We start from the raw sequence: 144,179 nt of genomic DNA on the forward strand, positions 1-144,179 counted from the left end.
GAACTCTGTGAAAAATGTAAAATAAATGTTTTTTATTGTAGAATGTAGGGGACCTAGAGATAGACAGCGACTAGTGAAGGGGTAAGGATAATCTAATAAGAACAGATAAGACATGGAGAGTAATCTTAATGATATGGGAATGCTCAGGAATGACTATGATTTGTTATTTTTCTTGTGGTATGGTAGGAACAAGTTGCAAGCAATGTAGTTATTTTAGGTTATTTTTTTTTCTTATTCCTTATTGTTGTGTTGTTTGAATTTTTTTAATTTTTTGATAAATTATAAAAAAATTCAGTGGGCTTTAGATGTGTGGGATGATTTCTGCATATTCAGTTCTGTTCCATTGGTTTATTTTTCTTTTCTGGTGCCAATACCACACTGTTTTGATTATTTTAGTTTTGTGATAAGTTTTTTTTAATTCAGTTTTACTGAGACATGTTCACCAACCATAAAATCATCCACAATGTACAGTCAGTTGTTTCACAGTTCCATTATATAGTTGTGCATTCATCACCACAATCACTTTTCAAACATTTTTATTACCACAAAAAAAAAGAATAAGAATAAAAGTTTAAGAAAAAAAGGAAGAGCCAAACATCCCATAACCCCCATCCCTCCCTATTATTCATTAACTTTTGGTCCTCATTTTCTACTTATCTGTTCATAAACTGGATAAAGGGAATGGGAGCCACAAGATTTTCAGAATCACAGGGTCACACTGTGTAAGCTACATAGATATACAATCATCTTCAAGAATCAAGGCTACTGGGCTGCAATTCAACAGTTTCAGGTATTTCCTTCTAGTTATTCCAAAACACAAAAATGTAAAAAGGGATATCTATTTAATGCATAAGAATGACCTCCAGAGTGACCTATCAACTCTAATTGAAATCACTCAGCCACTGAAGCTTTATTTTGTTTCCTTTCTCTTCCCCTTTTTGGTCCAAGAAGGCTTTCTCAATCCCATGATGCCAGGGCCAAGTTCATCCCTGCGAGTCATGTCCCACATTGCCAGGGAGATTTACACCCCTAGGAGTCATGTCCCATGTAGTGGCAGAGGGCAGTGAGTTTACCTGCAGAGTTGGCTTAGAGAGGCCACATCTGAGCAGCAAAAGAGGCCCTCTGCGGTGACCCTTAGGCACAATTATAAGTAGGGTTAACCTCTTCTTTGCAGTAACAAACTTCGTAAGGGCCAGCCCCAAGATCGAGGTCTCAGCCTTCTAAATTGGTAGTCCCAATGCTTGTGAGAATATCAGTAATTCCCCAGGTGGGGAAGTTTTAATATTTCCACATTTCCCCCCAGCCCCTTAAGGGGGCTTTGCAAATACATTTTTATTCTCTGCCCAGATTACTCTTGGATGTATCAGGGCTTCACGCTAACCTGTTCAAACCAACCAGATTTTACTCCCTATTCAAATTTCGGTGTAATTACGGTGTTTGAAAAACTATCCATAAAAGTTAATTACATAGTATGCTACAAAAAATATAGATTTTGCACCTAATAAATATCTTTTCCTTTGGTCTCACTCAGAAGTTGAACTTTTAAAACACTATCAATATCATGCTTTACCCTTTAGTCTGATTTACCCCAGTCTGAACCAAGTCCATTTCGTTCATATCTCTAATTGAAATCCGATCTCGTTTTCAGACTCTTTAACGTTTGTTGTATGGGAGAATGCTGACACTCATAGCTGCCTTACTCGGGATATGAATCCAACTTGTCACACAGATACTAAAGTTCCAGAGACAGACCAGGTTATACACAAACATCTCAGCATCTGATTATTTAAAAATAGCCATAACAATTCAGGAACAGATGTGACTGCTGTATAAGAGCTTACAATCTAGGAACCTTTACAACAAACCTTCGCCTTATAATCTATGCTCTCGGATTCAATTCTCAGAGTTTGCACATTATAGTTAGTCCATATTAGTGAGGCATTATAATGTTTGTCTTGTTTATTTAACTCAACATACTTTCTCAGTGTTCATTCACCTAGTTGCATATCTGAGAACTTGTAATATATTTAAAATTGGGAAGAAACCTCCAACTTTGTTCTTCTTTTTCAAGATAGTTTTGGCTCTTCTGGGACCTTTGGCCTTCCATATGGATTTGACAATTTGCTTTTCCATTTTTGTGAAGAAGGCTGTTGGAACTTTGATTGGGATTATGTCGAATCTGTAAATCACTTTGGGTAGTGTGCTGGTTTGGATCTGTTATGTACCCCATAAAAGGCCATGTTCTTTTTTTTTATTGTGAAATATAACATATACAGAAAAGTGATGACTTTCAAATTGCAATTTAACAAGTAGATAGCAGATTTGAAAGAATATTATGGATTATAGTTTAACGGTTTCCTTATTGTGAAATATAATATATACACAGAAAGGTGACAACTTTCAAAGTATGATTTGACAAGTAGTTACAGAGCAAATTTCAAAGAATGTTATGGGTTACAGTTCCACAATTCCAGTTCTTACCTTATTGTGAAATATAGAATATATGCAGAAAGATGATAACTTTCAAAATATAATTTAATAAGTAGCTATAGAGCAAATTTCAAAGAATGTTATATGTTACTGTTCCACCATGTCAGTCATTTTCTTCTAGCTATTCTAATACCGTAGAAGCTTAAAAAAAATATAAAGATTCAGTGTTTGTAATCCTTTGTTAAATCCTATCTTGTCTTTTGCTACCCTTTCCTTCTGTTTGACCACTTTCTCAATCTTCAGGGATATCTAGTCAGTGACCACTATAATTTGTTCATATAGAAAAGAGGTCTTGACATTATGGGAAGGGGGATGCATCTGGTTGATGTCCTTGAAGAGGCTATTGCCTCTCGGTTTTTGGCAATGGGAACACTATGGAGGATTCAATTTTCTGAAAAATAAACTTAGTGAGTGAAACTTTTATAGAGTCTCACATAGGGACCTAGGTATTCTTTAGTAATTTGGGGGCTACTGTTGAATAGGGTTTGGCTTACTGGCGCCATTTTGAATACTTAGCGGAAGCTTGCCTAATAATAACCTCCAGGATGGCCTCTCGACTCTATTTGAAATCTCTCAGCCAATGAAACCTCATTCTGTTACCTTTCTTTACCCCCTTTTGGTCAAGAAGGCATTTTCAATCCCTCAATGCCCAGGCCAGGCTCATTCCTGGAATTGTGTCCCACATGGCCAGGGAGACTCACTTCCCTTGGAATCATGTCACATGTAGTGGGGAGGGTAATGAATTTATTTGCAGAATTGGGCTTAGAGAAAGAAAGGCCACATCTGAGCAACAACGAAAGAGGTTCTCTGGTGGTGAATCTTAGGCAAAATTATAGGTAGGCTTAGCCTCCCCTTTATATCCATAAGTTTCACAGGCGCAAGCGGCAAGAATGAGGGCTTTACATATTAAGTAGGGGTTCCTAATTTCACATAGCATACATTCTATCCTATATAAACAATCAGTGTCTCACATTATATTCACTTAGTTGTACAATCATTATCATTCTCAATTTTGAACAATTATCATAACCCAAAAGACCCTAAAGCTCTTATTGGCCCCTAATTATTTATCCCTAGTATTAGTGTGGTACTGGTATGGTATTCCTATTAATATAGTCTATAATATGCAAAAGGTAGTTTTCCCCATATGCTACTCTATTATTATCTCTTTGTACGAGAGTCATACCTTAACAGTTGATCTGCACTTATTCATATCTGTAGTGCTAATCTGTGGGATAACATGCCTTAAACAACCACTTTCAATCATGTTTGTCTTCAGTGAGACACTGCTACTTATAATCTCATTGACACACTATCATCACCGCTGTCCATTTCCATACCTTTAAGTTAACCCTCATTAACATGTCTGTACATGTTAGATAATCATTCCCACTTCACTAGTTTCTGTCTATCTCCATATCCCCCATATTCCACATTATCAGATGCCGATTTTACATTGTTCAGGGGTTTCATATTAGTGATAATTTACAAGATCTCTGCTTTTGTGTCTAACTTATTTCACTCAGCATTATATTTTCAAGTTTCATCCATATTGTTGTATGTTTCAGGACCTTGTTCCTTCTTACTGCTGCATAGTATATTCCATTTTTTATGTATGTAAATTCATACATATGTATGTATATTCCACATTTTGTTTATTCATTCATCTGTTGAAAGAAACTTGGATTGTTTCCATTGCTTGACAATTGAGAACAATGCCACTATGAACATTGGTGTGTAAATGTCTATTCGTGTCACTGCGTTCAGATCCGCTGGGTATATACTGAGAAGTTGAATTGTCGGATGGTACAGTAACTTGATATTTAGTTTTCTGAGGAACAACCAAACTGTATTCCATAGCAGCTGTACCATTATACACTCCTAACTGCAATGAATAAGAGTTCCAATTTCTCCACATCATCTCCAGCATTTGTAGTTTCCTGTTTGTTTAATGGCAGCCATTCTTATTGGTGTGAGATGATATTTCACTGTTGTTTTAATTTGCATTTCCTTAATAGCTAGTGAAGTTGAACATTTTTTGTGTGTTTTTTTTGCCATTTGTGTTTCTTCTTCAGAAAAATATCTTTTCATATCTTTTACTCATTTTATAGTTGTAGGATTTCTTTATATGTGCAGGATATCAGTCTGTTGTCAGATATACAGTTGCCATATATTTTCTCCCATTGTGTTGTCTGCCTCATCACCTATGAGAAATTTCTTTGAGGTACAGAAGCTTTAGATTGAGAGGAGTCCTCATTTATCTATATCTTCTTTCATTGCTTGTGCTTTGTATGTAAGATCTAAGAATCTGTCTCCTATTACTAATGTTTGAAGATGTTTCCCTACGTTATGTTCTAGGATTTTTATGGTACTATCTCTTATATTGTGGTCTTTCATCCACATTGTTTTAATTTTTGTATAAGATGTGAGGTAGGGGTCCTCTTTCATTCTTTTGGATATGGCTATCCAGTTCTCCTAGCCCCATTTGTTGAAGGGACTGTTCTGTCCCAGGACAGCTCTTCTATCTTTCTCCAGTTCTACATAACTACTAATCTATTTCTCTCTCTGTAGATTTATTTGTATTTACATTTTATGTAAATGAAATTATACAATATATGGTACTTTCTGTCTGGTTTCTTTTACTTAGCATAAAGTTTTTTTAAAATAATTATTATTTTTTTAATTAGAGAAGTTGTAAGTTTACCAAAAAGTTATGTAAAATATGCAATGTTTCCATATACCCTCTGTGTTTGTTTGGTGCTGTTATGGTCCTCAGAAAAGTCCATGTTCTTTTAACCTATTCCTGAAGGTGCAGACCTGTTGTAGGTGGGACCTTTTGGTTAGGCTATTTCAACTGAGATGTGACCCACCCCTTTCAAGGTGGGTCTTTTTTTTTAATTCATTGTTATTGAGATGTATTCACATACCATGCAGTCATACAAAGCATACATTCAGTTGTTCACAGTACCATTATATAGTTGTGCATTCATCACCAAAATTAATTTTTGGACATTTTCATTACCACACACACAAAAATAATAAGAATAAATATTAAAGTGAGAAAGAACAATTAAATAAAAAAGAACACTAGGTGCCTTTTTTTTTGCCCCCATTTTTCTACTCATTCATCCATACGCTGGCCAAAGGGGAATGTGGTCCATATGGCTTTCCCAATCCCATTGTCACCCCTCATAAGCTACATTTTTATACAACTGTCTTCGAGATTCATGGGTTCTGGGTTGTAGTTTGATAGTTTCAGGTATCCACCACCAGCTACCCCAATTCTTTAGAACCTAAAAAGGGTTGTCTAAAGTGTGCATAAGAGTGCCCACCAGAGTGACCTCTCGGCTCCTTTTGGAATCTCTCTGCTACTGAAGCTTATTTCATTTCCTTTCACATCCCGCTTTTGGTCAAGAAGATGTTCTCCGTCCCACGATGCTGGGTCTACATTCCTTCCCGAGAGTCATATTCCACGTTGCCAGGGAGATTCACTCCCCTGGGTGTCTGATCCCACGTAGGGGGGAGGGCAGTGATTTCACCTTTCAAGTTGGCTTAGCTAGAGAGACAGGGCCACATCTGAGCAACAAAGAGGCATTCAGGAGGAGGCTCTTAGGCACAATTATAGGCAGGCCTAGCCTCTCCTTTGCAGCCACAGTTCAAGGTGGGTCTTAATCCTTTTACTGTAGTCCTTTATGAGAAGATAAAAGTCATAAAATGCCAGAGAGCTCAGAGAAGCCCCAGAGAAGCTGAGAGACAAGAACACATCCCAGAGGCTGATAAAGCCACTGAAGCCATTAGCTGAAAGCACTGAAACCTGGGAAAGAAGGAGCAGCTGACGACAGCCATGTGCCTTCCCATGTGACGGAGGTGTCCCAGATGCCAGCAGCTTGTCTTCAGAGAAGGTATACTCCTGTTGATGCCTTAATTTGGAGAATTTCATGACCTTAGAATTGCAACTTGTAAGCTAATAATTCTCCATTGTTAAAAGCCAGTCCATTTCTGATATATTGCATTTTGGCAGCTTTAGCAAACCAAACCATCCCCCTATTGTTGACACTTTGCATTAGTGTGGTACCTTTGTTACAAATGATAGAGAACATTAAAATAGTACTATTAATTAAAGTCTATAGTTTATATTAGATGTATTTTTCCCCATACACCACCCCTAAAATTAACACCTTGTATTAGTTTTGTACATTTGTTACAATTAATGAAAGAGCATACTTGTAACATTAACCCCAGTCCACTGCCCACAGTAGGGTTCACTGTATTATACAGTCCCATATTATATCTTCTGACTTCATTCTAGTAACAACACGACCTCAAACTTCTCCTTTCAACCACATTTACACATAATCTATGCTTTTAATTACACTCACAATAATGTGCTACTATCACCACCATCCATTTAAAAATTTTTGCAATCAACTTAATTAGAAATTCTGTACAAATTAAGCATCAGCTCCCCATTGTCTACACAAAATCTATCCCTTGGTAGCCTAAAGTATAGATTATAACTTATGAGTTTGCTTATTATACATAGTTGGTATCAGTAGGATAATGCAATATTTATCCTTTTGAGTCTGGCTTATTTCACTCAGCATAATGTCTTAAAGTTTCATCCATGTTGTTGCATGCATCAGATTTGTACCTTTTTATAGCTGAGTAATATTCCATCGCATTTATATACTACATTTTGTTTATCCATTCATCAGTTGATGTACACTTGGGTTGCGTCCATGTTTTAGCAATTGTGAATAATGCTGCTATGAACTTCTGTGTACAAATAACTGAGTTCCTGCTTTCAGTTCTTTGGAGTATATAACTGGTACTAGAATTGCCAAATCACATTATAGTTCTATCCTTAGCTTTCTGAGGAACCACTAAACTGCTTCCACAGCAGCTGCATCATTTTACATTGCCACCTGCAATACATGAGTATTCCTATTTCTCCACATTACTCCAACAGTTATAGTTTTCTGTTTTTTTTAAATAGTGGCCATTCTAGTAGGTATGATTTCATATTTCATTGTGGTTTTAATTTGCATTTCCCTAATAGCAAGTGATATTGAGTGTCTTTTCATGTGCTTTTTAACCATTTGTATTTCTTGTTTAGACTAATGTCTATTTAAGTCTTGACCACTTTTAAATTGGGCTGTTTGTCTTTTTATTGTTGAATTGTAGGATTTCTTTATATATTCTGGATATTAAACTCTTATTTGATATGTGGTTTCCAAATATTTCTCCCATTGGGTATGTTTTCTTTTCACTTTTTTTTACAAAGCCCTATGATACACAGAAGATTTTAATTTTGGGGAGATCCCAATTATCTATTCTTTTTTTTTGTTTCTTGTGCTTTGGGTATAAAGTCTAACAAACCATCGCCTACCACAAGATCTTGAAGATGCTTCATACATTTTCTTCTTGAAGTTTTTTTACTGTGAACTTTAACATGTATACATAATGCTGATAAATTTCAAAAGTAGTTAGAGAACAAACTTCAAAGAATATCATGGGTCACTGTTCCCCAAATTCAGCCATTTCTATTACTGTAAAATATAACATACATACAGAAAGGTGTCAGCTCTTGATGTACAGCTCAACAAGCAGTTTATAGGTAATTTCAAAAATTGTTATGGATTACAGTTCCACAGTCTCAGTCCCTTCCTTGTTATGCAATAGAAGGAATGTACAGAAAGGTGAAAATCTTCAAGGCACAACTCAATGAGCAGCTATAGAACAAATCCCAAAGGATGCTATAGGCTACAGTTCCACCATGTCATTTACCTCCTTTCAGCCATTCCAACACCCTAGCATCCAAAATATGTATGTAATTATATAAAATTTCAGATTTCATAGTCCTTTGTTAAATCTTATGTTGTTTGTTGCTATCTCTTCCTCTCATGTAATCTCTTTCTCCATCAGCAGGGGTGTCTAGGCAGTGAGCACCCTAACTTGTTCCTATTGAAAGGGGGTGTCGACAGCATGGGGAAGGGGGCTTCATCTGATTGTTGATCTTAAAGAGTTTGTTGCCTCTGGGTTTTAGGACTTGTCTGATATAGGAATTCGCTTGTGGATTTAAGTTTCTGAAAGATAAAACTTAGTGAGTGAATCTTTTATAGAATCTCAGGTAGGGACTTAGGTATTTGGGGGCTACTATTGGTAAGAGCATGGCATGCTGAGGCCATTTGGGATGTCTAGCTGGAGCTTGCATAAGAGAAACTTCCAGGATAGCCTCTCTCATCTATTTGGGATCTCTCAGCCACTGTGACCTCAGCTTGTTACCTTTCCTTTTCCCCATTTTTGGTCAAGTAGGTATTTTTACTCCCTCACTCCCAGGGCCAGTCTCATTCCTGGGAATCATGTCTCACGTGACTAGGAAGATTCATTCCCCTGGGAGTCATGTCCCTTGCTGGGAGGAGGATAATGAAGTTATTTGCCAAGTTGGGCTTAGAGAAAGGACACATCTGAGCAACAAAAAAGTTTCCCTGGAGGTGCCTCTTAGGCATAAGTATAGGAGGGCTCAGCCTCCTATTTGCAACCCTAAATTTCACAAGAGCAAGCCTAAAGTCGAGGGTTTGATTTATTAAGTAGTGGGTTCCTAACTTCGCTTAATAAATATTCTGTCCCAAGATAAAAAGCCAGTTTCCTACATTATCTTCACTTAGTTGTACAGTCATCACTCTCCATTTTAAACAATTATAACATAATACATGCCAGAGCTCTTATCAGCTGCTAATTATTCATCCCTAGTATAACTGTAGAGTTGGTAAGATATTCCAATTAAATATAGTCTTTAATATTTAACGGGTAGTTTTTTCATACCACTCTGTTGTTAACAGTCTGCATCAGTATCATACCTCATAAATATATCATGCAAACACTTGTTTAGGTTTGTGGTGCTACTGTGTGGGTTACATGCCTTTAAACAACCATTTACAAACATGTTCACCTTCAATGCATCACTGATACTTATAATCCCATTAACGAACCATAGTAACAACTGACCATTCCCATACCATTCAGATCATCCTCATCACATCTGTACATATTAGATTATTGTTCCCCCTTCACTAGCTGCTGACTATCTCTAGGCTCCCTATATTCTTTTTTTTTCAAGTCTTAATAAATTTTGTTTTTTAATTTATTGTTATTGAGGTATAGTCACATACCATGCAGTTATACAAAGCATACATTCAGTTGTTCACAGTACAATTATATAGTTGTGCATTCATCATCAAAATTAATTTTTGAACAAATATAAGAATAAAAATTAAAGTGAGAAAGAACAATTAAAGTAAAAAAGAACACTGGGTGCTTTTTTTTTTGCCCCCATTTTTCTACTCATTCATCCATTCACTGGCCAAAGGGGAAAGTGGTCCATATGGCTTTCCCAGTCACATTGTCACCCCTGATAAGCTACATTTTTATACAGTCGTCTTCAAGATTCATGGGTTCTGGGTTGTAGTTTGATAGTTTCAGGTATCCACCACCAGCTACCCCAATTCTTTAGAACCTAAAAAGGGTTGTCTAAAGTGTGCGTAAGAGTGCCCACCAGAGTGACCTCTCGGCTCCTTTTGGATTCTCTCTGCCACTGAAGCTTATTTCATTTCCTTTCACATCCCCCTTTTGGTCAAGAAGATGTTCTCCGTCCCACGATGCTGGGTCTACATTCCTCCCCGGGAGTCATATTCCACGTTGCCAGGGAGATTCTCTCCCCTGGGTGTCTGATCCCACGTAGGGGGGAGGGCAGTGATTTCACCTTTCAAGTTGCTTAGCTAGAGAGACAGGGCCACATCTGAGCAACAAAGAGGCATTCGGGAGGAGGCTCTTAGGCACAACCATAGGGAGGCCTAGCCTCTCCTTTGCAGCAACCGTCTTCCCAAGGGTAAAACTTATGGTAGAGGGCTCAACCCATCAAACCACCAGTCCCCTATGTCTGTGGTCATGTTAGCAACCATGGAGGTGGGGTAGGCGAATACCCCTGCATTCTCCACAGGCTCCTCAAGGGGGCACTACATCTTTTTTTTTTTTCCTTGTTTTTTTTTTTTTTGAACTTTCCCTTCTTTTTTAAATCAACTGTATGAAAAAAAAAGTTAAAAAGAAAACAAACATACAATAAAAGAACATTTCAAAGAGACCATAACAAGGGAGTAAGAAAAAGACAACTAACCTAAGATAACTGCTTAACTTCCAACATGTTCCTACTTTACCCAAGAAAGTTACCTAGTATAGCAACATTTCTGTGAACTTGTTCCTACTACATCCATCAGAAATTAACAGACCATAGTCATTCCTGGGCATTCCCAGAACATTAAATTTACCCATGATAGCTTATCTGTTCTTCTTGGATTATTGTTCCCCCTTCCTTAATTGCTCTCTATTGCTAGTTCCCCTACATTCTGCATTATAAACCATTTGTTTTACATTTTTCAAAGTTCACATTAGTGGTAGCATATAATATTTCTCTTTTTGTGCCTGGCTTATTTCGCTCAGCATTATGTCTTCAAGGTTCATCCATGTTGTCATATGTTTCACGAGATTGTTTCTTCTTACTGCCGTGTAGTATTCCATCGTGTGTATATATCACATTTTATTTATCCACTCATCTGTTGAACGACATTTGGGTTGTTTCCATCTTTTGGCAATTGTGAATAATGCTGCTATGAACATTGGCGTGCAGATATCTGTTCGTGTCACTGCTTTCCGATCTTCCGGGTATATACCGAGAAGTGCAATCGCTGGATCGAATGGTCACTCTATATCTAGTTTTCTAAGGAACTGCCAGACTGACTTCCAGAGTGGCTGAACCATTATACAGTCCCACCAACAGTGAATAAGAGTTCCAATTTCTCCACATCCCCTCCAGCATTTGTAGTTTCCTGTTTGTTTAATGGCAGCCATTCTAATCGGTGTTAGATGGTATCTCATTGTGGTCTTAATTTGCATCTCTCTAATAGCTAGTGAAGCTGAACATTTTTTCATGTGTTTCTTGGCCATTTGTATTTCCTCTTCAGAGAACTGTCTTTTCATATCTTTTGCCCATTTTATAACTGGGCTGTCTGTATTATTGTCATTGACTTGTAGGATTTCTTTATATTTGCAACATATCAGTCTTTTGTCAGATACATGGTTTCCAAAAATTTTTTCCCATTGAGTTGGCTGCCTCTTTACCTTTTTGACAAATACATTTGAGGTACAGAAGCTTTTCCTTAAAGTCAGTTTTATTGAGATATATTCACATACCATACAATCATCTGTGGTGTACAATCAGCTGTTCACAGTACCATCATGTAGTTGTGCATTCATCACCACAATCTATTTCTGAACATTTTCCTTATACCAGAAAGAATCAGAATAAGTATGAAAAATAAAAGTAAAAAAAGAACACCCAAATCATTCCCCCATCCCACCCTATTTTTCGTTTTGTTTTTATCCCCATTTTTCTACTCATCCATCTATACAGTGGATAAAGGGAGTGCGATCCACAAGGTTTTCACAATCACACTGTCACCCCTTGAAATCTATATTGTTATATAATCATCTTCAAGAGTCAGAGCTACTAGGTTGGAGTTTGATAGTTTCAGGTATTTACTTCTAGCTATTCCAATGCATTAAAACCTAAAAAGTGTTATCTGTATAGTGCATAAGAATGTCCACCAGAGTGACCTCTCAACTCCATTTGAAATCTCTCAGCCACTGAAGCTTTATTTCGTTTCATTTTGCATCCCTCTTTTGGTCAAGAAGATGTTCTCAATCCCATGATGCCAGTTCCAGATTCATCCCCAGGGGTTATATCCTGCATTGCCAGGGAGATTCACACCCCTGAGAGTCCAGTCCCACGTAGAGGGGAGGGCAGTGAGATCACCTGCCAAGGTGGGTTACTTAGAGAGAGAGGGCCACATCTGAGCAACAGACACTCAGGGGAGACGCTTAGGCATAATCATAAGCAGGTATAGCCTCTCCTTTAGAGTAACAAGCTTTCTAGGGGCACGCCCCAAGACAGAGGGCTCAGCATGTCAAGCAGTCAGTCCCCAATATTTGTGAGAACATCAGCAACAATCCAGGTGAGGAAGTCCAACACCTCCGCATCCTCCCCTGGCTCCTCAGGGTGGCCCAGAACATATATTTTTATTTTCTGCCCAAATTATTTTGGGATGTGTTGCTATTTCACTCTAACCTAGACAGACCTACCATATCTCACTTCCTATTCAAAGTTCCATGTAATTGTGGTGTTTGAACAAACTGACTGTAGAAGTTAGATTGTTTAGAAAATATAGATCCTACACCAAATAAACATTTCTTCCCTTGGTCTCACATGGAAGTTGAAGTTTTAACACAGTTTCAGCCTTTACCCTTTGTCCCATTTGCCCTAGTCTTAACGAGATCTGCTTCATTCATATCTCTAATTGAAGTCTGGGCTCTTTTTCAGCTTTTTTTCTTTTTTAACAGTTGCTATATGCGTTAATACTGACATTCATATCTTCCGAGCTCTAGCTGTGAGTTTCAGGTGTCACACAGATACCCAATGTTCCGGAGACCAATAAGGTTACACACCAAGTGATCGACATCTGAGAGTTTGGAGACAGCCATTACAATTCAGGAATAGATTTGACTACTGTAAGTGCTTATAATCTAGGGACCATTACAATAACCATTTCCCTGTTAGGCAGTGCTCTAAGATTCAATTCTGAGTTTACACATTGTAGTTAGTCCATACTGGTGAGGCATTATAGTGTTTGCCTTTGTTTCTGGCATACTTCACTCAAAATGCTGTCTACAGGATCCATTCACCTCCTTGTGTGTCTCACAACTTCACTCCTTGTAGTTACTCAATATTCCTTTGCATTCATACACTACAGTTCACCATTCTTGAGGTACAGAAGCTTTTAATTTTTGGGAGTTGCCAGTTAACTATTTTTTCTTTCATTGCTTTTGCTTTGAGTGTAAGGTCTAAGAATCAACGTCCTATTACTAAGTCTTGAAGATGTTTCCCTGCCTTATCTTCTAGGAGTTTTATGTTACTGTATCTTATATTGAGTTCTTTGATGTACTTTGAGTTAATTTTTCTATAGGTTGTGAGGTAGGGGTCTTCTTTTATTCTTCTAGATATTGATATCCAGTCCCATTTGTTGAAAAGACTGTTCTGTCCTAGTTCAGTGGATTTGGGGGCCTTATAAAAAATTAGTTGACCATAGAGCTGGAGTCTATTTCTGAATTCTCAATTTGATTCTGTTGATCAATATGTCTATCTTTGTGCAAATACCATGCCATTTTGACTACTGTGGGTTTATAGGAAGCTTCAAAATCAGGAAGTGTAAGTCTTCCCACTTCGTTTTTCTTTTTTAGATGTTTTTAGCAATTCAAGGCATTTTCCTTTCCTAATAAGTTTGATAACTGCTTTTTCCAAGTCTGCAAAATAGATTGTAACTTTGATTAGAATTGCATTGAATCTGTAGGTCAATTTGCGTAGGACTGACATCTTAATGATGTTTACCCTTCTTTTCCATGTACACGGAATATCTTTCCATCTTTTGTAGGTCCCCTTTTATTTCTTTTAGTTAAGTTATATGATTTTCTGTGTAGAGGTCTTTTACATCCTTGGTTAAATTTATTCTTAGGTACTTGATTTTTCAGTTGCTATTGAGAATGGAATCTTTTGAGTGTTGCTTCAGTTAGGTCATTTCTAGTGTATAGAAAAATTACTGACTTATGTGCATTAATCTTGTATCCTGCCACTTTTTTTGGATTTGTTTATTCAGCCAAGTAGCTGTGTCATTGATTTCTCAGGGCTTTCCAAATATAAGATCATATCATCTGAAAATAATGACAGTTTTACTTCTTTCTTTTCTATTTTGATGCCTTTTATTCTCTTCTCTTGCCAGATTTGTATGCTAGAACTTCTAGCACAATGTTGAATAATGGCCATGAGAATGGGCATATTTGTCTCATTCCTATTCTCAGAGGGAAAGCTTTCAGTCTCTCAGGATTGAGTGCTATGCTGGCTGTGGGTTTTTCTTATAGTCCCTTTATCATATTGAGGAAGTTTCCTTCAGTTCCTACATTTTGAAATGTTTTTCTCAAAAAAGGGTGCTGAATTTTGTTGAATGCTTTTTCTGCATCTATTGAGGTGATCACTTGATTTTTCCCTTTTGATTTTCATGCGTTGTATTACAATGAGTTTCTTATGTTTAACCACCCTTGCATGCCTGGAATGAACCCCATTTGGTCATCATGTAGATTTTTTTAATGTGTCTTTGGATTCAATTTGCAAGTATTTTATTGAGAATTTTTGCATGTAAATTCATTAGGGAGATTGTCCTGTAGTTTTCTTTTTTTGTAACATCTTTTATCTGGTTTTGGTATTGGAGGGATGTTGTCTTCATAAAATGAGTTAGGTAGTGTTCCATTTTCTTCAATTTTTGAAAGAGTTTAAGTAGGATTGGTTTCAGTTCTTTTTGGAAATTTTGTAGTGTTCCCCTGTGAAGCCATCTGTCCTTGGGCTTTTATTTGTAGGAAGCTTTTGATGGCTGATTGGGTCTTTTTTCTAGTGATTGATTTTTTGAGGTCTTCTATTTCTTCTCTGGTCAGTCTAGGTTGTTCATGTGTTTCTAGGAAATTATCCATTTCCTTTAAATTTTCTAGTTTGTTGGTGTAAAGTTGTTCATAGTATCATCTTAGGATTTTTTAAATTTCTTCAAGATCTGCAGTAATTCCCCCCTCTCATTTATTATTTTATTTGGTTCTTCTCTCTTTTTGACTTTGTCAGTCTAGCTAAGGGTTTGTCAGTCTTGTTGATCTTCTCGAAGGACCAACTTTTGTTTATACTCTCTATTGTTTTTTGTTCTCCATATCATTTATTTCTGCTTTAATTCTTGTTATTTCTTTTCTTCTCTGGTTTAGGATTAGTTTGCTGATCATTTTCTAGCTTCTTCGGTAGTTCCATTAGTTCTTTGATTTTATCTAACTGTTTCTTTTTAATGTATGCATTAAGAGCTATAAATTTCCCCCTCAGTACTGCTATCGTTTCATCCCATAAGTTTTGATATGTTTTCTCATTTTCATTTGTCTCCAGGTAGTTAGGAATTTCTCTTGCAATATCTTCTTTGATCCACTGATTTTTTAGGATTGTGTTGTTTAACCTCCAGATATTTGAGAATGTTCTAGATCTTTGATGGTTATTGACATCTAGTTGCATTCCATTTTGTTCAGAGAATGTGCTTTGAATAATTTCAGTGTTTTTAAATTTATTGAGGCTTGTTTTATGCCCCAGCATACGATATATCCTGAAGAATGTTACATGAGCACTAGAGAAAAATGTATATCCTGGTAATTTGGAATGTAATGCTCTATGTATATCTGTCAAGGCTAATTCATTCATTGCATTGTTTAGGTTCTCAGTTACCTTATTGGTCCTCTGTCTGGTTGATCTATCTATAGGAGAGAGTGGTGTATAGATGCCTCCCACAATTATTGTGGAAACATCTATTGCTTCCTTCAGTTTTGACAATGTTTTTCTCATGTACTTTGGAGCACCTTGATTGGGTGCATAAACATTTATGATTGTTATTTCTTCTTGGTAAATTGTCCCTTTTATTAGTATATAGTGTCCTTCTTTGTCTCTTACAACATCCTTGCATTTGAAGTCTATTTTATCTGAAATTAGTATTGCTACCCCTACTTTCTTTTGTTGTAACTTGCATGGAATATTTTTTTCCATTCTTTCACTTTTAATTTCTTTGTGTTGCTGGCTCTGAGATGTGTCTCTTGGAAACAGCATATTGATGGTTCATATTTTCAATCCATTCTGCCAATCAATATCTTTTCATTGAGGAGTTTAATCCATTCACATTCAATGTTATTACTGTGAAGGCAGTTCTTGAATCAGCCATCCTATCCTTTGGTTTTTATTTATCGAATGTATTTTCTCCTCTCTCTCTGTTTCTTTTATGGTACCCTTACTATAACTCTTCAGTTCTGGCCCTTCTCCAGACCTCTCTCTCCTTTCTTTTTTACTCAGCCAGTAGAGCTCCCTTTAGTATTTTACGTAAGGAAGTCTCCTGTTAGCAGATTCTCTCAGCATTTTTTTGTCTATGAAAATTTTAAGCTCTTCCTCAGTTATGAAGGAGAGCTTTGCTGGATAAAGACTTCTTGGGTGGCAGTTTTTCTGTTTCAGTGTCTTCAATATATCATACCTCTTTCTGGTTACCTCCATGGTATCTGATTAGAAATCAGCACTTAGTCTTATGTGGCTTCCTTTCTATGTGATGGATCACTTTTCTCCTGGTGGTTTCAGATTTCTCTCCTTCTGTTTGTCATTTCAGTCTGATTACTGTGTGTCTTGGAGTGGGTCCAAATTTATTCTGTTTGGAGTTCATTGGGCATCTTGCATTTGCATATTTATGTCTTTTACAAGGGTTGGGAAATGTTCAATCATTATTTCCTCAAATATTCTTCCTGGCCTTTTCCCTTTCCCATCTTCTTTTGCAATGTATATCATGCATATATTTGTGAGTTTTGGGTTGTTGATCATTTCTCTGATAACCTACTCAAAATTTTCCATTTTTTTCTCCATTTGTTCGTTTATTGGAATTAGGTTGCTGTCTTCTAGCTCACTGATCCATTCTTCTGCCTCTTCAAATCTGCTGTTGTGTCTCTAGTGTATTTTTAACATCATCTACAGTGTCTTTCATTTCTGTAAGATTTGTTACTTTTCTACACATTTTCAAATTCTTCGTTATGCTCTCCTAGTGTCTTCTTAATATCCTTTATCTCATTGAATTTGTTTATGAGGTTTGTTTGAATGTCTTTGAATAGTTCCAACTTTTGTATGTCCTCTCTTTAATTTGATCATTTGGCTTGGCCAAATCTTGTTGTTTCTTAGCACATATTGGTGGTTGATTGGTGTGCCAGTTTGAATGTATTATGCCCCCTAAAATGCCATTATCTTTGATGTAATCTTGTGTGGGCAGACATATCAGTGTGATTGGATTGTAATTCTTTGAGTGTTTCCACGGAGATGTGCCCCACCCATCTGTGGGTGATGACTCTGATTGGATAATTTACATGGAGGTGTTAACCCACCAATTCAGGGTGGGTCTAAATTAAATCACTGGAGCCATATAAATGAGCTGAAAAACAGAAGGAATTCAGTGCAGCTGAGAGTGACATTTTGAAGAGGAGCTACAGCCAAGAGGGACACTTTGAAGAAAGCACAGGAGCTGCAGATGATACACATTTTGAAGATGGCCTTTGAAAGCAGACTCTTGCTCCAGAGAAGCTAAGAGAGAACAAATACCCCAAGTACAACTAAGAGTGACATTTTTGAGGAATTGCAGCCTAGAGAGGAATGTCCTGGGAGAAAGCCATTTTGAAACCATAACTTTGGAGCAGATGCCAGCCACATGCCTTCCCAGCTAACAGAGGTTTTCTGGACACCATTGGCCATCCTCCAGTGAAGGTACCCAATTGCTGATGTGTTACCTTGGACACTTATGGCCTTAGGACTGTAACTGTGTAACCAAATAAGCCCCCTTTTATAAAAGCCAATCCATGTCTGGTGTTTTGCATTCTGTCAGCATTAGCAAACTAGAACAATTGGGTTCATGTTAAAGGTGTTCTTTGGCACTTGCTTTGTCAGTATTTTGCAGCCAAAATAGAGCCAGGGTCCCACACAGGGGTTGCACACCAGTTCCCAAGGGCCCTGAGGAGAGGGTCATGAAAGCAGCATCCCAGGACTGTACTACTTTCCCTGTCTTCCCAGTAGATGGTGCTGTTCAGCAACCTGTTCCACAAGACCCTACAAAGGTAAGTTATTTTTTGGCCTTCTGTCCCCTGTGTTTCTGAGGTGGGTAAAAATAGTGGCAGTGTGGTGTTTTGTGTTCCTCTCCAGAATGGACCAAAACCATGGGATCCTGGAGTTCAGTTTCACTGACCAACAAGAGATCAGAACTGTGTGTGTAGCCATCTGTTCCCAGGTGAGTGGGCTTTCTTGACTTTCCCGTTCCTCTGTCACCAATGGACAGGATCCGTGTCAACCTGAAACTGCCAGCCTCAAGGGTGGGGGATATGCGCTGGCAGCCATGGCCACATTGGGTCACTCACTGCACTTTCTCCATCTATGGAATCAATGGCACCACGAGTGGCTTGGGCTCCTGTCTGGGAAAGACCAGGGCTGCAGAATCGAGAGGAACAATTTTGCTAGCCAACAACTATTAGATCAGAACTGGTTCATGTCTCTGTCTATTCACAGGGGAGGTATTCCCTGACTCCCAGACTGCAGCAACCAGTCATGCAAGAACCTGTCCAACCAGAAGCTGTTGGCTTTGATGATGGGGATTGAGTCACCCACCAGTTTCTCTCGTGTGTGGAAACAGTGGCTCTGTGAGAGGCCTGGGCTGCTGACTGGAAAAGTTCAATGCTGCAGGACCAAGATGATCAATTTTACTTTCCAACAGATGGTTCAGAGCTATGTCATATCCTCTTCTGTTCCCCAGGAGAGAACCTCCATGGCTCTCCAAGTCTGCAGCAGCCAGCTGGGTGAGAACAACACCTACCCAAATCTGCTGGCCTCAGGGCTGGAAGATGGGTGATGGGAGCCATGGTGGATTTCAGTCACTCACCACAGTTTCTCTGTGGAAACACTGGAGCCACTCTCACCTTGCCTCCTGCCTGGAAAGGATCAATGCTGTGGGACCCAGAGGGTCAGCTTTGCTGGCCAATAGTTGAATCAGAACTGTGCTGCATCCCTTTCTGTTCCTGATCGAAGGGACTTCCTGTTCTTCCCAGTCCATAGCAGCTAGTCAGGCAAGAACCATGCTAATCCAGAGCTGCCAGCCTCAGGGGTGGAAGGTGGGAGCTGGGAGCCATTGCTATTGTACCCAGAGAGTCAGTTTTGCTGGCCAACAGTTAAATCAGTACTTTCTACTGTGTTTTTAATCTCCATTATTTTTTATTTCAAAACTGGAACTTCTGTTATGTTTCTTTTTAAACTTTTGAATTCTTCTTTATGCTCACACATTGTCTTCTTAATGTCCTTTAGCTGTGTATCCATATTTCTCTTCATCTCCTTGAGTTGATTTAGGAGATTTGTTTGAACTTGTTTGCTTATTTCCAAATTCTGTGTCTCCTCTTAAGTTTTAATTTGTTCCCTCAACTGAGCCATATTTCCTGTCTCTTAGTATGGCTTGCAATTTTTTGCTGATGTTTTAACATTTTGATGTGTTAATTCTGAAGGTTAGTTTATCCCTCTTGTGTAGGGTTTTATTGTTAATTTTTGTGTTAAAACTCTTCTTTGATGCTTGGTCCAACTTATTCTGGGTGTTTAGAGTAGCCCTTGTTTAATTATTTAGATATTCTCAGCTCTTCTTCATCTGTTTCTTGTTTGGGTAAGTGATTCAATTTAAGGTTGCACTTTTTGTGCAGTTGTTTCACCTCCAGGAGAAAGCTTTCTTTCCTCTGTTCCTTCTCTGAAAATCTTGGTCCCTTCTGTTTGTTTTTGTGCAGAAATTTCTCCCCAGCTCCTTTGATTTGTTTAACTTCTCTCCCTCATTAAGTTCCACCTTTTCCTTAACACTTTTCAGTTCTGGAATTCATCCTCTCATATTGCAGCTCAGTTTCACACTCTCCTTTTTTTCTGAGGCTTCTGTGACTCTGGTTTCTTCTGTTAGAGTATGCATCCTGGGTACCCAAATGTGGTTAATCCAGAAAGGTGGATCAATCTAGAAAGGTCTGTTTTGTGTTTGGGGGTCCAGCAAAGAGAATCTTGATTGAGTGTACCGAGTTTCCAGCATGTCTTCTGTGGACTCTCTCACTTTTTTCCTTGGGAGACATTTTACATGCTACAATATTCTATGGCTTGTGTTCCACCCTGGGCCTCTGCACCCCTGGGGCCCTGTGCATGGGGTTCCAACTCACTGCTGTGAGTGCCTCTATATTCTGCATCTGCAGCAGGAGGTACCTGGCCCATGCTGTCTCTGTGCAACTCGCAAGCTGTGTGGGACTGAGCGAAGGGGGAGAGGTCCAGACTGGCAGGTCCAGGAAGATTATCTTCTACTTTATCTTGTTGATGACTTCTCTATTTCTTCAGTTCAGCATTTGTGGATTCCTTCTATCCCATCTGTATTATCCTCCAGAGTGCCAGGCAAGTGGAATTTGTCCTGTTATTAGTTGGTTTTGAGGGGAGTACTTTTCCAGGGATGTTTTCTGTCGCCATGTTGATGGCATCATTCCTTTGATGACGTGTTTTAATTGCCCTTGGGCAGATACCTAGGATTGGAATTGTTTCATCATATGGTAAATGTATATTTAACCGTTTGAGAAACTGCCTAATGATTTGCAAAAGTGACTGTATCATTCTATCTTCAGATGAGTTTTATTTCCACATTCTACTTTTTCCATATTCTTACCAACACTTTGTATTATTTTCCATTATAAACATTATAGTGTTTGTGCATGCTATCTCATTAATTTTCATTTCCTTAATGGCTAATTATTTTATGTGATTATTAGGCATTGGCATATCTTCTTTGGTGTAATGTCTGTCAACCCTTTTACCAAATTTTTAATTGTTTTTATTGCTTTCTTATTTGAATTTTGAATGTCCTTTATATGGTCTAAATATATATGTTTTGCAAATATTTTTCCAGTAGTCACTGGCTGTGCTGGTTTGGAGCTGTTATGTATCCCAGAAAAGGCCATGCTATTTTAATCCATTCTTGTGGGTGCCGACCTATTGTGGGTGGAACCTTTTTTTAAATTAAATTCAGTTTTATTGAGAAATATTCACATACCACAGAATTATCCATGGTATACAATCAGCTGTACATAGTACCATCATATAGTTATTCATTCATTACCCCAATCTATTTTTTAATATTTTCCTTACACCAGAAGGAATAAGAATAAAAAGTAAAAGTAAAAATGAACAGCTAAATCATCCCCCCATCCCACCCTATTTTTCATTTAGTTTTTGGCCCTATTTTTCTACTTATCCATCCATACACTGGATAAAGGGATTGTGATCCACAAGATTTTCACAATCACACTGTCACCCATTGTAAGCTACATTGTTATACAATCATCTTCAAGAGTCAAGGCTACTGGTTTGCAGTTTGATAGTTTTAGGTATTTACTTCTAGCTGTTCCAATACATTAAAACCTAAAAAGTGTTATCTATATAGTGCATAAGAATGTCCACAAGAGTGACTTCTTAACTCCATTTGAAATCTCTCAGCCAGTGAAACTTTATTTTGTTTCATTTTGCATCCCCTTTATAGTCAAGAAGATGTTCTCCATCTGTGAGTGGGACCTTTCGATTAGGTTGTTTCGGTTGAGATGTGACCCAGCCCAATCAAGGTGGGTCTTAACCCATTACTGGAGTCCTTTTTAGAGGATAAAACGCAGAGGCATTTGGAGAGAGCAGAGAGAGAAACACCTAGAAAAACAAAAATGACCCACATGAGCTGAGAGCAAGATCCATTGAAACAAAATCCCAGGAGAGAAGGACCAGCAGTCATCACCATATACCTTCCCATTTGACAGAGGAACCCCAGATGCCAGCAGCCCTTCCTCAGAGAGGGTATCCTCTTGCTGATGCCTTAATTTGGACATTTTCATGGCCTTAGAGTTTTAACTTGTAACTTAATAAATCCCTATTGTTAAAAGCCAACCCATTTTCTGGTATATTGCAATTTTGACAGCTTTAGCAAACCAAAACTGTGGCTTGTCTTTTCATTCTCTTAAAAGAGTTATTTTCAGAGTATACATTTGAAATTTAGATGAATTCTAATTTTTCCATTTTTTTCTTTTATGGGTCGTGGTTTTGTTGTCATATCTAAGAAAGATTTGATTTTATCCCATCTTCTAAAATTTTTATAGTTTTTTATGTTTTATATTTTTGTGTATGATCCTTTTTTATTTTTCAAAACAACTTTTTAAAAATTTATTTACTAGTTTTATTCACACACCATACAATCAAACCAAAGTATGCAATAAATAGCTCTAGTATAATCACTGAGTTATTTTTTTTACTTTTTTATTTTATCTATCTATCTATCTATCTATCTATCTATCTATCTATCTATCTATATAAAATCTCACATACCATACAACTGTCCAAAGATCCAAAGTGTACAATCAGTTGCCCATGGTACCATCATACAGCTGTGCATCCATCACCACAATTAATTTCTTTTTCAGTTTTTAGAACATTTTCATTACTCCAGAAAAGAAACAAAGACAAAAAAAGGAAACTCAAATCCTCCCATACCCCTAACAACCCCCCACTCCATTATTGATTCATAGTTTTGGTATAGTACATTTGTTACTGTTGATGAAAGAATGTTAAAATATTACTAACTGTAGTATATAGTTTGTAATAGGTATACATTATTTTCCTTTATCCCTCTTTTTTTTTTATTTTGAAATAAATTCAAAGTTACATGAATAGTTGCAAAAACAATACTAGCCCCATACACAGAATTCCATCATACCCTGACCCCCCTCCTCAGGTAGTTCAATCCACCAACTTTAACATGCTCTCACATTGCTATTTCTTTCCCTCCCTCCCTCCCTATCATCCATCATATATTTCTCTGTCTTCTGAACATATGAGAGTTAGCTGCACACATCCTTGAACATACACTATAATTCACGTATGTACTTCCCATGAACAAGAACATTCTTTTATGTAATTCCATTAAGTGCAGCTAAGAAGTATAAGAGATTCAACAATGATACAATGCTTATATTCTATATTTCCTTTTCCTTATGTCTCAACTGTGTCCCTTTGAGCAACCTGTCCTCCACCCTCCAGTCCCATCCAAGTTCATCCTTAGCATTCAATTGTTGTCTAGTTAGACTGTCTTTTTTTTTTCTTTTTTCAATTGTGGAAACAAATATACAGCCTAAATCTTCCCATTCCACCCCCTCCCTAGCCTTACCATTAGTGGGATTAATCACATTTAGAACGATGTTATGCTCTTTCCCACCATCCATTACTGTAAATTTCCCTTCTCCTCAAACAGCAACCCTACACTCCTTTCTTAACTCCCCATTGCCCCTTCCCCCATTTCTCTTAACCCAAACTCTACTTTTCATCTCTATGTTTATATTCTCTGATAATTTCTTTGTGTTTACTGTGGGGCTTAAAATTAACCTCTTAAATCCATATCAATCTTGTTTTTCTTTGATACCACCTTCACTTCAATTGGGCACATAAACTATGTTCCTATACTCCTTCATTCCCCCACCTTTATATAGTTGTCTAAAATTACATATTTTACTTTGAGTTCAAAGCCACTGATTTGTTCTTAGAATTTGTGTATTTTTTATCATGTAGGAAGTAAATAGTGGAGTTATAGTTCAAAAATTATTGACTTCTATTTGTATTCCATTGTGTTTGGAGAATGTTCTTTGAGTATATTAAATTTTTTTTTTAAATTTCTTGAGGCTTGTTTTATGTGCTAGCTTATGGTCCCTTCTGGAGAAAGATCTGTGATCACTAGAGAAAAATGAGTGTCCTGGTGATTTGGGATGTAAGGTACTATATATATCTGTTAAAATTCTCTATATCTTTTTCTCCTTTCTTTGTCTCTCTGTTGGTAGGGCTTCCTTTAGAATCTGAAGTAGGGCAGGTCTTTTACTGGCAAAGTCTCTCAGCATTTGTTTGTCTGTGAAAAATTTAAGTTCTCCCTCAAACTTGAAGGAGAGTTTTGCTGGATAAAGTATTCTTGGCTGGAAATTTCTCTCTCTCAGAATTTTAAATATGTCATGCCACTGCCTTCTCACCTCCATGGTGGCCACTGAGTAGTCACTACTTAGTCTTATATTGTTTCCTTTGTATGTGGTGAATTGCTTTTCTCTTGCTGCTTTCAGAACTTGCTCCTTCTCTTCAGTATTTGATAGTCTGATCAGAATATGTCTTGGAGTGGGTTTATTTGGATTTATTCTATTTGGAGTTTGCTGGGCATTTATGCTTTGTGTATTTATATTGTGTAGAAGGTTTGGGAAGTTTTCCCCAACAATTTCTTTGAGTACTCTTTCTAGACCTTTACCCTTCTCTTCCCCTTCTGGGACACCAATGAGTCTTAAGTTTGGACATTTTATTTTATCTGTCGTATCCTTGAGATCCATTGTGATATTTTCAATTTTTTTCTCTACTCCTTCTTTTGTTCTTTTGTTTTCTATTCTGTGGATTTCTAGGACATTGAGATATTGTTCAGCTTCCTCTAGTCTTGTATTGTGAATATCCAGAGTCTTTTTAATTTGGCTAATAGTTTTTTATTTCCATAAAACTTTCTGTTTTATTATTTACCCTTGCAATGTCTTCTTTATGCTCTTCTAGGGTCTTCTTTATGGCACTTATATCCTGGGCCATGGTCCTTTTGATGTCCTTTAAATCCTTTGCCATATTTTTGTTCTTTGATTGTAGTTCTTTAATTAGTTTTGCGAGGTATGACGTTTCTTCTGAAATCTTGGTTTGTGTGTTTGGAGCTGGATTCTCCATATCATGTGGTTTTATCATATGCATTAAGATTTTCTGTTGTTTTCAGGCTCTTGGCATTTGTTTTGTTCGATAGGGTTCTTTCAAGTGGTATATAAAAAAAAGGATATCCATCTAATTTTTCAGAGACACAGTTTGGTGATGTACACTTTCTCTTACTAACCAGCAGATGGCATCTGTGAGTCTTTAATTTGTTAGAATTGCAGTTTGGTGACATACACTTTCTATAACTAACCAGCAGATGGCGTCCATGAGTCACTTATTCCCCTCAAATCAGTTCTCCCCAACTTTGTGATATGTGGGGATCTGATTCTTTTGGGGCCCAATTGGTGCACTTAATTTGGGTGTATTATCGGTGCTGTCTGTCCTCAATGAGGGGCGTGTGCCTGAGTGGTTAGGGAGGAAGGGCAGGTCTAACAATCAGACCTCCCAGGTATTCTGGGAGATATAAGTCTGTTCTCTGCCGCTGACATGAAAGTCCTTGGTATTGGCGTAGGTTCCCTGGGATTTCTGAGCAGTTCCCCCCTCCCTGCTGTGCTTTTCTAGGACCTCTGTTGGAGGTGGGGGTGAGCCTTGCCACGTCACAAGTGAGTGCTGGCCTCCAGGGAAGCCCTGGGCCGCTGGGCTGTGTAGGGGCGTTCCCAGCCCGCTTCAAAGATGGTTGAATGGGACACGTTACCTTCCCCCTTTCCGCACAGCTCTGCTCTCCCAGCTCCGGGACAATCAGCTGTGGGTGTATTCAAGGCCACTGTTCATGGCCGATATTGTGTCATGTGAGCAATGCTGTGGGAAGGACTCCCTGTCAGGCTGGGTTTCTTGTCTCGGGTCTGTGCTGTGTGTTCAGCCGGGCAGGAGTAGCCCTGCCTGCTGGGGTGACGGCTGTGAGGCTGGGTTTCTCGGCTGGGCTATGCGCTGTGTGCTCGGCCCGGGCAGGAGCAGCCCCGTCCGTCTGGGCGACAGCTGCGAGGCTGGGCCTCTCGGCTCAGCTCCGTGCTGTGTGTTTGGCCTGGGCAGGAATAGCCCCGCCCGCTGGGGAGAATGCTGCAAGTTGTGTGTCTCCCCTTTGTTTCCCTGGACCCAAGACAATCAGCAGTGGGTGTGGGAAGGGGTATCCTCCACCCCAGACACTGAGACGTTAGTCCAGACCGCTCCCATCTTATCTGTAGCTGTTCCCGGGCTGCTTTTATTTTTTTTTTAAAGTCCAATCCACCGTTTCCCCCCAACGCAGCGTGGCCGAGGGATTCAGCCTACTCACTCACTCGTTTCAAAATGCAGACTCCTGGTTTCACCAAATGCACGTTCCCTGTGGCTTTAGCAGAACTTGTCTAGCTGGTGCTACTTTGGAAGTGGTGTTCTGGGTCCTTTCTGTTTTTTTATCTAGTGTTTTCCACAGAGGTGTTTTTTTCTCTGTCTCACCTAGTTGCCATCTTAGGTTCCTCTCCATGCCTCTCTTTTAACTTCCAGTTATAGTGTCATACATTCGTTCTAGCTTGCAAGAGAGATTTCTAATATTGTATAGTTAATCATGGACATTGTCCACCACAAGATTCACTGTTTTATACATTCCTGTGTTTTAACCTCCAACTTTCTTTCTGATGACGTACGTGACTCTGAGCTTACCCTTTCCACCACCTTCACACATCTTTCAGCACTGTTAGTTATTCTCACAACGTGTTACCATGACCCCTGTCCATTTCCAAATGTTTACGTTCACCCTAGTTGAACATTCTGCTCATAATAAGCAACTGCTCCCCATTCTTTAGCCTCATTCTATATCCTGGTAACTTATATTTCATGTCTATGAATTTATATATTATAATTAATTCATATCAGTGAGACCCTGCAATATTTGCCTTTATATGTCTGTCTTATTTCACTCAATATTGTGCCCTCAAGGTTTCTTCATCAGCCCATTTCTTTTAAGATGGTTTTTTCACACACCATGCATTCCATCCTAAGTAAACAGTCGTTGGTTCCCTGTTTAGTCACGTATTTGTGTATTCAGCACCATTGCCACTATCTATATAAGGACATCTCCAGTTCCTCCAGAAGGAAGGAAGAAGAGCCAAAGAAGACAGAGAGACAAAAGAAAGAGAGAAAAAAAACAAAAACAAAACAAAACAAAAAACTTGACAGCTAGAAAGCAACAAAAGGAAAGATAGCATTAACCTAAAGTAGAATAAAGAGTCAGACAACATCACCAATGCCAGGAGTCCCACACTCCTCACACCACCCCCCATTTAGCTTTGGTATATTGCCTTTGTTATATTAAAGGAAGCATAATACAATGTTTCTGTTAATTTTAGTCTCTGCTTTGTATTGATTGTATTTTCCCCCCAATCCCACACCTTCTTTAACACCTTGCAATGTTGACATTCATTTGTTCTTCCTCATGTAAAAGCATATTGGTACCTTTTATTACAATTGTTGAGCACCCTAGGTTTCCCTGACTCTAGGTTTCCCTGATTTACACAGTCCCAGTCTTTATCCTTCATCTTTTGTTTTGATGTCCCACATGGTCCTAACCTTCCTCTTTCAACCACACTCACAGTCATCTTTGTTCAGTGTACTTACATTGCTGTGCTACTATCACGAAAAATTGTTTTCCAAACCTCTCACTCCTGTCTTTTCCTTTCTGTCTGCAGGGCTTCATTTAGTGTTCCCTGTAGAACAGATTTCTTGTTCACAAACTTGGTAATTGTCTGTTTGTCAGAGAATATTTTAAGCTTTCCCTTATATCTGAAGGATAGTTTTGCCAGATATAGGATTCCTGGCTGGTGGTTTTTCTCTTCCAGTATCTTAAATATATCACCCCACTTCCTTCTTGCCTCCATGGTCTCTATTGAGAAATCCACACATAGTCTGATAAAGCTTCCTTTGTATGTGATGGATTGTTTTTCTCTTGCTGCTTCCAGGATTCTCTCTTTATCTTTGATGTTTGATAATCTGATTATTAAGTGTCTTGCATAGGCCTATTCAGATCTATTCTGTTTGGGGTATGCTGTGCTTCTTAGATCTGTAATTTTATGTCTTTCATAAGAGATGGGAAATTTTCATTGATTACTTCCTCTATTATTGCTTCTGCCCCTTTTTGCTTCTCTTCTCCTTCTGGGACACAAATGACACATACATTCCTGCATTTCCTTTTGTCCTTAAGTTCCCAGAGACATTGCTCATATTTTTCCATTCTTTTCTCTATCTGTGCTTTTGTGTGTAGGCTTTCAGGTGCCTTGTTCTCCAGTTCCTGAGTGTTTTCTTCTGCCTCTTGAGATCTGCTGTTGTATGTTTCCATTGTGTCTTTCATCTCTTGTGTTGTGCCTTTCATATCCAAAGATTCTGCCCATTGTTTTTTTGAATTTTTGATTTGTACCTTATGTATGCCCAGTGTTTTCATTATATACTTCACCTCTTTTTGCCATATCTTCCCTAAACTTTTTGAATTGACTTAATATTAGTTGTTTACATTCCTGTATCTCAGTTGAAGTGTGAGTTTATTCCTTTGACTGGAATTTAACCTCATTTTTCTTAGTGTAGGATGTAGTTTTCTGTTGTCTGGGCATGGCTTCCTTGGTTACTCAATCAGGTTTTCCCAGACCAAAACGGGATCTTGTCCCAGAAGGAAGAATATTCTGTATCCAGTTTCCCTGTGGGTGTGTCTTAGAAAATTGGTACACCCTGTGAGACCTCAGGTCACCGTGCTTTTCTGCCCAGTAGGTGGCACCTGTTGGCCTGTAACTGCAGACTGGTGTAAGGAGGTATGGTCCGTGGCTGTTTTCTCCCAGGCTCTTGGTTCTGGTTCTGATTGGAAGGCGGGTAGTAGAGCTTGGCACTGCCTCTTTCCTCTTAGAGAAGATACAACCCGTAGGGAGAGGTCATTAGCATTTGAATGATCTCTGTCTGCCTGTGCTATCCCCAACCTTGTCTCGATCAGGGTGCTGGAAACTGAAAATGGCTGAGGCTTTCTTCACTGAGTTGAAACAATGACAGAAAGCCCCCTTCATGGTCAGCCCACAGCCACCCTCTGGCTCTCCAACGTCAGTCGTCACTGAACGCCTCTGTCTGCTTGCTGGAGATTCATAGCCTGTATTGAGCAGTCCATGTGTACTTATTAAAACCCCAGGTATAGCTCAGCTGAGCTGCACTCACTTGTTCAGAGAGAGCTGCTCTCTAGCACCATGAGGCTTTGCAGCTTGGGCTGTGGTGGGATTGGGCTCCTGGCTTGGAACTGCAGTTTTCACTTACTGATTTTATGCTGCGATCTCGGGCATTCCTCCCAACTCAGGTTGGTGTATGTTGAGTGGACGGTCACATTTGTCCCCTCGCAGTTATTCTGGATTATTTACTAGTTCCTGGTTGTCCATCAGTTGCTCTAGGGGGACTAACTAGCCTCCACTCCTCTCTGTGCTGCCATCTTCACTTATTATTATTTTTAATTAACTATAAGTTTTGAGCCGTGGGTTAATGTTAAATTTTCTTTGCACATGGATGTCTAGTTCTAGCATCATTTGTTGAAAAGTTATTCTTTCTCCTTTGAATTCCTTTTGTAAGTTTATTGAAAATCAATCGACCATGTTTTTGTGGATCTATTTTTGTATACTCTGTTTTTTGCCGTTGATGTATGTATCTACACTTTCACCAATACCACACAGTCTTGATCATTGTAGCTTTATAATAAATCTTAAAATTTGGTGGTATGTTTCCTCAAGTTTGTTGTTTTTAAAAATTATTCTGGCTCTTTTTGTTCCTTTGCCTTTCCATATAAATTTTAGAATCTATTTGCCAGCTTCTAAATAAATATCTGCTCGGATTGTGTTGACCCTATATATCCATTTGGAGAGAATTACCATTTTAACAATATTGGGTTTTCCAATCCATGATCACAGTATGTCTCTCTCTTTATTTAGATATTCTTTGATTTTGTTCACGAAGGATCCTTTGTTGTCACTATGCATATCCTGCATATTATTTGCTAGGTTTATCACTAGGTATTTTAGTATATATTTTTGAATGCTGTTGTAAATGGTATTTTTTTTTACATTTTTTTCCCCATTTTTATTGAGATTGTTCAGATACCATACAATTATCCAAAGATCCAAAGTGTGCAATCACTTGCCCCTGGGTACCCTCATACAGCTGTGCATCAATCACACTTAATTTTTGTTCAATTTTTAGAAACTTTTCATTACTCCAGACAAGAAATAAAGTGAAAGATGAAAAAAGAAAAGCAGAAAAGGAAACTCTAATCCTCCCCTATCCCTAACCAAACCCCCTCAATTGTTGACTCCTAGTATTGATATAGTACGTTTGTTACTGTTTATGAAAAAATGTTGAAATACTACTAACTGTAGTATATAGTTTGTAATAGGTTCTTCCCTATATGCCCCTCTATTATTAACTTCTAATTGTATTGTCATACATTTGTTCTGGTTCATGGAAGGGATTTCTAGTATTTGTACAGTTGATCATTGACATTGCCCACCATAGGATTCAGTTTTATACATTCCCATCTTTTGACCTCCAACTTTCCTTCTGGTAACATATATGACCCTCAGCTTCTCCTTTCCACCTCATTCACACACCATTCGGCGCTGTTAGTTATTCTCACATCTTGCTACCAACACCCCTGTTCATTTCCAAACATTTAAGTTCATCCTAATTGAACATTCTGCTCATACTAAGCAACCACTCCCCATTCTTAAGCCTTGTCCTATATCTTGGTACCTTATATTTCATGTCTATGAGTTTACTTATTGTAATTAGTCCCTATCAGTGAGACCCTGCAATAATTGTCCTAATGTGTCTGGCTTATTTCACTCAGTATATTGCCCTCGAGGTTTTGTCATCAACCCATTTTTTTTTAATATGGTTTTGTTCACTCACCATACATTCCATCCCAAGTAAATAATGGATGGTTTACTGCATGGTCACACATTTATGTGTTCACCACCTTCACCACTATCTATATAAGAGCATCTACATTTCTTCCACAAGGCAGGAGGGAGAGTCAGAGAAGGCAGAGAGGCAAAATAAAGAGGAAAAAAAATGACAGCTAGGAAGCAGCAAAAGGAAAAATAACCTTAAATCAAAGTAGAATAAAGAATCAGACAATACCACCAATGTCAAGTGTCCAACATGCCTCCCCTATCCCCCCCTCTTATCTGCATTTACCTTGCTATATCACCTTTGTTACATTAAAGGAAGCATAATACAATGATTCTATTAGTTACAGTCTCTAGTTTATGTTGATTGCATCTCTCCCCCAATGCCTCCCCATTTTTAACACCTTGCAAGGTTGACATTTGCTTGTTCTCCCTCGTAAAAGAACATATTTGTACATTTTATCACAATTGTTGAATACTCTAGATTTCACCAAGTTACACAGTCCCAGTCTTTATCTTTCCTCCTTTCTTGTGGTGTCTCACATGCTCCCCACCTTCCTCTCTCAACCGTATTCTTAGTTACCTTTGTTCAGTGTACTTACATTGTTGTGCTACCATTTCCCAATATTGTGTTCCAAACCACGCACTCCTGTCTTCTATCACCCTGTAGTGCTCCCTTTAGTATTTCCTGTAGGACAGGTGTCTTGTTCACAAAGTCTCTCATTGTCTGTTTGTCAGAAAATATTTTGAGCTCTCCCTCATATTTGAAGGACAGCTTTGCTGGATACAGGATTCTTGGTTGGCGGTTTTTCTCTTTCAGTATCTTAAATCTGTCACACCACTTCCTTCTTGCCTCCATGGTTTCTGCTGAGAGATCCGCACATAGTCTTATTAAGCTTCCTTTGTATGTAATGAGTCGCTTTTCTGTTGCTGCTTTCAGGATTCTCTCTTTGTCTTTGACATTTGATAATCTGATTATTAAGTGTCTTGGTGTAGGCCTATTCATATGTCTTCTGTTTGGAGTATGCTGCACTTCTTGGATCTGTAATTTTATGTCTTTCATAAGAGATGGGAAATTTTCATTAATTATTTCCTCTGTTATTGCTTCTGCCCCCTTTCCCTTCTCTTCTCCTTCTGGGACACCAATGATATGTACATTATTGTACGTTGTTTCATCCTTGAGTTCCCGGAGACGTTGCTCATATTTTTTCATTCTTTTCTCCATCTGCTCCTTTGCGTGTAGGCTTTCAGGTGTTTTGTTCTCCAGTTCCTGAGTGTTTTCTTCTTCCTCTTGAGATCTGCTGTTGTATGTTTCCATTGTGTCTTTCATCTCTTGTGTTGTGCCTTTCATTTCCATAGATTCTACTAGTTGTTTTTTTGAACTTTTGATTTCTGCTGTATACATGCCCAGTGCTTCCTTTAAAGCCTCTATCTCTTTTGCAATATCTTCTCTAAACTTTTTGAATTGATTTAGCATTAGTTGTTTAAATTCCTGTATTTCAGTTGAAGTGTACCTTTGTTCCTTTGACTGGGCCATGACTTTGCTTTTCTTAATGTAGGTTGTAATTTTCTGTTGTCTAGGCATGGTTTCTTTGGTCATCCAAATCAGGTTTTCCCAGACCAGAACAGGCTCAGGTCCCAGAGAGAAGAAATATTCAGTATCTGGTTTCCCTGCAGGTGTGTCTTAGAAAATTGCTCCACCCTTTGATGCCTCGGGTCACTGTGCGTTTCTGCCCAGCAGGTGATGCCTGTTAGCCTATAATTCTTGATTGGTGTGAGGAGGTATGGCCGTGTTCCCCTAGGCTCTGGGGTCTGGTTCTGAATGGAAAGGGCCCCACCCCTTTCCTCCTAGAGAAGACAGACCCCTCAGGTGGAGGTCATTAGCATTTCAGTGGTCTTTCTCTCTGCTTGTGCTGTCTCCACCCTTCCCCGAGTCACAGCCCTGGAAACTGAAAATGACAGGGGCTTTCTCCACTGAGCTGAAAAAGAAACAGATAGTCCCCTTCAGACCCAGTCCAAGGTGACCCTCCGGCTCTCCCAGGTCAGTGGTCACCCAAAGCCTCTGTCTGTTTTTTGGGGATGTGTACCTGTAGTGAGCAGTTCACACTCGCTACTTAAAACCCCAGTTGGAGCTCAGCTGAGCTATATTCGCTTGCTGGGAGAGAGCGTCTCTCTGGCACCACGAGGCTTTGCAGCTCGGGCTATGGGGGAGCGGGTCTCACGACTTGGTTCCGCAGGTTTTGCTTACAGATTTTATGCTGTGTTCTCGGGCATTCCTCCCAATTCAGTTTGGTGTATGATGAGTGGATGGTCTCATTTGTCCCCTCGCTGTTATTCTGGATTATTTACTAGTTGTTTCTGTTTTTTTGTAGTTGTTCCAGGGGGACTACTTAGCTTCCACTCCTCTCTGTGCCGCCATCTTGCACAAGCCCTCGTAACTGGTGTTTTTTTAAATTTCAAGTTCCAACTGTTCATTAGGAGCATATAGAAATACAATTGGTTTTTGTTTGTTGACTGTATCCTGCAGCCTTGCTAAAACTGATTTATTAAATCTGTTTTTGCATGTGTGTGTTTGTGTAGATTCCTTGGGATTTTTTTACGTGGACGATTTTGTCATCAGGGAATATAATTTTAATTTCTTCCTGTCTAATCTCTAAATCTTTCCTTTTTCTTGTTTGTTAAAATGGCTAGACCCTCCAGTATGATTTTGAATAGGAGTGGTGAGACTGCACATTCTTGCCTTGTTCCTGATCTTAAGGGACAATATTTCATCATTCGTCATAAAGTATTGTTTTAGTTGTAGTTTTTTTGCAGCTGCCCTTTATCAGTTTAAGGAAGTTTCTTTCTAGTTTCTTGTTTGCTAAGAGTTGTCTGTTTTAGTAGTCATGAATGGATGTTGAATTTTTTCAAATTCTGAGTCTAGAGATGATTATATGATTTTTGTTCTTTAGTCCTTTAATATGGTGAATTGGTTTGAATGATTTTCAAATGTTGAATAAACCATGTATTCCCAGGATAAGCCCCACTTGGTCAGAGAATATTTATTTTTAATGAAAAATTTAAAACATACACAAAAGTTGACAGAATAGTACAACAAACTTCCCTATACCCATCATTCAAGAGAATCTTTGCTGTCTTAGTTACTGAGCAGCTAAGATATCTACCACACAATGGATTGGTTTAACAATGGGAATTTTTTGGCTCTTGGTTTCAGAGACTAGAAGGCTTACTTCCTCCTAGAGTGGGTAGCCTTCTGTCTGGCAATTCTTGTGTTCCTTGGCTTTCCCATCACATGGTGAAGTCCTCTCATTTATCTTTTGGGTTCTGTGACTGCCAGTTTCTGCTCCTTCATGTGGCTTTCTCTTTATAAAGCCTCCAGTAATAAGATTAAGTCCCAAACTCATTCAGTTGGGCCACACCTTAACTAAAAGTAACATCTTCAAGAGGTCCTATTTACAGTTTTTTACACCCACAGGAATGGATTAAGATTAAGAACATGTACTCCCTCTCCTTGGATACATAATACCACCTACCACATTTGCTTTTACTTTTTATGACATTCTCATCAGTTGAATTTGAGAATGTGTTTTGCTGATGCTTCTAAGAGTTTTTCCAGGCCCTCTTGCCAATGGTGCTTTGTTAAGGTAGAAGTCCCTGAGCAGTGGGTTGGAATTTCCCAATTTTCCTTGCCGTTTGCCATTTCCAGCCTCCCTTACTGCCCTCTCTTCCCTTGTCCCTCTCTGGGACTCTCAGCTTGGGTTGTATTGTAGGTGATATCAACACTCTTTCCCATACTGTATTCAGTTTGGTTCCTCATCCATTGTCCCTCATTTTTGGTCCAAAGAAATTAAGAATATCTCCCTCTTGACAAAAGTTTGGAGATTCGCACTGTAATGACAATAATATATTGAAGACCTTTCTTAAATATTTTATTACGTGTTGCTGACTCTTGAACATGTTTATTTTCACTGGAAAGAAGTTTATTTTCACTGGAAAGACCTGTTGTTTTAGCTGAATTGTGCCATCATTTTTATAATCAACTATTTTAATATATTAAGTTGTCAGCATCATTAAAACAACTTTAAAATAGGTGGTTCTACTTGCTGGAGGTTTTCTGTAATTTTACTTTTATGCATCATTCATTATTGTGGAATAGTATGGTGGAAAGTAAACGTCACTTTGGAATTTGATCAGCTCGCATAAATTCCAGAATGTTTTTTCTATTACTGATTGAAAGCCACTTGCAAAAACTGTAATTGTAGACACACTACCTAGAGTTGATGTTAATATTCTGAAGGGAGCTTTGTCAAACTGGACATCAGATTAACACAGGATTTAAAATTAGAGATCAGATGGATTCTTTTTGAACATATCAAGAGCTCATTGTATTTTTAAGTGTATGAACTACTTTTAAGTGTATTGGAACTACAACATTTTGTATGTCTCCAGATCAGATACTTACAGGAGCACTTGCTTTTAGTTATTCTTAATCTAAACATTCATTTTTACTCATTGATTCTCCAGAGATTTCACAATAGTTTTGTTTTTTCAGTGAAGTACAGGATTTATACTTTATTGTCTCTAGAGTATTCTTGTCTATGGTTCTAACCTCTAAGAAGATCTTGAGCAAAATGACTTCAGTTTGCCTCTTTTTATCACACACAAAAATTGGCTAATTGGCACATAGTGATTCTTTATGAAATTTGATATGAAATTTTCTTAATTCAAGAATCAAGTGAAGTGCAGTGCTAATAGGTAAGCAGTTCTTTCCCAAATGTGAAATTGTTTGAGGGCAAAGTAAGCTGTGGATCCATTTTACTATTTGTGTGTTTCAGGGGTAGGGGCATGTAGTGGGGCTGGAGAAGCAGTGTTTTTCATTTGTTGAACTACATATTATGGTCAGCTAAGAGTATATTGATGGTTGTGGCTAGAAAAGTTTTATTTGCATAGTGTAATATGCTTTCTCCTAAGTTTTCTATCCTGTAGGCATCCATGTGAATACTTATATATGAATTTTCCATTTTCACATCTCCATATTTGTAGTCACCATCTGCCTTTCATAATTCCATTCTTGTAGGTTTCTACATCCTCCCCCAATCTCCACCCAAGGATGCAGCTGCCTTTGGTTTGCCATAATTCCATTCTTATAGGTTTCTTATAGGTTTCTGCATCCCACCCAAGGATGCAGCTGCCTTTAGTTTGCTTTGGGAAGAAAGCCAATTTGGAAAAGCTGAGAGGTCACAAGTAACCAATTCTAAGAGTATTCAAGATTAGTCACTGCTCAAGTAAACCTGAAATGCCCTGAAAGCAACTTGATAAAAGTTTTCCCAAATTTCACAACAACCCTAAAAATTTACCAATACTGAGTTTTGACATGAAAAGGAACTTTTCTAAACTATCATTAATAAATAATATTTTATTTAGAGTAAAGAATGCATTATCTTTTCTTTCCATAGAAAATGATTTTACAAAATCATTTTCCAATTAAAAGACATTCAAATAGCATGTGGCCAAAAATGTAGTGAGTTATGGAGGTGTGTCAGACATTATTAATAAAAATGTTATTTTTGGAATTTTTATGGTATTTATCAGATTTGAATATTTTAAAACTTGTGATTTTGTTACACATTCAGAAAAAATATTTTATTTTTTGTTTTACTTTCCTTGGCTGCTCAAGCAAATATCATATAATGGGTTGGCTTATGGTTTTGAGGTCAGGAAAAAAATGCAAATCATTGCATCATCAAGGCAATGTTTTCTTCCTGAAGTCTGGTGTTCTTGGGCTAGCTGCTAGTGGTCCTTGGTTCTGTGCTCCTCTGTCACATGGCAGTGCACATGGCCACCTCTCCTGGCCTCTCCCTTCTCTTCCGGGTTCTCCTGATCTTCAGCTTCTTGCTTCCTGTAGCTTTCTCTCTGTCTGAATTTCATTTCCGCTTATAAAGGACTCCAGAAATAGGATTAAGACCCATAGTGATTGAGGCAGGCCACACCTTCTTAATTGAAGTAAACTCATCAAAAGCTCCTATATACAATGGATTCACACCCCCAGGAATGGATTAAGTTTAAGAACATGTTTTTCTGAGGTACATATGGCTCAAAACCACCACACTTTTGTACAGAATCTTGTTATTTATAGTTTTGTATTCTTTCTCTTAAAGAAGGCCTCTCAAATTGTTTAAGTTTCAGAGACCTCAAAACTTGGATTCACCTCTTTCTAGGCACCATCTAGAAAATTTTTCTTGTCCAACCATAACTCAAAGTCAGGATGTAGTTCAGCATGACAATATACCAATATTGTTCACTTTTTCAAAACGTTACTAATAAGGTTTAAAATTTCTGTATCATAATATCTGAGATTAGTTAAGATTAATTTCCAGTCATTTAGAAATTATATTTAGGGAGAATATTGTTTTGACTAAGTCAAGGAGCTCTTGGTACTGTTTGGCATAAAACTCCAATAGGGAGTAATATAATTGTGATGCTAAATTGAGTGAGGTTGCTTTATTGAAAAACGAAACAGCAGAACATAGTACAGCTTTAATTACCAGAATTCAATGAGAGTGACTAGCCAAGAATAAATAGAAAGAATATGATTGTTTTCCATTGCACTTTCAGCATTTAAATGCATTTTGGGAATGGTGCCTTAAATTATACAGTAAATGAGTACAATATTCTTGTTTGTCCTGCCATTGTCAAGACTGTGGACTTTAAAGGGATTAAACCTGAAGTTTAATTTAATTATCCAGTGGTCTGTTCAGGGGGAAAATAAAATGGACAGATAATGTGAAGGTCTTTCTCTGGAATTGTTTGGCTTTTTTGAAAGTGGAAATGTAAAAACAAGTCTAATTAGATATAACTATTGAATGACTCCAAAGGTTAATGCTTTATTAACAAATTACTTCATCCCTGAAATTTACAGTAATAATTTTTGAGTGCTTTTTTTCCTTCACTGAGATAAATGCAGTCCATTCTCTATATAGACTATCCTTAGAAAATTATCATCTAGATGCTAGGCAGTTTCTATAGTCATCCTATGGCTCAATAAATATATTCCCTGCTCCCCTTAAAATTAACTAGTTTTTTTAAATTATTTAAAAGTATCGTGTATACATAGTAAAATGTTCAGAGAATATATATGCTTCCAGTACCCTGCCACCACCAGCCATCAATTTACTATGTATGTTTGCTTCCAGAAATGGACTATGAATATACAACTATTTACATGTATAAATGGGTATCTATATGTATGTGTGAAGGTGTACATATATATATATTCTTTTTTATATAAATGGAGGCATACTGTACACATTCTGCATTTTTTTTCATTTAAAAAATATATCTGTGATGGTTTGAAGCTGTATATACCACAGAAAAGTATGTTCTTAAAGTTAATTCATTCCTGTGGGTGTGGACCCATAGTAAGTAGGACTTCTTGATGAGACTACTTAAGTTAAGGTGTGACCCACCTCATTCAGGGTGAGTCTTAATCCTCTTACTGGAGTTCTTTATAAGAGAATGAAATTCAGACAAAGAGAAAGTCATGGAAGCAAGACGCTGAAAGCAACAAAACCCAGAAGAGAAGGGAGACCAGCAGATAACCACCATATGCCTCACCATGTGATAGAGGAGTCCAAGATCACTGGCAGCCAGTCCTTTGGAAGAAGGTAGTGTCTTGATTGTGCTTTAATTTGTACATTTTCATGGTCACAGAATGTAAGCTTGTAAGCTAATAAATTCCTGTTACTAAAAGCCAACCCATTTTGTGGTGTCTTCTTTCAGCAGCCTAGCAAACTAGAACATTATCTAAGATATTGTTCTACATCAGTGCATAGAGATAAATCTAATTTTTTATTCTGATATAGTATTCACTTGTATGAATATATCATTATCTATTTATCTAAGTTCCCAAACTGTGGACTTTTTTTTTGTTTTCTAACTTTTCCTATGGCAAATAGTGCACTGCACATTCTAATGCATTGTTTTTCAAACCAGTGCTCTCTCACCAACACTGTGTCACAGTAATATAGGTGACTTTATTTTTTATAGCAGTTTTTGGTTTACAAAAAAAGTGAGCAGAAAGTATAGAGGGTCCCCATATGTCCTCTCCACCGTTCAGACACAGTTTCTCCTATTATTAACATCTTGCATTAATGTGGTACCTTTGTTACAAGTGATGAATCAATATTATTACATTAGTATTTAACTAAAGTCTGTAATTTACATCAGGGTTCATTCTTTGTGATGTTCAGTCATATGGTTTTTTCCTTTAGCTTGTTGTTTTGGAACAACCTCAAACCTACAGAACAGTTTAAAAAACTATACAAACCCAATACCAAGAACTCCAAACACACCCCCAACTCCCCAGATAGTCAGATTCACCAAAAGCTTCAACATTTTACCACCTTTGCTGTAGCATTCTCCCTCTCTCCCTCCCTCTCTCCCTCTCTGTCTCTCTGTGTGTCTCTCTCTCATCTCTCTCTCTCTCTCATCTATCTATATCTCTGTCTCTCTATCATCTCTCTACCCTCTATCTCTCTTTCCATTCATCTTCTGAACATCTGAGAACAGGTTGTACTCATCATACTCCTTGAACACATAATACTTCCATGTACATTTCTTACAAACAAGAACATTCACCTGTGTAATCTTAATATGTGCATTTATTAAGTTCAAGAAATTTAGCATTGATATAAAGCTTACATTTTACATTCTAATTTTTTCTTATGTCCCAACAATGTCCAATTGAGCTTTTCATTCTCCGTTTTTAGATGCCATCCAGAATCATGTATTGCATCCGTCGTTATCTCTCTCATTTCTTTTTCTGTCTTTTTAGTCAATTGTGGAAACAGATGTACAACATAAATCTTGACATCCCAAACCCTCCAAAGCATACCATCCATCAGGATTAATCACATTCACAATATTACAGGACCCTAACCACCATGTATTTCTTGAAGTTTCTGGTCACCCTAAACAGAAACCCTGTACTAATTTTGCATTAATTCCCCATTGCCCCTGCCACCCACCTCTGGCAATCTGTACTCTACTTTCTGTCTCTGTAAATTTGCATATTCTCTGATATTTTCTTTGTGGATAGTATGAGACTTAAATTTAATGACCTAAATATTTAACAATCTTATTTACTTTGATATCAAATTAAATTTAAGAGAATACACACTATAATCCTAAAACCCTCTGTTCCTTCAACGTCATGTAGTTCTTGTCACAAATTGCATGTTTATAGATTATGAGTCCAAAACCACTGATGTATCATTACATTTTATGCATTTGCCTTTTAGAGTCATAGGAAGTTAAAACTGGAGTTTCAAACCAAAAATACAGTAGTACTGGCATTTGTATTTACCAGCCCATTATTTTTTTATTAGAGAAGTTGTCAGTTTACAGAAAATAATGCAGAAAATACAGAGTTCTATATACCTGATTCTAGTTTTAACATTTTGCATTAGTGTGATAACTTTGTTACAGTTGATGAGGAAATATTATTATATATTTTTCACATGTGGATATCCAGTTTTCCAAGAACCATTTGTTGAAGAAACTATTCTTTCCCAATTGAGTGGATTTGGCATGCTTGTCAAAAATCAATTGGCTATAGATGGTTGGGTCTATTTCTGAATGTTCAATTGGATTCCCTTTGCCTATAAGCCAGTCTTTATGCTTGTGCCATGCTCTTATGTTATGTCCTTTATATCCTGTGCCATGCTCTGATTGATTGACTTTTTAGTTCTTTGATTAATTGTACCAAATACTGTGTCTCTTCTGATCTTTTGATTTGGGTGTTTGGATTTGGGTTCTCCATATCGTCTGGTTTTATCATATGCTTTAAGATTTTCTGTTGTTTTTGGCCTCTTGGCATTTGCTGAAGTTGATAGGGTTCTTTTAGGATGTGTAAACCAATTGAAGTTCTTATCTCTAATTTATCAGATCTACAGCTTCGTGGAGTACACTTTCTCTAACTAACCAGCAGATGGTGTCTGCGAGTCACCTATTCCCCTCAAGCCAGTTCTCCCCAACTTTGTCTTTGTGGTGTGTGGGGGTCTGATTCTTGTGGGGTTGAAGTGGTGCACCAAGTTTGGGTGTGTTGTTGGTGCTGTCCGCCCTGAATGTGGGTCATGTGTCTGAGCGGTTAGGGAGGCAGGGCAGCTTTAATAATCAAACCCCCTAGGTGTTCCTGGAGATTTAAGGCTGTTGCAAGAGTCCAGGCCTTCACCTCAGTCCTGCCACAGATCGTCTCTTCCACTGACCCACAAGTCCCTGACACTGGCGTAGCGTCCCTGGGATTTCTGAGCGGGTCCCCCTTCTCAGCCATGCTCTTCCAGGACTCCTGCTGAGGGAAGGCTGCATCATGTCACAAGTGCGCACTGGACCTCCAGGGAAACCCTGAGCTGCTGGGCCGCACAGGGGCATTTCCAGCCTGCTGTAAAGATGGTTGAATGGAGCATGTTAATTTCCCCCTCTTCGCACAGCTCTGCCTTCCCAGCTCTGGGGACAGTTAGCTGTGTGTGCCCTAAAGGCCACTGTCCATGGCTGATATTGTGGCATGTGCATGGTGCTGCAGGAAACACTCCCCGTCACACTGGGTTACTTGGTGCAGCTCTGGGCTGTGGGTCCAGCCCTGGGTGGGGGCGTTCCCAGCCCACCAGGGAGATGGTTGCATGGGGCGTCGTTTCTTTCTCCTTTTGGCTTGCCTCTGACCCCCTGGCCCCAAGACAATCAGCAGTGGGTGTGGGAAGGGCTATCCTCCATGCCAGATACGGAGGTGTTAGGAGAGCCTGCTCCTGCCATGCTTCACTGCGCGGTTCTCACCATTGTATCACAGTCAGTTCCAGAGTTTTTTTTTTTTTTTTAAAGAACTAGTCTGTCTCCAAACGCCAACCCATGGTTTCCCCACACCACAGTGTGGCTGTCAGACTTTCAGCTGGCTCACTCACTCGTTTTAGAGTGCAGACTCCCAGTTTCACCAAATGCACGGTCCCTGTGGATTTAGCAGACCTTGTCCAGCTGGTACATCACTGGAACTGATGTTCTGGGTCACTTTCTGGCTTTTATCTAGTATTTTTCATGGAGGTGTATTTTTGCCCTGTCTTACCTAGCTGCCACCTTGGGTTCTCCTGTTTACTTTTTAAACAAAGTCCTTTGATGTACAAAAGTGTTTAATTTTGAAGTGATCCCATTTGTCTATTTGTTCTTTGGTTCCTTGCACTTTGGGTGTAAGGTCTAATAAACCACCTCCTATCAGAAGGTCTTTAAGATATTGCCCTATATTTTCTTCCAAGAGTCTTATGGTCTTCGCGCTTATGTTTAGGTCTTTGATCCAGCTGGAGGTGATTTTCATATAAGGTGTGAGGTAGGAGTCCTCTTTCATTCTTTAGGAAATGGATATCCAGTTCTCCAAACACCATTTATTAAAGAGGCTGCTCTGTACCTGTTGCTTTGGCTTGACTGCCTTATCAAAGGTCAATTGTCTGTAGATGCAAGAGTCTATTTCTGAACACTCAATTCAATTCCATTTGTTGGTATCTCTTTCCTTATGCCAGTACCATGCTCTTTTGAGCACTGTAGCTTTGTAGTATGCTTCAGAGTCAGCTACTATGAGACCTCCCACTTTGTTACTCTTTCTCAAGATATTTTTGGCTATTCAGAGCACCTTGCCTTTCCAAATAAATTTTGTGATTGGTTTTTCTGTTCCTGAAAAGTAAGTTGTTGGTATTGTAATTGGTATTCCATTGAATCTATAAATCAGCTTAGGTATAGTTGACATCTTAATTATATTTAGCCTTCCAATCTATGAACATGGTATGTTCTTCCATTTTTTAAGGTCCTGTTTGAATTCTTTTAGTGGTTTCTTGTAGTTTTCTTTTTATAAGTCTTTTGTGGCCTTTATTAAGTTTATTCCTAAATACTTGATTCTTTTGGTTGCTATTGTAAATGGAATTTTTAAAAATTTCTTTCTCTTGTTGCACATTACTTGTGTATAAGAACTCTACAGATTTTTGCCTGTTGATTGTAGCCTGCCACTTTCTTGTATTCATTGATTATCTCTAATATCTTTGCTGTAGATTTTTCTGGATTTCTACATATAGAATCATGTCATCTAGAACAGTGAAAGTTTTACTTCTTCATCTCGAATTTGGACGCATTTTATTTCTTTTCCTTGCCTAATGTCTCTAGCTAGAACTTCCAGCACAATGTTGAATAACAATGGGGACAGTGGGCACCCCTGTCTTGTTCCTGAATACTTTTTATTCTCTGCTCAAATAACACTGGAATGTATCAGGGCATCACGTTAAGCTGTAGAAACCAACAGATCTCACTCCCTATTCAAGGTTTCACGTAATTTTGATGTTTGAGTAAAGTGACCATACAAATTAAATTAAATAGTGTGCTGAAGAAAATGTAGATTTTGCACCAAATAAACATCTCTTCCTTTTGTTTCACACGGAAGTTGAAGTTTTAAAATACAGTCAGTATCATCCTTTACCCTTCAGTCTGATTTATCCTAGTCTGAACCAAGTCCATTTCATTCATATCTCTAATTGAAGTCTGATCTCAACTGAAGTCTCATACAGTTGCTGCATGGGGCAATGCCAACATTCATAGCTGCCTAACCCTGGCTCTGAGTCCCAGACACCACACAGACACCTAATGCTCCAGGGACCAACCACGTCATGCAGAAACAGTTCAGTAACTCAGAATTTAGAAATAACTGTTACAAATCATGAATAGATGTGACTGCTGTAAGAACTTACCATCTAGGATCCTATACAATAAGCTTGCCCCTGATAACCATGCTCCTAGATTCAGTTCTCTGAGTTTGCACATTATTGTTAGTCCATATTATTGAGGCTTCTATATTTATAAAAGATATTGGTCTTTAGTTTTCTTTTCTTGTGGTATATTTATCCGGGTTTGATGTGAGGGTGTTCTTATTTGCTAAGGCTTCTGGAAATGCAATATACCAGAAGTTGAGTGGGTTTTTCAATAGAGATTGTGCCAGTTTGTCTATGGTATGTCCCCCCAAAAGATATGTTTTAATCCAATCTTGTGGGCTATTTGGATTAGGTTTTTTTCCATGGAGATGTGAGTCAACCAAATGTAGGTGATAATTTTGATTAGATTATTTCCATCAAGATGTGGCTCCTCCCACTCAGCATGTGTCTTGATTATTTCACTGGAGTCCTTTAAAAAGAACCACACAGGCCCAGATGCTCACTCATGCTGATGCTTAGACATGCTTGCAGATGCAGACAGAAGGATGTTTAGCTAAGAGTTGAAGCCCAGTGTTTTCCCTGCAGTATACCAAGAAAGGACCCCCAGGTCCTTAGAGAGACACATCCTGAGAGAAAGAACCAAGAAATGCACAGAAGCTGGGTGAGGAGCTGGAACACAACCTGGGATCAGCAGACACCAGCTGTGTGTCTTCCCAGCTATCAGAGGTTTTCCGGACACCAATGGCCTTTCTCCAGTGAAGGTATACCCTATTGTTGATGCCTTAGATTAGACACTTTTATGACCTCAATAGTGAAACTTTGTAGCCAAATAAAACCCCCCTTATAAAAGCCAATCCATTTCTGGTATTTATTTTGCGTAATGGCAGCATTAGCACACCAGAACAGGGTTAATTACTTCAGAGATTTACAGTTCTAATGCCATGAAAATGTCCAAATTTAGGCATCAAGAGGTAGACACCTTCTCTGAGGAACAGGCCGATGGTATCTGGAACACCTCTGTCAGCTGGGAAGGCCTGTGGCTGGCATCTACTTGTCCTTTGCTCCCAGGTCACATTGCTTTCAGCTTCTGATTCCAGTGGCATTCTCCTTAAACTTCTGTGGGTTCTCGCTTAGGTTCTCTAGTGCAAACTCAGAATTTCATCTCTTAGATTATTTTTTGATTCTGGTTTCAACAGCCATCTCCCACCACCTGGACTCTCTGCCATCTCCGAGGCAAAGACTCTCCCCTCTCTGAACTTTGGGTGATGGCCAGGCTCTCAATCCCCAAGGAATGTGCTCCATCCTCTTTGCACTCACCATTTCCACATGCATGTGTGGGTCCCTTCTTCAGGCTCAAGGTTTCTTGACTCCAGACCTCAGCTTCTGAGGTTCTGTCTTTTCCTTCAATCTGTCCCTTTTCTGTCCCTTTTTGTCCTGACTGACAGTGGTTCTGTTTATATGATCTCACAAAAAATTGGTTGGCTTAACATGCAGCATACATGGGTCAAAGTCATCAGACTGTAAGCCTTTCCACTAATCCTTCCTCGATAACTCCATTTCCAAACCTGGCTTGTACTGAGATGGCTCTCGGGTTCGATATTTAGTGAAATCCTCACATGGGGCACTATCCTCTGGGATCTCACTTTCTGGAAGCCCTAAATTTTCCAGACTGTCAGTTTCTGATTTCTTTGTACTCAAGAGTTCAGTTCTCAGCTTATCTATTTCCTCCAACATTTTACTATAAGCTGCAAGGAGAATACAGGCTGATTTTCCATATTTAATTTGGAAATCTCTTCAGCTAACTATTCTAGTTCATCACTTTCAAATTCTGCATTCCATCTGACACCAGGACTCAATTTTGCCAAATTCTCTGCCACTTTAAATCATGGATCACCTTTCTTCCAGTTTGCAATGACATATTCATCATTTCTGTCTCAGGTCTCATCAGAATTAATTTAGGGTCCATATTTCTACCAACAGTCTCTTCAAAGCAATCTAGACCTTTTCCATCAAGCTCCTCAAACTTCTTCCAGAATCTTCCCCTTATCCATTTAAAAAGCCATTCCAACATATTTGGTATTTGCAAACTCAGCATCACTCCACTTCTCTGGTACCAAAAATGGTTTCAGTTTAAAGAACATGACTTTTTCTCAGGTACATAATTTACACCAGTACAGAGGGTAATGTTGGTCTCATGGAATGAGTTAGGGTTTTTCCCATCTCTTCATTTTTTTTTTTAGAGTTTGAGCAGAATTGTTAACTCTTTTTATGTTTGGTCAAATTCCTCTATGAAGCCATCTGGACTTTTCTTTTTTGGGAGATTTTTGATTACCTGATTTTATTGTTTTGTTGAGATCTTCTATTTTTTCTTGAGTCAATGCAGGTGTTTTGTGTGTTCTAAGAATTTGTCCATTTAATCTAGGTTATCTAATTTATTGGAATACAGCTTTTCAAAGTATCCTTTTATAGTCTTTTTTATTTCAGCAGGTTCAATACTAACGCCCCCCTTTTCTTTTTCCTTTTTTTTTTAATCTTCATTTTATTGAGATATATTCACATACCACGCAGTCATACAAAACAAATCGTACTTTCGATTGTTTACAGTACCATTACATAGTGGTACATTCATCACCCAAATCAATCCCTGACACCTTCATTAGCACACACACAAAAATAACAAGAATCATAATTAGAGTGAAAAAGAGCAATTGAAGTAAAAAAGAACACTGGGTACCTTTGTCTGTTTGTTTCCTTCCCCTATTTTTCTACTCATCCATCCATAAACTAGACAAAGTGGAGTGTGGTCCTTATGGCTTTCCCAATCCCATTGTCACCCCCTCATAAGCTACATTTTTATACAACTGTCTTCGAGATTCATGGGTTCTGGGTTGTAGTTTGATAGTTTCAGGTATCCACCACCAGCTACCCCAATTCTTTAGAACCTAAAAAGGGTTGTCTAAAGTGTGCATAAGAGTGCCCACCAGAGTGACCTCTCGGCTCGTTTTGGAATCTCTCTGCCACTGAAGCTTATTTCATTTCCTTTCACATCCCCCTTTTGGTCAAGAAGATGTTCTCCGTCCCACGATGGCAGGTCTACATCCTTCCCCGGGAGTCGTATTCCACGTTGCCAGGGAGATTCACTCCCCTGGGTGTCTGATCCCACGTAGGGGGGAGGGCAGTGATTTCACCTTTCAAGTTGGCTTAGCTAGAGAGACAGGGCCACATCTGAGCAACAAAGGGGCATTCGGGAGGAGGCTCTTAGGCACAACCATAGGGAGGCCTAGCCTCTCCTTTGCAGCAACCGTTTTCCCAAGGGTAAAACCTACGGTAGAGGGCTCAACCCATCGAACCACCAGTCCCCTATGTCTGTGGTCATGTTAGCAACCATGGAGGTGGGGTAGGCGAATACCCCTGCATTCTCCACAGTCTCCTCAAGGGGGTACTACATCTTTTTTTTTCCCTTGTTTTTCTTTTTTCTTTTTTTTTTTTTTTAACTTTCCCTTCTTTTTTAAATCAACTGTATAAAAAAAAAGTTAAAAAGAAAACAAACATACAATAAAAGAACATTTCAAAGAGACCATAACAAGGGTATAAGAAAAAGAAAACTAACCTAAGATAACTGCTTAACTTTCAACATGTTCCTACTTTACCCCAAGAAAGTTACCTAATATAGCAACATTTCTGTGAACTTGCTCCTACTATATCCATCAGAAATTAACAGACCATAGTCATTCCTGGGCATCCCCAGAACGTTAAATAGCTTATTTGTTCTTCTTGGATTATTGTTCCCCCTTCCTTAATTGCTCTCTATTGCTAGTTCCCCTACATTCTATATTATAAACCATTTGTTTTACATTTTTCAAAGTTAACATTAGTGGTAGCATATAATATTTCTCTTCTTGTGCCTGGCTTATTGCGCTCAGCATTATGTCTTCAAGGTTCATCCATGTTGTCATATGTTTCACGAGATCGTTCCTTCTTACTGCCGCGTAGTATTCCATCGTGTGTATATACCACATTTTATTTATCCACTCATCTGTTGAAGGATATTTGGGTTGTTTCCATCTCTTGGCAATTGTGAATAATGCTACTGTGAACATTGGCGTGCAGATATCTGTTCGTGTCACTGCTTTCCGATCTTCCGGGTATATAATGAGAAGTGCAATCGCTGGATCGAATGGTAACTCTATATCTAGTTTTCTAAGGAACTGCCAGACTGACTTCCAGAGTGGCTGAACCATTCTACAGTCCCATCAACAATGAATAAGAGTTCCAATTTCTCCACATCCCCTCCAGCATTTCTAGTTTCCTGTTTGTTTAATGGCAGCCATTCTAACCGGTGTTAGATGGTATCTCATTGTGGTCTTAATTTGCATCTCTCTAATAGCTAGTGAAGCTGAACATTTTTTCATGTGTTTCTTGGCTATTTGTATTTCCTCTTCAGAGAACTGGCTTTTCAAAACTTTTGCCCATTTTATAATTGGGCCGACTGTACTATTGTCATTGAGTTGTAGGATTTCTTTATATATGCAAGATATCAGTCTTTTGTCAGATACATGGTTTCCAAAAATTTTTTCCCATTGAGTTGGCTGCCTCTTTACCTTTTTGAGAAATTCCTTTGAGGTGCAGAAATTTCTAAGCTTGAGGAGTTCCCATTTATCTATTTTCTCTTTTGTTGCTTGTGCTTTGGGTGTAAAGTCTAGAAAGTGGCCGCCTAATACAAGGTCTTGAAGATGTTTTCCTACATTATCTTCTAGGAGTTTTACAGTACTTTCTTTTATATTGAGATCTTTGGTCCATTTTGAGTTAATTTTTGTGTAGGGGGTGAGGTAGGGGTCCTCTTTCATTCTTTTGGATATGGATATCCAACTCTCCCAGCCCCATTTGTTGAAAAGACCATTATGACTCAGTTCAGTGACTTTGGGGGCCTTATCAAAGATCAGTCGGCCATATATCTGAGGGTCTATCTCTGAATTCTCAATTTGATTCCATTGATCTATATATCTATCTTTGTGCCAGTACCATGCTGTTTTGGCAACTGTGGCTTTATAATAAGCTTCAAAGTCAGGGAGTGTAAGTCCTCCCGCTTCGTTTTTCTTTTTTAGAGTGTCTTTAGCAATTCGAGGCATCTTCCCTTTCCAAATAAATTTGATAACTAGCTTTTCCAAGTCTGCAAAGTAGGTTGTTGGAATTTTGATTGGGATTGCATTGAATCTGTAGATGAGTTTGGGTAGAATTGACATCTTAATGACATTTAGTCTTCCTATCCATGAACATGGAATATTTTTCCATCTTTTAAGGTCCCCTTCTATTTCTTTTAGTAGAGTTATGTAGTTTTCTTTGTATAGGTCTTTTACATCTTTGGTTAAGTTTATTCCTAGGTACTTGACTTTTTAGTTGCTATTGAAAATGGTATCTTTTTCTTGAGTGTCTCTTCAGTTTGTTCATTTCTAGCATATAGAAACATTACTGACTTATGTGCATTAACCTTGTATCCCACTACTTTGCTAAATTTGTTTATTAGCTCTAGTAGCTGTATCGTCAATTACTCAGGGTTTTCTAGATACAAGATCATATCATCTGCAAACAATGACAGTTTTACTTCTTCTTTTCCAATTTGGATGCCTTTTATTTCTTTGTCTTGCCGGATTGCCCTGGCTAGCACTTCCAGCACAATGTTTAATAACAGTGGTGACAGCGGGCATCCTTGTCTTGTTCCTGATCTTAGAGGGAAGGCTTTCAGTCTCTCACCATTGAGTACTATGCTGGCTGTGGGTTTTTCATATATGCTCTTTATCATGTTGAGGAAGTTTCCTTCAATTCCTACCTTTTGAAGTGTTTTTATCAAAAAAGGATGTTGGATTTTGTCAAATGCTTTTTCAGCATCTATTGAGATGATGAATTGATTTTTCCCTTTTGACTTGTTAATGTGTTGTAATACATTGATTGATTTTCTTATGTTGAACCATCCTTGCATGCCTGGAATAAACCCCACTTGGTCATGGTGTATGATTTTTTTAATGTGTCTTTGGATTCGATTTGCAAGTATTTTGTTGAGGATTTTTGCATCTATATTCATTAGGGAGATTGGCCGGTAGTTTTCCTTTTTTGTAGCATCTTTGCCTGGTTTTGGTATTAGATTGATGTTAGCTTCATAAAATGAGTTAGGTAGTGTTCCATTTTCTTCAATGTTTTGAAAGAGTTTGAATAAGACTGGTGTCAGTTCTTTCTGGAAAGTTTGGTAGAATTCCCCTGTGAAGCCATCTGGCCCTGGGCATTTATTTGTGGGAAGATTTTTGATGACTGATTGGATCTCTTTGCTTGTGATGGGTTGGTTGAGGTCTTCTATTTCTTCTCTGGTCAGTCTAGGTTGTTCATATGTTTCCAGGAAATTGTCCATTTCCTCTACATTATCCAGTTTGTTGCCATACAGTTGTTCATAGTATCCTCTTATAATTTTTTTTAATTTCTTCAGGATCTGCAGTTATGTCACCTTTTTCATTCATTATTTTGTTTATATGGGTCTTCTCTCTTTTTGATTTTGTCAGTCTAGCTAGGGGCTTGTCAATCTTGTTGATCTTCTCAAAGAACCAACTTTTGGTGATATTTATCCTCTCTATTGTTTTTTTGTTCTCTATGTCATTTATTTCTCCTTTAATCCTTGTTATTTCTTTTCTTGTACTTGGTTTAGGATTGGTTTGCTGTTCTATTTCTAGCTTCTTCAGTTGATCCATTAGTTCTTTGATTTTGGCTCTTTCTTCCTTTTTAATATATGTGTTTAGTGCTATAAATTTCCCCCTTAGCACTGCTTTTGCTGCATCCCATAGGTTTTGGTATGTTGTGTTCTCATTTTCATTCGTCTCTATATATTTAGCAATTTTTCTTGCTATTTCTTCTTTAACCCACTGATTGTTTAGGAGTGTGTTGTTTAACCTCCAGGTATTTGTGAATTTTCTAAGTCTCTGATGGTTATTGACTTCTAATTGTATTCCATTGTGGTCAGAGAATGTGCTTTGAATAATTTCAATCTTTTTAAATTTATTGAGGCTTGTTTTATGTCCCAGCATATGATCTATTCTGGATAAAGTTCCATGAGCACTAGAAAAGTATGTGTATCCTGGTGATTTGGGATGTAATATCTTGTATATGTCTGTTATATCTAATTCATTTATCAGATTGTTTAGGTTTTCAATTTCCTTATTGGTCTTCTGTCTGGTTGATCTATCTATAGGAGAGAGTGATGTGTTGAAGTCTCCCACAATTATTGTGGAAACATCAATTGCTTCCTTTAGTTTTGCCAGTGTTTCTCTGATGTATTTTGTGGCACGTTGATTGGGTGCATAGACATTTACGATTGTTATTTCTTCTTGCTGAATTGCCCCTTTTATTAGTATGTAGTGGCCTTCTTTGTCTCTCAAAACATCCCTGCATTTGAAGTCTATTTTATCTGAGATTAATATTGCTACACCTGCTTTCTTTTGGCTGTAGCTTGCATGAAATATTTTTTTCCATCCTTTCACTTTCAGTTTCTTTGTGTCCCTGTGTCTAAGATGAGTCTCTTGTATGCAACATATTGATGGTTCATTTTTTTTGATCCATTCTGCGAATCTATATCTTTTAATTGGGGAGTTTAATCCATCTACATTCAACGTTATAACCGTGAAGGCATTTCTTGAATCAGCCATCTTATCCTTTGGTTTATGTTTGTCATATTTTTCCCCTCTGTCTATTAATATCCTTTATTGTACCCATACTGAATCTCTTTAGTACTGAACCTTTCTCCAAGTCTCTCTGTCCTTTCTTTGTTTCTCTGTCTGTAGGGCTCCCTTGAGTATCTCCAGTAGGGCAGGTCTCTTGTTAGCAAATTCTTTCAGCATTTGTTAGTCTGTGAAAAATTTAAGCTCTCCCTCAAATTTGAAGGAGAGCTTTGCTGGATAAAGTATTCTTGGCTGGAAATTTTTCTCACTCAGAATTTTAAATATATCATGCCACTGCCTTCTCGCCTCCATGGTGGCTGCTGAGTAGTCACTACTTAGTCCTATGCTGTTTCCTTTGTATGCGGTGAATTGCTTTTCTCTTGCTGCTTTCAGAACTTGCTCCTTCTCTTCTGTGTTTGACAGTGTGATCAGTGTATGTCTCGGAGTGGGTTTATTTGGATTTATTCTATTTGGGGTTCGCTGAGCATTTATGATTTGTGTATTTGTGTTGTTTAGAAGATTTGGGAAGTTTTCCCCAACAATTTCTTTGAATACTCTTCGTAGACCTTTACCCTTTTCTTCCCCTTCTGGGACACCAATGAGTCTTATATTTGTACGTTTCATATTATCTATCATATCCCTGAGGTCCATTTCGATTTTTTCAACTTTTTCCCCATTCTTTCTTTTATGCTTTCATTTTCCATTCTGTCATCTTCGAGGTCACTGATTCGTTGTTCAGCTTCCTCTAGTCTTGTACTATGAGTGTCCAGAATCTTTTTAATTTGGTCAACAGTTTCTTTAATTTCCATAAGATCATCCATTTTTTTATTTAGTCTTGCAATGTCTTCTTTATGCTCTTCTAGGGTCTTCTTGATTTCCTTTGTCTCCCGTACTATGGTCTCATTGTTCATCTTTAGTTCTTTGAGTAGCTGCTCTAGGTGCTGTGTCTCTTCTGATCTTTTGATTTGGGTGCTTGGGCTTGGGTTATCCATATCGTCTGGTTTTTTCATATGCTTTATAATTTTCTGTTGTTTTTGGCCTCGTGGCATTTGCTGAACTTGATAGGGTTCTTTTAGGATTTGTAGACCAATTGAAGTCCTTATCTCTAATTTATCAGATCTACAGCTTCGTGGAGTACACTTTCTCTAACTAACCAGCAGGTGGCGTCCACGAGCCACCTGTTCTTCACAAGCCAGTTCTCCCCTGCTTAGCCTTTTTGGTGAGTGGGGGAGTGAGTCTTGTGGGGTCCAATTGGTGTACCATGCTTGCGTGTGTTGTTGGTGTTGCCTGCCCTGTATATGGGGCATGTTTCTGGGCAGTCAGGGCGGGGGGTTGGCTCTAACAATCAAATCTCCCTGGTGATCCTAGAGTTTTAAGGCTGCTGCAATAGTCTAATCCTTCAGTTCAGTCCTGCCACAGTTTGTCTCTGCCACTGACCCACAAGTCCTTGGTATTGGTGTATGGCTCTTGAGACTTGCAAGTGGGCCCCTCTTCCAGGCCGTGCACCCCCTGGTCCTCTGTTGAGGGATGACTGTGCTATGTCACAGGTGAGTGCCATCTCCATAAGGCAGTTTTGGGCTGCTGGGTTGTGTAGGGAGGCTCCCAGTCTGCTGAAATGATGACTGAATGGGGCTTTGTTAATTCACACTGCTCCGTCTTCCCAACTCTGGGACAACCAGGTGAGGTTGCAGGGAAGGCTCATGTCCATGCACAGTTTTGTGGTGTGTGCGTGTTATTTGAAGCACTTCCATCACACTGGATTGTCTGGGGCAGCTCTTGGCTATGGGGCTGGCGATGGGCAGGAGTGTTTCCTGTCCACCAGGATGAGGGCTGTGAGCGGATACCCCCCTTTTCTTGGGAAGTTGTGGTGTTTAGTGAATTTTCTCAGCCACTGGATTACTGTCTTTTGTCTCAGAGCTCACTTAGTTCTGCTCTTGACTTGACCTGCCCAAATTGCAAGTCTTTGAAGCTTTCTGTATTGGGCTTCTTAGAGTAATTGTTTTAGAAAAAGAAAAAAGGATTAAAAAAAAAAGGGCCCTCCTCAGAGATCTAATGGGTTATTGAGATGCTAAGAGACAAAGCAACCAGGGCCATTAAGGAAAGGTCCACAGGGCAGAGAGATCAGCTTTTCTTCGGGATTTGCATATGCGCCTCAGGGCCTGAGCTTGGGCCTGAGCTCTGCCCTTCCCCGTTCTATGTTCACCAGAACTCCAAAAATCCTCCGCTTTTATTTTGGAGTTTTTCGTGTTGTTTTTTTTCTATGCCTGTCTCCTCTCTGCTGGGCTGGCTGCTCTCAGATTCTCTGGTGTCTGGTATCTGTCTATCTATGTTTGGAGTTTGGATCAGTAGAATGAGTTTCCGATAAGGGCTGCCACTGCAGTTCTCCCTTCTCCTTCCCGGAGCTGACAGCCCCTCCTCCCCTGGGACTGAGCCTGGCAGGGAGGGGCGTGGGTCCCTTGGCCGCAAAAACTTACAGATTTCGCTGATCTCAGCAGTTCCACATTTTCATGAGTGTTGTATGAAGTATGCCCAAAGTCAGATTGCTCTGTGGTGTCCAGTCCATGCAGTTCCTGGCTTACTACCTACTTTCTTGGAGGAGTAACTAAAACATACAGCTCACCAGTCTGCCATCTTGCCCCGCCTCACATTGACTGGTGAACACTTGAAATGTGGCTACACCAACTGGGAAACTGAACTTTTAATCTTATTTTTTGTGTGCTTTTAAAAAATTATCCTATAGTAAAATTGACTTTTTTTGGTGCACAGTTTGCTTTTTGTTGAAATTCTGTAAAATTTAGCTCACGTACAGGTTTGTTTCACCACCACCACAATCAAGATACAAAACAGTCCCATCACCCCCAGAACTCCCTCTTCCTACCCCTTTATGGTCACTCCTCCCCCATCCCTACCCCCTGGAAACCACTGATCTGTTCTCTGTTCTCCATTTTCCCTGTTAGTTTGAATGTTTGAATTATATAAAGTATTTTTTTAAACAGAAAATCATTAACCTAAGGGGAGTGACATTGAAGTTTGAAAGAGAATTTCTTTAAAAAACACAAAGATACACACCCAAAATGCCTTCGTTTTATGGTGGTTAGGATTATATTTCATCTCTTTCAAAAATATATATATCAGTCAACTCTGAACTATATGTGATTTGGCTTTTCTGCTTCGTATTCATGGAAAATATTATATAGTGTTATCTAAAACTAAATATAAATTACTTTACCCTTTCTGTTTTTGGATCATTGTGCTAGTGATCTCTTCCATAACAAAGAATAAGCTAACCAAATAGAATGATTAGTTTTAGAAACTTTCCAGGCCATGGGTACACTTCAAGCTTTCACCATATACATAGTCATTGATTACCAAGTAAAGGAAGAAACAAAAATATGAAGTTCATTAAAATAAGTGGAAGATTTAATGACATAACTATTGTATACAACTTAAAGTGAGATTTCCTACTCTGAATTACTTTTGTGTTTTTGTATTGTTTGTATTTTATAGAACAATACTTTTCACCAGGAGTCAATCATCATGATCATCATCAATCCATATTTTCAATTATCTTCTGAACATTAATATCCTGCTGGCATCTTAAAATCAACACGTCCAGAGCTTATTTTACTTTCTTTTCCCTCCACTCTGACCTTAACTTCCTCCTGTTTCCACCTCTCTTTTTGATATCAGTTAGTAGTACCATCATCAATCCACTGTCCCAAATTAGAAACCTGTAAATTATCCTAGTCATCTTCCTTACCCTCTATGGCTACTCACTAGGCCCTGTCCTCCTACATGTATCTTGAAACTGCCTCCTTTTCTCTTTACCCCCAGTGTTCATGCCTTAATTAAAACCTTCTATTGCGCCACTGTTGCGATAGCATCCTAGCTGATCTCTTCTTTCTGTTTCACTCTACTCCACCCCAATATCATCTTCCACAGTGCCTCCAAAATGATTCTACTATAAAATGCAAATTAATCCTGTCACTCCCTGCTTAACTTTTTCATGGCTTCCCATTACCTGTAGGATAAAATATAAATCATTATTATATGGGGCATACAAGGCCCCATATAATAAAGCAGTTGCCTAATTCTCCAGCCTCTTATCTTTCTTTAATGTTGTGTTTCCATTTATCTGGAATTCCATGCCTGACATTTTCTTTGGTGATTCCTATTTGTCCTTTAACGCTCTGTTATTATCTCCTCTAAGAAGCCTTTTCAGACCCATATTCCCAGGGACGAATGTGTCCCTTTTCTGTATTCTGTATCTTAATGTTGCTCCGTCTGACTATGTCTTGTTCGGCTTTGTATCCTGAGAATCCTGGTTCTTGGTACACATGGTAAGTGCTCAGTAAATATTAGTTGTTCATTGTTTACTTTTACGTGACTCATTGCTGCTACAAAGAACTTTCCTAACTATTTACTCATATGATCCTTATAGGAACCCTGGCAGATAGTAAGGCATATGTTCCCATTTGTCATGTGGTAGAACTAATGAGTATGGTTGGCTAATAAATTGAGAGTTGACACTGGAACTTAAATCTTATAACTCACAACCTAGTATTTTTGTGTGTGACTAAATCATAAATCTTTGTAAGATGTAAGCCAAAGAGATGCAGTCCTGGCAGTAGCTCAATTATATTTAGAAGCTGGTGTTTAAGAATACAATAATTATTTTTATAATCTAGTCATGCAAAACAATAAAGCTAATCTTTTTTCAAAAAAATTAATACTAGACTGTAGTGCCTTAGAGGGATATAGGAGTATATGCTACAAAATCCTGTGAATACTGCCTTCACTCATAAACTGGCATGTTATACTTTCTCTTGCCAACAAAGTTATCTTAATGGAACAGTTTTTAAGATTGAACTTCATATACCTTTAATTTTATGTAGCTGATTCTGTTTCTTGTATAACCTTTTGAATTGGTAGAATATGACATGTTGTAGTACTTTGTGAAATGAGATGGTAGGAAAGAGGTTTGTACTTTGTTGTGAAATTCTGGGATGTGTTTGTCTATGCACATGTTTCAAATGCCTGATGAGTAGCAGAGTCACATACACCGATATATATAGCTTTACCATTCTTTCAGGTAAACAAGACATCTTGAGTTTCTTTCCAAAGAGAACAGTAAAAACAGAAACGAATAGGGAAACTCCATTAGGTTAAATTTGTTTCATCCTTCTTGACTGTGGTGTGATGATTTATATTTTTAAATCCTATGTCATATAATTTAACTAAATTGACTTTTTGAAATTTCTTTCCAAAAGGTTTCACTGGAAGAAAAAAATGCAACTATTATCTATGACCCTAAACTACAGACTCCAAAGACACTACAGGAAGCTATTGATGATATGGGCTTTGGGGCTGCTCTCCACAGTTATAACCCTCTCCCTGTTTTAACTGATACTATGTTTCTGACTGTTAGTGCTTCACTGGCTCCACCATGGGACCATATCCAAAGCACATTGCTCAAGACTAAGGGTGTAACAGATATTAAAATTTCTCCTCAGCAAAGAACTGCAGTGGTGACTGTGATCCCTTCTCTAGTGAATGCCAATCAGATACTAGAGCTAATTCCGGGTGTCAGCATAGATATTCGAACACTGGAGAAAAAGTCAGGAACTTGCAAAGATTACGGTATGGCTCAAGCAGGTGAAGTCATGCTGACCTGCCATTCATGCACTAGCACCATTGAAGGAAAAATTGGGAAATTGCAAGGAATTTAGAGAATTAAAGGTAATACATCTGGTGTTATTTATAAGATTTAGTTTTCTGTTTTAGCCTTTTAATTTTTTGTTCTCTTCTTAAGCATGTGTTTTGAATCTGTGGGACTAGAATGCTTACCACTTCATTAAAGTTTGAGTTATACCATATTCCCAGGGCTAATGTCAGTTAAGTTAATGATTATAATTAAAGTTTACATGAGCTATGAACTGAAATTTACAGAAAAGGCTGCTAGGGTGGAGATTTGTGGAATTCAGGGTTCTTAACACAACATGCTTAGGTCCTCTTTACCTCAAATATATGTCTACTCAGGAATGTATAAACTTGGAGACCATAGCTACAATGGTGATATCTTTTGCTTTTCTCCAGCCTGTGTCAATAATGTTTTCTGAAAAGAACAAAAGTATTTTAACAAAGAATGATAAAAAAGAATGAGAGAGAAACAAATGTATGTGTGGTATTGACTTGGCATACAGAATGTTTTCTCAAGCATCCCAAGAATAACTGATTTAAACAATTCTTTTTCTTTTTATTAGTCTCCCTGGACAACCAAGAAGCTACTATTGTTTATCAACCTCATCTTATCATAGTAGAGGAAATTAAAAAACAGATTGAAGCCGTGGGCTTTCCAGCATTCATCAAAAAACAGCCCAAGTACCTCACATTGGGAGCTATTGATGTAGAACGTCAGAAAAACACCCCAGTCAGATCTTCAGAAAGCTCACAGCACATGAGTCTGTCAAATAACAATGATTCAACAACCACTTTCATTATAGATGGCATGCGTTGTAAATCATGTGTGTCAAATATTCAAAGTGCTTTATCTGCATTCCAATATGTAAGCAGCATAGTAGTTTCTTTAGAGAATAGGTCTGCCATTATAAAGTATGATGCAAGTGCAGTCACTCCAGAAGCCCTGAGAAAGGCTATAGAGGCCATATCACCAGGTCAATATAGAGTTAGTATTATAAATCATGATGAAGATACCCCAAACTCTGCCTCCAGCTCATCTCTTCAGAAGATTCCTTTGAACATGGTTAGCCAGCCTCTGACTCAAGAAACCGTGATAAACATTGATGGCATGACTTGTAATTCTTGTGTGCTGTCTATTGAGGGTGTCATATTAAAAAAAGTCAGGTGTAAAATCCATACAAGTCTCCCTTGCAAATAGCAATGGGATTGTTGAGTATGATCCTCTGCTAACCTCTCCAGAAACTTTGAGAGAGACAATAGAAGACATGGGATTTGATGCTACCTTATCAGGTAATTATCACTTTTTTTTCTTTTGATTCCTCTAATGCTCATTTATGTCCGTTTTGCTGGTTCTTTTATTTTTTATTATGAAGAAATGAGTCATAGGCACTGCAGTTCCACTTTTTGGATGTAAGTCCTATAGAGATAGTCAGAGATATAGGCAAAGATCCATAGTAATGTTTGCATCATTATTCACAATACTAAAAAACTAGAAACAATAAATAAATCATGGCACATACATACGATGGAATACTATGAAGCCATAAAAAATGTGGTATTAAAAGATACTTAATGCCAAGGGAAAGTGTCTAAGATATATTGTTAAAAAAATCAAGCTAAAAAGCTGTGTATACAGTTTGATATATATATATATATATGAATATATATCATGTATATATTATTCATGTATATGAATGAATAAAATTCCTGGCAGGACATGAACTAAAATTTTTAATGGTAGTTGTCTTTGGGTGGTAGGATATAGGTTTTTATTGTTTCCATTGTGCTTTCCTGTGTATTCTGTATTTTTTGTAACAAGTACATATATATGTATGTATTTATGTACTTATTTATATAATAGGGGAGGCAAATGTTATTTTAAAAAGAAAAATAATAGAAATAATAGGATTTTAACTGTAGTTCTAAATTTAGAAAATTAAGTTAAACTGACTTCAAAACTGGGCAAAAGTCTTCATATTTCCTTACAGTACTTACCTTTGACGTGGAATAAAAAATGTATAGACAATGGAATTTACCTACATGAACTAGTTGTTTTGAACTAGAATTGAACCTGGTCTTGAATTAAACTGAAAAAAAATGTCTTAATGAAATTTCTCACTTTAAATAATAGTTGAAAAGTTATATAACTATTTTCTAGACAATGTCATCAATCTTTGTTATTCTGACTAGAAAGACGACCATCAAATGGTGATATTTCCTTTTCAAGCTCATTAAAGCAAAGAAGCATCAAAAATTACATTAAATAATGCCCAAATTATAATTGTAGATCAGTGTCAGTGAATGAGGATCTGAAGATATACTAATCATTCTCAGTTTCAATATTGATGACAAATAGAAGAAAATATGGAATCTCACCTTTTTAAGTTGAGTTACAGTTCACATACTATATATAAAATTCACCCTTTTAAAGTGCACAATTGAGTGTACTTTTTGTGTATTCACAGAGTTGTGCAACCATCGCCACTATTAATTTTATAACACTTTCATAATCCCAAAAGGAAACCCCATACCTGTTTGCAGCCACTCCCACTTCCTGCTCCTCCCCGCCCCCAGCCCCTGTAAAACACTAATCTGTTTTCTGTGTCAATGTATTTGCCTATTCTGGATATTTCATATAAATGGAATCGTCAATATGTGGTCCTTTTTGTCTAACTTCTTTCACTAAGCATAATGTTTTCAAGGTTCACCCATATTATAGCACGTATCAGTACTTCATTCCTTTTTATGGCTGAATAATATTCCATTGTATGGATATATCGTATTTTGTCTACCCATTCATTGGTTGATGAACATTTGGGTTGTTTCCACTCTAGCTATTATGAATAATGCTGCTATGGGCATTCATTTACAAGTTTTTTCCATAGAACTATATTTTCAGTTTAGTTGGATATGTACCTAGGAGTAGAATTGCAGTGTTGTACCTGTATGTATAAGTTTTTGAGGACCTGCCGAACTGTTTTCCCAAATGGCTGCATCACTTTACATTCCTATCTAGAATTCTCACTTTAATACAGAAACTCTCAAAATCAAGATTCTTGTTCCATAAAAAGGGATATGTGTTTCTGTATTAGAAAATTCATACATAATACTAAGATGTTAAAGGGTTTCCAGTACTAAAAGTCTGAGCAAAGTAAGGAAATCCTTATTGCAAAGGAAATAATTATGAAACCGGAAGAAGTTTTTAAATTGGAAATATTGAAAGTGAAACTGTATCAGGTAAGTATGAAAAATGACTAAAAATAATTTCAGCAAAATTTAGTTTTACCTATCACAGCTTATAATTTTTAAAAATTTCTAAAATAATATTTGAAAGTATATTGGTTTACATTTTACTAATTCATAATGTTGGATTATTTCTCATAGTTTCTATTAAATTAAAATTCTTTGATATATATAATGCATTAGGTTGTCAATGATGGACACTGCATAAGTAAGTTTAGTTTACATCAATATCAGTAATAGCAGTTACTTACACTGCAATATTTCTATACGTCTTATGTATAGGAACCCAAGTCATAATTTATATCAAATACTATATACAAGTGAAATATACTCCATGTCCAAATATGGTGTCTCATAATAGTAAAGCAGGGACCTCACAAACTTTCAAACTGTGCTCAAGAATTGAATTTGTTCTATTCATTTGGGCCTATATCTTTGCAAATTAAAATATGGTTCATGAACCAGTAGCATCAGCATCACCTGGAGCTTGTTAGAAATACAGAATCTCTGACCCACCATAGACCCATTAAATGAAAATTTTGTATTTTAATTTTAATAAGATCTCCAGGTAATTCATTTACACATTAACATTTGAGAAGTGCTAGTTTAAATAATTGCTGCATTGACCTCTATGAACAAAATCTGAATTAATTCTGTATCAATTTTGTTCACTCAAACAATTTCAGAAAACTTATTTAATGCAATAATAACATTAAATAATGTATAATTTATAGCTAGAATTTTATGAGGTTTTATACAGCATGTATAAAAAAGCAACTTTCCAATTATCTTAGGTGGCTTCAAAGAGAGACTAGAGCAATAGGAGAAATTTGGAACAGACTTGTAAGTGGAATTCAAGAGTACTTGATCAGTCTCCCCACCATGTATATAATCTACCTAGTCCACAGGAACCATGAATGCAATGTGTTGTTCAGTAACTTTAACAATGTCTTTTACCTCAACCTAGTATTGTCAAGGCTCTGGGAATGATTTATTCAACTGGTATTTACCAAGAGCCTGTAAATGCATCTGTAGGGCCCATGACTGACACATCAATGGCCATGACAGGTAAAAAATCTTGTCACAGTGAATGTCACCATAGAAGAACTGATAGAGCTGTGACTACAGTGGTCCATATTATTGGGATAAAAGCTTGATGTCAAATGACTGTTGGTTCTGGTAGAGAGCAATTAGAGTTTAAGATAACACCAGAGAGTTACTCCTCCAGGAAGGTAGGTAGAAAGCCAGGAACTGCGTGGACTGGACACCACAAAGCAATCTGACTTTGGGCATACTTCATACAACACTCATGAATACGTGGAACTGCTGAGATCAGCGAAATCTGTAAGTTTTTGCAGCCAGGGGACCCGCACCCCTCCCTGCCAGGCGCAGTCCCATGGGAGGAGGGGCTGTCAGCTCCAGGAAGGAGAAGGGAGAACTGCAGTGGCAGCCCTTATTGGAAACTCATTCTACTGATCCAAACTCCAACCATAGATAGACAGAGACCAGACACCAGAGAATCTGAGAGCAGCCAGCCCAGCAGAGAGGAGACAGGCATAGAAAAAAAACAACACGAAAAACTCCAAAATAAAAGCGGAGGATTTTTGGAGTTCTGGTGAGCGTGGAAGGGGGAAGGGCAGAGCTCAGGCCCGAGCTCGGCCCCTGAGGCGCATATGCAAATCCCGAAGAAAAGCTGATCTCTCTGCCCTGTGGACCTTTCCTTAATGGCCCTGGTTGCTTTGTCTATTAGCATTTCAATAACCCATTGGATCTCTGAGGAGGGCCCTTTTTTTTTTTTAATCCTTTTTTCTTTTTCTAAAACAATTACTCTAAGAAGCCCAATACAGAAAGCTTCAAAGACCTGCAATTTGGGCAGGTCAAGTCAAGAGCAGAACTAGGAGAGCTCTGAGACAAAACGCAATAATCCAGTGGCTGAGAAAATTCACTAAACACCACAACTTCCCAAGAAAAGGGGGGTGTCCGCTCACAGCCATCATCCTGGTGGACAGGAAACACTCCTGCCCATCGCCAGCCCCATAGCCCAGAGCTGCCCCAGACAACCCAGTGTGACAGAAGTGCTTCAAATAACAGAAACACACCACAAAACTGGGTGTGGACATTATCCTTCCCTGCAACCTCAGCTGATTGTCCCAGAGTAGGGAAGGTAGAGCAGTGTGAATTAACAAAGCCCCAATCAGCCATCATTTCAACAGACTGGGAGCCTCCCTACAGAGCCCAGCAGCCCAGAACTGCCCTGGGGGGACGGCACTCACCTGTGACATAGCACAGTCACCCTTCAACAGAGGACCAGGGGGTGCACGGCCTGGAAGAGGGGCCCACTTGCAAGTCTCAGGAGCCATATGCCAATACCAAGGACTTGTGGGTCAGTGGCAGAGACAAACGGTGGCAGAACTGAACTGAAGGATTAGACTATTGCAGCAGCCTTAAAACTCTAGGATCACCAGGGAGATTTGATTGTTAGAGCCACCCCCCCATCCCTGACTGCCCAGAAACATGCCCCATATACAGGGCAGGCAACACCAACTACACACGCAAGCTTGGTACACCAATTGGACCCCACAAGACTCACTCTCCCACTCACCAAAAACGCTAAGCAGGGGAGAACTGGCTTGTGGAGAACAGGTGGCTCATGGACGCCACCTGCTGGTTAGTTAGAGAAAGTGTACTCCACGAAGCTGCAGATCTGATAAATTAGAGATAAGGACTTCAATTGGTCTACAAATCCTACAAGAACCCTATCAAGTTCAGCAAATGCCACAAGGCCAGAAACAACAGAAAATTATAAAGCATATGAAAAAACCAGACGATATGGATAACCCAAGCCCAAGCACCCAAATCAAAAGACCAGAAGAGACACAGCACCTAGAGCAGCTACTCAAAGAACTAAAGATGAACAATGAGACCATAGTACGGGAGACAAAGGAAATCAAGAAGACCCTAGAAGAGTATAAAGAAGACATTGCAAGACTAAATAAAAAAATGGATGATCTTATGGAAATTAAAGAAACAGTTGACCAAATTAAAAAGATTCTGGACACTCATAGTACAAGACTAGAGGAAGTTGAACAACGAATCAGTGACCTCGAAGATGACAGAATGGAAAATGAAAGCATAAAAGAAAGAATGGGGAAAAAAATTGAAAAAATCGAAATGGACCTCAGGGATATGATAGATAATATGAAACGTACAAATATAAGACTCATTGGTGTCCCAGAAGGGGAAGAAAAGGGTAAAGGTCTAGGAAGAGTATTCAAAGAAATTGTTGGGGAAAACTTCCCAAATCTTCTAAACAACATAAATACACAAATCATAAATGCTCAGCGAACTCCAAATAGAATAAATCCAAATAAACCCACTCTGAGACATATACTGATCACACTGTCAAACACAGAAGAGAAGGAGCAAGTTCTGAAAGCAGCAAGAGAAAAGCAATTCACCACATATAAAGGAAACAGCATAAGACTAAGTAGTGACTACTCAGCAGCCACCATGGAGGCGAGAAGGCAGTGGCACGATATATTTAAAATTCTGAGTGAGAAAAATTTCCAGCCAAGAATACTTTATCCAGCAAAGCTCTCCTTCAAATTTGAGGGAGAGCTTAAATTTTTCACAGACAAACAAATGCTGAGAGAATTTGCTAACAAGAGACCTGCCCTACTGGAGATACTCAAGGGAGCCCTACAGACAGAGAAACAAAGAAAGGACAGAGAGACTTGGAGAAAGGTTCAGTACTAAAGAGATTCGGTATGGGTACAATAAAGGATATTAATAGATAGAGGGGAAAAATATGACAAACATAAACCAAAGGATAAGATGGCTGATTCAAGAAATGCCTTCACGGTTATAACGTTGAATGTAGATGGATTAAACTCCCCAATTAAAAGATATAGATTCGCAGAATGGATCAAAAAAAATGAACCATCAATATGTTGCATACAAGAGACTCATCTTAGACACAGGGACACAAAGAAACTGAAAGTGAAAGGATGGAAAAAAATATTTCATGCAAGCTACAGCCAAAAGAAAGCAGGTGTAGCAATATTAATCTCAGATAAAATAGACTTCAAATGCAGGGATGTTTTGAGAGACAAAGAAGGCCACTAAATACTAATAAAAGGGGCAATTCAGCAAGAAGAAATAACAATCGTAAATGTCTATGCACCCAATCAAGGTGCCACAAAATACATGAGAGAAACTTTGGCAAAACTAAAGGAAGCAATGGATGTTTCCACAATAATTGTGGGAGACTTCAACACATCACTCTCTCCTATAGATAGATCAACCAGACAGAAGACCAATAAGGAAATTTACAACCTAAACAATCTGATAAATGAATTAGATTTAACAGTCATATACAGGACATTACATCCCAAAACACCAGGATACACATACTTTTCTAGTGCTCATGGAACTTTATCCAGAATAGATCATATGCTGGGACATAAAACAAGCCTCAATAAATTTAAAAAGATTGAAATTATTCAAAGCACATTCTCTGACCACAATGGAATACAATTAGAAGTCAATAACCATCAGAGACTTAGAAAATTCACAAATACCTGGAGGTTAAACAACACACTCCTAAACAATCAGTGGGTTAAAGAAGAAATAGCAAGAGAAATTGCTAAATATATAGAGACAAATGAAAATGAGAACACAACATACCAAAACCTATGGGATGCAGCAAAAGCAGTGCTGAGGGGGAAATTTATAGCACTAAATGCATACATTAAAAAGGAAGAAAGAGCCGAAATCACAGAACTAATGGATACACTGAAGAAGCTAGAAAATGAACAGCAAACCAATCCTAAACCAAGTACAAGAAAAGAAATAACAAGGATTAAAGCAGAAATAAATGACATAGAGAACAAAAAAACAATAGAGAGGATAAATATCACCAAAAGTTGGTTCTTTGAGAAGATCAACAAGATTGACAAGCCCCTAGCTAGACTGACAAAATCAAAAAGAGATAAGACCCATATAAACAAAATAATGAATGAAAAAGGTGACATAACTGCAGATCCTGAAGAAATTAAAAAAATTATAAGAGGATACTATGAACAACTGTATGGCAACAAACTGGATAATGTAGAGGAAATGGACAATTTCCTGGAAGCATATGAACAACCTAGACTGACCAGAGAAGAAATAGAAGACCTCAACCAACCCATCACAAGCAAAGAGATCCAATCAGTCATCAAAAATCTTCCCACAAATAAATGCCCAGGGCCAGATGGCTTCACAGGGGAATTCTACCGAAGTTTCCAGAAAGAACTGACACCAATCTTACTCAAACTCTTTCAAAACATCGAAGAAAATGGGACACTACCTAACTCATTTTATGAAGCTAACATCAATCTAAAACCAAAACCAGGCAAAGATGCTACAAAATAGGAAAACTACCGGCCAATCTCCCTAATGAATATAGATGCAAAAATCCTCAACAAAATACTTGCAAATCGAATTCAAAGACACATTAAAAAATCATACTCCATGACCAAGTGGGGTTCATTCCAGGCATGCAAGGATGGTTCAACATAAGAAAATCAATCAATGTACTACAACACATTAACAAGTCAAAAGGGAAAAATCAATTGATCATCTCAATAGATGCTGAAAAAGCATTTGACAAAATCCAACATCCCTTTTTGATAAAAACACTTCAGAAGGTAGGAATTGAAGGAAACTTCCTCAACATGATAAAGAGCATATATGAAAAACCCACAGCCAGCATAGTACTCAATGGAGAGAGACTGAAAGCCTTCCCTCTAAGATCAGGAACAAGACAAGGATGCCCACTGTCACCACTGTTATTCAACATTGTGTTGGAAGTGATAGCCAGGCAATCCAGCAAGACAAAGAAATAAAAGGCATCCAAATTGGAAAAGAAGAAGTAAAACTGTCATTGTTTGCAGATGATATGATCTTATATCTAGAAAACCCTGAGAAATCGACGATACAGCTACTAGAGCTAATAAACAAATTTAGCAAAGTAGCGGGATACAAGGTTAATGCACATAAGTCAGTAATGTTTCTATATGCTAGAAATGAACAAACTGAAGAGACACTCAAGAAAAAGATACCATTTTCAATAGCAACTAAAAAAATCAAGTACCTAGGAATAAACTTAACTAAAGATATAAAAGTCCTATACAAAGAAAACTACATAACTCTACTAAAAGAAATAGAAGCGGACCTTAAAAGATGGAAAAATATTCCATGTTCATGGATAGGAAGACTAAATGTCATTAAGATGTCAATTCTACCCAAACTCATCTACAGATTCAATGCAATCCCAATCAAAATTCCAACAACCTACTTTGCAGACTTGGAAAAGCTAGTTATCAAATTTATTTGGAAAGGGAAGATGCCTTGAATTGCTAAAGACAGTCTAAAAAAGAAAAACGAAGTGGGAGGACTTACACTCCCTGACTTTGAAGCTTATTATAAAGCCACAGTTGTCAAAACAGCATGGTTCTGGCACAAAGACAGACATATATATCAATGGAATCGAATTGAGAATTCGGAGATAGATCCTGAGATCTATGGCCGACTGATCTTTGATAAGGCCCCCAAAGTCACTGAACTGAGTCATAATGGTCTTTTCAACAAATGGGGCTGGGAGAGTTGGATATCCATATCCAAAAGAATGAAAGAGGACCCCTACCTCACACCCTACACAAAAATTAACTCAAAATGGACCAAAGATCTCAATATAAAAGAAAGTACTGTAAAACTCCTAGAAGATAATGTAGGAAAACATCTTCAAGACCTTGTATTAGGCGGCCACTTCCTAGACTTTACACCCAAAGCACAAGCAACAAAAGAAAAAATAGATAAATGGGAACTCCTCAAGCTTAGAAGTTTCTGCACCTCAAAGGAATTTCTCAAAAAGGTAACGAGGCAGCCAACTCAATGGGAAAACATTTTTGGAAACCATGTATCTGACAAAAGACTGGTATCTTGCATATACAAAGAAATCCTACAAGTCAATGACAATAGTACAGACAGCCCAATTATAAAATGGGCAAAAGATATGAAAAGACAGTTCTCTGAAGAGGAAATACAAATGGCCAGGAAACACATGAAAAGATTTTCAGCTTCACTAGCTATTAGAGAGACGCAAATTAAGACCGCAATGAGATACCATCTAACACTGATTAGAATGGCTGCAATTAAACAAACAGGAAACTACAAATGCTGGAGAGGATGTGGAGAAATAGGAACTCTTATTCATTGTTGGTGGGACTGTATAATGGTTCAGCCACTCTGGAAGTCAGTCTGGCAGTTCCTTAGAAAACTAGATATAGAGTTACCATTCGATCCAGCGATTGCACTTCTCGGTATATACCCGGAAGATCGGAAAGCAGTGACACGAACAGATATCTGCACGCCAATGTTCATAGCAGCATTATTCACAATTGCCAAGAGATGGAAACAACCCAAATGTCCTTCAACAGATATGTGGATAAATAAAATGTATATACACATGATGGAATACTACGCGGCAGTAAGAAGGAACGATCTCGTGAAACATATGACAACATGGATGAACCTTGAAGACATAATGCTGAGAGAAATAAGCCAGGCACAAAAAGAGAAATATTATATGCTATCACTAATGTGAACTTTGAAAAATGTAAAACAAATGGTTTATAATGTAGAATGTAGGGGAACTAGCAATAGAGAGCAATTAAGGAAGGGGGAACAATAATCCAAGAAGGACAGATAAGCTATTTAACGTTCTGGGGATGCCCAGGAATGACTATGGTCTGTTAATTTCTGATGGATATAGTAGGAGCAAGTTCACAGAAATGTGCTATATTAGGTAACTTTCTTGGGGTAAAGTAGGAACATGTTGGAAGTTAAGCAGTTATCTTAGGTTAGTTGTCTTTTTCTTACTCCCTTGTTATGGTCTCTTTGAAATGTTCTTTTATTGTATGTTTGTTTTCTTTTTAACTTTTTTTTTCATACAGTTGATTGAAAAAAGAAGGGAAAGTTTAAAAAAAAAAAAGAAAGAAAAACAAGGGGAAAAAAAAAAGATGTGGTGCCCCCTTGAGGAGCCTGTGGAGAATGCAGGGGTATTCACCTACCCCACCTGCATGGTTGTTAACATGACCATAGACATAGGGGACTGGTGGTTCGATGGGTTGAGCCGTCTACCACAGGTTTTACCCTTGGGAAGACGGTTGCTGCAAAGGAGAGGCTAGGCCTCCCTACGGTTGTGCCTAAGACCCTCCTCCCGAATGCCTCTTTGTTGCTCAGATGTGGCCCTGTCTCTCTAGCTAAGCCAACTTGAAAGGTGAAATCACTGCCCTCCCCCCTACGTGGGATCAGACACCCAGGGGAGTGAATCTCCCTGGCAACGTGGAATATGACTCCCGGGGAGGAATGTAGACCTGGCATCGTGGGATGGAGAACATCTTCTTGATCAAAAGGGGGATGTGAAAGGAAATGAGGTGAGCTTCAGTGGCAGAGAGAATCCAAAAGGAGCCGAGAGGTCACTCTGGTGGGCACTCTTATGCACACTTTAGACAACCCTTTTTAGGTTCTAAAGAATTGGGGTAGCTGGTGGTGGATACCTGAAACTATCAAACTACAACCCAGAACCCATGAATCTCGAAGACACTTGTATAAAAATGTAGCTTATGAGGGGTGACAATGGGATTGGGAAAGCCATAAGGACCCCACTCCACTTTGTCTAGTTTATGGATGGATGAGTAGAAAAATAGGGGAAGGAAACAAACAGACAAAGGTACCCAGTATTCTTTTTTACTCCAATTGCTCTTTTTCACTCTAATTATTATTCTTGTTATTTTTGTGTGTGTGCTAATGAAGGTGTCAGGGATTGATTTGGGTGATGAATGTACCACTATGTAATGGTACTGTGAACAATCGAAAGTACGATTTGTTTTGTATGACTGCGTGGTATGTGAATATATCTCAATAAAATGAAGATTAAAAAAAAAAGAAATAAATTTCTGCCGATTGACTTTATTTCATATTTAAATGAAAAATGCTAAAAGCTAATTATAACTTTACTTTTTTAAACAAAGATTTATCTTTATATAAAAAAAATGTATATTGTTTTTCTTATCAATGCCCCTAGGAATATATTGTGTACTTGTGGCTCTGATGGCTGGCAAAGCAGAAGTAAGGTATAATCCTGCTTTTATACAACCCCCGATGATAGCAGAGTTCATCCGAGAGCTTGGATTTGGAGCTACTAGGATAGAAAACACTGATGAAGGGGATGGTGTTTTGGAACTTGTTGTAAGTAGGATTATTTTGTGTAATTAATAAAATTTCCAGAAAAAACTTGGTGAGTATTCAGAGAAGAATTGCAGAGATAATAAAATGTTGAAAAAATTAAGGAAAGTAGAAAATGGAAGAATAACATGTGATGTAGTAGTAGTTTTCAAGCATGAAATGTCAAGGAAAATGATCATATCCCTACTAAGAACCAAAAGAAAATTGAGTTTGGATAACTGAAAATCAGCTTTTAAAATATGGTATGGTTATTACCTTGTAGAATATAAAAATAGATTACAGATGCACTGAAGACTTAAATTGTCTGAATGAAGTCATAAAACCAGCTATAAAGTATTTGGTTTAAAATGATCATTCTCTCTGACCCAGAAAATAAACTTTAAGGATTCTATCCTATAGAAATATGTATGTACCTAATGTTATATTTATTATATAATTCTGAGATTTTAAAATTAGAACCAACCTAAATGTCCATTAATAGGGAACAGTTAGATAAATTATGTATACACATATTATGGAATACAGTGCAGCTGTTTAAAAGAATAAAATAGATCAATATTAAGTGACAAGTAAAGCTATCAAGGGCATATTATTAGTTAAGCAAAACAAGTTGCAGTAAAATACCTCCAGTATAGTCCTATTTAATTAAAAACCACAAAATCATATGTATGCATGTTATATAATATATGTAAACCCTGGAGAAAGGACTGATTTGTATACATGATTAACAGTGTTTTTCTAGGCAAGAGAGTGCGATTGGGAGGGAGAGCAAAGAGAAACTTGTAACTTTTCAATCTTGTTTTAATTTTTTATAACTTATTATCGTAGTAACATGTGGAACTCAAAATTTCCCATTTTAACCACTTTCAAGTGGAAAATTCAGTGGTATTAATTATGTTCACAATACTGTGCTACCATCACCAGCATCCATTGCCCCAATTTTTTCATCACCTCAAACAGAAACACTGCACTGATTAAGCAGTAACTCACTTCCCCCTACCCACCCTGGCCTCTAGTAACCTTATACTCTATTATCTGTCTCTGTTAAATTTGGTGATACTAGGTATATCATATAAGCTTGGTCAAACAATATTTGTCCTTTTGTGTCTAGATTATTTCAGTCAATATGATGTCTTCAAGGTTCATTGTTTCACTTTTTTCAACTAGAGTGTACTAAGTTTTTATTTGTATAAAAGAATTAAAACAAAAATTTAACCTTGTACCAAAATAAGTTCCATATCAAACAAAAATTTGAATGTAAAGAAATGAAGCCACAAAATTACTGTAAGTTGTCTTTGGAGCACTTTTTCAAAACTTTATTATAAAATTTCCAGACATGTAGAGAAGTCAGAAGACAGTGGACAGCTTTATACTCATTACACATATTCTACAATTAACATTTTACTATAATTGCTTTTCATGTGTCAGTACATGTATGTGTCCATCAACTCATTTTTTTAAAATTTAGTTTTGAGATTGTTCACATACCACACAATCCTCCAAAGATGCAAAGTGCACAATCAGTTGCCCATGGTACCATCATACAGCTGTATATCCTCACGACAATTAATTTTTTTTCGATTTTTAGAACACTTTCATTACTCCAGAAAAGAAAGACAAAAAAAGAAAATTTAAATCCTCCTGTACCTCTGCCACCCCCCTCCATTATTGACTCATGATGAAAGAATGTTAAAATACTACTAATTATAGTACATAGTTTGAATAGGTATATTTTTCCCTATATACCCCTCAATTATTAACCTCTAGTTATAGTGTCATACACTTGTTCTTGTTCATGAAAGAGATTTCTAATATTTGTATAGTTAATCATGGACATTGTCCACCACAAGATTCACTGTTTTATACATTAACATCTTTTAACCTCCATCTTTCCTTCTGGTGACATACGTGACTCTAAGCTTCCCCTTTCCACCCCATTCACACACCATTCAGCACTGTTAGTCTCACAATAATGTGCTACAGTCACCTCTGTCCTTTTCCAATCACTTAAGTTCAACCTGGTTAAACATTCTCATAATAAGCAACCGATCCCCATTCTTTAGCCTCATTCTATATCCTGATAACATATTTCATGTCTATCAGTTTACATATTACAATTTGTTCATATCAGTGAGACCATAAAATATTTGTCCTTATGTGTCTGACTTATTTCAATCAATATATTGCCCTCAAAGTTTCTTCATCAACCTGCTTTTTTTTAAAGATGGTTTTGTTCACCCACCTTACATTCCATCCTAAGTAAACAATTGATGGTTCCCTGTATAATTGCATATTTATGCATTCACCACCATCACCACTATCTATATAAGGACATCTCTATTTCTTCCACAAAGGAGAAAGGGTCAAAGAAGGGAGAGAGAAAAAGAAAAAGAAAGAAGAAGAAAAGATAGCTAAAAAGCAACAAGAGGAAAGATAGAATTAAACTAAAGTAGAATAAAGAGTCAGACAACATCACCAATGCCAAGAGTCCCATACCCTTCCCTTATGTCCCCCTCTTATAGGCATTTAGCTTTGGTATATTACCTTTGTTACATTAAAGGAAGCATAATACAATGTTTCTGTTAACTATAGTCTCTAGTTTGCATTTATTGTATTATTTCCCCAATACTGCACCATTTTTAACATCTTGCAAGGTTGGCATTCATTTGTTCTTCCTCATGTAAAAACATGTTTGTCCATTTTATCACAATTGTTGAGCACTCTAGGTTTCACTGAGTTATACAGTCCCAGTCTTTATCTTTCCTCTTTCCTTCTGGTGTCCCACATGCTCCTAACCTTCCTCTTTCAACCATACTCCCAGTCATCTTTGTTCAGTGTACTTACATTTCTGTGCTACCATCACCCAAAATTGTGTTCCAAATGTCTCACTCCTGTCTTCCTTTCTGTCTGTGGTGCTCCCTTTAGTGTTTCCTGTACAGCAGATATCTTGTTCACAAGCTCTGTCATTGTCTGTTTCTCAGAGAATATTTTAAGCTGTCCCTCATATTTGAAGGACAGTTTAGCTGGATATAGGATTCTTGGTTGGTGGTTTTTCTCTTTCAGTATCTTAAATATATCACCCCACTTCCTTCTTGCCTCCATGGTTTCTAATGAGAAATCTGCACATAGTCTTATCAAGCTTCCTTTGAATGTGATGGACCACTTTTCTTTTGCTGCTTTCAGGATTCTCTCTTTATCTCTGACATGTGATAATCTGATTATTAAGTGTCTTGGCATAGGCCTATTCAGGTTTATCCTGTTTGGGGTATGCTGCACTTCTTGGATCCATAATTTTATGTCTTTCATAAGAAATGGAAAATTTTCATTAATTATTTCCTCTATTATTGCTTCTGCCCCTTTTTCCTTCTCTTCTCCTTCTGGTACACCCATGACACATACATTCCCGTGTTTTGTGTTGTCATTCAATTCCTGGAGATGTTCATATTTTTCCATTCTTTTCTCTATCTGTTCTTTTGTGTGTAGGCTTTCAAGTGCCTTGTTTTCCACTCCCTGACTGTTTTCTTCTACCTCATGAGATCTGCTGTTGTATGTATCCATTGTGTCTTTCATCTCTTGTGTTGTGTCTTTCATTTCCATAGATTTTGCCAGTTGTTTTTTTGTACTTTCAATTTCTACCTTTTGTTCGCCCAGTGTTTTCATTATATGCTTCATCTCTTTTGCCATATCTTTCCCAATCTTTTTGAATTGATTTAGCATTAGTTGTTTGAATTCTTTTATTTCACTTGAAGTGTAAGTTTTTTCCTTTGGGCCATAACTTCATTTTTCTTAATGTAGGTTGTAGTTTTCTGCTGTCAAGTCATCTGGTTTCCTTGGTTACCTCAACCAGGTTTTCCCATATCAGAATGAGCTCAGGTCTTGGAAGGAGGCAATAGTACCTGGTTTCCCTGAGTGTGTCTTAGACGATTGATACTCCCTGTGAGGCCTCAAGTCACTGTGCTTTTCTGCCCAGCAGGTGGTATCTGTCAGCCTGTAACTCCATACTGGTGTAGGGAGGTGTGGCCCATGGCTGTTTTCCCCCAGGCCCTGGGGTCTGCTTCTGAATGGAAGGTGGGTGGTAGAGCTTGGCACCACCTTCTTCCTCTTAGGGAAGATACATGTCCTAGGAGAGGTCATTAGCATTTGAATAGTCTCTCTAACTCTGCTATCTCCACCCTTGTCTGTGTCAGAGTGCTGGGAACTGAAAATGGCTGAGGCTTTCTCCACTGAGCTGAAAAGGACAGAAGGCCTCCTTTCAGGGCCAGTCTGTGGCCCCCCTCAGTTTCACCCATCGACCAGAGATAGCACCGGTCCTCTGGGCTTTCCCTCTCTCCCAGAGAGGTCCTCCTGCTCTCCAAGGACAGTTGCCACCAAACGCCTCTGTCTTCTTGTTGGGGATTCATAGCTTGTATCAAGCAGTCCACATTTGTTAATTAAAGCCCCAGTTGGAACTCAGCTGAGCCATATTCGCTTCCTTGGAGAGGGCTACTCTCTATCACCACGAGACCTGGCAGTTTGGGCTGTGGGGGGAGGGACTCCCAGCTTGGGTTCTCAGTTTTTACTTACAGATTTTATGCTGCAACCTCAGGCATTCCTCCCAATTCAGGTTGGTGTATGATGTATGGAGTGTCACATTTGTCCCCTCGTGGTTTTTCAAGATTATTTATTAGTTGTTCTTGGTTGTTTATTAGTTGTTCCAGGGGGACTAATGAGCTTCCACTCCTCTCTATGCTGCCATCTTCTTCCTATCTCTCTCTATTGTTTTTTTATTCTCTATTTCATTTATCTTCACCTAAATCTTTGTTATTTCCTTTCCTTCTTCTCTTTTGGATTTACTTTGCTCTTCTTTTCCTAGTTCCTCAAGATGTGAGATTAGGTCTCTGATTTGAGATCTTTCTCCTTTTTAATGTAAGCATTTAGGGCTATAAATTTTCCTCTGAGCATGCTTTTGCTGCACCCCATAAGTTTTGGAATGTTGTGATTTCATTTTCATTTGTCTCAAGATATTTGCTGATTTCCCTTGTGGAGTTTTTCTTTGACCCATTGATTGTTTAACAGTGTGTTGTTTAAGAGTGTATTATTTAACATCCATACATTTGTGGGTTTTCCAGTTCACCTTTGTTATTGATTTCTAGCTTCACTCCATTTTCGTCAGAGTAGATGTTTTGCATATTTTTAATCTTTTTAAATTTATTGAGACTTGATTTGTTAACTAGCAGGTGTTCTATCCTGGAGAGTGATCCATGTGCACTAGAAAAGAATGTATATTCTGTGTTTTAGGATGTGTTGTTTTGTATATGTCTGTTAGGTCTAGTTCATTTATACTGTTGTTCAAATTTTCCATTTCCTTATTGATCTTCTGTTTGGATGCTCTATCCATTGATGAAAGTGCTGTGTAGAGTTCTCCAACTATCATTATAAAACTATTTCCCCCTTCAGTTTTGCCAGTGTTTTGCTTCATGTATATTGGGGAACTGTGATTGCATGCATAAATGTTTATGAAATTATTTCTCTTGTGGGATTGACCCTTCTTTTAACATGTAGTGTCCTTTTTTGTCTTTTATAACAGTTTTTAAGGTCTATTTTATATGATAATAATATAGCTACCCCAGCTATCTTTTGTTACTATCTGCATGGAAAATTTTTTTCCATCCTTTCACTTTCAACCTATTTGTGTCTTTGGAACTAAGACATTTATGTATTTGAGTCTCTTATAAACCACATGTATTTGTATTGTGCCTTTTTACCCATTCTGCCAGCCTGTGTCTTTGACTGAAGCATTTAATCCATTTACTTTCAATGTAATTACTGATAAAGCAGACTTTCTTCAGCTATTTTTTCATTGTTTCCTGTGTGTCTAATATCTTTTTCTGTCCTTTTTCCCCTTTATTGTAGCCCTTTCTTTGGTTTATACTTGATCTTTTGTGATGTAAGTGATTGAACCAGTTCTCATTTCTATTTCTTTATATTTTAAATACTTTCTTTGTGGTTGTTCTGGGTTTAGTATTAAAGAACCTGAGTCTATAACCTACTAATTTGAAATGATACCACCTTAACTTCAATAGCATATGAAGTCTCTACTCCTATATCCCTGTTTCCCCCCCTCTTATGTTGTTTTTTTTTTGTCACACATTACCTCTTTATAGTTTGTCCATTACAAGGAATTATAATATATAATGATTTCTTATATTTTGCATATGCCTAACATAGAAATATTATTTCCTATTCAGTTGTTTTCAAACTTTTGTAGGCTCCAAACTACTATCTCCTGCCCCTCCTCTCCACCTAAAGAACTTCATTTAGTATTTCTTGTCGGGCAGATCACTTTGTGACAAACTGTCTCCATTTTTGTTTATCTGTGAATGTTTTAAGCTATCCCTCATTTTTGTAGTACAGTTTTGCAGATACGGAATTCTTGGCTGTCAATTTTTTCTCTTTCAGTACCTTAATTATGTCATACCACTGCCTTCTTGACTCTGTGGTTTCTGGTGAGAAATCAGCACTTAGTCTTACAGAGGATCTCTTGTATGTGACGAATTGCTTTTCTCTTGCTGCTTTCAGTATTCTCTCTTTATCTTTGGCATTAACATTTTGGTTAATATGTGTCTTGGAGTAGGTCTGTTACAATTTATTGTGTATAGTGTTCACAGCCCTTCATACTCATGTCTTTTGTCAGATTTGGTAAAATTTCAGCCTTTATTTCCTCAAATATTCTTTATGCTCTTTTTTCCTTTTTCTCTCATCCTGGGCCTCCCATAATGTGCATGTTGGTATGCTTAGTGTTGTCCTAAAGGTCCCTCAGACCCTCAGACTCTACACACTGTTTTTCACTCTTTCCTCTATCTGCTCTTCAGACTGTGTGATTTCAGTTGTTCTGCATCTTAGTTTGCTAATTCTTTCAGCCTGTTAATTTCTGCTGTCAAATGCCTCTAGTGTTTTTAATCTCCATTTTGTGTTTATCATCCCCCTAAGTTCTATGTTCCTTTTTAAATTTTCTAATTCTTCTTTTTCTTCACACATGTTCTTCTTGATAGTCTGTATTTTTATATCCATATTTTCCTTTGGCTTATTGAACTGCTTTGGGAGATTTCAGTGAATGTCTTTCATTGGTTATTTCAATGTCTGTGCTTCCTCTGATTTTTAATTTGTTTCCTTCAATGGACCATCTTTCTATTTCATTGTATGATTTGTGGTCTCTTGTTGAGGTCTGGACATTTGCATATTTTGATATGCTATCACTGGAAGTCAACATTTTCCTCTTGCCAAAGGTTTTAATATATATTGATTGTGTGTAAAGGTTCTTTTTCAACACTTGGTTCCATTTATATTGGATCTTTAGAGCAGCCTGTGGTTAACAGTTTGATTTTTTTTCTTTATTAGAATAGTTCTGGGTTTACAGAACAATCATGCATAGAATATAGGATTTGCTTACACCACTCATCAACAGCTTGCATTGGTGTGGAACATTTGTTACAATTGATGGTAGCACATTTTAATAATTGTACTAGTAATTACAGTCCAGAGTTTAATTTAGGGTTCACTGTTTGTGTAGTGTAGTCCTATGGATATTTTAAAGTTTTTTCTGTTAACCGTATGTACAATCTGACATTTCCACTTTTAATTATATTAAGATGTATATTTCATCAAAAAGTCTCATTGTAAAGGTTTGGAAATGAATACTGCAGTACTGTAAGTGTAATTAACAAAGCATAGTGTGAGTATGTTGAAAGAGGAAGGCTAGAGTCATGTATGTCATTAGAAGGAAAACTAGAGGAGAAAAACTGGGACTGTGTAACTTAGTGAGACCCAGAGTGGACAATGATGGTGGTTAATTTTATAAACATAAGAGAGTTCTTACAGGAACTAGAACAAATGTACGTCACTATCTCAAGGTGTTAATAATAGGGTGTTAATATGGAAAAATACAATTAATGTAAACTAAGGTCTGTAGTTAGTAGTAACATTGTAATATTCTTTCAAAGGCACTATACCAAAGCTAAATGTCAAAAATAGGGGGATATAAGAGGTATGGAATTTATTTTTCTTCAGAAGAAATGAGAATGTTCTCATATTGACTGTAGTGGTGAATGCATAACTATGTGATTATACCAGAGCCATTGATTGCACACTTAGGATGGATTGTATGGAGTGTGAACGTAACTGTTTTTTAACAAAAGAGAGAGAAGCAAGGCAGGCATATAAATTATGGCCTACCTGGTACTTAACATAATCCCAGTAAATGTGTAAAGGTGAGACAGGACCAAACTTCTGCTCTGGATGGTGGCTGATGACCCCAATATAAGTCAACTGTCAAATGTTTTTATTTCTGAGAATAGCGTCATTTAGAAAATACTTGTAAGAAAATTAGGGCCTAGATTGTAAGCTCTTACAGCAGTCTCATTTATTCCTGAGACTTAACTGTTATTTATAAATTATGAGATGCTCTGCTCTTTGTATATAACCTGGGTGTTCCCTGGAACTTTGGGTAGCTATGCGACACCTGAGACTCAGAGTTAGAATTCTGCAGCTCTGAAAGTCAGCATTATTCCATACAGAAACTGTTAAAGAAGCTGAAAAAGAGATCAGACTTTGATTAGAGATATGAACGAAGCTGATCTGGTTAGGACTAAGGTAAATAAGAATACAGGGTAAAGGATGATATTGTCTGTATGTTAAAACTTCAATTTCTGTGTGAGACCAAAGGAAGAGATGTTTATTTTGTCCAGAATTTTAATTTTCTGTAGCACACTATCTACCTTAACCTGCCTGGTCAGTTTATTTAAGTACCTAATTGCATGGAGCCTAGAATAGGGAATAAGATCTTGTTATTATGTGTAGGTTAATGTAATACCCTGCTACATTCCAGAGTAATATTGGCAGAAGATTTTAAACAAGTATTTGCAAAGTCCCTTGAGGGACTGGAGAACAAATGTGGAACTAATAAACTTCCCCCCCTGGGGAATTCCTGATATACTCTCAAGCGTTAGGGACTCCCAATTTAATTAGCCAAGCCCTCAATCTTGATGCTTGCCCTTATGGAACTTATTTCTATAATGACAAAGCTAAGCCTACTTATGATTATGCTTAAGAGTCCACTCAGAGAGCGTCTTTTGTTGCTCAGATGTGGCCTCTCTCTCTCTAAGCCAATTCTGTAAATATCTCAATACCAACCCCCGCCCCTTACATGGAACATAACTTCAAGGGGTTTAAGTCTCCCTGGCAACATGGGATATGACTCTTGGGGATGAGGCTGGCCCTGCCATTGTGGGATTGACAATGCCTACTCAGCCAAAAGGGGGAAAAGAAATGAAAAAAAAAAGTTTCTATAATTAAGAGATTCAAAATAGAGTCACAAGGTCATTCTAGAGATTACTCTTATGCAAGCTTCAGCCAGATATTACAAGTTGCCATAGTATGCCAAGCCCCAACCTACAGTATTTCTGAGAACCGTAACGAATAGCTCTATATAAGAGTATAAAAGTTTTACTTACTAAGTCTATTTTTTCAGAAACTTAAAGCCTCCAGATTGTTCCTATACCAGATAAGCTCCGAAACCCAGAGGTATCAATCTCTCCAAGAACATCAACCAAATTCATTCCTCTACCCCATAATGTTGACACCCTTTTTAAGCATGAAGAAGTTAGAATGGTCATTGCCTAAATATCTCTGAAGAATGAGAAACTGATCAAGCGAGGGGGAGGAGTTGTAACTGAGAGGTTAGGATTTAACAAATGATTATGACTACTAAATCATTATATAGATATTTCTTTTTAGTTTCCTGTGTATTAGAATAGCCAGAAGGAAATATCTGAAATTGTTGAACTCTAATCCGGTAGCCTTGATCTTTGATGATGATGATTTGACTATGTAGCTTTTATCTTATGATCATGTGATTATAAAAACAAGGTTTTTAATCACCTTGTGACTGACACCCCCTTTATCCATTGTATGGTTAGATGAGTAATAAAATAAAGATATGAATGGAAAAAAACTAAAGGAAATCAAAAGAAAACAAAACAAAAAAGATGTATATTTCAGTGCTAATTGCTTTCACAATGTTGTGCAATCATCACCACCATCCACTACCAAAACATTTCCATCATTCCAGTTAGGAACCCTATACATTTTAAGCCTCAGCTTCCCATTACCTCTTGCCACCTCATCCCCTAGTAACCTATATTCTTGATTCTGACTCTATGAGTTTGCTTATTCTAATTGTTTCAAATCAGTGAGATCATGCACTATTTTTCCTTTTGTGTCTGGCTTAATTCAACATGATATCTTCAAGGTTCATCCATGCTATCACATGTATCGACTTCATTCCTTTTTAGGGCTGAATAATATTCTATTGTACATATATACCACATTTTATTTATCAGTTCATTGGTTGATGGACACTTGAGTTGCTTCCATCTTTTGGGAATTGTGAATAATGCCTCTGTGAACATCAGTGTGTAAATATCTGTTTGAGTCCCTGTTCTCAAGTCTTTTGGTTGTATGCCTGGTAGTGGAATTGCCAGGTCACATGGTAGTTCTTTACTTAGCTTTCTGAGAAACTGCCAGACACAGTGGCTGTACCATTTTACATTGCCACCAGCAATGTATGAGTGTCCCTATTTCTCCACATCCTCTCCAACACTTGTTATTTTCCATTTTTTTAAACAGCAGCCATTCTAATGTGTGTGAAAGGGTATCTCATTGTGGTTTTGATTTGTATTTCCCTGATGGCTAATGATGTTGCTCATCTAACAGTTTGATTTTTTAAGGTCTTTCTGTACCTTCTTACCCTAGCCATGTGCAGTAACTTTCAAGATTACCCTAGGATGTGTGACTGTATCCCCTCCAGGAAAGGATTTTCTTTTCTCTATTCCTCCTCCAGGAGTCCTGGACTGTTCTCTTGTTTTTATACAAATTTTCCTCCCTTGTGGTTATAATTTGTTCAACTCCTGTCCCAGGCTGAGTCACCCATTCACTCCAGCTATCAGTCCTGAGTCTTCATTGCCTTACAGATGCTCTGTTTCCTCTTTCTATGTAGATTTTCTGCCTCTGGTTACTTCTGCATTAAGGGATTCCAAATCACAGAGATGGATGGAGATAGTTTTCAAAAACACCCAATTTTACTGTTTAGTTTCTCCAGCAATTATGGTCAGGGCTGGGAGTGTACATAGCTTGCCAAAAGTTTCACCATGGTCACTCTGTTTTCTGGGGGCTGCTTTGAATGTGCATGCCCACCAACTGCTACGGCCCCACGGAGGGTCTATATGGTCTGTGTCCCCATGCCTGAATGTGTGTGGGACTCTAAGCCACTGCTGTGGGTGGCTCTGTGGTTAGCAACCATGGCAGGAGGTGCCCGTGTTGGGGAGCCACCACTGTGTGTCTCTTAAACTGCATAGATCTTAGTGTGGGGTGGATTATGGACTTGTAAGTCTGCCTTGCTGCTCTCCTTCCTTTAGGTGCATTTTTTTTCCCTCTCAATTCAGCATTTATAGATTTGTTCTCCAGTCTTGATCATCTTTCAGAGTTCTAAGAGTTGAACGTGCCTTTTTATTTAGCCACACTTGGGGGAACCATTTCTGGTTTTTTTCTGTTGCAGCTGTCTTGATGACATTGCCTCAGATCTTCATTCCTTTTGTGAATTAATCATATTCCATTGTACAGATATACCTGATTTTGTTTATCCATTCCTCTGTTGATGTACACTTGTGTGGTTTCCATCTTTTGGCTATTGTGAACAATGCCACTGTGGCTGTTTCTGTACTAGTATCTGTTTGAGTCCCAGCTTTCAATTTAATCCTTTTTATTTCTGTAAGGTCAAGAGTAATGCCCTCTCTTTCATTTTTTATACTGGTAATCTGAGTCTTCTCTATTTTTTTTTTTCTCTTGGCCATTTTAGCCATGGGTTTGTTAACTTTGTTGATCTTTTCTAAGAACCAGCTTTTAGTTTCATTGCATTTCTGTATCAATTTTCTATTCTCTATTTTGTCAATATCTGTTCTAATCTTTATTATTTTCTTCTTTAAGCTTGTTTTAGATTTAGTTTTCTCTTATTTTTCTAGTTTCTTAAGGTGGAAATATAGGTTATTGAACTGAAATCTTTCTTCTTTAAAATGCGTATTTACAGCTTTAAGTTTCCATCTATGAACTGCTTTTACAGCATTACATGATATTGGTCTATATCTTCATTTCATTCATATCAAAGTATTTTCTAATTTCACTGGGATTTTTTTGATCAGTTGCTTATTTAAGAGTATGCTGTTTAATTTCCACATATTTGTGAGTTTTCCAAATTTCCTTATGTTACTAATTTCTAATTTCATTCTATTGTCAGAGAACTTACTTTGTATGATTTTAATTCTTTTAAATTTAATGAGAGTTGTTTCAAGGCCTAGTTGATCCTGAAGAATGTTCACTTTGCTCTTGAGAAAAATGTATGCTTTGCTATTGTTGGTTGGAATGTTCTATAGATGTTTGTTTCAGTTTGCTAAAGCTGCCATTATGCAAAATACCAGAAATCGATTGGCTTTTATAAAGGGAATTTATTAGGTTACAATTTTGCATTTCTAAGGCCATAAAAGTGTCCCCACTAAGGCATCAACAAGAGGATGCCTTCACTGAAGAAAGGCTGATGGCATTTGGAACAGCTCTGTCAGCTGGGAAGGCACATGGCTAGTGTCTGCTGTTCCTTTGTTATTGGATTCTGGTTTCAAAATGACTTTCCCAAAAATGTCTCTGGGCTTCTGTCTCTCTTAGCTTCTCTCTCTCAGCTCCTGTGCATCCTTGCTTGTTCTCCCAGGGCGTTTCTCTCTAAGCATCTGGGGATCCTCTCAGCTTCTGCAGGACAAACTCTGGGCTTCATCTCTTAGCTTAGTATCTCCAAACATCTTTCTGTCTGCATCTATAAGTGTCTGTGTCTGTGTCAGCTCTTAGTACTCTTAAGGACTCCAGTAAGCTAATCAAGACGCACCCTGATTGGGCACGGTCACACCTCCATGGAAATAATGTAATCAAAAGACCCCACCCTCAGTTGGTTAGGTCACATCTCCATGGAAACAACCTAATCAAAAGTCCCACCCACAGTATGTCTGCCCCCACAAGATTGGATTAAAAGAACAGGTCCTTTCCTGGGGTACGTAACAGTTTCAAACCCACACAGTGTTTGTTACATCTATTGGGGTTAGAGTGCTGTTGAAGTCTTCTCTTTCCTTATTGATCTTCTATTTCTATCCATTATTGAAAACAGAGAATTGAAATATCCAACTATTATTGTAGTAGTGTCTATTTCTTCTTATTCATTTAATTTTGTCAATTTTTACTTCATATATTTTGGGGCTCTGTTCATAGGGTTGTCTGTGTGTTTCTTTGTTTTTGTCTTTTTATTTTGAAATACTTTCAAACTTACAGGATAGTTACAAAAATAATACAAACCCCATACAGAGAAATCAAACATACTTCTGTAGCCCTAGATATCCTGATCCATCAATTTTAATATTTTGCCACAGTTGCTGTATCATTCTGTCTATCCATTTGTTAATCCATCTACCTGTCTGTCCATCCATCTATTTATCAATCTATTTTATGAACACTTGAGTGTAGGTTCTATACATCATGCTCTTCAAACACAATACTACCATGTATAGTTCCTAAGAACAAGGACATTCGCTTATGTAACCACCTTAAGTGCAGTTATCAAGTTAAAGAAATGTAACATCAATATAAAGCTTATAGCCTATTTTCCAATTTTTTCATGTGCCCCAATAATTTCTTTTAAGCCTTTTCTCCTCCCTTATTAGATCCTGCCAAGATTCAAGTACTGCATTTAATTGTCACTGTCTCTTTGGTTACTCTTTTAAAAAAAAATTGTGTATCTACACACAACATAAACTTTTGCATCTCAGCTAGTCACAAGTATAGCATTGTGTGGTATTAATCACATTCACAAAGTCGCATTCCCCTTACCACCTTCCATTATTAAAACTTTCCCATCTCCCCAAACAGAAACTTTATATCCATTGTGCACTAACTCCCCATTCCCACTAGCCCCATCCCTGCCAACCTGTACCAACTTTTTCTCTATGAGCTTGCATATTCTCTGATACTTTCTTTGTGCTTACCAAAGAAAATTAATTTAACATCCTAAATCTATAACAATCTTGTTTGCTTTGATACCAAATTAACTTCAGTAGTATGCACATACTATGTTCCTATATCCTCCTTCCCCATACCTTTATGTAGTTCCTGTCACAAATTACGTTTATACATTATGAGCCCAGAACTACTGATATATAATTACATTTTATGCATTCATTTTTAGATCCTGTAGGAAGTGAAAAGTGGAATTACAAACCCAAAATACAATAATATTGGCATTTATATTTACCCATGTTGTTACCCCTACCAGAGAACTTTATTTCTTCATGCAGCTTCAATCTATTATATATTGTCCTTTCTTTTCAACCTGCAGAGCTCTCTTTAGCATCTCTTGTAGGGCCAGTCTGTTGGTGAAGAACTCTCTCATCTTTTGTTTATCTGGGAATATCTTAATCTCTCCCTCAATACTGAAAACAGTTTTGCCAGATATAGAATTATTGGTTGGCAATTTTTTGCTTTCAGAACTTTACTTATGTCTTCCCACTGTCTTCTTGCCTCCATGGTTTTTGATGAGAAATTGGCACTTAATCTTATTAAGGCTCTGTTGTACATGACATACATGTTGCTTCTCTCTTGTGGCATTGAGAATTCTCTTTTTCTTCGGCATTCAACTATTTGATTTTAATATGCTGTGATGTGGGAATTTTTAATTTCTGTTACTGTGGTCTTCATCTCTGTTTGGCCCCTTTTCATAATTTCCAACTTTCTGTTGATATTCTCTTTGTATTCATCTGTCATTTTCCTGATAAAAAAAATTCCCTAGAGGGGTTCAATGGCAGATTGGAGCCAGAAGAAAAAAGAATCAGTGGATTTGAAAATAACACAATTGAAATCTTCCATTCTGAAGAGTACAAAGAAGAAAGAATGAAGAAAAATGAACAGAGCCTGAAGAAACCGTGAGACTCCATCAAGCATATCAATATATACCATGTGGGAGTCCCAGAAGGAGAAGAAATAGAGAAAGGGGCAGAAAGTATATTCAAAGAAATAATGGCTGCAAACTTCCCAAGCTGAACGACAGACATGCATATGTACATCCAAGGTGCTCAAAGAACTCCAAACAGAATGAGCCCAAATATACCCACACCACAGCATATTAAAGCATTAGAAACTATCAATCAGGAGGACCACACATGGGACATACGAGACACAGATTTTTTAAAAATAGTCCTAAATAGAAAAATGTGGACGAAGAACTAAAGGAAATCAGGAAAATGACAGATGAACACAAAGAGAATATCAATAGAAATCTGTCATTTTCCTGATAGAAAGGAAATGCTTTGTTCATGCTTTTGTTCATGCTTTCATATTCTCCTTTGCCTGGGCCTTTGCTCCCTGTTTCTTTGTATGTTTTGTGGTCTTTCATTAAAACCTAGATTTTTGGTATTCTAAGGTGTTACCACTGGAATTTAGAGTCTGGGGTGTCTTTTCTTTAAGTTTGTATGCACCCAGTGGTATGGTATGACAGAGCTTTCCTTGAATGCCAGTTGTCAGGAGCCAACATAAAAGAATAAGAAAGAAAAAAGCAAACACCTTTCCGAATCTTTGCAGATTGACCTGCGCAAGCACTCTCCTTCAGAGCCTATCCATACAATGAGTTTCATGAATAGCTCCATACCAAAGAATAGGGGCTGCCTTGATCCTTTCTCTGGATACATCTTTTCTTAGGCATACATGTTTGGCTCCAGAAATTCCCCCATATATGTTGATACAAATGTCCACTCTTCCATAGGAAACAGTTTCCTTACAGTCCCAGGGGGACTGTACTGTTTATCCTACAGCCAGCAATCTCTTGCCCCAGGCATCTACTTGACTGCTCTCCCACAGTGTTCTATAGGAGAGCTCTGTGAACTGCATTCTTTTTTAATGTAATTTTATTGGAATATATTCACATAACATACAGTCATCCAGAGTGTACAATTGTTCCCAGTTTCATCATATAGTTGTGCATTCAACACCACAATCAACTTTTGAACATTTTCATCATGCTAAAAAATAAAAATGAAAATGAGAATAAAACTAAAAGAGAACATTCAAAGCATCCCATACTGCTCCTCCCCCTTCATTTACTTCTTTAAAATTGAAATATATTCATTTATCATAGTCATCCAAAGTGTAAAACAATTTTTCACAGTATCATCATGTAATTGTACATTCCATCACAATTTTTGAACATTTGCATTATTCCAAAAGATAAAAATAAGAATAAAAGCAAAAAGAACACTCTAACGTCCCATATTCCCCTCCTCCATATTATTCATTTACTTTTTGTCCCCATTTTTTCTACTCATTTGTCCATACTGTGGGTAAAGGGAGTGTGAGCCATAAGGTCTTCTGTGAATTGCCTTCTACATGCAGGACAAGTTCTGGGCTGGCGAATCCCTCAGGCTACCACCAGACAGATTGGGCTAGACATACACGCTCCCAGTATGTGCACAAGGGTTATTCTGTTCCCTCCAGAACTGGGATTAGCTGTCCTCACTGGGAGCTGAGTTAATGAGGGATGGGGTGGTGCCAACAGGGTATCATGAAAACATACTGCTTTTAAGGGCCTTTATCTTATTTCAGCACGTGCCTTATTACTACATTCCTTTAACTGTTGTCTGGAACTTTGAGAAAGGTGTTTCTACCCATTCTTTGTGGTTGTTCAAAGCCTCTGTGGGGTAATGGAGTCCTGAAGCTTCACATTGCACCATCTAGTTCAGGACTGGTGTATGTGTTTTGTTTTGTTCTGTTTTTTTCACTCAAATAGACACTATTGATTTTGTTAAGGTCAGGAAGAATGATTTGTTGATAGGTAAGTATTAAGTGTCAAACATGAAATCTGTGGTGTCTGTGTTTTTAATTATTGCATCTTCTTGATAGATTGGTCCTTTTATCATTATAAAGTATCCTTTGTCTCTATTAAGAATTTTTGCCTTAAGTTTGTTTTGTCTGATGTTAGTGTAACTACTCCAGGTCTCTTGATTATTGTTTGAATATTTTGTCCAGCCTTTTACTGTCAACCATTTTGTGTCTCTGAATCTAAAGTGTATCTCTTATAGATGGCATGTAGTTGGAACGTGTTTTACTAATCCATTCTTCCAACTTCTGCCTTTTACCTGTAGTGTTTTATCCATTGACATTTACTGCAACAACTAATGAGGTGGGATTTATGCCTGCCATTTTTCTACTTGTTTTCTTTATGTATGAGGTCTTTATTCCTCTATTCCTCCATTCTGCCTCCTAATTGAATTAAACCGATAGTTTCTAATATATCATTTTAATTACTTTCTTGTTTCTTTTACTGAATATATATTTTTATTTTCTTTAATATACCCCTGGGGGTTGCAATTAACATCTTAATTTACAACAATGTAGTTTGGATTATTACTTACTTAATTTCAGTAGTATTAAAAACTTTGCTCCTATGTTGCTCTGTTCCCTCCCATCCTTTGTGTTCTTATAGTCATACACATTACACATTTATATATTGTGTGCTCATCATGCAGATTTATAATGATTGTCTTATGCAGTTTTCTTTTAAATCAGATAGGAGATCAAAAGGAGTTACAAACAAAGAATTCACTTATACTATTTTTACATTTACCTATGTAGTTGCCTTTACTAGAGCTCTTTTTTAAAATTCATATTTATTGAGATATATTCACATACAATGCAGTCATACAAAACAAAGCATACATTCAATTCTTTACAGCACCATTATATAGTTGTGCATTCATCACCAAAACTAATTTTTGACATTTTCATTACCACACACGCAAAAATAATAAGAATAAAAATTAAAGGGAAAAAGAGCAATTAAAGTAAAAAAGAACACTGGGTGCCTCTTTTTTTTCTTCCCCCATTTTTCTACTCATTAATCCATACACTGGGCAAAGGAGAATGTGGTCCATGTGGCTTTCCCAGTCACGTTGTCACCCCTCATAAGCTACATTTTTATACAATTGTCTTCAAGATTCATGGGTTCTGGGTTGTAGTTTGATAGTTTCAGGTATTTACTGCTAGCTATTCCAATTCATTAGAACCTAAAATGGGTTGTCTATATTGTGCGTAAGAGTGCCCACCAGAGCGACCTTTCGGCTCCTTTTGGAATCTCTCTGCCACTGAAGCTTATTTCATTGCCTTTGATATCCACCTTTTGGTCAAGAAGATGTTCTCCATCCCATGATGCCAGGTCTACGTTCCTCCCCAGGAGTCATATTCCACGTTATCAGGGGGATTCACTCCCCTGGGTGTCAGATCCCACTTAAGGAGGAGGGCAGTGATTTCACCTGCCAGGTTGGCTTAGCTAGAGAGACAGGGCCACATCTGAGCAACAAAGAGGCACTCAGGAGGAGGCTCTTAGGCACAATTACAGGGAGGCCTAACCTCTCCTTTGCAGCAACAGTCTTTCCAAGGGCAAGTCCTGTGGTAGAGGCCTCAGCCCATCAAACCACCAGTCCCCTATGTCTGTGAGCACATCAGCAACCATCGATGTGGGGGAGCCCAACACCCCTGCATTCTCCACCAGCTCCTCAAGGGGGCTCTGCATATTTTTTTCATTTTTTTTTTAATTATTAACTTTTTTTTAAATCAACTATAGAAAAAAATAAAAAAAAAACATACAATAAAAACAACATTTCAAACAAACCGTAACAAGGGAGTCCAACATGTTCCTACTCTACCCCAAGAAAATAACCTAATATAGCAGCATTTCTGTGAACTTGTTCCTAACATAGCCATCAGAAATTAACAAACTATGCTCATTCCTGGGCATTCCCAGAATGTTAAATTTACCCACGATAGCTTATCTGTTCTTATTGGGTTATCATTCCCCCTTCATTAATTGCTCTCTATCACTAGTTGCCCTACAGTCTACATTATAAACCATTTATTTTTAGGAGTATGTTGTTTAACCTCCAGATGTTTGTGAATTTTCTAAGTCTCTGATGGTTACTGACTTCTAATTGTATTCCGTTGTGGTCAAAGAATGTGCTTTGAATAATTTCAATTTTTTAAAATTTATTGAGGCTTGTTTTATGTCCCAGCATATGGTCTATTCTGGAGAAAGTTCCGTGATCACTAGAGAAGAATGTGTATCCTGGCGATTTGGGATGTAATGTTCTATATATGTCTGTTAAATCAAATTCATTTATCCGATTGTTTAGGTTTTCAATTTCCTTGTTGGTCTTCTGTCTGGTTGATTTAACTATAGGAGAGAGTGATGTGTTGAAGTCTCCCACAATTATTGTGGAAACATCAATTGCTTCCTTTAGTTTTGCCAGTGTTTCTCTCATGTATTTTGTGGCACCTTGATTGGGTGCATAGACATTTATGATTGTTATTTCTTCTTGTTGAATTGCCCTTTTATTACTATGTAGTGGCCTTCTTTATCTCTCAAAACATCCCTGCATTTAAAGTCTATTTTATCTGAGATTAATATTGCCACACCTGCTTTCTTTTGGCTGTAGCTTGCATGAAATATTTTTTTCCATCCTTTCACTTTCAGTTTCTTTGTGTCCCTGTGTCTAAGATGAGTCTCTTGTATGCAACATATTGATGGTTCATATTTTTTGATCCATTCTGCCAATCTATATCTTTTAATTGAGGAGTTTAATCCACTTACATTCAACATTATTTCTGTGAATTCATTTCTTGAATCGGCCATCCTATCCTCTGGTTTTATGTTTGTCAGATGTATTTTTTCCCTCTCTTTCTCATTGTCCTTTAATGAACCAATATTGAATCTCTTTAATACTTAAACTTTCTCCATCTCTCTCTCTCCTTTCTTTGTTTCTCTGTCAGTAGGGCTCTCTTTAGTATGTGAAGTAGGGCAGGTCTTTTATTAGCAAAATCTCTCAGCATTTGTTTGTCTGTGAAAAATTTAAGCTCTCCCTCAAATTTGAAGGAGAGCTTTGCTGGATAAAGTACTCTTGATTGGAAATTTTTCTCTCTCAGAAGTTTAGTTATGTCCTGACACTGCCTTCTCGCCTCCATAGTGGCTGCTGAGTTGTCACTACTTAGTCTTATGTTGTTTCCTTTGTATGTGGTGAATTGCTTTTCTCTTGCTGCTTTCAGAACTTGCTCCTTCTCTTCAGTATTTGACAGTCTGATCAGAATATGTCTTGGAATGGGTTTATTTGGATTTACTCTATTTGGAGCTCACCAGGCATTTATGCTTTGTGTATTTATATTGTGTAGAAGGTTTGGGAATTTTTCCCCAACAATTTCTCTGAATACTCTTTCTAGACCTTTACCCTTCTCTTCGCTTTCTGGGACACCAATGAGTCTTACATTTGGATGTTTTATTTTATCTATCATATCCCTGAGGTCCATTTCGAGTTTTTCAATTTTTTCCCCATTCTTTCTTTTGTTCTTTCATTTTCCATTCTGTGGCCCTCGAGGTCACTGATTCATTGTTCAGCTTCCTCTAGTCTTGTATGAATATCCAGAATCTTTTTAATTGGTCAACAGTTTCTTTTATTTCCATAAGATCATCTACTTTTTTATTTACTCTTGCAATTTCTTCTTTATGCTCTTCTAGGGTCTTCTTCATGTCCTTTATATCCTGTGCCATGCTCTTTTTCATGTCCTTTATATCCTGTGCCATACTCTTGTTGTTCATCTTTAGTTCTTTGATTAATTGCTCCAAGTACTGTGTCTCCTTTGATCTTTTAATTTGGGTGTTTGGGTTTGGGTTCTCCATATTGTGTTGTTTTATCATGTGCTTTAAATTTTTCTGTTGTTTTTGACCTCTTCACATTTGCTGAACTTCACAGGGTTCTTTTAGGATATGTAGGATTATTCGAAAACTAACCTCTAATTTGTCAGATCTATAGCTTGGTGGCATATACTTTCTCTAACTAACCAGCAGATAGTGTTTGTGAGTCACCTATTCCCCTCAAGTCAGTTCTCCCCAACTTTATCCTTGTGGTGTGTGGGGGTCTGGTTCTTGTGGGGTCCAATTGGTGCACCAAGTTTGGGTGTGTTGTTGGTGCTGTCCGCCCTGAATGTGGGGCATGTGTCTGAGCAGTTAGGGAGGGAGGACAGCTTTAGTAATCAAACATCCCAGGTGTTCCTGAAGATTTAAGGCTGTTGCAAGAGTCTAAAACTTCCATTCAGTCTCACCACAGATTGCCTTTGCTGCTGACCCACAAGTCCTTGGTATTGGCGTATGGTCCCTGGGATTTCTGAGTGGGTCCCTCTTCTAAGCCATGCCCTTCTAGGGCCTCTGCTGAGGGAAGGCTGTGCTACGTCAAAAGTGCGCGCTGTCTCTCAAGGAAAGTTCCGGGCTGCTGGGCCATGCAGGGGTGTTCCCAGCCTGCTGTAAGGATGACTGTATGGGGCATGTTAATTTCCCTCTTTTCACATGGCTCCATCTTCCCAGCTCCAGGACAATTAGCTGTGGATGCACAACAGGCTACTGTCCACGCCCAATATTGTGGCTTGTGCATGTGATGCTGGAAACACTTCATGTTACACTGGGTTTTTTTTTTTTGGCGAGGCTCTGGGCTTTGGCGCTGGCACTAGGCAGGAGCATTCCCAGCCTGCTGGGAAGATGGCTGCAAGGGGCATGGTTAGTTTCCCCTTTTTTCTCACCTCTGCCTTCCTCGCTCTGAGACAATCAGCAGCAGGCGCATGAAAGGCTATCTTCCATGTCAAATATTGAGGCATTCGCACAGCCCATTACTGCCGTGCTTCACTGTATGGTTCTTGCTGCCGTATCTGCGGCTGCTTTTGGGTTTTTTAAAAAAGAACTAGTCTGCCTCCAAACACCAAGCTATGGTTTCCCCATACTGCAGCATGGCTGCCAGATATTCAGCAGGCTTACTCACTCGTTTCAGAACACAGACTCCCAGTTTCACCAAGTGCGCAGTCCCTGTTGATTTAGGAGACCTTGTCCAGCTGGTGCATCACTGGAACTGGTGTTCTGGGTCACTTTCTGGCTTTTATCTTGTATTTTTCATGGAGGTGTTTTTTTGTCCTGTCTCTCCTAGCCACCATTTTAGGTTCTTTATTAGAGCTCTTTATTTATTCATGTGGTTTTGAGTTACTGTCTAGTGTCTTTTCATTTCAACCTGAAGGACTCCTTTTAGTATTTCTTTTAAAGCAGTTTTGCTAGTGCCAGTGTTCTGGTACATATGTCTTGGAATGTCTTATTTCCTTCTTCATATTTTCATATTTGAAGGAGTATAGTTTTGCCAGCTGTAGCATTCTTGGTTGACAGTCTTTTACTTTCAGCACTTTGAATATGTCATCCCATGGCCTTCTGGCCTCCATGGTTTACATTTAGAAGTCAACTATTATTCTTATTATGAATCCCTTGTATATGATGAGTTGTCCTTTTTTCCCCCTGCTTTTAAGATTGTCTCCTTGCTTTTGGCTTTTAACAGTTGGATCATGATATATAACTATAGATCTCTTTGAGTTTATTCTATTTGTAGTTGAGCTTCTTGGATGTATAAATTAATGTCTATTATCAAATTTGGGACATTTTTGTCTCATTTTTTCAGATTTTCTGTCTGCTTCTTTTTTCCTATTTTTCTGGAACTCTCATTATGTGTATGTTTGTATGCTTGATCCAATAGGTGTCTGAGGCTCTGTTCATTTTTCTTTGTTCTCCTTTTTTTCCTATTTTCAGAGTGGGTAATCTCAATTGGTTTTTCTTCAAGTTTGCAGATTCTTCATTCTGCCTCATCAAATCTACTAATGAGCCCTTCTAGTGAATTTTTCATTTTATTTATTGTCCTTTTCAACTCCATAATTTCTATTTGTTAGGATTTTCAATTGAGAAGAGAAGAAAACTCAATCAAAAGGAGTTTTATTGTCTGGCCATGTGCAGGTGGGCTGAAGCCTAAGAAAATGGCAACAGACCCAAGCCAAGGGACAGAAGGCCCTATAAAGGATGGTTGGTGGGAAGTTCTTTGTCCAGGGAAGGGGAGGCTGGCAGATCTAGGTGTACAGTTTCTTAGTGGCTACTTTTGGGCTTTGGGGAAAGTGGGTAGTTGGCAAGTTTCCGTTGGCTGATTTGAAAGCAGGGGCTTGGAAGCAGGCAAGTTTAAACTTTTAACATTCAGGATTCCTAAGGGTGGGGGTGGTGGCTTATTGCAGACCTGCAGGGTTCCTAGGGCACAGAGGGGCAGTGGCTCTATCACAGAATTCCTAAGGGTGGTGGTGGGGTGAGGGCCCAGGACCTAAAACTAACACTATTTGGTTCTTTTTCTAAAAATATAATTTATGTCTCTTTATTGATATTTTTTATTTGGTGATATATCATTCTCATACTTTCCTTTAATTGTTTAGACATGGTTTTGTTCTTTGAATATATCTTAAACAGCCTATTTAATGTCATTGTTTATGAAGTACAACATTTGTGCTTCCTCAAGGACAGTTTCTGTTGATAGCTTTGTGTTCTGTGTATGGGTCATACTTGATTGTTTTCTTTAAATTTCTTGTAATTTTTGACTGAAAACTGGACATTTTAAATGATACAATGTGACATTTTTGGAAATCAGATTCTCTTTTCTCTCCAGTGTTTATTGTTGTTACTGTTTCTGTTGCTATATTCTTTGTTTTGTGTGGCCATTGAAGTCTCTGCTCAACTATTTTAGTAGTCAGTTAATGGTTGGCGAGATATTTCATTAAATATTTGGAAACAATAAGTCTCTCAATCTTTTCCAGTGGGTTCTATGTACCTATTTGGGCATGCCCTCAATTTTCAGTCATGCAGCTGCATCTCTGCTTTAGTTTTCACTTCGTGCTTGCCCCGAGCCTCAATGTCAGCCTGAGGTGAGAGCTTAGGACCTTCTCATATCTTTCCTGATCATATGCTAAGCCCTGGACGTGCCCACAGACCTAGGAATATGAGTGGCCTTCTAAATACTCAAGAATTTGTTGGAGCTTTTCACAGCCTATGGACATCTGCTTCCTCAGCTTTTCCTTTTAAGTTTTTTTTTAGCCTATTGTTTATCCCAACTGTTACTCACTGCCTCAGGCAGCCACGAAGTTAAACAATTGCCTCTAATTGATTTTGACATAATTTACATGGGGAAAGGCTTTTCATAGTGACTGAGCTCTAGTCAGGGCAAACAGAGAGAGCCTCACAGGTGGAGTCTTCCAGGAAACTGTCAGGTTAAATAATGATAATTTTCTGGGAATGAAGCTTTGAAGGTGCTCCAACCCTGTTCTGCCTCTCTGGTGGCTTCCATGCTGCTGATTTCACTGTGATTGTGGGCTGTTGGTTTTCAATGGTACCTCAGAGCTTGGGCAGGAATGGGCATAGTTCAAGTATAACACCACAAAATTGCTATTCTTATCAAGATTCATTACTTTTTCTTGAATAAATGCTTCCCAGATTGCTGCAAGTTTTCTTTTTAATTTGTAGATTTCTGAAAATTTTGATTTTGATAATATTTAACAGTTTTCTCATTGCTTTTATAGAGAGAATTTTCAAAGATCCTTCCTCCACCATTTTTGCTAATATCCCCATAGTAGATATTCTTGAATAAATGGTTCCTAATTTCTTCTTTGGTCAATTTCCAGAATGTTTCAGTGGTTGTTTTTGCCAATTTTGTCCAGTTTTTTTTAGGAGAGAAGTTTAGCCAAGCTCCTCACATAGCCACTCTGGTAGTCCTGCCTCTCCAACTTAGAATTTAGTGTTCAACTAAACTATAAATCCACTCAAGATATAGAGAAACAATATTTTTACACATACAAAGGCCAAAAAGGTTTCCCACCCGTAAACCCCCACTAAATAAAGTATTAAAGGCTATACTTCAGCAAAATGAAAATCATATCTGGCAGGAAGCGAGGCATTGGATAGAAAGAAAAATGATAAATGCCAAATTCTTTATCACTGAGCAATAGTGACAGGAAGTAGGGGACTTTTAATGAGATACTGATTTTTTCTCAAGCCTGTTGCAGCTAGTACCATATCTTTGTTTCAGTATGGTATAAAAATTTTGTTATGATCATATCTAAACATAGTTAGGATGTTGTGTGGTAATCCCATGTTATAAGAGTCCTTTTAGTTAAAAGTAATAATTCTCCTCATGTTTAACAGAGGGAAAAGTATTTCTGAATAACAAAGCCTTTGTGTTTAACAGGTGAGAGGAATGACTTGTGCCTCCTGTGTACATGAAATAGAGTCTACTCTCACAAAACACAGCAGAATCTTCTACTGCTCTGTGGCCCTGGCAACCAACAAAGCACATATTAAATATGATCCAGAAATTATTGGTCCTAGAGATATTATCTATACAACTGAAGTAAGTGCTAAGACTGCATTGTGTGTTCTTCCATATTCAATCAGTGCTCTCTTGAATAAGTTCTCTTGAATAAGTTTTGCATAGGAGAGAATGAAAAAAAAAAGTTGACTCTCTTGAGTACTTCACACAAGATCTGTCTCAACATTTGATCAAAATGTGTCTGCATTTTTTTCTTGTACTTTGTCAGGAAGAGTCAGAGGAACATTGACACTATTAATCAGGAACAGGTTTATGTTAGAACTGCGTATGATTTACTACTACCTGTAAATCATTTATGGGTGTTTAGAAAATGGACAAAAGTTAGGTGTAATTGGTTATGACTAAGAGTCATTCTAATCATTAAGAAAGTGAAGCATTCTGCTAGATGCTTTATTGTTTTTTAGGTCAAAGTAAATGTCTTGTTTTTACATTAGAGTAAAAAATTTTAAAGTCAAACCCTTTTCTTTATGACAGACTCATCTTGTGTTCTTCAGTAAATCTTAGGTGGTAATTCATGTGAAATGCTTTAAAAGCTTCAATGTGGTACAAAAATGGTGTAATGATCTTATTTAAAGCTGCTAATAGTTCAGATAAGATTCCATTAGTATTGACAACAATACCATTGACATCTTTGTGAAGCTAACATTATGAGTATCTGTTAGGTGGCAGTTACCAAGATCACAAAGCTTCAACTTTTAATTTAATTCTCACAGTATCCCTTAAAATTAGTGTAGTTACCTTCATGTTGGGGGAGAGGAAACTGAGGAGAACAGAAGTTCTAAATCCAGGCTGGCTCTTTTCACTGTGCTACACTGCCAACTAATGTAAGATGACAGCATTTTCCCTCATAGTAGAAAATATATTTTGCTGTCTATGCTCACGTGAGTCTTACTTAAGTATCATTTCCTTTTTATACTTTGTTTTATTGGGGAAAATAATTTTTATTCATGTTCTTTTTCTGAGAGAACAAGAGTAAAGACTGCATATACAAGTTCTTAAATAATGTGTTTTGTATGGTACTAGCATTAAAGCCTATGATTCAGTATTCTGTACCTTGTTCAAGGTGTATGTGTGTTTATGTATACATATATATGTGTGTGCATGTATATCAAAGCTAATTTTTTAAAAACTGGCATATGTTAATATTAGTAGATTTTGCTTGTCTAAATGTGATAGTCATTGTTTAACTGCTGAATTTTGTCTTTATTTAGGTCATCAAACACTCTGTCAGTCTGACCAAGGAACAGATTCTGCTTGTTTCTAAAATTACTTATTAGAGACTATAGTTATCTCTTGATATAATTATAACCCCTACTAAGGAACACTGACCTTGAATCATTAGTTTAAGAACAGTAGGACAGACATTAACTAGAGTTGAGAAAATATTACAAAGGTAATTAAGAGCAGGAACCACATCATCATCTTTGTATTCCCCAGAGTGGCTTGCACTCAGTAATTGAACTGAATTGTTCTTAATTACAATACCATGACTTAGAATTCCTTTATGTAATATTTATACATTCAATGAAATAATATTTTTCTCATAATTTCCTTAGAATTTAGGTTTTGAAGCTTCTTTGGTCAAGAAAGATCTATCAGCAAATCACCTAGACTATAAATGAGAAATAAGACAGTAAGTACTTTTGGGGTGTCAGTAATAAACAAATTTTGGCTTCTCATTACAAATTTAATATCCTGATAGAATGACAGTTTTTACAGTATCATACTGAGTGGAGTGGTGATAACTTACTGTTTTTCTCTATAATATGTAAAGTCTTTAACTATAAGCTACTTACTAAAAGGATTTTTCTTTTATTATTTTTTTATATAAGATGGAGGCGGTCCTTCCTTGTGAGCCTGTTTTTCTGTATTCCTGTAATGGGGCTGATGATATATATGATGGTTATGGACCACCACCTTGCAATTCTTCACCATAATCAGAACATGAGTCAAGAAGAAATGATCAACATTCATTCTTCCATGTTCCTGGAGCACCAGATCCTGCCAGGATTATCCATTATGAATTTGCTGTCCTTTTTATTGTCTGTACCTGTTCAGGTAAGTGAAATGTTAGGAAGCATATTTGTTAATAAAGAAAATAGCCAAAATGTGGCAGGCAAGCTTATTTTTAACTGAAAAACAAGTATGAGCCAGAAGTCCGATCATTTTTTGCTGGATGCTTTACAAAAATAATCTTAAACTGAATAGTTAGTTTAAAGTAGATAATAGATTCCATTTAACCTCTAAGAATATTGTTTAATGGCAAAGCAGGGAACAAGTGTTCAAAGTTTTTGGATTTGATATTCATGTCTGCTACCATATATGACTTTATATATTTTATTTCTCCCTGGCACTTCAGTTCATAACTTTCTGAATGTTTTGATCCTTTCTTTTGGGATAAACATTTTACTGTAGAACACTTCCTTCTAATAAGTCTATTCCTTTATCTTATCCCTGTGAAAGGAAATAGTGATTTTAAAAACATCTTAGTATGTTTCTCTATATTAGTGAAAAATAAGCTTTCCAAGTATGTTTACCAACAAAAACAGCCAACAAATCCTATAGCTTGTGATATACCACTTAGGTTTAATTTTGGCAAAGTGGAGGTGAGTTTTGTATAGAAAATCCTTGTCAGAAGAATGTAATTATTTTCCTAGTTCTTGTTTCTGCTAACATCAAAAAGAAAAATCCAAGAACCGTCTAACTTTCTCTGTATTATGGAATATCCATTGGATCATAGAAACAGCCCCAAGGCATGAAAACAGAAGATCCTGTGGAGCAATTTAAATCCCTTGCTCTTCACACATACACACATGCTAAAATACAAACACTGTTGTTTAGCTTAAAATCTCTCCTTAATGTTTATGGATTAGTTAAAAGCCAAAGGACGTTAATACTGATACTATATCTTAGCTACTGAAGTGTATCTGTGAATTTTACCATTTTAAAAAATTCAGTGATTACTGTTCATATATTGCAGTTTTTCGGAGGCTGGTACTTCTAAATTCGAGCTTACAAAGCACTGAAGCATAAGACTGCGAATATGGATGTACTGATTGTGCTAGCAACCACCATTGCTTTTGCCTACTCTTTGGTTATTCTTCTGGTTGCAATGTATGAGAGAGCCAAAGTGAACCCTATTACTTTTTTTGACACACCTCCTATGCTATTTGTGTTTATTGCATTAGGTCGGTGGCTGGAACATATAGCAAAGGTAAAGTAAGAAAAGTGACATTTGTTAAAATATTTTGTAGATATATAACCATAATAGTTTTCTAGATAATTTATTGGAAATGTATGTTGATTTATGTGGTTAACCATTTACTGAAAGAATATTTTTTGTTTTGGTGACATTTTAGTTAAATATCCCTTTAGATGGTTTGCCAAATATATGGAATTAATACTGCAGATAGAACTGTATGTCCATGCTATTTTAAGAGAGAGAGACATTTGAAAAGTACGTGTCATTTATTTATCTTGTATCACATTAGTAATTGAAAACTTGATGTGACAATATAGGTTTTAAATAATGTTGAAAAAATTCACCCATCATCTCCTGCTGTAATGTAAATTACTTTCTAATCCTTTACTTTATGTTCTACATACCTTTACTTTATAGAATTTTTCAAACATAGTATACATACCACTTTGAACCCCAACACTATAAAGTTTTTCCATGTTTTTTATACTCTAGATAATTATTTGATATTTCTGAATAATATTCTGTCAAATCAATGTTCTGTAATTTCTTAAACCATTCCGGTTTTGTTCTGAATTAGATTTTTCCCAATTTGTTTTATTTTAGGTAATTCTGCATTGAACACATTCATGTCTAACAGTAATTTCTATTGCACTGGTAGTATATTAGTATAAATTACAAAGTACATGATTACTGGATTAAATGACATAAATCTTTCTATGGCTCATGATACAAGTTTTGACAATTTTACAGGGCCCACAAGAGTATGTCAGTGAACTAGTTTTACTACAACTTCATCAGCATAGAGTAATATCTAAACTCTTACTAAATTAGTAGGTATTAAATGGTATTTAAGGGTTGTTTTAGTTTGCATTTCTCCCATGAATATTTTTCTGTACATTGGGTATTATTTCTGCTTAAATGAATTGCCTATTCATGTTCTTTGCCTGTGTATCTATTGGATTCCTGATATTTTTCTTACTAATTTAAATTATTCTTTATAAATTACACCTAATAATACTTTTTTATATTTTATGTACTTCATAATTTTTAAGTGAAAATTTTTCTGATGAACAAATGTATTTCCTAAAGCTGTTTTTTAGGGGATAAATGCTAAAGGTTGTATCTGTTTTTTAGTTAAGACCTAAACTTTTTCTTCCTTAGGATTGTCAACATGTTTGTTTTAATTTATAGGGCAAAACTTCAGAGGCTTTTGCAAAGTTAATTTCACTACAAGCTACAGAAGCAACTATTGTAACCTTTGACTCTGATAACATCCTCCTGAGGTATTTGGTCTTGGTTCTTACCCCTTCTCCTTTTTTAACCTCGTACAAAAAATTTCAAATACACATAGAAGTAGAGAGAAGAGTATAATGAACCCATATGATTTATCTCCTAGATTCAGCAGTTATCCACTTTTTGCCAAACTTATTTCATCTATCCATTTTTTCTTTTTTTCTGTTGTTGCTGTGGTATTTTAAAGCAAATCTCAGTCATATCATTTTACCACTAAGTATTTCTGTAGTATCTCTAAAAAATAAAGACATACTTATATAATTACAAAACCATATTGTACCTAAGAAAGTTAACAGTAATTCCTTAAAATCATCTAATACTCAGTCCATATGAATACTTTTCAAATTGTCTCCAAAATGTTTTTTTAAGCCTCTTTGTTTGAAATAGAATTCAAACAAGGTCTGCTCATCATTGTGTTTGACTATCATGTCTTAGATCTCTTTTAATCTAGAACAAACATTTCTCTCTCTCCATACAATTGGCTTCTTGAAAAAACTTCTATCAGTTGTCCTGTAGAATGTCCCACAGTCTGAATTTGTCCCCTTGCTTCCTTGCAAACACTTTTTCTATAACTCCTGTGTAAACTGGAAATTAGAGTTAAAGGTTTGATTAAATTTAATTCTTTTGTGTTTCTAATTTTTATACTCATAAATTGCTCAGGCAACTTTAAACCATAACTAAATTGTTCAGTTAAATAAAACCCATTACATTATTTTAAAACTTTCATGTATTCATTTAGTGACTACTCAACAAATACTTAGAGTGTCTCCTTTGTACCAGGTACTATACTGTCCATCAGCAATGAACAGATCCAGCATAGTTCCTAGCTTACATGTTGGTACTAGCTTCCATTGGTAGTAATCATAGAGCTATATGCTCTACATGAACTAAGAAGAGTGGATTGAGAGAACAGGGTGAGAAGCATATTGTCATGATGCTTTACATGTTAACTTATTTCCAGGGAAGAACAAGTGGATGTGGAACTTGTACAACGTGGAGACATGATTAAAGTGAGCCCAGGAGGCAAATTTCCAGTGGATGGTCATGATATTGAAGGGCATTCTATGGTAGATGAGTCCCTCATCACAGGTATGTTCTTTCAGAGGATTATGATATGAAAGTGAAATAAATCCAAATTATTAATGAAAAATGGCTGTGAAGAGTAAAGAACTTTTTGTGGAACCTATGCAATCAGTAAGTTGTGAGCAAAGAGGGCATGAGTTATTTTTCTGTATTAAATCAGTCTCCTCAGATTTAATTTGTGGTTTTAGCTATGCTATAGAAGATTTGTTTCACTTAGGGTTGTTAATTCCTAAAATGTATAACCAAAGGAAGTTGTCTTAGTCTGCTGTAGAGACTGATAAACTTTGACAAACCTTCCTGGGCAAATAGCTATTCTGTCTTTCTACCCTAAAGATTGGTCTAGTCTGAGCTGGGATACAACTCCAAGTTTTCCACATCAGAATCTGCCTTAAGAGAGTAGGCCTAGAGTAGCATTAGAGATCTTGGATAACTAAGGCCAATCTGGAGTAGAACCCAAATAATACCTTTCCTACCTCAAACCTTAGGATAGACCCACAAGAGACTCAGATTATGAACTATGTGGAAAAATATTTTAGGACTCTGTGTTTCTCAATAGGGGCACTATTGCTAGTTTGGATGGGACAACTTTTAGTTCTAGCAAACTGTCTTGTAGATTGCAGTACATTTATTATCCCTGACCACAGCCCACTAAATTCTAGTGACAGCATTCCATACCTCCCAGTCATTATTACAAATGAAAACTAGCTCCCACATTTCCAAATGCTCCTTGGGAACAGGCTGAGAACTAATGATGTAGATCTAGGGTAGAACTCCTGAAGTATCTCCGAACAAGAACTAATAACATATTAGGTTTTTCCAGTTTGAAATATGTATCCCTGGGTTTGACCTAGAGCTGATATAAGAATAAAGGGAGAGGGCAACTTTCATTTAGGATTTGTCCAGGTTCAATTTCATCTAGTAAGACCCTCCTTTCTAAATATTTTTGACAATTAACAAATAGCAACATGTTTCACAATGGTGTTCATATATGTTTCGTAAATCTATCTTTACCCCTCATACAGGGGAGGCAATGCCTGTGGCTAAGAAATCTGGCAGCACAGTGATCGCTGGTTCCATTAACCAGAATGGGTCACTACTAATTCGAGCAACCCATGTTGGAGCAGACACTACCCTTTCTCAAATTGTAAAACTTGTGGAGGAGACACAAACTTCAAAGGTAATTTAACTCCTAGGAGAAACAGAAAGTATTTTCTTTAAAGCCCTTTCAATATCCATCTTGATCTAGTTTTTACATGTTCCTTTGATTAATTTCATTTGCATTAGTATGGAGTTTATTAAAATATTTCTGTTTGTGCTCAGTACCAAATATACTCTATATTCAATATCAGTAAAGGTCACTTTGATATACATATTATTATTTTTAATTGTAGGCTTCTATCCAGCAGTTTGCAGACAAACTCAGTGGCTACTTTGTTCCTTTTATTGTGATTGTTTCCATTGCTACCCTCTTGGTTTGGATTATAATTGGATTTCTTAATTTTGAAATTGTGGAAACCTACTTTCCTGTAAGTAACTTGCAAGAACTCTTTACCATGTGCAAAACAGTCTGTGAATCTCTTGCATAAATAATTAAGTGGAATATAATTTACTAGTATGTTTAATGGATTGGAGAAGGAGGGTGATAAGAAAAACATTGACATTTCTGTAAGTATAAAAGGCTTCTTTTAGGAAAGACAGTTTTTTTTTCTATTATGATTTGTGATTTTCCAAAAACAAGTACTGAACTTTTACATTTTAAACTTAGTCTCATTTCCAGCATGATTTTGCTTTCAAAAGGGACTATATGATATATTAAAGAAAAACCTCGGTATCTCAGCTCTGCCGCTTATATCAGTGTGATCTTAGGTCACTTAATTTCTCTCTGAGCTTCAGTTTCCTCATCAATAAAATGAGTTCCCCATTCTGCATAACTTGCAGTTGTCATGAAGGTTAAATAAGATAATAAATTAGAAAGACTTGGTTATTTATTAAATGCTTTATAAATATAGGATAGTATTATTGCCTGCTCATCTAGTTCCACTATAGTCTTTAAAGTATGGTGCAGTAAAATGGTAATAATTAGCCGAGCTAGACATCGGCCTCAAATTAGACATATACCTTTAAGTCACTTAACTTCTCTTATTCTGTTTTCTCATCTGTAAAATAGGGATAATAACTAAATTACAGAATTGGAGGTAGTGTAGATGAAAGCATGCAACATACATTAAAACATACACACATGACAAATATGAAATTGTAAGATTAGATATCTACGAAAATCCCTTCCAAATCCGTTTCTATATAGATATATAACTCTAAGATGAACACTTAGTTTAATTTAGGTATTTGAAAACTTAGTAAGAACCCAGTACTGTAAAACCATTACTACTAAGAAAGTCTTACTTTGTTGTGTTTCTCCATTTAAAAAAATGCTATGCTGTATCACTTTTTCAAACTGTCCCTTTAATTACAGAACAAGTAGAATCGTAACAACTATACATCTATTTCATGTTATGGTCATTAGTGTAATATAAAAAAGTTTCTTTAAACAATTTACATTCTTTAAGTACATATTGAACAAGAATATGTACTTAAACATATTTTGTAATGTGTGTCCTACAGGAATTTTTCTCATGAGTTCAGATCTTAGTAAATTTCCTCTAAAAATATCAGTCATTATTTACCCACATGAGAAAGTACTCAATGTCACTGAGAACTTAACTAGCAGTTCACATTGTTACATCCAGAGTCATTTTTTGGAATGTGATTAAGCTCCCTTTGCATGATGTGATCTTTTTCACTGTCTTTAAAGAATTGTGTGACAGGCAGATTCCTGATCTTAATGTACAGTGTTACTGAGATTCAGAATTCTGTTTGTTCAGGATCGTATTTGAGAATTATGTCCCATGTTTGTAGCTATCCTGAAAATCCCTAATAAAAGCACTTACTCTCAAAATGGGGCAAACAAAAAAGGCTCCGAATTTTATGTTCCCTCTATTCACTCTGTAATTTGTAACTCTGGAATCAGCAAAAATGAAATGTTGCTTTTAGGACTATGACATACTTCCCAGTTAAGTCACAGTTTCTTCATAGAAGAAAAAAAGTGTTTTCTTGCTAGCTGCTAAAACACAATTTGGAAGCTAGGCAGGATGTGTGTGACTTCAAAATTGTGGTTTTATTTAAGTAGGGTTAGGCTTTGTTTTGTTTTGTACAGCTCTAAAGCAATAACCAAAATTTATGCCTCTCTTTTAAAGGGCTACAATAGAAGTATCTCCAGAACAGAAACAATAATACGCTTTCCTTTTCAAGCCTCTATCACAGTTCTGTGTATTGCATGCCCCTGTTCTCTGGGACTGGCCACTCCAACTGCTGTGATGGTTGGTACAGGAGTAGGTGCTCAAAATGGCATACTAATCAAAGGTGGAGAGCCATTGGAAATGACACATAAGGTAAGAGAGTCCCCAGGAACTAAAAATTGCCCCATCCAAACTAGCAATAATGCCCCTATTGAGAAACAGAGTCCTAAATTATTTTTCCACATAGTCCATAACCTGAGTCTCTTGTGATACTTTCCTGAGGGTTGAGGTAGGACAGGTGTTATTTATGTTCTACTCCAGATTGGCCTCAGTTACTTAAGATCTCTAAGGCCTATCCAGGCCCAGTCTCTTAAAGCAGATCCTGATGTGGAAAATCTGGAATTGTATCCCAGCTCAGACTAGACCCAATTTTTAGGGTAGTAAGACAGAATAGCTATTTTCCCAGGAAAGTTTGTCAAAGTCTATCAGGCTTCTTGTATGTGACTCCACATTTGTATTCTTCGACTACCTCTTGTAATTACAATACAGATTCTTTGTCTGCTACCACTAGTTGACAGTTTAGAGTTATTATTTTGGAAACATAATCCTGTCCTTGATGTCTCTCATATTAATGTTTCCATAAGAGTCTCAATTAAGGCTTCTTACTTCAACTAAAACCATGTTCCTACTAATATAATTGTATTATGAGGACATAAACCATATGCAGATACATATGGTAAACATAGAACACAGCTTAAAATAAATTTGGAACCTCATCTAGCCAGTGAATATAGGCTATTAATTTTTACAGTAATTTAAAATTTTGAGATAATTTCAAACTTCGATTTTGCATAGTCATTTAGCATAATTAAGTAGTTGAACATTCGCAGAGGAGTATTAGCTATAACTAAGCATATTTCTTCCCTGATTCTCCCTTTCTTGTGCCTTCTAAAGACAGTGAATAGGTTAGCTTATTAAACAACAAGAATTCCTGTATACCTTTATTCATAGTTCCCTGTTTATTTTCATTTTGCCCCATTTCCTTTACCATTTTCTCTCTCATTCTCTCTCCCTCTCCGTCACGCATGCATGCTTTCTCTCTCTCTCTCTCTCTCTCTCTCTCTCTCTCTCTCTCACACACACACACACACACACACGTTTTTCCTGAACTATTCAAGAATAGGTGCAGTTTTCAGACCCCTTTCCTAAGAACCCGGATATTCCCTTATATAACCACAGTATTATCAGAATCAAGAAATTACTATTGATACAGCACTGCTATCTAATCTATAGTCCATGCTCCAGTTTCCTTAATTATCTCAGTAATGTTCTTTATAGCTATTTTTCTCTTATACTTTGCATTTAGTTGTCACATCTCTTTCATCTCTGCTCCCTGGGCTATTCATTTCTCAGGGTTCTGAGAGGTGACTATATTGTTTTACTGGTTTGCTAAAGCTACCAAAATGCAATATACCAGAAATGGAGTGGCTTTTTCAATGGGTATTTATCAGGCTGCAAATTTACAGCTCTGAGCCCATGAAAATGTCCCAAATTAAGGCATCAAGAGGTAGATACCTTCTCGGAAGAAAGGCCGATGGCATCTGGGTTTCCTCTGTCACATGGGAAGGCACATGGCCGGAGTCTGCTGGTCCTCTCCCAGGCTTAGCTTCTGGTTTCCGTGTCTTTTTCCAAAATATCTCTGGGCTTCTGGCTCAGCTCCTGTGGGTCCTTGCTTCTCCCAGGGGCAAACTCTGGATTATATATCTTACCTTCTTTCCAAAATGTCTCTCTCACATTCTCTCTTAGCTTCTCTGGGGCAAACTCTGAGCTTCATCTCTTAGCTTAGCATCTCCAAATGTCTTTGTTTCTGCATCTCCAAGCATCTGGGTCTGTGTTGGCTCTCAGCTCTCTGTCTCTCCCTGAGTTCTCTGAAGGACTCCAATAAACTAATTAAGACCCACCTTGAATGGGTGGGGTCACATCTCCATGGAAACAACCTAATCAAAAGAGCCCACCCACTATAGGTGTGACCCCACAAGAGTGGATTAAAAGAATGTAGTCTTTTATGGGATACATAACAGATTCAAACCAGCACAATTCTCTAATTCCAGACTCTTCCTTTTTCCTATCTGGGCTATGTTTCCGTCATTGGTTCCCTGAGCTGTCTCTTCTCACTGCAAACTTCTAAAGTAGACCCAATTTAACCAAAGCAACCCAGTAGGTCTTAGCTGATGCCCACTTCAACTTGGTTACTTACCTTTGCTCTTATAGTCATCTGCCTGTTGCCCAGATCTTCCCTATGGATCTTATCATTCAGTAGTATTGAAAGCCTTTCTGTTTTCCCTGGAGATTCTAGAGGCATCTCTTAATTACCTATTAACAGTCAAGCCCTTAACAATTAACTCTAGTTTTTTAACATATTCCCTTGGTCATTTAGCATGATTAAACAGTTGAGCATTTGCAGGGGGTAGAATATTAGCTATAACTAAGAGTATTTGTTTCCTAATTCTCCCTTCCTTTTTGTCCTTCCAAAGACAGTCAGCTTATTAAGAAACAAAATGGTAATCTGTTTGCCATAGTAATTCTTTTTCTCATTTCTAGAAAGGTAAGGGTAAAGATTATCAAGTTATATAGATGCACTATATTTTAATTTTCTTACAGGTAAAGGTAGTGGTATTTGATAAGACTGGAACCATTACCCATGGAACCCCAGTAGTGAATCAAGTAAAGGTTCTAGTGGAAAGTAACAAAATTTCACGCAATAAAATCCTGGCCATTTTGGGAACTGCTGAAAGTAACAGTGAACACCCTCTAGGAACAGCAGTAACCAAATACTGCAAACAGGTACGTTTTCCCCTTGTTTGTTAATGTAGTCATCTCCTCTAGGAATTACCCAAAAACCCTATCCAAGTATAAGCAATAGAAGGCCAGACAGGTGTTTGACTATGATTTACATATGGCTGGTATGAGGCTAGAGAGACTTGTATTTTCTCTTTTAATTTTATAAAATATCTTAGTTTCTTCATACATGAAAGTTGAACGATGAAAACAGAAATTTACTGTAATCCTACCACATGGATAACTCCTGTTGACATAAAAATTAATAATAAAAGTAATACGAAAAAGTTAGGGTAGTCACTGCCTAGACACCCCTGAAGATCGAGAAAATGATTAAATGAGAGAAAGGGTAGCAACAGACAAGATAGGATTTAACAAAGGATTACAAATACTGAATCTTTATACAAATATATATATATTAGATGTTAGGTGTTAGAATGGCTAGAGGGAAATAACTGAAATGGTGAAGCTGTTACCCATAGCATTCTTTGAAATTTGCTCTATAGCTACTCACTAAATTGTACTTTAAAAGTTACCACCTTTCTGTATATGTCTTATATTTCACAATAAAGAAATAACTGAAACTGTGGAACTGTAACCCATAACATTCTTTGAAATTACCCATATAGCTACTTATTAAATCATGCTTTGGAAGTTACTACTTTTTTGTATATATGTTATATATCACAATAAGAAATAACTGAAATTGTGGAACTGTAACCCATAACATTCTTTGAAATTTGCTCCCTATTTGTTAAATTGTACTTTGAAAGTTATCACTCTTCTGTATATATATTAAATTTCACAATAAAATGTATTAAAAATAATGAATAAAAGTCACACATACTTTTGGTAGGAAAATTCAGGTAATTCATACAGTTACATAATGAAAAGTGAAAGTCTCATTCCCCATCACTTTCCGTAATTCCTCTCTACAAAGTTTATCAACTGTTAACCTGTGAACAGCTTTTTAAGCAGCAGCTTTATTGCAATATAATTCACACACCATAAAGTTCATCCTTTTTAAGTGTACAATTCAATAGATTTTAGTATATTCACAACTTGTGCATCTGTCAACAGTTTTTAATGCATATACCAACATGCCTTTTATTTATTCTTTTTAACCCTGCATAGAAAGATCATACAGTGACCACTCTTTGGTACCTTGTTGTTGTTTTAAAAATTTTATTAAATGATTTTCCACATCAGGACATACAGATCTGCCTCACTGTTTTTAATGACTGTATTGTATTATTACTGTATGATTGTTATTTTGTTCTTACAATGTACAGTAAACATTTTTGTCAGCTTTTACAAGTTTATCTGTATGTTAAATGCCTATCAATGCAATTGCTCTATCAAAGGATATATGCAGTTAAATTTTCATAAATATTACCAATAACAAATGATAAACATTGTCAACACCCAAGTGAAAGTTTGTATCAGTTTATATCTTCATCACAAGTTTTAAGAGTGCCCATTTCCCCACACTCTTGGTAACACTTAATTTTTTCCAGTTTAATAAGTGAAAAGTGTTTATTCATTGTTGGTTTGCTTTGTATTTCCTTAATTATGAATAAGGTTGAGCATCAGTTTATTGGCCATTTCTGTTTCTTATCTGTAACCTGTTTGTATCCTTTGCCTATTTTTCCATAGAATTGTTTCTCTTTTCTCACTGAGTTTATAAATTATCACACATTAATTTTAAAGTTAAAATGTAGCAATTTCTACCATTAGTTACCTTTTCTTTATTTGTTCTTTCCTTTCTACGTATTAACTACTACTGACCTGGCTTATTTTTACCCAACTCAAACAGAGAAGATGAAGCTATTAATAGCCACGAAACGATGATAGCCATCTGAATTCTTTGGCTTACTAAAGACACAACATCATAATATTGAGAGCACCCTGGTAACTAAAGGCCCTATTAGCTCTGTTACCCTTTGCTCTGTATTGAATAGGAAATCTAACTTGTCTATAGAGTTAAAAATTTAACTTGTAATTTTCTACTGGATAGGGTAGATAATATTGATAAACAACTTATGTTTTCTTTCCCCAAACATGCTATAATTTTTAGAGTATGGGATTAGAAACAGTGGATTCTGAGGTTCTCGTATAACTTTGGATATGATACTCAGCACTTTATTCCTTCATTCTTATCAAAATCCACTGTAAATTAGGCAATGACTAGTGACAGTTTTATTTGAAATATTTAGTATTTACCAGACATGTAGCATGTGTCTAAGCATTTACAATTAACCAGGAGTAATCTTTGAGCTTGCTGATGGATGACCTTGGATTATTAGAACAGCAGAGGAAATCCTTCTGTTTCTATTTGTTAGGAACTGGACACTGAAACCTTGGGTACCTGCATAGATTTCCAGGTTATGCCAGGCTGTGGTATTAGCTGTAAAGTCACCAATATTGAAGGCTTGCTGCATGAGAATAACTGGAAGATAGAGGAAAACAATATTAAAAACGCATCGCTCTGTCAAATTGATGCAAGTAGTGAACAATCAACTTCGTCTTCCATGATTATTGATGCCCAGCTCTCAAGTAAGCTAATTTTCTTTGTAGTACCTATTATGGGACAGTTATGGACAGATAGCTAACTTTATAACCCTGAACTGTTACATAAGAAACAAAAATTGTCATCATGGTTTCATTCTCTCAAATCAATTCTACCATAGACTTTCTTCACTTCACTCAAGTTCCTAGGGAGCATTTCCCAACTGTGTTCATTGATACCACCATAGGGTGATGAGGTTGAGCTTTAGCTGGTCTTCCATCTTAGTTCAGGAGTTCTTCTATTTCTCACCACAGCTACTCCAAACCTTTTATGTGTTTCACAAGAGTCTATGATCCTCCCTCTAATTCCCTCAGCAAATTACTTTGCTTATTTTCATATGGAAAACTAAGATTGCCAAATGTGTCCTTTCCATTTTTTTTTCCCAGAATTATTCCTCTTTCAGGGGAAGAGATATTCTTCATCTTGCCTAATGAATACCTTCATCTTTGCTCTAGATACACCCTTTCTTGACTCCTTAGGGACCTTGATCTATGTCCCCTAGCTTTTTTATTTTCCATCTCCCCTATATTAGTTCATTTTCCTAAAAGTAAGATGTTTCTTCCATCAAAATATCTGTATTGCTTTCTAGATTATGTCCTATATGTCTTTCTTTTCCTTTATATCTATGCTTCTAGAAAGAGAAGTCTGTGATTGCTGAACTCACTTATTCATTGCACATTCATGTCTCAATTCATTGCAGTCTGGCTTCTGCCCCATCTATACTCCTGAAACTGTTCTTGCTAAGCCCAATGATGATCTTACTCAGTGCCATCTCCAGTGATCAGTCTTCATATTTTATGACCCGCTAAGGCATTGGATAGTGTTGACCATTCCATGCTTCCTAAGCCTCTTTCCTCCCTTGATTTCATGACTACTTTCTCTAGATTCTCTTCTCATTTCCCTGGCTGTCCCTGTTAATTCTACATTGATTCCTCTTTTCTCCTGCTCCCAAATGTTGGATGTTCTCAGGATTTTGTTCTTTGTCTTTTTCTCATTTTGCATACTCTCTCTGTACAGTTTCACTCATGCCCATCACTTCTTCTCCCACCTATAGGATTCTGCTACCACTCCAGAATCCACATTTCCAGCCAAGATGTGTTTTCTGAGCTTCATGTTGATCTATCCATCTCTCCAGAAGACATGATATACTCACCTGTTCTAGCTACTCCCCACTAGTTTGTGCCAGAGTGATTTTGCTAATGTGCAAATCTGACCACATCACTTTCTAATACATTTTATTAAGGTGGTTTATAACCTTTTTTTGAATCATGAACCCTTGGAGGAATGTGATGAAAGCTGTGGACTCACCCCTGAAAAAATCTTTGTTTCAGGAGGTTCAAATATATCCTGACGCCTATCCATGGATCTCTGTTAAGGATCCCTGTTCTAATGGCTCTGTTATCTCCTACAGGACAAAATCCAGTCTTTCTAGACTTTGTTCCATATCTGTTCCTCATAATCTATCTCTTTCCTACCTGTATCACCCACTTTTTCTTTTTCCACTGCTCCACATGTACTCTATTTTCTTTCCATACCGAACTACTTGCAATTCCTCCCTAAATGGTTCCATTTTATTCCTATTTCATCATCTCATTTACTGTTTTCTCTATGTAATATCCTTGTCTGCAGATGGATCTACCTGGGGAACTTATGCTCATCTTTCAAGACCCAACTCAAATCTTTGTTCAGTGAAGACTTTGCTGACTAACACACTCAGGCAGAGCTATTAGCTCTTCTTTTGGAGTCATACCTATACTTCATCTCTGTTATTGTACCAAGCAAACTGCATTATAATTATTTACCTGCCTGTTTCTACTAGACTGTGATTTCTTTATTTATCTGTGAAGTTCCAGTGTCACACACACTGACTTATAGTAAATTTATTCATTTTACTTACTGTGTGTCATGGACTGTTCAAGGCACTAAGGAATCAGCAATGATTACCTCATGGAGCTTACATTCTGGTGAGATAACACAAGACAGTGAGCAAACAAATAAGAAAATGTAGTATGTCACAGATAATGCTATGGAGGAAAATAAAGTAGAGTAAGTATACAGAATGCTCGGAGTATGGGGTACTATTTTATATAGGTTATTCAGGGTAGGCCTCATTGAGAGGGTGGCTTTTGAGCAAAGACCTGAAGAGAGTGAAGGAGAAGGCTATGTGATTGTGACAAAAGTATTCTGGGCATGAGGAATAGTAAGTATAAAAGCCTTGAGATGTGGGAATGTATAACACAGTGAATCCTGTGGTAGACAATGTTTGTGCTTAACTGTACAAATATTAAAAAGTTCTTTCATGAACTAGAACAATTGTGTGATACTATTACAAGGAATTAATAATAGAGGAATATATGAGAAAAATGTACCTCTTGCAACTATGGACTATAGTTAATAGTAATACTTTAATAATCTTCTATCAACTGTAACAAATGGACTACACCAATAATATGGGTCAATAATAGGGGGAGATAAGGGGTATGAGAGAATTTGAGTTTCCTTTTTTATTTTTATTTCTTTTCTGGAGTAATTAAAATGTTCTAAAATTGATCATCAGGTTGTAGGCACAACTGTGTAATCATACTGTGAGCCAGTGGTTGCACACTTCAGGTGGTTTGTATGGTGTGTAAATATATCTCAATAAAACTGCTTTTAAAAGAAAGGCTGAGAAGGGCATATGCTTGGCTTGTTTGAGGAGCAACAAGGATACCAGTATGGCTAGACCAGGATAAATGAGTGGTAAAGGAGTAAGAGATGAGGTCAGAGAGCTTGTGGGGGGACTAGATCATGGAAGGATATTAGGAGGACTTTGGCTTTTACCCTGAGATGGGAAGTGATTTGAAGGTTTTGAGTAGAGGAGTGACAGAATCTGACTTATTGTTTTAAAAATATTACTTTGGCTGCTCTGGTAAAGATGGACTTTGGAGGGGGCAAGGGCAGAAGCAGGGAAATGAGTTAGGGGCTACTGACATAATCCAGATGAAAGATTATAGTGGCTTGGACCAATGTGGTAACAGTAGAGGTACTGGGAAGTGGTCAACTTCTGGACGTGTCTTAAAGGAAGAGCTAACAGATTTGCTCATGAATTAGAATGGGGTATGAGAGAAGCAGGAATCAAGAATTATGCCAAGGTTTTGGCCTAAGCAATTAGAAAGATGGTGTTACCATTTAAATAAGGTGGGAAAACTGCAGTAGTGGCAGTATTGGAGAGAAGATCAGGAGTTCAGTTTTGGATATGTGAAGTTTGAGTGCCTATTAGACATCCAAGTGCAGATGCCATAAAACTGAAAATACCAAGTGAGCAGTTGGCTTCACAAGTCTGGAGTTCAAGGAAATAGACTGGGTAGTAGATACAGATTTCAGAGTCATCTGTTTATAGACCTGCACTGTCCAATATTGTAGCCACTAGTCACATAAGAATATTTAAATGTAAATTAACTTAAATTGAATTAAATTACGTTCAGCTCTTCAATAATACTAGCCATATTTCAGTGCTCAATAGCCAGTAGCTACTGTATTAAACAGAGCAAATATGAAACATTGCCATCATTGCAGAATGTTCTATTGGACAGCACTATTGTAGATGGTACTTAAAGCCATGAGACTGGATAAGATCCCAAAGGAGTGAGAGTAGATAGAGGGGAAAAGAAAGAGTTAAGGACTGATCCCCAGGGCACAACAAAATTAAGAAATCAAGAAGATGAGAATAGATCAGCAAAGACGACTGAGAAGGAATAACCAGTAAGAAGGTAAACCATAAGAATGTCATATTTTAGAAGCCAAAGCAAAGAGAGTATTTCAAGAAGGTGAGAGTGATCAACTGTGTTAAATGCTGCTAAAAAGGCAAGTAAGGTGAGGACTGAGAATTAACCATTGAGTTAATTAAAGATCACTGGTATACTATATGAACAATTTCCTTGGGGTAATAGAGACAAAGACTTTATTGGAGTGGGTTCTCAAGAGAATGGGAAGATATGAATTGGAGATAGTCAAAAGAGACAACACTTTTAGAAAGTTTTACTATATATATAAACAGATAGATGGGGTGGTAGCATTAAGAGGGTTTTTAAGGTGGGACAATGTACACAGGTTTGTATGCTGATAGGAACAATCTGATAGAGAGAGAAAATTTGATGATGTAGGAGACAGAGGGGAAAATTGCTGGAGAGATAGTCTAGAATAGGCAAGAAGAAGGGGATCTAGTGGGCAAGTGGGGAGGCTGGCCTTAAATGGGAGCAGGAGCAGTTAACCGAAAGGAAGTTAGATTATGTGGACATAGGCAAAGATAGTTGTGTAGATGTGGTAATGAGAGTTTGTGCAAATTCTCTTCTATTTTATTTTTGTAGTAGGAAGTAAAGTCATCACCTGGTATGAGAATGGAGGAGGAACAGTTGGACATTTGAGGGGAAAAGAGGGGTATGAAATAGCCATCTAGAAGCAATGGAGAATGAATGAAGAAATGTAGTAGAATTGCCAGATAACACTAAGGGCCCACTTAAAGTTAGTGGTAGCAGGTTTAAAATGAGAGAAGTCAACATGGTTATGTGCTTTTGTCCAACCACATTTAGCTACTGATGCCCAGTAAATATTTTGAATTTGATTGAATTGTCGTGGAAGGACAAAGGAAAACCTTTGCTGAGAAAGTAACATTTGGACTGGCTCTTGAAGAATCTGATGGAGTTTGCTATTTGGAGAGGAAGGAGAAGGACATTCCAGATGGAGGCAGCAACATGTGCAAAGGCTCAGAGTCATGAGAGAGTAGAGTATGTTCCTAGAAAATCTGAAAATCACTGTTGTCACCTGTGTTCTTTCAAAAATACAAGGTAGTGACTGCAAGGTTAGATGGAAAGAACTTGCTTGTCTCTGATGGAGTTGTTATAAAGATTAAATGAGCTCACTAAATGTTATTTCTGTACTTTCTTTCAGATGTTCTTAATGCTCAGCAGTACAAAGTCCTCATTGGTAACAGGGAATGGATGGTTAGAAATGGTCTTGTTATTAATAATGATGTAGATGATTCCATGACTGAACATGAGAGAAAAGGTCAGACTGCTGTACTGGTGGCAGTTGGTGGTAAGATTTAGTATGAAATGATTCAGTGTCGTGATCTCAGGTACTGTTTTATGTGTATTTTTTTAGATACTTCTGAACTATGAGGGTTATTCAAGAGCAGCTTTAATACAAAGTGAAAATGTTAACAATACGTGCTACTGATTAATTTAAAAATCTGTTGCATTTGCCTGGCTTTATTATTTTCTTCTCTAGCCTACATTTGAAAAAAATAGCTAATCAAGAAATTCTTAAAAACCTAAAAAATAGCATAACATTAAAATAATAGCATAGTAAAATAACATCCATAATCCCATCATGCTAACACAATGTCAGTTTTAATATCATATGTGCCATTCATGTGTTTGTTCTTATAGTAATATTTTTACAGAATTTTATTATTGCACATAATATTTTTAAGTGAGTGCATTTTATTATTTGTAAATTATACCCCCATAAAGTTGAACAGAAATTTCAAAAATCTCTTGTACACATACTGTTTTATTCTGCTTTATTTTACTTAATACATATTTTCTAATTTGCTACATAACTTTATTTTAATGCTGCATTATTTATTAAACTTAAATACCATAATTAATAATTCCTCTGTTGAAAATTTAGGCCATTTTTAATATTTCACTATTATAAATAACACTACAAGAAACATCTTTGAGATTTTGGTTTCTTTTGTTAAATTATTTCTTAGTGTAAATTTTCAGCTGTGAGATTAATGAGTCAACATTTATAATCCTTGCTTAGTATGACGGCAGTATCTTTGAGTTCAGAGAAAAAAGCAGAGAATAACATTTTACTTTTGTTTTTTTAAAATAGAATAAAAGAAATACTTGCAGTGATTTTTTTTTCCCTACCATGAAATGCCATTTTTGTCTCTACCCTTCCCCCACCTTAAAAAGAGAAAAAGTATGAGACTTTTTACTTAAAAAAAAAAAAACAAAACACCCTTTCAGTTTCATTTGCCTTTAAATTAGCTAAAGTGTTTGAGGTTATTGGCAAATACTTCTTTGAGGAAAGAAAAGGGGTCTTTTAGTATCCAGTAAGGACTCTCATTTTCTTATTACTACCCTCATTAGTAACCCCTACTTCAGTCTGTGCGATTCTAATAGCCAAATATGGAGATTTGTTGCAGGATTTGTGGTATAAAGTCTGTGTGGACTCAGATGTTTTGTGTTAAGCAATAAACAACTTAATAAAATTCATTTATTTCTGAAAGTTTAAGTTGGAATATTATTCTGCTTTCTGCATATTTACAACTCTTCTTTTCTGCTGCTACTATACTGGATGAACTGTGTGGGTTGATAGCCATTGCTGATACAGTGAAACCCGAAACAGAATTGGCTGTTCATGTTCTGAAATCTATGGGTTTAGAAGTAGTTCTGATCACTGGAGACAACAGTAAAACAGCTAGATCTATTGCTTCCCAGGTAAATTGGTTTACTTAGTTGTTGGGGTGGGAGTATGTGGTAACCGCCCATACTTCCCATTCTTCATATATATTTTCTTTCTTGTCTTCACACTCTAAAAGAGTTCATATTACCCATTATTTTCATTATCATTGAGTAGCCTTAACTGGTTCCTTAAAGAAGAATTGACATACCCTGCTGGAAGTACTTTGGGCTTTGTGTGTTCCTGTTTTGAGTAAAAAGTTATTTGCTTAGTTTATGGGATTTTTGAGTTTCATCGTATACCAGTTTCTCTTGATGCTTCACCTGAAATGTTGCTCATATTCATCCCCAGGGCTGCCAGCCTAAAACAGGCTTTCATATCTCATGCATAAAACACAGTAGTAGCTTTACACATTTTGCCCTCTAGTCCATCTCAAGTACTGCTGTTCGAACAGTCTTCCTAATGCACCACTTTGACATATTGTTTCTGTGCTCCTGATGCCTAAATTTCCCTTACCTCCAAAACTTTTCTTATATTTTTCTTTTCTACTTTGGAATGCCTTTTCCCCTCTTCTTTTAAATAACACAGGTTATTTAATAACAAGAATGAATACATTCTTGTTATTAAAAAAATATAAAAGGAGATAAAGCTAAAAATTTGTTATCCTTTTCCCATGCTCCCAGTCTGGTCCTACTCCCCCAGATTTCTTCATGTGTTCATATACAAATGTATAGCTCTGATATTTTCAATATAAATTGATCAGTTTGTACAAATTGTTCATCAGTATGCTTTTTTATATATAACTATATGTCTCTCAAACATTTGTCCATGTCTGCACATATAAAGTTATTTCATTCTTTTTACATTGCTGTATGGAAATCCATGGTATGGATGTGTCTTAATTTATGTAACCATTACCTTAATGATGGACATTTAGGTGGTTTTGAAAATTTTTTTATTACAGAACGGTCAGTGATGAACATCCTTGTATATGCATCTTTTTTTTGTACATGTACACATATGTCCAAACTATAGCTAGAAATACAATTGATGAACCATAGGATAAGCACACTTTGATAGATGCTGCCAAGTGTCCTCCAAAAAGACAGTACCAATTTACACCAAGATAGCTCATTTCTCCACATATTTACTAACACTGGATATTATCAGTCTTTAAAATTTGAACATCTGGTGGGTGAAAAATGAGGGCTCATTGTTGCTTAGCCTGTTTCAGATACTAGTAATATTTCTTCAAATTAATTGAATTTATTTTTCCTCATGTAGGTTGGCATTACTAAGGTATTTTCTGAAGTTCTACCTTCCCATAAGGTTGCTAAGGTACAGCAACTTCAAGACGAGGGGAAACGGGTAGCAATGGTAGGAGATGGAATCAATGACTCCCCAGCTCTGGCAATGGCTAATGTTGGAATTGCCATTGGCACAGGCACAGATGTAGCCATTGAAGCAGCCGATGTAGTTTTGATAAGGGTAAGTCCTGTGGCCTGACCTTTGAAGAGAGTGTACTACCCTACATGGTCAGTGACAGTGTCATAAAGTGTATCAGTCACATCAATTCTGTCCTTTTAATTCCCATGCTCTCAAACTGTGAGAATTTGGGGTGGGAGTATGGGAGGTCTTACTAATTACCTCCTGACTTTCTCAGTCCAACTAAGTGAATGAGAATTACAATGTCCTAAAGTGAATAATAAGATTTAGGAGTGTACTTACAATAAAACTATCTTCAGCAACTATTTGCTGAGGTTATTTTAATGGGATTTAATCCCTGTACCAGTATACAACCCTAAAAGTGTTTTTGTAACCCTGAGAAAAATTTCTGAAAAACATTTTCCAAGGCTGACTCAAATTTTTAGAAATATCTGAGATTTGTACTTAATGCACATATTACTCTAAGGTGCATATACTCTTCAATATTACACAGTGTCAAATGCAAACTGACTAGTTAAGTTAGAGTTTCTCATTAATATCACAGATATTTCTATTCTCAGAATGATCTTCTGGATGTAGTGGCAAGTATTGACTTATCAAGGAAGACAGTGAAGAGGATTCAGATAAATTTTGTCTTTGCTCTAATTTATAATCTGGTTGGAATTCCCATAGCTGCTGGTATGTGACTGTTAACTAGTGTTGCTTTATCCTTTGAAATCACTAGAGACCTACCATATTGGAAGTTTTAGTCTTCCTATTATGAGTTTTGAGCTTAGTTTTTTTATGTTCCCTGTGGCATCTTGAGAAGTAATGTTAAAATCAATAATTTTAATTTTCAGCACTGTTCTTTACAGTCTAAGAATGTATACATTTATTTATCTGATAGGTTTATTTTATTTTTCCCTCCAGCTTTATATTTTGAAAACTTTCAAACTACATAAACATTGGGAAAATGGCACAATGAAAATCTGTATACCCTCACTTAAATTCACCAATTGATAATATTTTACCACTTTACTTCATGTCCATATGCTCTCACACACATATATGTCTACTTATTCATTTATTTTTTTGTTGAATAGAACAAATTTACATTTACTCTCACTACCTGTACACAACTACTGTTAACATTTTGGTATATTTCCTTCCTTTCTTTTATACTGTGCATCAATTTTTCCTTGTTACATGGTTGTAATTATAGCATACACAAAAGTTTCTGCTCTTCCCTTAACATTCTGTCATAGCCAACAGGTTGTTGTTTTTTTTTAAGTTGGCAGACTAGATGTAAGAGAGATTGATAGAAGGAATGAGAACAAAGAGAAGAAATTTAGAATTGTTTAATACACATCTGAGAATCTCCTGTACCTAGGGTTTTGGTAGGAGTTAGTAATGACATAAGAAAAAATAGTTGTCACTTTCTTCTTGTTCTTTGTGGTCTGAGAGTTAACACTGAAAGATACGAAATGACATGAGAATAATTAGCAATCTGTTTATCAACAAGGACACACAAGTGTTGAGAAGACAAAGAGTAATAGAGTGATGGAACTCATAGAGTGATGGAACTCCGGTGACAGTAATTCATGGAGCAAGTGATTTTTAAAAAAGTTATATAAGTAACACATGAGCACCTTAGAAAAAGTAAAACATAGAGATAAGCACATAAAAATTTAAAAGAACAAGACTCCATTGTATTAGCAAAAATTAAAATGTCTCTTGAAATCAAGTACGGATGAATTTATAAAACATGAACTGTCATACACAATTGGTAGGATCATGGACTGGTACAGCCATTTTGGTGAGCAATTGAGGAATATCTATCTGAAGTTAAAGATGTGTCCATCTTTTGACCTAACAGTTTTACCCCTAGGTAAGTAACCTAGAGAAATTCTCAAACACATGCACAGAGAGCAGTAGCACTCTATTGAAAAATTGGCAGCAACATAAATCTCCATCAATAAGGGGAAATATCAAAAAAGAAAGTGATTTGTATATGTGTGTAAGAAATTCTCTGGCAATCTGCTTAGTACTATATACTTTATCTAATTCAAACTTGTTTCTTAGGAATTTTTATGCCAATTGGTTTGGTTTTGCAACCTTGGATGGGATCTGCTGCAATGGCTGCTTCATCTGTTTCAGTAGTACTTTCTTCTCTCTTCCTTAAACTGTAAGTATGATGGCTCCTTAAGTTTGTGTTTTATATTCCTTTTATCACCCACTTGGTAGGTTTTATTCTTGTGTTCATCAATGATAACTCCAAACCTTTCTTCATAATAAAATGTTAGCTCTTACTGTAGTTTGTACATAGCAATCAGAAGCACTGAGTGGGGTAAAATCTAGTACATTGGCTCTAAAAGGTAGAATTTCTCTGATCATGTGACTCCACACAATTAAATTTAAACCACCTTCCTAGCAGTGACCATCTTAGTATATTTTATACCAGGCAAATTTCCTTTTTTCATTTTTTAATGTAACAGGTGTTCAGTTCACTTTTGATTATTTCTATCTAATTTTCTTTTGCATGTGTACAGTTACAGGAAACCAACTTATGAGAATTACGAACTGCATCCCCGGAGTCAGATAGGACAGAAGAGTCCTTCAGAAATCAGCATTCATGTTGGAATAGATGACACCTCAAGAAGTTCTCTTAAACTGGGTTTGCTGGACCGTTTTGTTAATTATAGTAGAGCCTCCATAAACTCATTACTGTCTGATAAACGTTCTCTGAACAGCGTTGTTACCAGTGAACCTGACAAGCACTCACTCCTGGTGGAAGACTTCAGGGAAGATGTTGACACTGCATTATAAAAGGCTGCAGAGAATACTAGTAGTTTAACTTGTTACACACTGACAGAGCATTCATGAAGTCATCTTAGGTTTTCAGAATATTATGGAAGGATTTTAGGGATTCTATTTGAGTTGCATTTGTCATATGGCAAAAATATCTTTTTCAGGACATCAGCTCTGAACCTAGCTTTATTTAAAATGAATTTCCTATATATCTATATCTATCTATCTATCTATCTATCTATCTATATATATATGTATTTTGTTTTCATTAGCCACAGATAAGTTAGAGCAGTGAGATTTACAGCAAGACTACAATTAAAGATTGCCAAATTGCTGCTAAATTGATAGTCAGATTTTTTATTTGACAAGGAAGGAAGGAGGGAAGGAGGGAGGGAGGGAGGGAGGGAGGAAGGGAGGAAAGGAGAGGGAGGAAGGTCCCAGAAGTGTATAATTAAAAATGTGAAAATTTGAGAGCATCATCTTGAAGAGATTCTTGAATCCTTATCCTTGCCAGATTGGGGAGCAATGATTTTTAAAGCACTGTATAAACAACTAGTTTTAGAAGGGAAACAATAGAAACTGAAAATAGACGTGCCTTATTTATTGCAGGCTTTCTTTCCCCCTCATTCACCTACAGCTTTGTCCTTGCAGTTGCTTTCTTATGTGCTCCGATATGTTTCTTTCATGTAAACCAGGTTTAGGTGGTTTTTCAGTGACAGAAGTAACTGACAAGTTTTTTGATATCTTGTTCCTTTTTTTATTTTGTAGCTCAAAGAACTTTAAGGGTCATAGGGTTCCCTGCCTCCCATTTCACTGTTGTGAAAAATATATGAAATTCTTCCTGTAACCTTCCTAGCTCTGTGTAAACTTTCAATTCACTCCTGCTTAGTTTAGCTATTTAAAAAAGTTGTTCTTAGTGTAGTCTCTCTACCACACTCAGTCTAGAAACTTAAAAAGATTTTGAGCCTCTTCCACAATTGGTATTTCAAACATTAACACTAACACTACCATCTCTAACATATATAGGTCATACAAAATTACCTAGATTCACTAACTTTGTCTTTTTTTGGCCAGAATACAAGCTCTTAGTATATATAATTTAATAGATTTTAATTATCTTGTAGCATTTAAGATAATCTTGAAATGTCTTTAAAATAATGCTATTACACAAAGCTGCTTTTACAAAAAAATAATAAACTGTAATACAGAAATTAGAATTTCCCTAGGTTGTGATACCTTTGAGTCAAATCTATATTTTCTCTTGTTTAAAACATTTTCATTTGCTAGTTACAGTTTTTGACAAATTTAGAGGCTCATTTCATCTTCTGTGTGGATTTAGAATTTCCCCTATGAGTGCCTGGGAGTTAATAAACTGATCAGAGATCTGGTACTTATTTCACTGTTTAAAGTTTCTTGTTAACTGAAGGATAAATTTCATAAGCAGACCATAGACTAAGAACTCATAAGTAAATTCCTAACATTATGTTCCCATTACCATATGTAAAGCTGTTAGCACAATGCCTGGCACATAGAATTTGTACTTAGTAAATGTTATTTCTATTCTCCCTTTGAGGTCAGTAATAAATATAAAAAGTCATTTTTATAGAGCAGATTCTAAAATTATGTGATGAGTGAGGGATGAGGTTCTTCCTCTCCTACCCACTTTCTCTCTTACACTTTCATACACACACACACACAAAGTTTACAACATTATTCCCTGCTACCTTTTCAGATTTGAAGAAGCTCTAATTTTTATCTCACCTATCTTAAAGAGACAACTGAAAATTTTTGATGAAGGTGCTATTAGTCTAGAAAGTCAAACTCATTTTAATGAACTATGAATGAGTTTGTGTGTCTAGGCTCTTTTTCAGACCAATGCCTATGCCATCTCTCATGCTTCTAGTTTGGGTTTTAATATTTGTTTCCTATTTTAATTCCAGTGGCCCATCAATACTACAACTTGTTTCTTCTAGAAGAAACACCTGATATATATTAAAGCTTTTTCTCACTCCAGAGTCCAATTGAAAAAAGAAACAGCCCCACATGCATGTTGTAGGACGGTGGGAGTAGCAACCTACAGTCTGGGAATAACCAAGGATATAATTTCAGCCCTCACTGTAACAGAGAACATGCTATTTAGAAAGAGTCCCACTTTAAATATTTGTAGGCACATTTGAATTCTCTACCACAAGTCTCTATTGCAATCCTGAACACCCATTATCTCCAGAGGGAAGCTGTATTCACAGGAGAGAGAGGTAATATATGGAAGAGATAAAAAAACATTGCTTTCAGTTAATAACTAGCTTACTAGTAACTAATTGCTAGTGAGAACAAATTTTATAAATGTGTATATGTGCATGTTTTATTCACTTACACACATACATACACACACACACACACACACACACGCACACACATATATATTGCCATACAGAAGGCAAATGGATTTATATTTGAATTTGATATTTGACTATTTGAAATACTTTGTTTCTTGTTCCTTTATCACTTTTCTTTGTCACTCAGCAACCATGCCCTCAGTCTGAAGATAACAAGAACACTTTGATATCCAAAGCTGATTCAGACTAAACTATGGGGAACCTTTTATCTTAAATATCCAAAAGATGCCTTTTGAATTTCAAAGATTAAAATGCAACTAGAGTATTTTGTGCTATAGAGTAGTCTAAAGAAGTATGGTTGTTAGTTTTGAAAGTAGAAATGTTATATTTCCATGGTTAGTATTGACATTTTAGAATGTTAAAGTTGCTGCCTTGTGAACAAATAAATTTATATTGTGCTTTAATGTTTTAAAAATTATTCTTTGTTCAGATGTACAGAATGGTTAACAGAGCACTGTAGACAAGACACTTCCAAAAACTTTGGTGTGCATATCTTTTCTGTAAACAGCTTAAAATCAAGAATGTATGTTGTTAGAGAAACTTTTTCCATTACTCATGGATCTTGCTTTAAAATGATGTTTCTTAATATTTATTTTACTTTATTTTGTTCTTTTCTTTGGGTGAGGCATCTGGTTTCTGGTTATTTTAATAAGAATAAAAACATTCCTGGAATCACTTCCTTTGGATTTTTTGTTTGTTTTATTTTTTCTCCTCTCCATTTTAAAAAAATATTATTTTACCAAATACAAAAATATAGACTCAGGCCATATTTTTACACTAACTTTCTGCAGTCCCTCAATCAGGTGTGAGTAACCAGATAAACCACAAAGCATGAATCTTGTTCTTCAATTAAAAGAGCATCTTTAATGCTATTGATAATACACACATTTTATAGCCAAAACCAGGCGTCTCGACCTTATGTTATTAGTTTAACAATGTTTAACCAAACACTATTAAACATTGTTTGGTACCCAAAATATCAGTGGACAATGTTGTGCAATATTCATCCACTGTAGTGAAGATTTCAATAGTTTGTTTTTCCATAAACATGTAATTGTTTCTGCCAAGGATGTGCCTTCAACTTTATAATTATAGTGTTGCAAAAAGAAAATTGTCAGTGTCTCTTTTGTTAAATCATCCATCCCCCTCAACCAGCATTTCTAAACTACCTTGGTTGTGTTTTCAGTTTTTTTCATCTGTTAATATAAATATGGGGCAGTGTTGGTGGCAGCATCACACATTCTGTAAGGATGGGAAAGAAGAAAAATCTATTTTCTTTCAGACTCCACTCCAGATGTCAAATCATTTAGTGAGGAAGAGAAACAAATAAAAGAATATAAATATCCTCCTTTCTTCTGTATTCTCTAATTCATTCTTGATAGAACATCTAATACCCTAAATGAGCTAAGCAGAGAAAAAATCTTTTCTCCTTGGGGAGCCCTATAGGGTGTGTTTGAGGATCTCATCCAAAATACATTCCCATACCAAATGTTCCTTTAATTAAGGAAAGGGCTTTAAACTTATTTGTGAGGGAAAAGTGATTTTCAACAACCCCCCCCCCCTCAGGTGCTTGGGATTTGTCAGGGTATTGAGATAGGATTGGAAATAGAAACATGAGAGTAAAATCCCTGAAAAGTCCACTCAGCTGTCCAGTCTCCCTTTTCTATTGTTGTCCTGACTAACCTCAGAGAATGCTGGGCAGTGGTAACAACATATCAGGTGATGTTTCAAAACCTTCCAGCTGCCTCCTCCCAAGTGCTCTTTTTTTCTCTGTTGGGGAATGCTTGCTAAGTTACGACATTGAAGGTGCTGCTAAAATTCAAATTCAAAATTCCGCACTGCAGTTATTAATAAGTGATAGGAGAAAACTGAGATTAACTTAATCCATCCTAAAGTGCCAGTGGCCACTAGCTCTTCCCAGGGGTAGAAGGCAATTGTATAAAAATGTAGCTTATGAGGGGTGAATGTGATTGGGAAAGCCATATGGACGACACTTCCCTTTGTCCAGTGTATGGATGGATGAGTAGAAAAATGGGGGCAAAAAAAAAGCACCCAGTGTTCTTTTTTACCTTAATTGTTCTTTTTCACTTTAATTTTTATTCCTATTATTTTTGTGTGTGTGGTAATGAAAATGTTCAAAAATTAATTTTGGTGATGAACACACAGCTATATACTGGTACTGCGAACAACTGAATGTACTCTTTGTGTGACTGCATGGTATGTGAATATATCTCAATAAAAATGAATTTAAAAAAATAAGAGTGTAAGACATCCCCAGATATAACATAAGCTGAGGGAATTTGTCACCCCTAGACCCACCCTACAAGAAATGCTAAAGGGAGTTCTGCAAGTTGAAAGGAAAAGACATTAGACATAATAGCTGAATGAGGAAATAAAAATCTTGGGTAAAGTTAGCTACAAATGCCAGTATTAATGTATTCTCAGCATGTAACACCATTTTTCATTTATTACAAAATCTGAAGTACAAATGCACAAGAATTAATCATATTTCTACATTATTTTGCATGCAAAATATAAAGAGAAAATGTTTGACAATATAATGTAAAGAGGGGTGGCAGAGAGGTAATAGGGCAGAGATTGTGTGTGATATTGAAGTTAAGTTGGTATCAGTTTAAACTAGATTTTTATAGAATTAGGATGTTAAATATAAACCCCTTGGTAACCACAAAGAAAATATCTAAAAATATATATACAGAAAAGGAAATGAGAAGGGGTTCAAACTGTTTCCCTACAAACAATCTACTATATATAAAAGAAGGAAATTATGGAGGCAATGAGGGCCACAAAGGGTATAAGACATGCAAAAATGGCAGAAGTAAGTCCTGTCTTATATGTAATTACTTTGACTATAAATGGATTAAACTCTCCAGTCAAAAGACACAGATTGACAAAATGGATAGAAACTCATAATCCAAATATATGTTTGTTTACCAAAGACAAAAATAGGTTGAAAGTGAAAGAATGGAAAAAAATATTCCATATAAATAGTAACTCAAGAGAGCTGGGGTGCCCATGTTAATATAAGACAAGATAGACTTTAGATCAAAATCTGTTATGAGACAAAGAAGGACCCTATATTTTAATGAAAGGGTCAATCCACCAAGAAGATGTAACAATCATAAATATTTATGCACCTAACCACAGTGCCACAAAATACGAGGTTAACATTGACAAAACTGAAGGGAGAAATAGACACTTCTACAATAATACTTGGAGACTTCAACACATCACTCCTCAGTAAACAGAGCATCTAGGCAGAAGACCAGTAAGGAAGCAGTGGACTTGAACAATACTATACCTGAACTGTACTTAATAGATATTGTGGTGGCTTGGAGATATGTACCCCAGGAAATCATGTTCTTAATATTAATCCATTCCTGTGGGTGTGAACCCATTGTAAATAGGACTTTTGATGAAGTTACCACAGTTAAAGTGTTGGTCAACTGAATCAGGGTGGACCTTAATCCTACTACTGGAGGCATTATAGAGAAGGTCACAGAGGAGAAAGAGGCCACAGGCAGCATCCAGAACCTGGAACTCAGTGGAACATGGAAGAGAAAGAAGATGCCACCATGTGCATTGCCATTTGATGGGAAATCTAAGGACTGATGATTGCCAGTAGTCAGCTCCAGAATGCCACAGTCTTTGGAGAGAAAGCATTACCTTATCAACTCCTCAGTTTTGAACTTCCAGCCTCAAAACCACGAACCAAGAAATTCCTGTTGTTTAAGCCAATCCATTGTATGGCATTTGTTTTAGCAGCAGGAAACTAAAACAGATGTATATAGAACACTCGACTCAACAAAAGTAGAATAAACATTCTTCTCAACTGCACATGGATCATTCTCTAGAGTAGACCAAATATTAGGCCATAAGACAAGTCTCAAGAAATTTTAAAAGATGGAAATTATACAAAGCATCTTCTCCAACCACAATAGAATGAAGCTAGAAATCAATAAAAGGAAAACTTGAAAATTTATAAATTTGTGGAAATTAAACAACATACTCTTAATCATTGGGTCGAAGAAGTCAAAAGAGAAATCAGGACAATTCTTAGAAACAAATGAAAAGGAAAATACAACATACCAACTTCTATGGGATTTAGCAAAGGCAGTGGTCAAAGGCAAATTTATAGCTATAATCCCAATATTTAAAAAGAAGAAAGATCTCAAATGAACAATCTAAGTGCACATCTTGAGGAACTAGTAGAAGGAAGGAAACAATAAAAATTACAGCAGAGATAAATGAAATACAGAATAGAAAAATAATCGAGAGAATCAATGAAACAAAAAGTGGGTTCTTCAATTGGGTGCATAAACATTTATGATTGTTATTTCTTCATGGCGAATTGTTCCTTTTATTAGTATATAATGCCCTTCATTGTCTCTTATAACATCCTTGGACTTAATTCAATATTATCTGAAATTAGTAATGCTACCCCTGCTTTCTTTTGTCTGTAGCTTGCATGGAATACTTTTTTAATCCTTTAACTTCCAATTTCTGCATAATCAAAAATATTTATGGACCCAATTAAGGCACTCCAAAGTATATGAGACAAATATTGGCAAAACTAAAGGAAGCAATCGATGTTTCCACAATAATTGTGGGTGACTTCAATATGCACTCTCTCCTATAGATAGATTGTCTAGACAGAAGACCAATAAGGAAATTGAGAATTTAAACAATGTAATACACAAATTAGACTTAATGGAGATTTTATATATATATAAACAATTACATCCAAAATTACCAGGATATACATTCTTCTCTAGTGCTTATGGGACTTTCTCTCGGATAGATCATATGCTGGGACATAAAACAAGCCTCAATAAATTTAAAAAGATTACAATTATTCTAAACACACTCTCTGACCATGAAGGAATACAACTGGAAGTTAATAACTATCAAAGAACCAGAACACTCACAAGTATCTGGAGGTTAAACAACACACTCCTAAACAATCAGTAAGTCAAAGAAGAAATTGCAAGAAAAATTGGTAAATATCTAGAGACAAATGAAAATGAGAACACAACATATCAGAACCTGTGGGATGCAGCAAAGGTAGTATTGAGAGGGAAATTTATATCTCTAAATGCATACATTAAAAAGCAAGAAAGAGCTAAAATCAAAGAACTAATGGAACAACCGAAGACACTAGAAAATGATGAGGAAACTAATCCCAAAGCAAGTAAAAGAAAAGAAATAACAAGGATTAAGGCAGAAATAAATGATATGGAGAACAAAGAAACAACAGAGAGGGCCGGGGGCAAGATGGCAGACTGGTGAGCTGTATGTTTTAGTTACTCCTCCAGGAAAGTAGGTAGAAAGCCAGGAACTGCGTGGACTGGACACCACAGAGCAATCGGACTTTGGGCATACTTCATACAACACTCATGAAAACGTGGAACTGCTGAGATCAGCGAAATCTGTAAGTTTTTGCGGCCAGGGAACCCGCGCCCCTCCCTGCCAGGCTCAGTCCCGGGGGAGGAGGGGCTGTCAGCTCCGGGAAGGAGAAGGGAGAAGTGCAGTGGCAGCCCTTATCGGAAACTCATTCTACTGATCCAAAATCCAACCATAGATAGACTGAGACCAGACACCAGAGAATCTGAGAGCAGCCAGCCCAGCAGAGAAGAGACAGGCATAGAAAAAAAACAACACGAAAAACTCCAAAATAAAAGCGGAGGATTTTTGGAGTTCTGGTGAACATAGAAAGGGGAAGGGCCCTGAGGCGCATATGCAAATCCCGAAGAAAAGCTGATCTCTCTGCCCTGTGGACCTTTCCTTAATGGCCCTGGTTGCTTTGTCTCTTAGCATTTCAATAACCCATTAGATCTCTGAGGAGGGCCCTTTTTTTTTTTTTTAATCCTTTTTTCTTTTTCTAAAACAATTACTCTAAGAAGCCCAATACAGAAAGCTTCAAAGACTTAGTATTTGGGCAGGTCAAGTCAAGAGCAGAACTAGGAGAGCTCTGAGACAAAATGCAATAATCCAGTGGCTGAGAAAATTCACTAAACAACACAACTTCCCAAGAAAAGGGGGGTGTCCGCTCACAGCCATCATCCTGGTGGACAGGAAACACTCCTGCCCATCGCCAGCTCCATAGCCCAGAACTGCCCCAGACAACCCAGTGTGACGGAAGTGCTTCAGATAACAGGCACACACCACAAAACTGGGCATGGACATTAGCCTTCCCTGCAACCTCAGCTGATTGTCCCAGAGTTGGGAAGGTAGAGCAGTGTGAATTAACAAAGCCCCATTCAGCCATCATTTCAGCAGACTGGGAGCCTCCCTACACAGCCCAGCAGCCCAGAACTGCCCTGGGGGGACGGCACTCACCTGTGACATAGCACAGTCATCCCTCAACAGAGGACCCGGGGTGCACAGCCTGGAAGAGGGGCCCCCTTGCAAGTCTCAGGAGCCATACGCCAATACCAAGGACTTGTGGGTCAGTGGCAGAGACAAACTGTGGCAGGACTGAACTGAAGGATTAGACTATTGCAGCAGCTTTAAAACTCTAGGATCACCAGGGAGATTTGATTGTTAGAGCCACCCCCCCCCTCCCTGACTGCCCAGAAACACGCCCCATATACAGGGCAGGCAACACCAACTACACACGCAAGCTTGGTACACCAATTGGACCCCACAAGACTCACACCCCCACTCACCAAAAAGGCTAAGCAGGGGAGAACTGGCTTGTGGAGAACAGGTGGCTCGTGGATGCCACCTGCTGGTTAGTTAGAGAAAGTGTACTCCACGAAGCTGTAGATCTGATAAATTAGAGATAAGGACTTCAATTGGTCTACAAATCCTAAAAGAACCCTATCAAGTTCAGCAAATGCCACGAGGCCAAAAGCAACAGAAAATTATAAAGCATATGAAAAAACCAGACGATATGGATAACCCAAGCCCAAGCACCCAAATCAAAAGACCAGAAGAGACACAGCACCTAGAGCAGCTACTCAAAGAACTAAAGATGAACAATGAGACCATAGTACGGGAGATAAAGGAAATCAAGAAGACCCTAGAAGAGCATAAAGAAGACATTGCAAGACTAAATAAAAAAATGGATGATCTAATGGAAATTAAAGAAACTGTTGACCAAATTAAAAAGATTCTGGACACTCATAGTACAAGAGTAGAGGAAGTTGAACAACGAATCAGTGACCTCGAAGATGACAGAATGGAAAATGAAAGCATAAAAGAATGGGGAAAAAAATTGAAAAAATCGAAATGGACCTCAGGGATATGATAGATAATATGAAACGTCCAAATATAAGACTCATTGGTGTCCCAGAAGGGGAAGAAAAGGGTAAAGGTCTAGGAAGAGTATTCAAAGAAATTGTTGGGGAAAACTTCCCAAATCTTCTAAACAACATAAATACACAAATCATAAATGCTCAGCGAACTCCAAATAGAATAAATCCAAATAAACCCACTCCAAGACATATACTGATCACACTGTCAAACACAGAAGAGAAGGAGCAAGTTCTGAAAGCAGCAAGAGAAAAGCAATTCACCACATACAAAGGAAACAGCATAAGACTAAGTAGTGACTACTCAGCAGCCACCATGGAGGCGAGAAGGCAGTGGCACGATATATTTAAAATTCTGAGTGAGAAAAATTTCCAGCCAAGAATACTTTATCCAGCAAAGCTCTCCTTCAAATTTGAGGGAGAGCTTAAATTTTTCACAGACAAACAAATGCTGAGAGAATTTGCTAACAAGAGACCTGCCCTACTGGAGATACTCAAGGGAGCCCTACAGACAGAGAAACAAAGAAAGGACAGAGAGACTTGGAGAAAGGTTCAGTACTAAAGAGATTTGGTATGGGTACAGTAAAGGATATTAATAGACAGAGGGGAAAAATATGACAAACATAAACCAAAGGATAAGATGGCTGATTCAAGAAATGCCTTCACGGTTATAACGTTGAATGTAAATGGATTAAACTCCCCAATTAAAAGATATAGATTCGCAGAATGGATCAAAAAAAAAGAACCATCAATATATTGCATACAAGAGACTCATCTTAGACACAGGGACACAAAGAAACTGAAAGTGAAAGGATGGAAAAAAATATTTCATGCAAGCTACAGCCAAAAGAAAGCAGGTGTAGCAATATTAATCTCAGATAAAATAGACTTCAAATGCAGGGATGTTTTGAGAGACAAAGAAGGCCACTACATACTAATAAAAGGGGAAATTCAGCAAGAAGAAATAACAATCGTAAATGTCTATGCACCCAACCAAGGTGCCACAAAATACATGTGAGAAACACTGGCAAAACTAAAGGAAGCAATTGATGTTTCCACAATAATTGTGGGAGACTTCAACACATCACTCTCTCCTATAGATAGATCAACCAGACAGAAGACCAATAAGGAAACTGAAAACCTAAACAATCTGATAAATGAATTAGATTTAACAGACATATACAGGACATTACATCCCAAATCACCAGGATACACATACTTTTCTAGTGCTCATGGAACTTTCTCCAGAATAGATCATATGCTGGGACACAAAACAAGCCTCAATAAATTTAAAAACATTGAAATTATTCAAAGCACATTCTCTGACCACAACGGAATACAATTAGAAGTCAATAACCATCAGAGACTAAGAAAATTCACAAATACCTGGAGGTTAAACAACACACTCCTAAACAATCAGTGGGTTAAAGAAGAAATAGCAAGAGAAATTGCTAAATATATAGAGATGAATGAAAATGAGAACACAACATACCAAAACCTATGGGATGCAGCAAAAGCAGTGCCAAGGGGAAAATTTATAGCACTAAATGCATATATTAAAAAGGAAGAAAGAGCCAAAATCAAAGAACTAATGGATCAACTGAAGAAGCTAGAAAATGAACAGCAAACCAATCCTAAACCAAGTACAAGAAAAGAAATAACAAGGATTAAAGCAGAAATAAATGACATAGAGAACAAAAAAACAATAGAGAGGATAAATGTCACCAAAAGTTGGTTCTTTGAGAAGATCAACAAGATTGACAAGCCCCTAGCTAGACTGACAAAATCAAAAAGAGAGAAGACCCATATAAACAAAATAATGAATGAAAAAGGTGACATAACTGCAGATCCTGAAGAAATTAAAAAAATTATAAGAGGATACTATGAACAACTGTATGGCAACAAACTGGATAATGTAGAGGAAATGGACAATTTCCTGGAAACATATGAACAACCTAGACTGACCAGAGAAGAAATAGAAGACCTCAACCAACCCATCACAAGCAAAGAGATCCAATCAGTCATCAAAAATCTTCCCACAAATAAATGCCCAGGGCCAGATGGCTTCACAGGGGAATTCTACCAAAGTTTACAGAAAGAACTGACACCAATCTTACTCAAACTCTTTCAAAACATTGAAGAAAATGGAACACTACTTAACTCATTTTATGAAGCTAACATCAATCTAATACCAAAACCAGGCAAAGATGTTACAAAAAAGGAAAACTACCGGCCAATCTCCCTAATGAATATAGATTCAAAAATCCTCAACAAAATACTTGCAAATCGAATCCAAAGACACATTAAAAAAATCATACACCATGACCAAGTGGGGTTTATTCCAGGCATGCAAGGATGGTTCAACATAAGAAAATCAATCAATGTATTACAACACATTAACAAGTCAAAAGGGAAAAATCAATTGATCATCTCAATAGATGCTGAAAAAGCATTTGACAAAATCCAACATCCCTTTTTGATAAAAACACTTCTAAAGGTAGGAATTGAAGGAAACTTCCTCAACATGATAAAGAGCATATATGAAAAACCCACAGCCAGCATAGTACTCAATGGTGAGAGACTGAAAGCCTTCCCGCTAAGATCAGGAACAAGACAAGGATGCCTGCTGTCACCACTGTTATTCAACATTGTGCTGGAAGTGCTAGCCACGGCAATCCGGCAAGACAAAGAAATAAAAGGCATCCAAATTGGAAAAGAAGAAGTAAAACTGTCATTGTTTGCAGATGATATGATCTTATATCTAGAAAACCCTGAGAAATCGACGATACAGCTACTAGAGCTAATAAACAAATTTAGCAAAGTAGTGGGATACAAGGTTAATGCACATAAGTCAGTAATGTTTCTATATGCTAGAAATGTATAAACCAAAGAGACACTCAAGAAAAAGATACCATTTTCAATAGCAAGTAAAAAAATCAAGTACCTAGGAATAAACTTAACCAAAGATGTAAAAGACCTATACAAAGAAAACTACATAACTCTACTAAAAGAAATAGAAGGGGACCTTAAAAGATGGAAAAATATTCCATGTTCATGGATAGGAAGACTAAATGTCATTAAGATGTCCATTCTACCCAAACTCATCTACAGATTCAATGCAATCCCAATCAAAATTCCAACAACCTACTTTGTAGACTTGGAAAAGCTAGTTATCAAATTTATTTGGAAAGGGAAGATGCCTCGAATTGCTCAAGACACCCTAAAAAAGAAAAACGAAGTGGGAGGACTTATACTCGCTGACTTTGAAGCTTATTATAAAGCCACAGTTGCCAAAACAGCATGGTACTGGCACAAAGATAGACATATAGATAAATGGAATCGAATTGAGAATTCAGAGATAGACCCTCAGATCTATGGCCGACTGATCTTTGATAAGGCCCCCAAAGTCACTGAACTGAGTCATAATGGTCTTTTCAACAAATGGGGCTGGGAGAGTTGGATATCCATATCCAAAAGAATGAAAGAGGACCCCTACCTCACCCCCTACACAAAAATTAACTCAAAATGGACCAAAGATCTCAATATAAAAGAAAGTACCATAAAACTCCTAGAAGAAAATGTAGGAAAACATCTTCAAGACCTTGTATTAGGTGGCCACTTCCTAGACTTTACACCCAAAGCACAAGCAACAAAAGAGAAAATAGATAAATGGGAACTCCTCAAGCTTAGAAGTTTCTGCACCTCAAAGGAATTTCTCAAAAAGGTAAAGAGGCAGCCAACTCAATGGGAAAAAATTTTTGGAAACCATGTATCTGACAAAAGACTGATATCTTGCATATATAAAGAAATCCTACAACTCAATGACAATAGTACAGTCGGCCCAATTATAAAATGGGCAAAAGATATGAAAAGACAGTTCTCTGAAGAGGAAATACAAATGGCCAAGAAACACATGAAAAAATGTTCAGCTTCACTAGCTATTAGAGAGATGCAAATTAAGACCACAATGAGATACCATCTAACACCGATTAGAATGGCTGCCATTAAACAAACAGGAAACTACAAATGCTGGAGGGGATGTGGAGAAATTGGAACTCTTATTCACTGTTGGTGGGACTGTATAATGGTTCATCCACTCTGGAAGTCAGTCTGGCAGTTCCTTAGAAAACTAGATATAGAGTTACCATTCGTTCCAGCGATTGCACTTCTCGGTATATACCCGGAAGATCGGAAAGCAGTGACACGAACAGATATCTGCAAGCCAATGTTCATAGCAGCATTATTCACAATTGCCAAGAGATGGAAACAACCCAAATGTCCTTCAACAGATGAGTGGATAAATAAAATGTGGTATATACACACGATGGAATACTACGCGGCAGTAAGAAGGAACGATCTCGTGAAACATATGACAACATGGATGAACCCTGAAGACATAATGCTAAGCGAAATAAGGCAGGCACAAAAAGAGAAATATTATATGCTACCACTAATGTGAACTTTGAAAAATGTAAAACAAATGGCTTATAATGTAGAATGTAGGGGAACTAGCAATAGAGAGCAATTAAGGAAGGGGGAACAATAATCCAAGGAGAACAGATAAGCTATTTAACGTTCTGGGGATGCCCAGGAATGACTATGGTCTGTTAATTTCTGATGGATATAGTAGGAGCAAGTTCACAGAAATGTTGCTATATTAGGTAACTTTCTTGGGGTAAAGTAGGAACATGTTGGAAGTTAAGCAGTTATCTTAGGTTAGTTGTCTTTTTCTTACTCCCTTGTTATGGTCTCTTTGAAATGTTCTTTTATTGTATGTTTGTTTTCTTTTTAACTTTTTTTTCATACAGTTGATTTAAAAAAGAAGGGAAAGTTAAAAATAAAAAAAAGAAAAACAAGGAAAAAAAAAGATGTAGTGCCCCCTTGAGGAGCCTGTGGAGAATGCAGGGGTATTCGCCTACCCCACCTCGATGGTTGCTAAGATGACCACAGACATAGGGGACTGGTGGTTTGATGGGTTGAGCCCTCTACCACAGGTTTTACCCTTGGGAAGACGGTTGCTGCAAAGGAGAGGCTAGGCCTCCCTATGGTTGTGCCTAAGAGCCTCCTCCCGAATGCCTCTTTGTTGCTCAGATGTGGCCCTGTCTCTCTAGCTAAGCCAACTTGAAAGGTGAAATCACTGCCCTCCCCTCTACGTGGGATCAGACACCCAGGGGAGTGAATCTCCCTGGCAACGTGGAATATGACTCCCGGGGAGGAATGTAGACCTGGCATCGTGGGACGGAGAACATCTTCTTGACCAAAAGGGGGATGTGAATGGAAATGAAATAAGCTTCAGTGGCAGAGAGAATCCAAAAGGAGCCGAGAGGTCACTCTGGTGGGCACTCTTACGCACACTTTAGACAACCCTTTTTAGGTTCTAAAGAATTGGGGTAGCTGGTGGTGGATACCTGAAACTACGAAACTACAACCCAGAACCCATGAATCTCGAAGACAGTTGTATAAAAATGTAGCTTATGAGGGGTGACAAGGGGATTGGGAAAGCCATAAGGACCACACTCCACTTTGTCTAGTTTATGGATGGATGAGTAGAAAAATAGGGGAAGGAAACAAACAGACAAAGGTACGCAGTGTTCTTTTTTACTTCAATTGCTCATTTTCACTGTAATTATTATTCTTGTTATTCTTGTGTGTGTGCTAATGTAGGTGTCAGAGATTGATTTGGGTGATGAATGTACAAGTATGTAATGGTACTGTGAACAATCGAAAGTACGATTTGTTTTGTATGACTGCATGGTATATGAATATATCTCAATAAAATGAAGATTAAAAAAAAAAAAGAAACAATAGAGCAAATAAATAAAACCAAAATTTGGTTCTTTGAGATCAACAAGATTGACAAACCTTTAGCAACACTGACAAAGTGAAAAAGAGAGAAGACCCAAACAAAACAATAAACAAGAAGGGGAAAATTACTATGGATCCTGAAGAAATAAAAAATGTAAGATGATACTATGAACAACTCTATGGCAATAAACTAGATAATTTAGAGGAAATGGATAATTTCCAGAAACACAGGAAGAGCCTAGATTGAATAAGGAAGAAGAAATAGAAGAACTCAATAAACCAATTGCAAGTAAAGAGATCCAGTTATCAAAAAACTTCCTACAAATAAAAGCCCCAGGCTGAGATGGCTTCACAGGGGAAATTTACCAAACTTTCCAAAAAGAACTGACACCATTCCCACTTAAACTCTTTCAAAAAATTGAAGAAAATGGAACACTACATAACTCATTTTATGAAGCCAACATTGCACTAATACCAAAATCAGATAAAGATGCTACAAGAAAGGAAAACTACAGGCTAATTTCCCTAGTAAATAAAACTGCAAAAATTTTAAACAAAATACTTGCAAATCAAATTCAAAGAAATATTAAAAAATTATACACCCTGATCAACTGGGGTTCATCCCAGTCATGCAAGAGTGGTTCAACATAAGAAAATCAATTTATGTAATAAAACATATTAATGAATTAGAAGGGAAAAATCAAGTAGATCAGCCCAATAGATGCTGAAAACTCATTCAACAAAATCCAGCATCCTTGTATGATAAAAACACTTCAAAAGGTAGGAATTGAAGGAAACCTCCTCAATATAATACAGAACATATATGAAAAACCCACAGCTAGTATAATCTCAATTGTGAGAGTGAAAGCTTTCCCTCTAAGATCAGGAACAAGACAAGGATGCCCATTGTCATCATTATTATTCAATAGCCAGAGCAATTCATCAAGAAAAAGAAATAAGTGGCATCCAAATTGGAAAGGAAGAAACAAAACTCTCTTTATTTGCAGGTGATATGATATTATACTTGGAAAATCCTGAGAAATTGATAACAAATGTACTTGAGATAATAAGCGAATTCAGCAAAGTGGCAGGATGTAAGATTAATGCATGTAAGTCAGTAATGTTTCTATACGGTAGAAATGACATAACTGAAGAGACACTCAAGAAAAAGATTTCATTCTCAATAGCAAGTAAAAATTTAAGTACCTAGGAATAAACTTAACCAAGGATGTATAAGACCTCTACACACTTATGAGGGGTGACAATGTGATTGGGAAAGCCATATGGACCACAATCCCCTTTGACCAGTGTATGGATGGATGAGTAGAAAAATGGGGGCAAAAAAAAAGCACCCAGTGTTCTTTTTTACTTTAATTGTTCTTTTTCACTTTAATTTTTATTCTTATTATTTTTGTGTGTGGTAATGAAAATGTTCAAAAATTAATTTTGATGATGAATGCGCAACTATACAATGGTACTGTGAACAATTGAATGTACACTTTGTATGACTGCACAGTATGTGAATATATCTCAATAAAAATGAATTAAAAAAAAAGACCTCTTCACAGAAAATTACATAACTTTACTAAAAGAAATAAAAGGGGACCTAAAGAGATGGATTGATATTCTGTGTTCATGGATAGGAAGGCTAAATGTAGTTAAGATGTCAGTTCTACCCAAACTGATTTACAGATTTAATGCAATTCCCATCCAAATTCCAACAATCTACTTTGCAGACCTGGAAAAGCTAGTCATCAAATTTATTTGGAAGTGAAAGATGCCTCGAATTGCTAAAAATATTCTAAAAAAGAAAAACGAAGTAGGAGGATTTAACTGCCTGACTTTGAAGCCTACTATAAAGGCACAGTAGTCAAAACAGCATGGTATTGGCACAAAGATAGATGTATCAATCAATGGAATAAAACTGAGAATTCAGAAATAGGTCCCCAGATCTATGGTCAACTGATTTTTGAGAAGGCCCCCAAATCCACTGAATTGGGACATAACATCCTCTTCAATAAACGGGCCTGGAAGAATCGGATATCTTTATCTAAAAGAATGAAAGAGGACCCCTACCTCACACCCTCTACAAAAATTAATTCATCATGGATCAAAGATCCCAATATAAGAGACTCCACCATAAAATTCTTAGAAGATAATGTAGGGAAACATCTTCAAGACCTAGTATTAGGAGGTCGCTTCTTAGACATTACACCTAAAGCACAAGCAATGAAAGAAGAAATAGATAAATGGGAACTCCCCAAACTTAAAGTCTTCTGTACCTCAAAGTAATTTGTCAAAAAGGTAATGAGACAGCCAACTCAATGGGAGAAAATATTTGGAAACTATCTGGTAAGAGACTGATATCTTGTATATATAAAGAAATCTTACAATTCAACATTAGTACAAATAGCCCAATTATAAAATGGGCAAAAGATATGAAAAGACATTTTTCTGAAGAGGAAACACAAATGACTAAAAAACATATGAAAAAATGTCCATCTTCAAAAATTATTAAGGAGATGCAAATCAAGACTGCAATGAGGTATGATCTCACACCAATAAGAACGGCTGCCGTTAAGCAAACATGAAACTACAAATGCTGGTGAGGATGTGGAGAAATTGGAACTCTTATTCATCTCCGGTGGGACTGTCTAATGGTACAGCCACTCTGGAAGACACTTTGGCAGTTCATCAGAAAACTAGGTATTGAGTTACCCTATGATCCAGACATTTCACTTCTCAGTATTTACCCAGAGCACCTGAAAACAATATGAGAAGATATTTGCACACTGATGTTCATAGCAGCCTTGTTCACAGTTGCCAAGAGATGGAAGCAACCTAAATGTCCTACATCAGATGAATGGATAAATAAACTGTGGTACATACATATGATGGACTACTATGCAGCAATGAGAAAGAATGAGATCATGAAGCACATGACAACATGGATGAAACTTGAGTAAAATTTGTCAGATACAAAAGGAGAGATATTGTATGATACCACTAATATAAGCTCTGTAAAGATACAAAACTAATGTCTTATATTGTAGAATATAGGAGACCTATAGATAGATAACAACTAGTGAGGGGGGGATGATAATCTAATAAGAACAGATACGATATTGAGGGTAATCTTAATGATATGGAAATGTTCAGGAATGACTATGGTTCATTAATTTTCTTGGCGTATAGTAAGAGCATATTGGAAGCAATGTAGTTATTTTAGGATATTTGTTTTTCTTATTCTTTTGTTTGAAATGTGTTTTTTTATTTTTTTGATAAATAATTTTTTTAAAAGTGGGTTCTTTGAAAAGCTCAACAAAATAATTGACAAACCTTTAGCTAGACTGATATAGAAAAAAAGAGAAGATGCAATTTACTAAAATTCAAAATGAAAGGAGGACATTATCACTCATCTTGCAGAAATTAAAAGGATTACAAAAGAACACTGTGAATAATTGTATGCCAACTAATTAGACAATATAGAGGAAACAGACAAATTCCTAGAAATACACAATTTACCTGAAGTGACTGAAAAGGAAACAGAAGATCTCAATAGGCCTATAAATGAAGAGATGGAATCAGTAATCGAGAACCTCCCAAAAATGCTTAAGCAGGGTGGGGGTGTTAGTATAGATGATGGGCAGAGGGAGGAGGCAGAGCCATAGAGCCACCCCAGGTCTGCTCTTGGTCCACCCCACTGGTCTGAACCACCTACCCAGTATCCACCACAGCTGCCATGGGAGTGCAGTTGCACACCAACTTCCCCAGAAATAGGCACACTTTCCCAAAGTGGGGCAGACCTGCTTGGTGCACTACACAGTATGCTTGAGGATGGAAAGAAATTTGGTTCTGCTCTGGACAGAAACAAGCCATTTAAGTTTATGCTAGGCAAGCAGGAGATGACTTGAAGCTGAGAAGTGGTGGCACAGTTAGTGTGGGTCAAAGAGCCAAACTATCTCCCCCAGACTACACCTATGTTGCCACTGGGGACCTGGACATTAACCCACTGTATGCCACTCTCATCTTGACATGGAGGCTCAAAAGCTGGAATGACAGGAATGACCTCCTCCCATAACTCCTTGTACTTGTATCTGCCTTGAAGGGATCTGGCATCTCCATATAAGGGCACCTGAATCCGTAGGGAGCTTTTCTTGACGTCCCACAACACTATCTGTATAAACATCTACCCAGACACAAAACTAGAGATATTATATGTTATCAATAATATGAACTCCACAAACAATGTAAAATCAGTGTTTTATAATGTAGAATATAGGGGACTTAAGGATTGACAGAAACTTGTGAAGGAGGAATGATTACAAAATATGTAGATATGTTAATGAGGGTGAACTTAAAGGTGTGGGAATGGACAGGGGTGATGAAAGTTCATCAATGAGATTATAAGTGCCAGTGCTGCACTGAAGTTGAACATGATTGAAAGGGGTTGTTTAAAAGCATGTATTGCACAGATTAGCACTACAAACATAAGTGCTTGCATGATCCTCCAAGGTATGACACTGGTACAAAGAGTTAACAACAGAGTGGTATACAGGAAAAACTTCCCATTGTATATTACAGATTGTGTTTAATAGTAATACCTTACCAATACCACACTAACACTAGGGATAAATAATTAGGGACTAAGGGCTTTGAGGTGCTTTGTGTATGACAATTGTTTAAAATTGAGAGTGATGATTATACAAATGAAGTTAATGTGAGACATTGGTTGTTTATCTTGGACAGAATATATATGGTGTAAAAATAGGAACTCCCTACTTTAAAAGTCAAGCCCTCAATCTTGAGGCTTGCTCTTGTGAAACTTAGGGATGTAAATGGGAAGCTAAGCCTACCTATAGTTATGGCTAAGAGGCACCTCCAGAGAACCTCTTTTCTTGCTCTGATATGGCCTTTCTCTAAGACCACCTCTGCAAATAAATTCACTACCCTTCCCCCTACGTGGGACATGACACCCAGGGGAGTCAATCTCCATGGTGATGACATATATGAATCCCAGAGATTAGCATGGCCCTGGCATTAGGAGATTGAGAATGTCTTCTTGACCAAAGGGGGAAAAGAAAGGTAACAAAACAAGGTTACTGTGGCTGGGAGATTTCAAACAGAGTCAAGAGGCTATCCTGGAGATTACTCTTATGCAAGTTCCTGCTAGGTATTCCAAATGGCCACAGTATGCCAAGCCCTAATCAACAGTAGTCCTGAAATATCTAGGTCCCTATCTGAGACCCTATAAAGGTTTCACTCACTAAGTTTATTTTTAGAAACTTAAATCCCCCAGAGTGTTCCTATGCCAGATAAGTTCCAAAACCCAGAGGCAACAAGCAGCCTCTCCAAGAACATCAACTGGTGCAACTCCCTTCCCCATAATGTCAACAATCCTTTACAATATTAATAAGTTAGGGTGGTCACTGCCCAGATATCCCTGAAGACTGATACAGTGATAAAATGAGAGAGAGGAGTAGCAACAGACAAGATAAGATTTAACAAAGGATTACAAATACTGGATCTTTATATAAATAAAGATGCCAGCATATCAGAATAGCTAGAAGGAAACAACTGAAATGGTGGGACTGTCACCTACAACCATCTTTGAAATCTGCTACATAAATACTTGTTAAATCAAACTTTGAAAGTTATCACCACTCTTCAAGTATGTCATATTTCACAATAAGGAAATAACTGAAATTGTGGAGAGATAACCCATAATATTCTTTGAAATTTGCTCTCTCACTACTTGTTAAATTGTACTTTGATAGTTATCACTATTTTTCATACATGTTATGTTTCACAATTTTAAAAATGCAAAAAAAAATAAAAAGAAGCTAAGAGGGTTCATTACCAAGAGTCCTCCCCTACAAGGAATACTAAAGGAGGTTCTGCAGGCTGAAAAGAAATGACAGGAGAGACAGGCTTGGAGGAGAGTGTAGAAAGAAAGATTATCAGTAAGGTAAATGAAAGGATACAAAGTGAGAAAAATAAGACAGGATATATGTTCCAGTTTGCTAGAGCTGCCACTATGCAAAATAAAAGAAATGGATTGGCTTTTATAAAGGGGATTTATTAGGTTACAAATTTGCAGTTCTAAGGCCATAAAAGTGTCTAAAATAAGGCATCAACAAGAGGATACCTTCACTGAGGAAAGGCCAAATGTCATCTGGAACACCTCTATTAGCTTGGAAAGCACATGGCTGGCATCTGCTGGTCCTTTGCTCCTGGGTTCTGGTTTCAAAATGGCTTTCTCCAAAATGTCTCTGGGACTCTGTCTCTTAGATACTCTCTGTGTGCTCCTGTGCATCCTTTCTTGTATGTCTGTCTCTCTTAGCTTCTCTCTCTCAACTTCTGTGCATCTTTGTTCTCCCAGGGTGTTTCTGTCTAAGTGTCTGTGGGTTCTTCCTTAGCTTCTCTGGGGCAACTCTGGGCTTCATCTCCTAGCTTAGCATCTCCAAACAACTTCCAGTCTGCATCTCCAAGTGTCTTTACTTGGGTCTTTGTCAGCTCTTAGTGTCTCCCAGAGGCAAACTCTGGATTACAAATCTTAGCTTCTCTCCAAAATGTTTCTCTCAACTTCTCTGGGCTCCTTCTTTCTGTGAGCTCCTTTAAAGTACTCCAATGAACTAATCACTGGATGGGTTGGGTCACCCTTCAATGGAAATGGTCTAATCAAAAGTTCACACTTACCACTGGGTGGATCACATCTTCATTGAAACAACCTAATCAAATGCCCACCCTAATCAAAAGACTAGTCAGCCTGCCTCCACAAGATTGCATTAAAGAACATGGCTTTTGTGAGGGACATAATAGATTCAAACCAGCACAACATATAAAAGCCAAAAGATAAAATGTTTGAAGTAAGTATTGCCTATACAGTAATAATGTTGAATGTTAATGGACTAAACTCTCCAATAAAAAGACACAGATTGACAGAATGGATAAAAAATATGGTCTATATATATACTATGTACAAGACACTTACCTTAGACCCAAGGGCACATAAATAGGGTGAAAGAGAAAGGTTATAAAAAGATATTCCACACAAACAGTAGCCACAAAAGAGCTGAGGTAGCTATACCAATATCAGACAAACAGACTTTAAGTACAAAAGTTTTATGAAAGACAAGGTAAGACATTGTATATTAATAAAATGGGCAATACATCAAGAATAAAAACAATCATAAATATTATTCACCTAAATAGGGTGTCCCAAAATACATGAGGCAAACATTGGGAAAACTGAAGAGAGAAATAGATGTCTCTACAATAATAGTTAGAGACTTCCATACACCACTATCATTAATAGATAGAACATCTAGACAGAGGACCAATATGGAAACAAAAAACTTGAATAAAATGATAAACGAATCAGACTTAACAGATATTTACAGATCATTATTCCCCCAAATCATTAGGATACACAGTCTCCTCAAGTGCCCATGGATCATCCTCCATGATAGACCACATGTTGGGCCAGAAAACAAGTCTCGATTAATTTTAAAAGATTGAAATGTGAGGTGGGGCAAGATGGTGGAGAGGTGAGGTGTAGGTTTTAGTTACTCCTCCAGGGCAGTAGGTAAAAAGCCAGGAACTGCGTGGACTGGACACCACAGAGCAATCTGACTTTGGGCATACTTCATACAACACTCATGAACACATGGAACTGCTGAGATCAGTGAAATCTGTAAGTTCTTGTGCCCAGGGGACCTGTGCTCCTCCCCACAAGGCTCAATCCTGTGGGGGGAGGGGCTGTCTGCAATGATAATGAGGAGGGATAATGGTAGTTGTGGCTCTTATTGAAAATTCAGACTGCTGATCCAAACTCCAAATGTAGATAGACTGAGATCAGACACTGGAGACTCTGGGAGCAGTCAGCCTGGTGGACAGGAGACAGGGCTAGCAAAACAGCAAAAAAAAAAAAAAAAAAAAGAAAAGAGAAAAGAAAGAAAAGAAAAGGAAAGGAAAAACCCAAAATAAAAAGAGACTTTTTGGAGTTCTGGTGAACATAGAACAGAGAAAGGCAGGGCTCAAACAGAGTCAGGCTCATATGCAAATCTATGCACCAAGCCAGAGTGCCCCAAAACACATGAGGCAAACACTGACAACATTGAAGAGAGAAGTAGACACCTCTACAATAATACACTGCTTTTATCAAAGGATGGAACATCTAGACAGAGGATCAGTAAGGAAACAGAGATTTTGAATAGTATGAAAACGAACTAGACTTAACAGACATTTATAGAACATTACACCCCACAACAGCAGATACACATTTTTCCCATGTGCTCATGGAACATTCTTCAGGCAAGACCACATGCTGGGTCACAAAGCAAGCATTAATTAATTTTAAAAGATTGAAATTATACAATACATTTTCTGAGATCATAACAGAATGAAGTTGGAAATCAATAACATTTGGAAGGCTGGAAAATTCACAAATATGTGGAGGCTAAATGCACACTCTTAAGCCACCAGTGGGTCAAGGAAGAAATTACAAGAGAAATCAGTAAATATCTCAAGGCAAATAAGAATGAAAACACAACATATCAAAACTTCTGGATGCAGCAAAGGCGGTGCTGAGAGAGAAACTGATTTCCCTAAATGCCCATATTAAAAAAGAAGAGCAAAAATGGAGGAATTAAGTGTTTATCTGGAGGAACTAGAGAAAGAACAGCAAATTAACCCCAAACAAAACATAAGGAAAAAAATAACAAAGATTAGAGCATAAATAAATGAAATGGAGAATATGAAAACAATAGAGAGAATCAACAAAACCAGGAGTTGGTTCTTTGAGAAAATCAATAAAATTGATGGACA

At 37.2% G+C, this 144,179-nt stretch overlaps 1 protein-coding gene across 1 annotated transcript; it reads left to right on the top strand.

The window, feature by feature from the left end:
• Positions 1-18,948: 18,948 nt before the first annotated feature.
• Positions 18,949-120,251, top strand: ATP7A (ATPase copper transporting alpha). The gene is given in 22 exon segments (XM_037822881.1): positions 18,949-19,029; positions 56,572-57,040; positions 57,565-58,154; positions 58,156-58,291; positions 69,375-69,538; positions 94,768-94,929; positions 96,465-96,541; positions 96,741-96,966; positions 97,889-98,122; positions 99,302-99,393; positions 100,365-100,492; positions 101,509-101,663; positions 101,878-102,012; positions 103,741-103,935; positions 106,444-106,626; positions 108,963-109,176; positions 114,116-114,262; positions 115,538-115,680; positions 116,927-117,130; positions 117,649-117,766; positions 119,150-119,252; positions 119,617-120,251. Coding segments are annotated over 22 exon segments (4,221 nt in total). The 5' UTR covers positions 18,949-18,960; the 3' UTR covers positions 119,894-120,251.
• The last annotated feature ends 23,928 nt before the right edge of the window (positions 120,252-144,179 follow it).

Source organism: Choloepus didactylus, chromosome Y, assembly GCF_015220235.1.
Source record: "Choloepus didactylus isolate mChoDid1 chromosome Y, mChoDid1.pri, whole genome shotgun sequence".
Taxonomy (NCBI): domain Eukaryota; kingdom Metazoa; phylum Chordata; class Mammalia; order Pilosa; family Megalonychidae; genus Choloepus; species Choloepus didactylus.